General features: G+C 36.9%; 6 protein-coding genes and 1 long non-coding RNA gene across 8 annotated transcripts; all 7 read right to left on the bottom strand.

Moving 5' to 3' along the window:
• Positions 1 to 10,907: 10,907 nt before the first annotated feature.
• LOC132152648 (uncharacterized) lies at positions 10,908 to 12,184 on the bottom strand. The gene is made up of 2 exons (XR_009436557.1): positions 12,082 to 12,184; positions 10,908 to 11,826 (listed from the first exon to the last, which is right to left on the bottom strand). It is a non-coding gene; the product is annotated as an uncharacterized LOC132152648 (long non-coding RNA).
• A 1,998-nt stretch (positions 12,185 to 14,182) lies between these two features.
• LOC132152639 (cytochrome P450 2K1-like) lies at positions 14,183 to 17,879 on the bottom strand. Its single transcript, XM_059561416.1, has 9 exons — positions 17,642 to 17,879; positions 17,226 to 17,388; positions 16,886 to 17,035; positions 16,640 to 16,800; positions 15,690 to 15,869; positions 15,399 to 15,540; positions 15,087 to 15,271; positions 14,563 to 14,704; positions 14,183 to 14,430 (listed from the first exon to the last, which is right to left on the bottom strand). Exons 1-9 carry the CDS (start codon positions 17,837 to 17,839, stop codon positions 14,228 to 14,230), a joined length of 1,524 nt encoding a protein of 507 aa, XP_059417399.1. The 5' UTR covers positions 17,840 to 17,879; the 3' UTR covers positions 14,183 to 14,227.
• Positions 17,880 to 21,782: 3,903 nt separating this feature from the next.
• Positions 21,783 to 25,635, bottom strand: LOC132152607 (cytochrome P450 2K1-like). The gene is made up of 9 exons (XM_059561360.1): positions 25,401 to 25,635; positions 25,149 to 25,311; positions 24,510 to 24,659; positions 24,266 to 24,426; positions 23,959 to 24,138; positions 23,618 to 23,759; positions 23,326 to 23,510; positions 23,092 to 23,233; positions 21,783 to 22,072 (listed from the first exon to the last, which is right to left on the bottom strand). The coding sequence occupies exons 1-9, from the start codon at positions 25,602 to 25,604 to the stop codon at positions 21,885 to 21,887; spliced, it is 1,515 nt and encodes a 504-aa protein (XP_059417343.1). The 5' UTR covers positions 25,605 to 25,635; the 3' UTR covers positions 21,783 to 21,884.
• A 3,724-nt stretch (positions 25,636 to 29,359) lies between these two features.
• LOC132152612 (cytochrome P450 2K1-like) lies at positions 29,360 to 36,978 on the bottom strand. The gene is made up of 9 exons (XM_059561371.1): positions 36,775 to 36,978; positions 36,523 to 36,685; positions 35,845 to 35,994; positions 35,601 to 35,761; positions 34,789 to 34,968; positions 34,465 to 34,606; positions 34,199 to 34,383; positions 30,563 to 30,704; positions 29,360 to 29,623 (listed from the first exon to the last, which is right to left on the bottom strand). Exons 1-9 carry the CDS (start codon positions 36,976 to 36,978, stop codon positions 29,436 to 29,438), a joined length of 1,515 nt encoding a protein of 504 aa, XP_059417354.1. The 3' UTR covers positions 29,360 to 29,435.
• Positions 36,979 to 38,027: 1,049 nt separating this feature from the next.
• Positions 38,028 to 42,605, bottom strand: LOC132152619 (cytochrome P450 2K1-like). 2 transcript variants are annotated; one of them, XM_059561382.1, is made up of 9 exons: positions 41,416 to 41,642; positions 41,164 to 41,326; positions 40,481 to 40,630; positions 40,237 to 40,397; positions 39,563 to 39,742; positions 39,198 to 39,339; positions 38,932 to 39,116; positions 38,699 to 38,840; positions 38,029 to 38,410 (listed from the first exon to the last, which is right to left on the bottom strand). In XM_059561382.1, the coding sequence occupies exons 1-9, from the start codon at positions 41,617 to 41,619 to the stop codon at positions 38,223 to 38,225; spliced, it is 1,515 nt and encodes a 504-aa protein (XP_059417365.1). In that variant the 5' UTR covers positions 41,620 to 41,642; the 3' UTR covers positions 38,029 to 38,222. The 2 variants fall into 2 exon arrangements, with proteins under 2 accessions (XP_059417373.1, XP_059417365.1); XM_059561390.1 differs by lacking the exons at positions 41,164 to 41,326; positions 41,416 to 41,642 and adding an exon at positions 42,570 to 42,605 and having other exon boundaries at positions 38,028 to 38,410.
• An 8,714-nt stretch (positions 42,606 to 51,319) lies between these two features.
• Positions 51,320 to 93,753, bottom strand: abca3b (ATP-binding cassette, sub-family A (ABC1), member 3b). Its single transcript, XM_059561673.1, has 31 exons — positions 93,518 to 93,753; positions 92,080 to 92,158; positions 88,907 to 89,162; positions 81,202 to 81,329; positions 78,797 to 78,962; positions 76,166 to 76,425; positions 75,974 to 76,090; positions 74,303 to 74,423; positions 70,931 to 71,104; positions 70,668 to 70,849; positions 67,656 to 67,802; positions 67,413 to 67,542; positions 65,618 to 65,772; positions 64,601 to 64,756; positions 64,196 to 64,406; positions 63,310 to 63,460; positions 61,937 to 62,035; positions 60,563 to 60,755; positions 59,740 to 60,049; positions 59,384 to 59,666; positions 58,504 to 58,708; positions 58,135 to 58,354; positions 57,897 to 58,055; positions 56,269 to 56,429; positions 56,041 to 56,175; positions 55,104 to 55,298; positions 54,776 to 54,963; positions 53,311 to 53,481; positions 53,033 to 53,229; positions 52,882 to 52,955; positions 51,320 to 52,179 (listed from the first exon to the last, which is right to left on the bottom strand). The coding sequence occupies exons 2-31, from the start codon at positions 92,131 to 92,133 to the stop codon at positions 52,048 to 52,050; spliced, it is 5,130 nt and encodes a 1,709-aa protein (XP_059417656.1). The 5' UTR covers positions 92,134 to 92,158; positions 93,518 to 93,753; the 3' UTR covers positions 51,320 to 52,047.
• Positions 93,754 to 95,628: 1,875 nt separating this feature from the next.
• ccnf (cyclin F) lies at positions 95,629 to 114,642 on the bottom strand. The gene is made up of 17 exons (XM_059561711.1): positions 114,445 to 114,642; positions 113,261 to 113,418; positions 113,063 to 113,169; positions 112,092 to 112,159; positions 111,763 to 111,959; positions 108,735 to 108,788; positions 108,431 to 108,535; positions 108,267 to 108,344; positions 106,956 to 107,104; positions 104,394 to 104,558; positions 104,186 to 104,309; positions 103,006 to 103,186; positions 101,880 to 101,967; positions 99,094 to 99,193; positions 98,876 to 99,009; positions 98,153 to 98,325; positions 95,629 to 96,806 (listed from the first exon to the last, which is right to left on the bottom strand). Exons 1-17 carry the CDS (start codon positions 114,455 to 114,457, stop codon positions 96,406 to 96,408), a joined length of 2,295 nt encoding a protein of 764 aa, XP_059417694.1. The 5' UTR covers positions 114,458 to 114,642; the 3' UTR covers positions 95,629 to 96,405.
• Positions 114,643 to 125,599: the final 10,957 nt, after the last annotated feature.

Below are 125,599 nucleotides of genomic sequence, written 5' to 3'. Positions count from 1 at the left end.
AGGAGATAAAACACATCCTTGTGGAGAGCCTATGTATGTTATCTTCACATCAGACAGAAACGAACCCACTCTAACACGCTGGACTCTACTGGTAAGGAAATCCATGATCCAATAAATAATACCTGTGTTAAGAGAGAATTCACTGGCTAAAATTTCTGCAAGTATCTTGGGTTGCATGGTGTTAAAAGCAGATGAAAAGTCCACAAATAGAATCTTAGCATGGGTCTTTGGTTTCTCAAGATGAGTATGCAAAAGGTGCATTAATGTCAGAATTGCATCGTCCACCCCCCTGGAGGACTCTTGCCTCGCCTGAGTCGCCGTCTCTGGAGCACTTTCCTCGAGTCAGATTCCTCAGTCGAGCTCAGTGCTTCAAGGCCTTCCTGGGGATGGTGGTGGTGGTGGTGGCTGCGAGAGCTAGTAATGAGTTGTAGTTCCGGAGGTATAAAACAGGTCAACTCAAAATGGTTGGCTGAATTAGTGATGTCCAGAAATGCCATTTCATTTTTGGACAAGCTATCCCTTTAAATTTCAGAAGTCATGTACACTTTGACCAGTGGGTGGTGCTGTAATATGGAAGCACATGGGTAGCGATATTCAATTTGCAATGTAATATGCAAAATGACAATGCAATATGTAAAATTACAATGCATTTCTGTAGTTACATTTTCATTTTCCAATACATTTGTGCAACGTTTGGTGCAAAATTAAGATTAAAATTAAATTACATAATTTTCATTTGCCATTTCATACACCAGTTTTAATATGTAAAATTAAAACTAATTTTAACGCTTTATAAGTTGCAAAATTAAAATGAAAATGTATTACAGAAATTATTAGATATTTATAACATGTTCAAGCAAAAACTGTGGCAAAATTCTAATTTAAATGCTATTTTTCTTAAATGCATTAACACTCACAGTCAAGACACTTACGATTGCATTTTCATTCAATGTCCCGCAATGAATGTTGCAAAATTCAATGTGCACATTGAAAATGCATTCCGAGCCGATCACGTGTCCGCCCCCTCCCAGCATGTCAATCACTGCGTGAACAAGGCGGGGCTGGCAGAAGGTCACAGACTCAAATCTCAAGAAGAGGATTCAAGTGAGAGAACATGGACAAGACCGTTGGTCCGTGTACGTTTTGATCATTTCAGTTTATGGCTTTAATATTTCATTCGCACTGGTAGGCGGGGCTGAAACGCTGCTTTCATCTGATTGGTCGAATCGCTCCACCCTCAACTCTGTCATTCTTTCAGGCAGAATAAGAGTCAGTGCGAGTGAACCACCGCTTGCTGTTAATTAGCGTAATATTTGAATCAGATGTAGCTGGGCACATAATTCGTGCTGCTGAGACCTGCAAATTATTTCTAGGTTGTAGTATTGTATGAATATTGTCCCACTGATAAATACAGTGCAAATAGTTCTGTCTCTTTGGAAAAAAGTGAAGTGGAAATAAAAATCAATAATAGACTGAACAGTTCCATGTCTGTAACATTTACCACTCTCATCTTTTAAGTCATAAGGCACTAGGTATGTGTGTGTGACATTAATAAATAATTGTAAAAATGAATATAGTTACATTTCTAAAAAGAAAAATATTAAAATTAGCTCTATGCTGCTCAGTGCTCCTGTAGCCTAACCCAGAGCGCCCTCTCGCGGCTGTAGACGGTAATGTTTTCTCTTGGTTCTGAATAAATGCGATTTATATATGTTTTTTTCCTCGTCATGACGTGTTTTTGGACTGATGCAACTTATACCGAAAAATACGGGTAACATTATTATTATTATTATTTATTATGAGAGTAACTGACACAGACTAGAACTTTAATGTTTCACCAAATTCAGCTCAGATCTTCAGACTCGTCTGACTCGTGTTGCTGTATAACTGCTGTATTATTTCATAAATTTAACTATATTTATTTCCACTTCACTGTTATCCAAGGAGACAGATCTATTTGCACTGTTTATATCAGTGGGAGAATATTTATACAATACTATAACCTAGAAATAATTTAACGGGGTCTCTTGCAAGTCGCAGCAGCATGAATTATGTGGCCAGCATCATCTGATTCAAATATTATTCTAATTAACAGTGAGCGGTGGTTTCAGACATTACAGTGCTTCACTCGCACTGACTCTTATTCTGCCTGAAAGAATGGAAAGACCGAGTTGAGGGTGGAGCGATTCGACCAATCAGATGAAAGGAGCGTTTCAGCCCCGCCCACAAGTGCGAATGTAATATTGAAGCCATAAACCGAAATGATCAAAACGTACACGGACCAACGGTCTTGTCCATGTTCTCTCACTTGAATCCTCTTCTTGAGTCTCTTGACCTTCTGCAAGCCCCGCCTTGTTCACGCAGTGATTGACATGCTGGGAGGGGGCGGACACGTGATCGGCTCGGAATGCATTTTCAATGTGCACATTGAATTTTGCTACATTCATTGCGGGACATTGAATGAAAATGCAATCGTAACTGTCTTGACTGTGAGTGTTAATGCATTTAAGAAAAATAGCATAATAGCATGATAATTTTGCCACAGTTTTTGCTTGAACGTGTTATACATATCTAATCATTTCTGTAATACATTTTCAATTTAATTTTGCAACTTATAAAGCGTTAAAATTAGTATTCATTTTACATATTAAAACTGGTGTATGAAATGCCAAATGAAAATTATGTAATTTAATTTTCATTTTCATTTTGCACCAAACGTTGCACAAATGTATTGGAAAATGTAAATGTAAATACAGAAATGCATTGCCATTTTACATATTGCATTGTCATTTTGCATATTACATTGCAAATTGAATATTGCTACCCATGTGCTTCCATACTGTAAACATACAAAAAAAAGTTGTGCAAATGTTTTTTTTTTTTTTTTCTTTGGTACACAATTAGCAGTGAGAACAGGAGCGTTGATAACAAAGAACTCAACAAAGTTTACACTGCATTTACATTTTTTAAGTTGCAGAATTTGCTAACCTTATATAAATGAACAGGAATAAATGAACAGTGCATATAACATTAAAGGGGTCATATAATGCAAATTTTCCCTAAGCCGATATGATTCTGTAGGATCTTAATTAAAAGCCTGTAACATACAGTAGTTTGATTGAAAAGTCTCAATGGTAGTGTAAAAAACACATTTTCTATCCTGTCAAAAACTGCTCTTTTCAGAGCACTGCAGTTTTTTTAGCACTTTCCTTTAAATGTTAATGATCTCTGCTGACCCCGCCCTTCTCGTAGGAGCCAGTCTCTAGGGACTGTTTACTTGCATTCATAGTGAAACTTGCTAATATTGCACCATATTAGCCATATTGCACCAGGACGCCCACCACACACCAGCTTACTGGTGGAGAGAAGACAGAGTGATGAAGCCAATCAGTAGATATGGAATGATTCGCACAAACATAGATGTAGATATGTATATCGGGGACACATTCTCTTCAAAAACAAACAAAATCTACTGTGTCTTCTGTGGCTCAGATGTCGGGAGTAAATAATGACTGCTATGTTTATTATTAGATCCAACAAAAGAACACCTTAATCACTTCAAAATTATTGTCTACATTTGCTCCGGAGTTAAAACAATGGCGACTGATGACAGCTCACTCAGGGCGGTGCTAAAGTAAGACACCAGTCCAGTCTGTGCTGAAATGCTACTGTCAATCAAGCTATCGTGGGAGGGGCCTGCTTTTGTGATGCCACTAGACTCCACAAGAGGAGGAAAGTAACTAATTACAAATACTTTTGTCACAGTACTCAGAGGCGTCATGCCCATTCAAATCGAGGGAGGCACAGGCCCTCTCACATTTTCGAGCGAAGTATAGAATGAAGCTTGGCAAAGACAGTAAGTCATCGATTTTTGTTTCGTTCAGTGGGCGCATCGCTGACTAAATTCAGATTTCTTGTAAATTAATTCTCTCATCAGGAACAACAAGTGCAGATATGCGTATGATGTAGGTAAGGTATGCATTTCAGAGTGTTAACAGCTTCAGTGATTATAATGGACGTTTTTTGAGAGTGCTTAAAGGGTTAGTTCATCCAAAAATCTAAATTATGTTATTAATAACTCACCCTCATATCGTTCCAAACCCGTAAGACCTCCGTTCATCTTCAGAACACAGTTTAAGATATTTTAGATTTAGTCAGTCTATTGTTCGTTATCTGGCTCGGATTGGTGTTCATCTTCAGTTCTCTCTTCACAGCAGTTCAATCAGTGTACTGCTTGAGTACATGAATTACTCTGGGATATTGGTTTGTTTGAACTCAGAGGGAGTGTCAGCCACATTAAAAAAGTTAACAGCTCAAGTCATTTGTGGATTAATGCGTATTGGAGAAGCGAACCGTTTAAAACGATTCAGTTCGATTTGGTGAACCGGTTCAAAAAGATCTGGTTACATCGAAAAATTCATTCGCGAACCGGATATGACAAACTGCTTTGTTTTGAACTCTCTCACAACAGACACGGAAGAGAAGACAATGCTGAATAAAGTCGTCGTTTTTGCTATTTTTGGACCAAAATGTATTTTCGATGCTTCAAAAAATTCTAACTGACCCTCTGATGTCACATGGAGTACTTTGATGATGTTTTTCTTACCTTTCTGGACATGGACAGTATACCATACACACAGTTTCAATGGAGGGACTGAGAGCTCTCGGACTAAATCTAAAATATCTTAAACTGTGTTCAGAAAATAAACGGAGGTCTTACGGGTTTAGAACGACATGAGGGTGAGTCATTAATAACATAATTTAGATTTTTGGGTGAACTAACCCTTTAATGTCAGTTAGTGTTGTATTGCAATTAAGTGTTTATTGTCTTCCACATTTCATCAGTCAGAGCATCTCTATCTGAATGTTATCAAGCTGTAGTGATATCTGCTGCATTTATCCATATAAGAGATTTCCTGGGTCTCGCTTGTGAAACAGACATTAAAGTACATGAGAATTAGGGTTAGGATTACCCTGCTCCATGCCCACATCAACTTATTTTGGGTAAAAATAGAAACATAATACTAAAGTTCTTTGTTATGCAATAACAACCGAACCGAGACCCAGATGAAGAGAGAAGTACCCGGCTGCAGCCTGCAGATCGAGGCGGGGCTGCACCTGGGGCGGGGTTGCACGTGCAGCCCCGCCCCACACCTACTCTGATTGGTTCGATCGTCTTTCATAGACTTACATGATAGGAAATGTGTGCGTAGTTGGTGTAGGACGGAGAATGCTGTTTAAAAAGCTAAAAACGCTGTACAGTTCTACAAAGCCTTCATAATGCACAAAAGAAGAAAAAATAAAACTTTAGCCTATAACTCGCCATGTCCCTGAAATGATTGTTTTGTTAAATTAAGCTGATCTTTAGGCTAACATACGAATATAGTAAATTAATTGGGTTGATTATCCACAGTAAGACGATCAGGTCTTCAGATAGAAGAATGGAATTATGAATTAAATAATTTTAGAAAATATGATTATTTCATATCATCAGAGTATGAGAAAGGAAAATGAAAGGGGTATATCATTACTGTTTTAATTTATATAGCATGAAAAGACAATTATTGTTACATATAATTATCCGTCATGCAGTTGATAAATGACACTGCAATATTCTAATGTGTCTGCCAATTCAATTTTTATGAAACTTTTAATTTTCTTTACTACATTGCAAAACATAGACTTTTTCTCCCCTTTATTTCAGGAAAATATGCTGCTCCTCGTTATTTGAAAGTGAAGAAATCGATAAACTTTTATTTCTATCGGCCAGTGATGATTCTGAAAGGACATACCTGTAAACCGTTGCTATAGTAACGAACACAATTTCATGATAATTGTGCTCTTATCTTAGTGCAGTCTCACAGCCACTGTCAAATATTGAGATAAACTTTATAAAGTATCATCTATTTATATTAAATTGGTATCTTCTCCGATATCCATTTTGTGACCATTGAGCCGATTCTTTTCAATCAGCAGGAATGATTCGGGATATTATAGCCTACGTTTAATGTGGCTTAGGCTAATGCATTAAAACAGTGTTTTTAAAAGACCAAACTCAGTAAACAAATCAATAATAAAGCATTCTATTCACTGACAGGCAGATGAGTCCAGAATAAGAATACAATGTTTTTAATTACGTGTTAAGCGTTTTCCTCCCATAGAAAACCATTAGACTAAAAGGAAACGCGTAACGTGGTGTAATGCATTAAAACGTGTTTTAAAATGACCAAACTCAGTAAACATTTTTAATAACACATTTTATTTACAGACAAGCATATTATGGGTGGAAATTAAACGCTTTATGTTCGTGTTCTGTGCTCATATCTGCTTGTCTGTGAATAGAATGCTTTATTAATAATTTTTTTACTGAGTTTGGTCTTTTTAAAACACTGTTTTAATGCATAAAGCCACGTACTTTCACGTTAAGCGTGCTTTTAGAATGTCCCAATTATTAATTTGTGAATTAATCTGGTCAAGAAGAGTAAACTTGCAGCAGCTAACATCTCTTGATTCAATAAATCAGACATAGTGAGTCAAGTTAACAATAAAAAAATGCATTATAGGAAAGGCTTTGTAAAACTGTACAGCGTTTTTAGCTTTTTAAACAGCGTTCTCAGTCCTACACTAACTAAACACACATTTCCTATCATGTAAGTCAATGAAAGACGATTGAACCAATCAGAGTAGGTGTGGGGCGGGGCTGCACGTGCAACCCCGCCCTAGGTGCAGCCCCGCCCCGATTTGCAGGCTGCAGCCGGGTGTGTACTTGGATGAAGAGGTGGTCTCGGTTCAGTTCCAAACGAACTGTGGTATGGTTTGTTTAAGGTGTGAATATATTCTGACCTCAATTCGACCCAATAACAGAAAGCACTGTGCTGTTTAAGTTAATAGGCTCCCATAGTTGTGTTTGGTTGGGCAGATGAAGTCATGTGAAGCTTTTGAGGCTTTTCCTTGATTGTACCAAATAAAAAGATTCAAAGCTTCAAAGCCTCAAAGACAGATCCTAACAGTGACATCTAGTGGTCAGCTGCAATTACAGCAGCCACTTTCAAATGATTCACATATCTTGTTGATTCAATTTTCAACACAAAAGCAATACTCAGCTATCAGATGTGTCTTCATTATGAGAATCTTTGTCCACAGATGAAAGTGTTACTATGTTACTATGAAGCAGGGGGGGGACGCCAAGCATTTCACATCTCCTTATAATGAATGAAGCCGTTCCAAAGATTCAAATCAGTCACTTCGCTTCAGGCGTTTCATTGTGACGTTTGAAGCCTAAAACTCCATCAGTCACATGATCAAGGGGATTTGATACAAGCCTCAATACAATCTTTGCACCTGGATGTGCACTTGTGCATATTCTTAAAAAACAAGCAGCTGGTTCCGTTTAGGCTTCATGCCTCAGTCCTTCATTTCACTTACTGTAAAACCTTGATACTCTCATTAAAACATTATTTTTAATAACAGAAATTATCTTCTGTTATTAACTTGTGAACAACGCCTTCACAAGCACATATTTATCTTTTGTACAACTATAAGCTGACATGCATCCATCTTTTACTTTACCTCCAAAATTATCTGAGAATATGGTTGTCTTTTTGCGAGGGTCTTCAGGTGCTCAAGAGTAAGGATGAGGAAGATCCAAAAGAATGGTACACAAGAAAAATAAATCTCTGTAAACACTTTTCTTTACAACACTATAAATGTGTCCCATAAGGTAATGAAAAGTTATTGCGGTCTTCATGCTCACTTGGGCCAGATACAGGAAATATGTCAAATAAGTAATCAAGTGGTCAAGTGCAAAGACTGCAAGTGTGGGTATTTGGACAGTCAAAAAGTTTAAGAAACAACAAATGCTGTGCAAATTATAACAGCAGGAATGTTTGGTAAAAGGCTATAACTATCACAGACTTACAGCTGCAAACGTCTGCCTCCAGAGCTTTCTGTCTTCTACGTTTCTGAATGAATACATGTAAGTTTGGCTTACTGTGCTATTACTATCCATATTACTATCCATACAGTTACAATTGCCATTATTGTGGTTACCATGGTTTAATACAAATACAACTTGCATCTTTGAACCTGATATGAATTTAACCTGATCCAAGGTCTATGGCACATCATGTGACAGATTAAACCGTGTTTAATCACCCTAGTTAGCAGGTGTGTTCATTTAGTTAAACGCAATGAAACTCAACACCCTCAGATGACCGATACAAAGCCAGATGCACACTGCACGATTTTCGGCTGTCCCAGACAAAAGATTTGCATCATGAAACAATCATGGCAATGTCTGTGATCATGGCTCCTAATCGGTGGTTGTATGTCATACAGTGAGAGAGGTTTAAAGATGGCCGTTGTCACAGTCTTGCCACCAAAGATAGCCTATGATAATTTTCCTAGTTCACTGATATAGTGACGCTGGGGGCACCTTTGACGTCTTCATAGTGACTCTAAAGGTGCTTGACCATGCATCAGTTTATGACGCCTTGGGAGTGAGAATGGGTTATGTGTGACCGCCTTCCTAATGTTGTGTTGGTCCTAATACTTTGATGCCAAAACAGCCCTGTGGACTCCACTAGACTCCTGGAGGTGTGCTGTGCTATCTGCCACCAAGATGTTAGGAGCAGATCCTTTAGGTCCTGTAAGTTGTGAGGTGGGGCATCCATGATCGGACTCAATGGTTCAGCACATCCCAGAGATACTTGATCGGACTGAGATCTGGGGAATTTGGAGGCCAAGTCAACACCTCAAACTCATTGTTGTGCTTCTCAAACCATTCCTCTGCAGAGTGGGAATACCCCACAAGAGCTGCAGTTTTTCGAGATGCTCTGGCCCAGTTGTTTAGGGTATAGTTAGTGATACTTTTGTTTGTTGTTTTGGCTTTGCCCAATCCTAAAGTGATAACCTTTTAAATATCACTACAAATGAGACTTAAAGAAAATAATTAATTCACAAAAGATAACAACAGGTTTCAGATGTATTTATTTATGTCATCTACCCTAACCCTCGTAACAAATCACAATTTGGCCCTTGTCAAATAATTTTCCTTCTTTTTACACATCAACTTAAAGGACAACTTTGTTCACTTGCTGCCTAATATATCCCACCCACTAACGGGTGTCATGATGAAAAGATAATCAGTGTTATTCACTTCACCTGTCTGTGGTCATAATGTTATACCTGATCAGTGTATCTTCCAATATTAATATTTATGAATATTATTCATTATTACTCCCTCAAAAAATCTCTATAAAAATAAAAATAAATAAATAAAGTAAATACAGGGTAAAGGTAAAGGAAAGTGTATATATATATATATATATATATATATATATTATTATTTTTATTTTTTTCACGATGACAGTATTAAAATATAACAAAAGATTAAATGTAAAAAAAATATTTAAAATGTAAACAAAAAATTCTGAAGTGAAATTAGGAAATCTGAAAGCACATCAAACATAATGCAAAGATACATAATGTTGGGAATTAGTTTTATGTGTCACCAAAGTCCATCCCTGTCCTGCTCAAATACAACATGAGATATTATGATTCTCCAAAAACAAAAACTTTATTCATACAAACTTATTTCTGTCAACACACTCTATTCCTACAAAGTCAGTGCAAAATACTGCATCCCAGCACACATGACATGATGATGATGTCTCTTGGTATCTGGTTGACATGACTGTGCATGATTGTGGTATAACTTTTGTGTCCATGGTTAAAATAAGATGTTCATGCATGGAGTAGTTGGTGCCCTCGTGTTGTCAATGAAATTGTGGGGTGTGTCATGGCAGGCATGGCGTTCTTGTGTGTTCACTGCGCAGACTCATTGCCATGATTGAGAGCAAACGTGAGAGGTCACGGGCCTACAGCAGAGTGTGACCAAAGTAAAAAATAAAAAAAATCTATTAATTTATTTAAATATAGCTAAAAAAATGTTGTGACATTTGCCAAGTATGGTAACCCATATTCAGAATTGGTGCTCTGCATTTAACCCATCCAAGTGCACACACACAGCAGTGAGAAGTGAACACACCGTGAACACACACCCAGAGCAGTAAACACACACACACACTGTGAACACACACCCAGAGCAGTAAACACACACACACACCGTGAACACACACCCAAATCAGTGAACACATACACACACACCGTGAACACACACCCAGAGCAGTGAACACACACACACACCGTGAACACACACCCAGAGCAGTGAACACACACAAAAACTGTGAACACACACCCGGAGCAGTGAACACACACACACACCGTGAACACACACCCGGAGAAGTGAACACACACACACACCGTGAACACACACACCGTGAACACACACCCGGAGCAGTAAACAAACACACACACCGTGAACACACACCCGGAGCAGTGAACACACACACACTGTGAACACACACCTGGATCAGTGAACACACACACACCGTGAACACACACCCAGAGCAGTGGGCATCTATTGATCCAGCACCCGGGGAGCAACTGGGAGTTCAGTGCCTTGCTCAAGGGCATTTCAGTCATGAGTATTGAGAGTGGAAGAGAGCGCTGTTTATTCACTGCTACCCACCTATAACTCCTGCCAGCGCCGAGACTCAGACCTGTGACCTTCAGGTTACTAAATTAATTTTATATATCATTTACTTTCATTTTACTTTTAAAGAACACAATTTGTGTAACATGCAATCACAAAACACAAAGCTCTCTAGCTCTTTACTTTTTTCAATCCAGTGACTATTAGTTTTTTCAGTGTTGTTACTCAGGTATAAATAAATTGATTGTGTTGTAACATCATTACTTATTTCAGGGCTGGTGCCTGTAAAAATACTATTAAAATCCATATAAAGTGATATAGAGGATATTTAAGGTGAACATGACATCAGGTAAAAAAAACACTTTAAAGTAGAAAATTTTTGTCATCTTCAGTTTCTTAGACACCTCATCATTAAATTATTTATTACAACAGTTTTACTTAGATGTCATTGTAAAAATAAATGGATCTTAGGAGCTCCACCACAGGAGCTTTACTCGCTGCAGTGCTGTTGGTTTTGGTTGTTTATCTTTTCTCCATCAGCTCCAGCTCTTCAGAAGATCCTCCAGGACCCAAACCACTGCCTCTCCTGGGGAACCTGCACCTACTGGACCTCAGACAACTTCACATGAGCCTCTTCGAAGTGAGTTTTGCTTTTGCTTTTCACAGGACTTCAATCTTTCAGTCATTCTGTGGAGGGCTTTTTCTGGTCCTCATTGAACACAATAAAATGGCATTACCACAGGGCTGAGTTTTCAAACGAAAACATGATGATATGTGGGACTGATTAACTGATCTGGTGAAAATTAACTAGGACTAAAAGTAGGTTAAAAGCCAGTTACTACATGTCAAAGTCAAGATCACATTTTCTTATTTGAAGTCAACAAATGTTGGGTAATGATACACTAAAAGCATGATTTTACATAATTTTCTTTAACCATCATCTACTCTATGTTGAACACGTTTCACATGCATTTGCAAAGGGCTCAAATGCACTGCACTTGTTTAATGTCTTACATTCCTATGAATTAAGCAGGTATTTCTCTTTCTGACATTCAGGTGAAAATCATTATCGTATTATTAAAACTTAAAGACTTTGTTTTTTATTAAAACAATATTTTAAGAAATATACAAAATCATTGTTCCCTTTCAGTCGGTCACTCTCGACATCACGTCGGTGACTGACGAATTGGGATATTGCTTCGATAGACCAATCTACTTTGAGTGTAAACTAAACAAGCCAATGCACATTGGCATGCAATTATTGCACCAATCTGCTGCCACTGATCACAGCGTGAGTATAAGAAGTAGCAGGTGCAATGCATACCAGCTTTTCGCTTCGGAGCCGAGCGTTAGTATCCTTCTGCTCAAATGTGTCTGCTGTGAACTACGAGTTCAGCATGCTCTCGGAAGCTTGGTGTGTTGACGAGATAGCGCTTCAGCGGCGGTTGTTCCCTTGTCGAGTGGATTGTGCACTTCAGGCTGCACTATGCCCTGTCGTGTTGCAAGCGGCCAATTCCCCTGTGCACCTCAGGACTAAAAGAGCAATTCCTAAAGAGCAAATTTCACTAAAAGAGCTTCACAGATGCGTCGTTGTAAAGACTTCTTTGCTAAAACTGCTCCAGAGTGTCCTTGTTGTAGACACTGTTGAGATCCTCCATCACCCTAGGCAGCTGGATGCGGTGGAACGTCTGGTGCCAGGCCTTCATGATGAATCCGTGAGAACCGTGGAAGACTGGGTTCCATATTGAGACCTAAGCGGTACTCGTATGGGTATAGTCCACGGTATAGCCTTAGAGTCCATGTTTCCCTGGCATACGTCTGCCTTCCAAAGAGGGTTTTAATCACCTCAAATTTATCCTAAACGGATGTTATATGTGTATTTGCTTCCGAAAACTCTTTCGGGAAGGATGGGGCTTCCGCAGCGTCCCTGTTCTAAGTGGAAAAAAAAGTATGTTTTCCCAGTGTTATCAAATCTCACCCAGTGAGGTAGAGCTTTGACAATGGTGAGTGGAACTACTTGTTACGAGCCCTTCATCCCTCCTGGGGTGGTGCCGCTCTTCTGTCTAGAAATATGGCACATAGTCTTAGAGTTTGTACTTGACTAACTGGGGCCCAGGTCAGGAAGCAGACAGACTGGCTAAACCGACCGTCTGCTAGCTGCCTCCCGTCACAGAGGTCAGTTAATTCTCAGCACATAGAGACTTTTTCACCTAGATATCACACTATAGAGACTGTGTCTGTTCCCCGAACTAGAAAAAACAAAAAACGTCCAAACCAAGTTAAGATTAACAATTTAATTGAGGTTCAACAAATAAAAAACAGAAGCAATATGGATAAACAAATGATAAAGCTTGGCTTATTGAATATCAGATCCCTTTCTACGAAAACACTTTTTGTAAATAATATGATCACTGATCATAATATAGATGTGCTCCGTTTGACAGAAACCTGGCTAAAACCTGATGATTACATTATTTTAAATGAGTCCACCCCCCAAGATTACTGTTATAAACATGAGCCACGTCTAAAAGGCAAAGGTGGAGGTGTTGCTTCAATTTATAACAACGTTTTCAGGATTTCTCAGAGGGCAGGCTACAAGTATAACTCGTTTGAAGTAATGGTACTTCATATAACATTATCCAAAGAAACAAATGTTAATGATAAATCCCCTGTTATGTTTGTACTGGCTACTGTATACAGGCCACCAGGGCACCATACAGACTTTATTAAAGAGTTTGGTGATTTTACATCCGAGTTAGTTCTGGCTGCAGATAAAGTTTTAATAGTTGGTGATTTTAATATCCATGTTGATAATGAAAAAGATGCATTGGGATCAGCATTTATAGACATTCTGAACTCTACTGGTGTTAGACAACACGTTTCAGGACCTACTCATTGTCGAAATCATACTCTAGATTTAATACTGTCACATGGAATTGATGTTGATAGTGTTGAAATTATTCAGCCAAGTGATGATATCTCAGATCATTATTTAGTTTTGTGCAAACTTCAAATAGTTAAAATTGTAAATTCTACTTCCTGTTACAAGTATGGAAGAACCATCACTTCTACCACAAAAGACTGCTTTATAAGTTATCTTCCTGATGTATCCAAATTCCTTAGCATAATCCAAAACCTCACTACTATGGACTCTCTCTTTTCTAGCACTTTAAATACAGTTGCTCCTTTATGCTTAAGGAAGGTTAAGGAAAACAGTCTGACATTGTGGTATAATGAGCATACTCCCACCCTGAAGAGAGCATCATTTAAATTATATTCGCCGCTTCGCACTTTTGGAGTATTTGTTTTTTACAGTTTAGCATGAATTGTAATTTAAAAACAGCACCTAATATTGGGGTGGTATCCCTCGCTTTGGCAATCGGCCCACTATAATGGCCAGGAGAACATGTTTATGTAAAAATGCAAAACAATACCTACTAATTTTTTGGGAAAATGTGTCAACATTAAGTGTAACTGGAACATTGCATTCATAAAACAAAAATTTAAAAATTAAACAGTCAGGACTTGCCTCATTTCAGAACATCATTGCACATCACTGTTCAAACTTCAGTTTCAGTTATGCACTGAACATACTGTAACATTAAAACGTCATCACCCTCTCAGAAGACAGATGTGATAATATTAAAGAACTGAACTTCAGTGAGTGATGCATCAGTTTGGTTGACTTTCGGTTCTACTGATTGCACACAGTTTGTGAGGTGAAGGGTTCAAAGTCAAACCCACGACTGGAGTGAGATCCAGATCATCTTCAGACACTCCTGGAGGAGGAGTGAAGCGGAAACGCTGAAGGAGGGATGTGAAGAACAGGAAGAGCTCCATCCTGGCCAAACTCTCCCCAGGACAAACCCTGCGTCCTGAAAGATCAATGACTGCTTTTTAATAATTCAGGATCAGGACAAATCAAAAATTGTGTCATCAAAATCACTAAAAGACAATCAAGCCATTCACATCAGGTTCAGTCTAATGTCAAAGTCAAAACACAACACCTGCAGAGAAGGGCATGAAGGCGTCTCGTTTCCTCAGCTGACCCTTCTCGTCTAGAAAGTGTCCAGGGTTGAAGGAGTCTGGTGTCTCCCACTGAGTCTCATCCCTCAACACAGACGTTAGCAGCGGCAGAACACACGTCCCCTAGATTTCGGAAGCATTTTCAAAAACATTTTCATTATTTTACAATAAAAAATGAAAAAAAAATTGTTTTATTCCAGTCAGTTGCCTATGCAACATTTCCAATCTTCCTTTAGTTAATTAAGCTGAAGTACTAGAACAATTTAAATGGAAACTGAAAAAAAAATCTGCAGTATATAGAAAGTTTAAAAAGGCTAACCTTTTATTATTTTAAAACCTTTTAAAAAGACAATACCTCAAAAGTACCTTAAATAAAATACAAATTATAATAAACACAAACCTGAGCAGATTGATCTAGAAACTACTTTTCAAAACCCAGAGTTTAAATAAACAATGTGTTGTAACGCAAAAACAAATAGTGTAATATCACATAAGCAGGACCAGCCTTCTTGATGAAGTATCCATTGAAGGAAACGTCACAGCTGGTCATATGAGGGAGATTCATGGGTACGATATTAGCCAGTCTCTGGACTTCATGAATCACAGCATCTGTATATGGTAAGTTTTTTCTGTCCTCTGATGCAGGTTCATGGCCAGCAAGTATCTGGTCGATCTCCTCCTGAACTCGATCTATGACCAGTGAGAGAACATATAAAGCACACAAAGTGTCCATATCAGTGAGAACTCTCATTTTAAGACAAATGTGAAAGTGTTGATGGAAACAGCATATTTTTCTTCCTCAGTTTGGACGTCTGACCTTGTATGTAAGGGTATTTGGCCATGAGCAGCAGACCCCAGCGCAGCGTCGTGCCGGTCGTGTCTGTACCAGCAGCAAACAGGTTTGACACTGTAATGATCAGATTCTGCTCATGGAAGTGTGACTCTGTTTCTCCAGAATCCTGCATGAAACACAAACACACACTTCATCCTCAGGATAAGGCTAAATGATCCATGTAACACATGCATATAAATGAATAGTTAACACCAGTGGTAAAGGTTTAAGCTGTTGCTGGCCAAAAATGAAGCATAAATTCATGTAATACTTTACTTGTGTGCTTTGTTTGTGGATGAGAAACGAGTCGATGAATCCTCTGCTCTCAAGCGGGTTCAAAGTCTCCTGTAAGACGTACACCAGCTCCTTTATTTCTCTTCTGAGGCTTTCCATACTTTTCATCAGCAGCCTCCACGTCTTCATCCAGGGACCAAGAGCCGGACACATGTTGTAGATCTGCAGTTGGAGACACACAACAGCTTTGAAATAGATGTGTCTGAGTTTCAGACCAGAGCCAAATCTATTTCAAACAGTGCCTGAGCATGAGACTGATCTGTACCCACAGCATTTTTGGTCATCTTCTCATATTTTTTAAATCTGATTGGACCCGTATGATTGCCTTTTATATTAAACACCATATAATACTTGCAATATATATAGGTTTTTCACTGGCACTGTTTTAATGTAGCACAAGAGCCACAGTATTCAATTTATAAATTGCTTACCTGGCACTCTTAAAAATTAAAGTTCTTTATTGGCATTTATGGTTCCATGAAAACAACTGATGTCACATGACAGCCACAGACCAGGGTTAATATTATCCACTAAAAATAGAACTTTCTCATTTTCATTTCTCATTTCAAGTGAACTTTCTCACTTTTCACTTTCACTGGACTTAAAATAATGAAACAAATAAAGCTGAAACTGCAATAAAATTTATAAAAAAATATATAAACATAAATTTAAAAAAAATAAAGATTCTTTATTGGTATTGATGGCTCCAGGAAAACATTTAATTGCACAAACGTTTCCTTATAGTGAAAAAGGATCTTCAAACTAAGAAAATAAAAGGTTCTTTTAAAGAACTGTTCACTAAAAAGGTTATTCAGGGAACCAAAAATGGTTCTTCTAAGGCACTGCTGCAAAATATAAAATGAAAAAATTCTCAATGCTACTGAAGCATCACTGCAATGAATGGCACCAAAACACAAATCACTGGTGACTACCTGTATCACAACAGAACCAAGCATCTGGATGTTCTTGTTGGCCTTGTCCACCATGTTCTGAAACTTTGGGTCCTCATACTCAAACCGTTTCCCATAAACGATAGCTGAGATGATGTTGGAGACGGCGTAATTCACCGGTTGGGTCGTATCAAATGGATTTCCTGCAATACACATACAAGCAGAGAAGAAATGTATAGTAATTTTATATTTAGAAAAGTGTGCCATTAAAAAAAGCAAGTGTTCTACCTTGAAACTTCTCAAACACTTCCCGCAGATAACGCGTCTCATCCACTATTTTGTCTTCAATCATTTTCTTGCCCATTCCAAAGTCCCGAAGAGTTGAAAGAGCGAATCTTCTCATAGCCTTCCAGCTGTCTCCATTAGCAAAGACGATTCCTGCGGAGAAGCATGGTTTGTATTTATAAATCACCAGAGAGGATGATGGGTACTGATTATGCTTCAAAATTTTTGATCCAATATATATTAACAAGCATAAAACATAACTGAGAAAAACATTGCAGTCAATGATTAAGCTTCAACAGTGATGTATTCGAGCACAATATGCTATGTCATGCTGATGTTTTACCGAGTCCTTGATTGAAATCCTGGAATATGGGGGTAATGTCTCTTTCCCCAAATTCTTCCGCCTGGTTCACAAGTGCTTGTTTAACTGTCTTGTATCCTGCCAGAACCACAAACTTCTTGGGTCCAAAATGCACTGTGAACACCGACCCATATTTCTTGGACAACTGTGAAACAAATTTACACATTATCTTACTCATGCATTGATCTGTCTCTATAGCACTGGAATGAAAACAGGCAAAGAACTTGGAAAGTGGAAAATCGCTGACAGAAAGTTCCTTAGCTTTAAAGTCATTAATATGACTCAAATATATCTTTGTAAATCTTTTACTACTCTTTTACTACTAACTTCAAATGCAATCCTGAATTTTCAGCATCTAGTTTTTGTTTTGTCTCATGTTGGAATCCATAAGAACTCACTTCGAAGAGGCTCATGTGAAGTTGTCTGAGGTCCAGTAGGTGCAGGTTCCCCAGGAGAGGCAGTGGTTTGGGTCCTGGAGGATCTTCTGAAGAGCTGGAGCTGATGGAGAAGAGATAAACAACCAAAACCAACAGCACTGCAGCGAGTAAAGCTCCTGTGGTGGACACATGATTGAGAAGAGTTTCCACTAAAGCCATAGTCAGAGAGCTTTCCAAAACAACCGTGAGCCTTCACACGAAATCTGTTTAAGTCATTTTTAGGTCATCGTGTTTCAACATGCTGAAAACATTGAGGGGAGGAGCTGAACACGGTTCACAGCATACAGAGCTGCTCACATTCCTAACGAACCTCGGAGCGCCTCTAAACCAGAACAGCTGAGCTAGTGAGTGTGTGTCTACTTAGAGGAACTGTTTTTAGGACTTTTACTTTGTTTCGAAAGCATTGGTACACTGACTTCTTCTAAAAAGTACAATGCCTATTTCTCCCCACCCTCGAAACAGTTTGAGTCAGCACAGATCTAGAAATTACTCAATCAAAATGTATTTTTGGACATTTCATAGGGTTATGACGTCACTGGCAGGCGACACAATGACACTACAAACATGGTCCATGTCACAAGATAAAATTGCTTATTTATCTGGTTTTAAACATTCTTCGAAACATTTGTGATAATGTAAGTACGCAAGTCAGTATAATATATAACACTGTTCTGTTTTGGATATTTAAATGGAAAACTCTTACATAGTATTGTGCCTTTAAATACTATGAAATACTAGTGCTTGTGTTATGTGTTTTATTTAAGTATAATCAAACCCTTAAAACACAATGAACTAAATGAATTATTTAATCAATTAATTGATTTATGTAATTATTTAATTAATACATTTTTTCATGAGTAGTCTATAAAAACCAGCAGAAAAGACTAGTGTTATCAGTCAGGAGGAGGAGGTGGATTTAATTCTATCGTAAGCTTATTTGGTTATATTCTCGATTCAATATCAACTCATGTTTAATTGTATAGGTACACTTAGGGTGAATTAAAGGTGATTGGGACAGAAGGTCAAATGGGACAATATAACTATACAGAATTTCATTTTCTCACCTGATGAGTGAAATAAAAAACTTTGCTGAGTTCTAGGTGTAAGACGACATAATTAAAATGTGATGCCCTGATTGTTGTGACATCATGTAGGTGGGCGTGGCATGCATCTCACAGGAAGTTGGCCATTAAATGCTTGAACTGAGGAAAATGACATAAGCTTTTGCTATTTTTCATAATAAGGCCTTAAAATTCTCATAGCTACTATATTTTACAAACTTTTGATGGAAACTTAAATATAATGCACTACTTCTACATAATCAGTTAGAAAGTGTTAATGTCTTGTTTGTTTTCTGAATTAGGTTGTTTTTATTTTGTCCCATCCTCCCAGGGACAGTATAATTTTGGTTGATTGAGAGGGTGCTTAAAGGCTTTGCTAATTAAGAAAATGATTTACACTGTAATAGAGAATCATGCTCTGTATGCCCCAAATCTGTGGTTTCCAACCTTTTTATTTATGCAAGCCATTAACAACCACAAAAAGGATCACAAATTATCTAGATTTTTGCTAAAATAATACATTTGAAATAGAAGTGTTTTGAAAATAGAAGCATTATAGATAAAAAATTTTTAATGTTTTTTTTTTTTTTGCAGTAATAAACCATATTCATGTTTCTGTTAACCACTTCAGCTGTTGTTTTGATTTTTTTGAGAATTAGGCATATGCAATATTGGACCCACAGGTGGGTCCCCAGAGTTGATGTGGTTAAGGGTTGTGCAGGTTAAATGTGTTTGTCAAACAGTTGATTGGTGATGGGGCCACCCAAAGATTTTCATTTTGTTTTGTTTTTTGGACCTGAAGCATTTTTATTTGTATTGTTTACTTGTCTAATATTTGATTTTTAAATGACTTTTGGATTTCAAGCCTTCTTTTACCTCAGTTACATGTGTTGTATGAATTTTGTATGGATTTATGAAGTGAGAAATAAAGTTAAACCGAAATAAACATGGACTCTTAATAATGATGAACAGAAAATGAAATATTGCATGTAAAATTATGTTAAAGAGTGAACTAACTTGTGAGATACAGTAAATATTCTTACACTACCCTAAATCAATAAAAAAAATGTGCTGTCCCATTCAGCCAAATACTACCAAAAAAAATGTTTGGGCTCAGTTTTGCATCACGCATCCTTTCATCATAATTATATTTTAGATTTCCTCCTCAAACAGATAGCTAGCATCTCCAGTATTACAGAAATATATCATGTATTCAGCTTAGGTTTTTAATTTATGGAAACCTTGCTCATGTCGCAAAATTCATAAACTGTCCTAATCACCCTTAATTCACCTTAATTATGGTTGCCAAATCCTAATCCTAAACATACCCATTGTTAACCCTCTTGGAGTATTTAAACCAGTGTGTTATATTCTGTATATTTTCTAGTTTTAAATTCAGTTTTCTTGTAAAGAAGACTTTTGTCTTTGGAAGACTTCAGTTCATTAGCCACAGTGCAGCGATTCACATCTGATGTAAATTGTGGTAAATCAGTAATTGCGCTTCAAATTAGTGTGTTTATTAGTATGTTAATAAATTTAAAAAGATTTAAAATACAAATACCAGTTTACAACATCCAGCAGCACAATAAACTGTTTTGCAAAGCTAAATAAGGCTAAATGGAGATTGCAGACATTGCCTCAAACACTTAAGTTCACGCCAGCTCTTTCATTAACAATAAAAGGGAAAGATAACAAATGAATAGTTTCAAACACAGAAACAGAAAATGTCATGACCCACTTTTTGGTAAAGGAAATATTCCAGGTTCAGTACGAGTTCAACTTCTGCATTTTGTGGCATAAAGTTCACCACAAAAATAATTCTCAGTCATCTCTCCTTTTATTTCTAAAAACAAATAAAGAGGCTCTTTGATAGGGCCATGTTTGAAGGATTTTTTTATTATTATATTTTTATGTTAGGTGTATAATTTTATTAAAGCACTTGCAAGAGTTGTAAGGAGCACAGATGTTAAACTTGACACAGGCTGCAAAATACTGCCTTCAGAGGATGCATTCCAAGGCATCAAGGCACTTCCGATTCCAAAGTTAGCTTCACTTCCTGCCTCCTGAGATACCTTCATCTGGTTTTAATTTTTGAAGGCGGCATATTGTAGATTTACCCTTCACTGCCTTTGATATCCCACAATTCAGTGTGGCAATAAGTCAGCTGCCTCTGTTTTCAGATGCAGCGACAGCTTTCTAAAACCACAGCCGCACTTGTGCGAGACTCAAGCACAACCATCAAGTCCTCTATCTATTGCATGATTACATAGAGAAACAATGGAAAAGTAGCACAACTGAATGCAAAAACCAGAGTTCTTTGAAGAGATCTGCTATAAACTCACGTGTTAAACTTTGACTAAGAGATCTTTTTTGCGTGTGTGTAATGAAATGAAATATGCTTTAATACTGATATGTCAAAACACTATTGGTAGTTATCTTTTATATACTATAATCTTTACAATAACTTAATCAGAAAAACCCAAATCTTGTTGGCACAAAGTTCATGATTGCATCTCTCACCTATTTGTGAAGATTTTTTTTTTTTTTATTGGTATAATGTGAGGATAAAGAAGCAAACTACACCACAATAACTGTGAATAAATTAATGGACAGATGTCAAAAAAAAAATGTTGTAATTATTAAAGAAGTCCAGTAAACTATTTCAATAATGTAAATAAAATAGTTTTTCTTTCGTGAACCTGTGTTCTGTTTATTCTAAAAAAGCTGCATGCTGACTGTATAAAAGTCATAATTATGGCATAAAAAGACAAAAGTAGTCATAACAAAATTACCACTGTCTGCGCATGCTCTGTGAAAGAGTATGATTTTGCATAGCGAGTGGTCACTATTGATTTAATTTTGCATCCATTATAACAACCTTTTATTTCCCCAAACAATTAGTAAAAACATTGAGTAAATTATAATGTTTTGTTCCTAGGCCTGTTACAACCTTTTATTTATCTGAGGAGTTTGCAGAAATTGTTGCTTTTTACACTTTGCTTAGTATATATATACATTTACTCAAAAGAATGAGTAAAAAAATAAAATAAAATAAAAAGTGCAGATATCATCCAACCCGTACTGAAATGAGCTGAGATGTCTGGTTTCCATAACCTTTCAAGGACTGCTGATATTTTCTTCTATCAAGAGCGTCTGATCGCACACAGCTTATGTGGGGATGGATTCAAAGTTATTCCTACAACTCCTTTGAGATCCAGATCATCTCCAGATACTCCAGGTGGAGTTGTGAAGCGGTAGCTTTGAAGAAGGGAGGTGAAGAACAGGAAGAGCTCCATCCTGGCCAAACTCTCTCCAAGACAAACCCTGCGTCCTGTATATAAGAGAGAAAGAGAGAGCCAGTTGAATGGTCTGTTGGATTATAATGCTGTCTAGGTTTTGGAACAGAGCTAATGGAAGCTGGCGTTTTCTAGTGTGACGCGCTGAGATGCAAGTAGAACTGTAGAAAGATAGTAATATCCAGTGATGCGAACTACCCTGATAATGCTTGACGTCTTGCAGACGTATGTGTGCTATCTGGGAGTATATAATTTTAATTGGAATTTTTTATTTTACTTTAATCTTTTAATTAAATGTAATGATTCAAATGATTTGTGTAATTTATAAGTGAATGTGACAAGCAATATTAACAGAGTTGTTTTGGACATATTTAGCATAGGCTGCATTGGATTAAAGGTGCGGTTACATTAGCAAAATTTTATGGGCAAAAAAAGGTCATATTGGTGCGTCCCATTCTGTGTACTTATTCTATTGCGTTTTGTAGTATAAATAGTGCAAGTATTGTGTTCACATTGAAAATACACTTTAAATACCTGGATGGTGTACTTACATAAATGAAAAATTAAGTGTCAAATGTTGGACACTTCATAAACTTAACTGTCACAGCTTTAGTAATGAACCGGTGGGGGAGGGGCTATTAGATTCCAATTATGAATGGCAAAATAACTGACTATATTTGAAACACTAGTGCGTAATAACAGTAAATTTTCTAAGTACATAGTGTACAGTGCATCATTTGGGACACAACCATTTTCAGTAATATAGCAATGTGTAAAGAATTGTTTACGCAGACATCACTTTAAAACCAAGCAGCTTTCTGTTGGTCAGCATGACTAAAGTTTACAAATTTGTGTGAACTTTAATGTGAGTGAAAACTGCATGGAGAATTCATGCTGGAATACACTTTTGGCCAGATTTGCAGTCTGGAGAAGTCAACCCTAGTTGCTGAAAGTTAGTTGGTTATGTATTTGGACAGCTCGTTGGTAATGTATGATGGGAACAGATACTTCTTTACTTTAGCATTTTTTATCTTATGCTAAAGTTTCACTTTACCTGCAGAAAAGGGCATGAAAGCATCTCTCTTGACGAACTGGCCCTTCTCATCAAGGAAGTGTTCTGGGTAAAAACTGTTTGGTTTCTTCCATTCGATTGGATCCTTCAAAACTGACATCAGCAGAGGAATTACAGTGGTGCCCTAAAAAATGGAGAAAAGACCTAAAACCTTAATGTTCAGGATGCACATGGTATCTTCACTAGGCATTGTACATATTACTTCTTCTGACGGACCTTCTTGATGAAGTATCCATTGAAAGTAACATCACAGCTGGTTACATGTGGTAGACTCAAGGGTACTATGTTGGCCAGTCTTTGAGTTTCATGGATCACAGCATCTGTGTATGGTAATTTCTTTCTGTCTTCCACCACTGGCTGACGTCCACCAATCACTCTTTCAATCTCCTCCTGAACTCGATCTACACACAAATACAAAACATATTTGTTCCTTTGGACTAAAATAAATAAATTGTGGAAAAATAAATTCAGCACTGAGGGAAAACTCTTGACATTACTGTGTTTTTACCCTGTATATGAGGATATTTGGCCATGAGCATCAGACCCCAGCGCAGAGTTGTTCCTGTGGTGTCAGTACCAGCAACAAAGAGATTTATCACAGACATCATAAGGTTCTCATCGTGAAAATATGAGTCCTTCTTCCTGGATTTCTGTCAAATGAAATACACACAATCTATTCCCTTTAGCAACTAAAGTTAAAATCTCTTGAATAAACTCTATGAATTAAAAACTCTATGAATCTCTTGAATAAAAAAAATCTATTCAGATATTGTGCAAACTGCTAATTTTCATCAGCCCCCTGAAAACTTTGACTATTAGACTAAAGGGGATCATTGAAATATTACATACCTCTTCTTTCTGTTTCTGGATGAGAAAGGAGTCGACGAATCCTCTGCGTTCCTGTGGATTCAGAGTCTCTTGAAGCGCATTGATCAACTTCGTCATCTGTTGTCTACTTTTGATAATATTGTTTAAAACAATCCTTTTGTTTTTCAGGAACGGACCCAACCATGGAAATATGTTGTAAAGCTAGAAATGGACACAAGACATACTGATGTCATCCAGAAATGCACTTTCAAAATGGGTGTTTTGAACATAAATAATAGGTTTTGTAGTATCTGTGAACAAAATTGGTTAACATAAATATTATACTCACCATCATAGAAATTGATCCACCAACCCGAACGTTTTCGTTTGCTCTGTCAACCATTTCAGTGAACTGAGGGTCTGTGTATTCAAATCTGCTGCCGTACACAATAGATGAGATGATGTTTGACACGGCGTAGTTCACAGGCTGTGTCGTGTCGAAGGGTTTTCCTGTGAAGAGGAAACAACAAATCGTCTCTCAATGGATCTTAGAAACTAAGAGCATGATTGCATGTGTGTTTCTCAGCTCGTACCTTCAAACTTATCAAACTCTCCTTTCAGATACTGAATTTCCTCTATGATTTTCTCTTCACTTCCTCTTTTGCCCATCCCAAAGTCCCGCAGGTTGCTGAGAGCGAAGCGTCGCATCTCTTTCCAGTTCTCTCCATTGGAAAACACGATCCCTGATCAACACAAAAACATCTGACAATGAGTCTGCAGCAAATCTAGCAGAGAATGATTATGCAATGAGTAGATTAACTTTGGACCTTTGGGACGTTTACATTGTCAAATTTTTTAAAAGCATTGTATGGCAGGTTAATAAACAAGTAATCTATTTGCAAATCAATTGATATGCTACTTTAAATATGTAAAAAATAATTGCACCAGTTATTGCTGGGAACCAATAACTCACCGATTAAAGACAGCATGCATTTTTAAGCAAAAAGTCCCATAATCAAATATCCTTATAATCCTTATAATGAGCTCAAATAATAACGTCCTTATAATGAGACAAATGAAAATCTATTTTTTTCAGTAGTCATACACATTAGAGTATATTTCATTGGCCTGAAAAGGCCATGAATACTGGAAGCTTGTGCAACATATTTGTTTTGTGAAATGTCTTGCAGTTTGCACATTCATTTCAGGCAGAAAAAAAAGAAGATTCTTACCATGCTCATCATTCATTATCCTGAAACTATGTCCAATATCTCTGTCGCCAAACTCTTCGGCCTGGTTCACTAGAGCTTCTTTGACGGTTTTGTATCCAACTAAGACCACAGTTTTTTTGGGACCCAGAAACACTTGGAATATGTTCCCGTAGGTTTTAGAAAGCTTGAGAACACAGAGAAAAACATTTACAAACCAATCTCAAAATGTTATGCTACTGTTAGTATTTGAATGTTTTTAAGTCAAGTTCTCACCTCAAAAAAGGTGTCAAAGGGTCTCGTGAGGTCAAGGGTCAGCAGGTTCCCCAGCAGCGGCAGTGGTTTGGGTCCCGGTGGCTCTTTCCCTTCTTTCTGAGGTTTGGATCCAGTAGAAAGCAAATACAAAACCAGAAGCAACAGCAAAGCTCCCAGTAATGTACCAGTGCTGGAAAACTGCAGCAGTGACTCGAAAACAGCCATTGTCTCTCTGAGCTTCTCAACTGATGCACTCACACATTTATAGCAGCTGTGCAAGGGAGGGACTTTATGTGGTCCTAAACAAATAAAAAAGTTGATCAGAGGTAAGGGTTGGCGTGATTACATCAGCATGTATGTGACTCCCTTTGGTGAATCATTAATCTTCTTCAGCCTATTAATCTGAGACAGGAACATTATTTAAGCAATAAAGCAACAAATTTAACACAATCTTAAGAGCAATATTATTACACTTAATTAGGCTTATTATTTTTTTGCACAAGAGAAAAGAATAAGGATGCCCCATAAAAGTATCACAGTGGTCCATATAGGCTACTGTACTGTATGTCTGCAATTCCCCAGACCCATTTAAAGCCAAAGAGTAGGAAAATAACAGTCACAAATAACATTAAATAATATGAAACTGTATGTTTATTGAAACATATACAGTATATTTACATTAAAATCTTATGTTTAGCCTAGTATAACGTAACGCCAGTATATAGTGAGTCCATGTATTATATTAAAATATCTATTCACCTTGCCCATGAGACACAAAGTTCATGAGTGCATCTCTCACCTCTGTCACACTTCAACCTAGAGTGACTTCAGACCTGCTTTCGTAGACCTGATTAGGCAATATTTTGTCAGAGATTTTAGGTTGTAAAACCATGTGGCATGTAAATTAATTGGCCAGCTCTCAGTGGGTCACAGATCTGTTATCAGTGTCTCTGATGGTGTTAAAAGCAAAAATAACGTTCACAAAATCCACAATTAGGATAACTAAATGTCTAAGAAGGAAACACTCCCAAAATCTTTTGAAGCTGATGTAAGGCTTGTGCGTGCAATAAAACTTTACAGTATTTTGTATAAATGTATGTCACTTAATAAGAGTCAAAATAGACATGTCACAAAAAGGTGCCATTCATCACCACCACCAAAAAGACAGTGTTGCATTAAAATATTATAATTATAAGGTTAAAACATTTTGAGTTTTCAAAAAAAGAAAAATAAAGACCTCCATTATGTGAGGATAAAAAAGCAAAAACCGGCAAAAAAAAGCATAATGGCTAAAGATAATGCTGTGGCTTTGACAGTATGCAGGGAAGGAGACCAAACATAGATATGTACAGTACTATAGGCAGATGCCATATTGACTTCTCCAAAAAAAAAAAGTTGACGCATCCACCATCTTGGAACAGTCTACATGTGTCTTAAGAGTTTTAAGATGCAACAAACATTTCTTAGCATCTGGTTGTAAAAAAAAAAAAACGCCTACATTTAAATAAAAAAATTAACTTGATAAACTTTACAGATAAAAATGTGTTGGTTTGGGTTTTTAATATATATTAACTTAAAATTACAGGTTTTTAACCTGAAGTACCTTTTAAATGCCTTAGCTAAAGGCTTTCTTGTTGTTGTGGTAGTTTTGCAAAAGCATCTTCTCTGAAGTCTACTTAAAATATAGATACTCAAACATGAATAGAACTACAGTTGTAGCACAGATGCACTGGCAACTTGAGTGTTCACAGACCAGCTTTGACATTCCAATATGGTGGACGCCGGCTTACCTATAGTGGCCTATAAAAACAGCCGTTAATATGGCATCTAGCTAGACTATGAGACCGGAGGCCATCTTATGATTGGCTGACCACTTGATCCAAATTAGCCATTATACTTTTTCCAGTGGTATTTACTTGATCTTAGTCCTGCGTTCGACACTATAGATCATGACATACTCATAGATTGATTACAAAACTATACAGGTATTCAAGGGCAGGCTTTAAGATGGTTTAGATCTTACCTGTCCGATCTATACCACTTTGTTTACTCAAACAGGGAGTCATCACAATTATCACCAGTAAAATATGGAGTGCAACAAGGATCTGTCCTAGGTCCTCTGCTATTTTCAATATACATGTTACCCCTTGGTAATATTATTAGAAAATACGGAATTAGTTACTGTATATGTATCAACAAGACCAGATGAAACTTCTAAATTACCTAAGCTAACAGAGTGTATTAAAAATATAAAAGATTGGATGACCAATAATTTTCTCCTATTGAATTCGGATAAGTCAGAGATATTACTTATTTGGACCAAAAAGCAGTACACAGAATCTCTTGGATTACAATTACAGTAAAACAATAGAAACAGCTGTGACCAATAATCAGAATTCGTGCTATGCATTTAACCCATCCAAAGTGCACACACACAGCAGTGAACACACACACACACCCCGTAAACACACACCCGGAGCAGTGGGCAGCCATTTATGCTGCAGCCCCCGGGGAACAGTTGGGGGTTCAGTGCCTTGCTCAAGGACACCTAAGTTGTGGTATTGCCGAGACTCAAAAACCAAAACGTTAGGGTTAGGAGTCAAACTCTCTAATGATAAATGATAATGTAAATGATACTGAGCGACACCTGCACCACTCACTGGTCTCGAGTCCCACTGAGGATCTACGGAAGGATAAAAGGAAGATGACGAGAGAGGACCAGGCCTGGATTTATGTTGTTGTTATATTATGTTTTATGTGGCAGTTGTCTTTGAGGGGTTGCTGCTTTTACTTTAGTTTTGTGTTCGTTCATTTATTTATTAAAGATTTGTGATTAAATGTTCACTGGTTCCCACCTCCTTCTTCCCCAAACTTTGTTGCAGTACCTAACTATCACCTTCTACCACACTACAATCCATCGAGCTCAACTTTGCAAAACTCTAGACTTTTGGCAGTACATAGGATAGCAAAGTTCACCAAAGGAGGTAGAGCTTTTTCACATTTGGCTCCCAAACTCTGGAATAGCCTTCCTGATAACGTTCAGGGGTTCAGACACACTCTCTCTGTTTAAATATAGATTAAAGGCAAAGCATTCAATTGATGCATCTCATCTTATCATGTACTGCAGTTATATATGATCAAATGTACATTATTATTCCTTAGCTTGGGTTGAACATAATAATTTGGTTGGAACAGCAGCCCCGCTAATTATGTCTCTATTTGTTTCTCTGTTTCTGCCATGGCATTGACATCCTGTGGTTACTAGGAATTACACAAGCTTCAGTCTGGATCCAGCCCTTACAAAGACCTGAGATGACCGAAGACCTGAGAAGAGATGATGCAAATCACATAGAGGACTTCAGATAATGCCAGATAATTTTGCTACAAGTTTGATTGCAACAATTACATCATTAACTAAATTTTACTGTATGTTCTGTCATATGTACATCAGTTTGACAGTCACCACTGATAAGCTACTACTAAATATATTTTAGTATCTTAATCTTCTGTAAAGCTGCTTTGCAACGATTTGTATCGGGCTTACTGCATACAGTCTTTCCTAAAGCTATAATCTAAGAAAGAAAAAAACTAAATTTTCGTCAAAAAACTGGCACTTCATTAACTGGTCTTCTGTCATAAATCATGTTTGAATGGCTAAAGGAAGATTTAAACATTTATCTTAACACATTTGGGGTATTGATGTTAAATGTAAGGAATCATATTTCCACAACATAATTAAAAAAATCTTGAAAAAAAAACTAAATTATGGAAAACATTGATGATGCCGTGCTTTCTGTGCATGATCCGTGAAAGAGAGCTCACTCTTCTATCTGAATCTGAACAATCAGTAACAACATTCTTCATTAATTTAGACATAAAATGTTTAATTCCATCAAAGCTATTTTCAATTAATTTTTATAATTGTGGTTTTACACACATTGTTCATTATTATTTACATATATATTCACTCAGAAGAATAACTGTAAAACAAGTGTCAAGATCATATTACAACAAGGTAAGTTTTGTTTTTGTGATTTCTGTTCATATTTTCTTTATTCAGGAGCGTCTGATCGCACACAGCTTGTGTGGGGATGGATTTAATGTGACTCCTACAACTCCTTTGAGATCCAGCTCATCTCCAGATACTCCAGGTGGAGTTGTGAAGCGGTAGCTTTGAAGAAGGGAGGTGAAGAACAGGAAGAGCTCCATCCTGGCCAAACTCTCTCCAAGACAAACCCTGCGTCCTGAGAGAAAGAGAGAAAGAGACAGGTTCCAACAACGCTCCTCAATGTCAAAACGATTGTGGTAGCCAATCAAAGTAAAAATGGCGGGCTTTACTAAAGACAAGCGCAAACTCTATTGTGATGCTTTAGGTAGGATTGAAGAGAAACATAAGTACCTATAAACATTTAATATACGTTCATATTTTGCAACTGATTCACGATATGTTAGATGACCGACAGTATATGCAGTGATGCAAACTACTATTTTTGTTCAATACAGCGCTGATTCATGTAATTCATAATTGTATGTGATCAAACAACAAACATTAAGGGTATTTTTAGCTACAATTAAGCCTTTGATCAGGCATATGCTATACTACAGGACTTTTGCTTAGGTTTTTGCCCCAATTTGAAGTCTGGAGAGAAGTTGAAGGCAGTTGTCGAAGATTGGAAACTAAGTCCTGTCACTAATCAAGTTCAGATGGCCGAAAGTAGGTTAACTTTATTCTCAATACGATTTTTACTATGGAAGGCTGTTAATCTTAGTTATGACATGAAAATCAAAACTATGATGCGCAAAACTTTTCATTAGGAGATCAACATTTATAAATACTGACAAAAAAGTATAGTTATTAAAAAGTCATAAAAAATAATGAAAACAAAGAACGTAAATTATGAAATAAAAGTTGTTTTCAATGTTATATTCTGGCCTTGGGAGTGAATGTGTGCGTATATTAAAATAAAAATACTATTTGCAAATAGTAAAAATGCATTATTCTTAATAATTTCTAGTTCTTTTACAGTTTTTCTTTCTTTGTCTTTATTATTTCTCTTAATTCCCTTTAAATTCTCTAATCTTTTAATTCTCTGAAATTGAAAAGACCATTATTACCTAAAATTGCTTCGGTCCCCTGAATATTCAAGACGTGTTTACAGCCTTGAGCTGAAGATGTACTTTACCTGCAGAAAAGGGCATGAAAGCATCTCTTTTGACGAACTGGCCCTTCTCATCAAGGAAGTGTTCTGGGTAAAAGCTGTTTGGTTTCTTCCATTCGCTTGGATCCTTCAAAACTGATGTCAGCAGAGGAATTACAGTGGTGCCCTGAAAAATGGAGAAAAGAGCAAAACCTTAATGTTCAGGATGAACATGGTATCTTCACAAGTCATTATACATATTCATTCTTATGACGGACTGTTACGTCTTACTGTTTTTCCCTGTTAACTCTGCTAATTAGTTCAGACGTTAGTTGGGCCACAGGTGCAATCAATCAGTAATTAAACCACTGAAGGTGTTGGTATAAAAGGTTGGTGCGCCTTAGCGTAAAGGGCTCTCACTTTTTTCTCTCTCTCTTATATACATCTTTTTGTCCCTAACTTTCTTTTGCTCTTATTGATTGTTAGGGTCAGAATATTTTCACCTTTAGTTACCACACACACATGTTTCATTGTGGTTTACTGTTAGTAAATTAGATATGCATCGCAGGGGTATGCAGGTTGTATAAATTCCTATTATAAATTGGCATTGTTTTTGCCTCTTGGGGGCACTGGAATTATTGAAACAGACATTACGGCCTGTGAAGATTAATTTGAATGATAGAACCAGGAAACTTGATTGAAAATGTTCAAGCGGCAAACTAGACGCGGTAGACGCGAATTTGACGCTCTATTCGCGTTTGGTGTGAACACAGCATAAGAGGGTGATAACGTGAGTAGATGTTGGGGATAATTATATAGAGTATGCTCCATTTATCACTACTGGCATCGTGTCTCTGCCAGGACGAGAGAGAAAATCTGTGCAAATCCTGAGAGACACGGGAGCCGCGCAATTTTTCTGGTTAGAGGGAGTTCTTCCACTCAGGTCAGACTGCAACAGGGAAGGATGTATAGATTAGGGGGATAGAAATTACTTTCTTAAAAGTTTCTTTACACAAGGTACATCTTACCTCTGATCTTGTAACCGGTGATGTGATTGTTGGAGTACGATCTGCACACCGAATGTGTGAAGGTGAAGCTTCTTTAGACCCTGACAGTGAGGTAATCATGGGGGAAACTTTACCTGTTCATTTATATAAAAATAAAATTATGTGGGGAAGAGTGGTCTTTCAGAGGAAGCTGGTGGTGGGACAGTTGAAGGTGAACCATTTGGTATGACCTTAACAGACAACATTACTTAGGACTCAACTGGTTATTTTTCTGGGGAGTTTGTCTCTCAGCCCAAAAGGTGTATCAGATGATCGTTTGCTCTCTATTTTTAATGTCTCCAGGGAGAATTTTCAATGATTCATATTGAGGGAGATATTGAAATGATATTTGGGTTAGCGAAGATGAACCAGTCTCTAAAGCATATGTTCAAGTGGTAATACCTCTTAAATTCCGACAATCTGTGATCAGGTTAGCTCATGATGGACTGGCTGGGCATATGGGAGTGAGGAAAACATATGATCGATTGCAACGTAAATTCTTTTGGCCTGGATTAAAAAGAGATGTGGCCAAGTTTGTTCAAACCTGACATGTGTGCCAACTTACTGGTAAGCCAAACCAGAAGATTCCTGTGGCTCCCCTCACCCTATTCCAGCGACATCAAAACCATTTGAGCATTTGCTTGTTGATTTGTGTTGGTCCTTTACCTCGATCAAAGACCGGTCATCGGTATTTACTTAGTCATGTGTCTATCTACTCAATATCCTGCTGTGTATCCCGTCAGGTCCATTACTACAAAATCTATCCTCAAAGCTTTAACTGACTTTGTCAACATTTGGCATTCCTAGAATTATCCAGTCTGACCAGGGCTCTAATTTTATGAGCCGTCAGTTTGCCAAAGCTTTGTGACAATTGAAAATCAGTCACAACATTTCTAGTGCATATCACCCTCAGAGTCAAGGGGCCCTTGAGAGATTTCATCAGACCCTGAAGTCACTGCTGCTGTCATATTGTGTGGAACTTGGGTCTGATTGGGAGGAGGGGCTGCCTTGGGTCTTAGAGAGGTTACGCAGGAGAGTATTGGATTTAGTCCAAATGAATTGGTATTCGGACATGAAGTTTGTGGTCCCACTGCGGTTCTTGGTGATAACTGGATCCCCACTGAACCCTCCAAAAATGTTCTGGATTATGTTAGTGGTTTTCAATATCAATTGTATGAGGCTCGAGCAATTGCCCAGAGAAAACTGGGTAAGTCACAGAGTAAGATGGAGAGGTTGATTGATAAAAAAGACGTATCTCGGGAATTTGGGGTTGGAGAGCAAGTATTAGCTTTGTTGCCCCTTGTAAATAACCCTTTTCAAGCCCGGTTTGAAGGTCCTTATTCGATCCTTAAATGCCTCCCTGGAGAGAATTATCTGTTGAAAACCCCAGAACAGCGTAAGGGAGTACAGGTTTGTCATATAAATCTGTTAAAGCCATATTTTTCTCTTACACCTTGTGTTGGGTTAGTAACCACGGTGTCAGATGATTCTTCACATTGGAGTGAGAAGGGGACTTCCTCCTCAAAGAGGTTCTCCTTGGATTACTTCAGGGATGGCGGCATTAATCTGCCTTCTCGTGGTGTTATTGACGATTGAATAATTCTGAGATGTATGAAAAATTGGACCATCATTTACCCCATCTCTCTCTGTCTGAGAAAAGTGACTTTCTTAAGTTAGTGCATTCTTTTCCTAACTTGTTCTCCAATGTGCCTAGTTGCACTACAGTTATTGAACATGATATTGATGTGGGTCCTGCTTCACCAATTAAGCAGCATGCTTATAGGGTAAATCCTAGGAAGCATGAACTGTTGAAAAGGGAGGTTGTTTATTTGTTGGATAATAACTTGGCTGAGCCCAGTTTTAGTGCTTGGAGTTTACCTTGTCTTCTTGTAAATAAGCGAGATGGATCCTACAGATTCTGTACAGACTATCGTAAGCTAAATTCCATCACTAAGCCCGACTGTTTTCCATTACCCAGCATAGAAGATTGTGTGGACCGAGTGGGTCTGCTAGGTTTGTGAGCAAATTTGACCTTTTAAAAGGGTACTGGCAGGTTCCACTGACTGCTCGGGCAAGGGAACTTTCTGCCTTTGTGACCCCTGATGATTTACTCCAATACAGTGTCATGCCATTTGGGATTTGAAATGCTCCAGTAACCTTCCAGCGCCTTGTTAACAAGGTATTGTCTGGGTTGTTTGGTTGTGAGGCTTATTTGGATGATGTGGTCTTGTTTAGATCATCTTGGGCAGATCACCTAGTCCTATAAAGAGTTATTTTGTCGTTTGACAGAGGCCTCTTTAAATCTGGCAAAGTGCGACATTGGGAAAGCTACGGTCACCTACTTGGGTAAGTATAAAATGTTGGTGCGCCTTGGCGTAAAGGGCTCTCACTTTTTTTTCTCCCTCTCTTATACATCTTTTTGTCTGTCATTTTCTTTTCCTTTTATTGATTGTTAGTGTCAGAATATTTGCATCTTTAGTTACCATGCGCATTTTTTTTCCACCCCCCTAGACGTCAGTTTCTTTAGATTGTTAAATTGTTTTCTTGTTTTGTAACAATAAATTGGCTTATTGTTTAACAAATTGGTTGTTTGCCTCTTTTATGTTGCGGTATATGAGACAGCCGTAACACGGACCTTCTTGATGAAGTATCCATTGAAAGTAACATCACAGATGGTTACATGTGGTAGACTCAAGGGTACTATGTTGGCCAGTCTTTGAGTTTCATGGATCACAGCATCTGTGTATGGTAATTTCTTTCTGTCTTCCACCACTGGCTGACGTCCACCAATCACTCTGTCAATCTCCTCCTGAACTCGATCTACACACAAATACAAAACATCCTTTGGACACCATTTAATTAAAAAATGTGGAAAAACTCTTGACATTACTGGGTTTTTACCCTGTATATGAGGATATTTGGCCATGAGCATCAGACCCCAGCGCAGAGTTGTTCCTGTGGTGTCAGTACCAGCAACAAAGAGATTTGTCACACTCATCATAAGATTTTCCTGGTGAAAGTACGAGTCTTTCTTGCCAGATTTCTGTCAAATGCAATCCACAAAATGCATTTTATATATATATATATATATATATATATATATATATATATTGATTATTTATTCACTGAGCACAAAAACTTATTAACATGAATATACTACTAAACCCAAAATGAAAGTAGACTTATTTAAAAAAAAAAAAAAAAAAAGGAAAAAAAGGGGAGTACCTCTTCGCTCTGTTTACGAATGAGAAAAGAGTCGACAAATCCTCTGCGATCGTGTGGATTCAGAGTATCCAGAAGCCCATTGATCAAATTCATCATCTGTTGTCTGTTTCGCAGAATATTGTGTATAATAATCTTTTTGTTTTTCAGGAATGGACCCAACCATGGAAATATGTTGTACAGCTAGAAATGGACAATAAGAGACGAGAAATAGAATAGAAAGAGTGACTTTCATCTAAGATGCACTTTCACAAGTATCTGTGGTAGGTTTTTTCCATTCTACAAAACAGCAGTGGCAGAAAGTATTTAAATTTTGCTAATGTATTTGTGTAAAATTTTGAATTATCTATACTTTATCAAAAGATATCAACATCCACTCCTAGATGGGAAATGTCTGATTCATTTTAGCTGTCATTTCAGTTAACTTCACAATTCACACTGAATGATTTATTGGACAATTGGATTGTTTTGATTGCAGCTGTTCTCAAGTTTTGATTCAGTATTCCAGTCAGAGTGATCCAGACTGAACTGTTCATGAGCCAATGAGCCAAGAACCAGGATATTGTAGGACCTTGTGTGTGTGTGCACGAAAAGTTGCTAATGCTAAATTTTAGTTTTGATTATTGTAAATTAATAGCATATTTAGATTTTAACTTAAAAAAAAAATTGTGAAATAAATCTGCTGTAAATGTGTGATCTGTTTAAGTTTAATTTGAGTGCTTTATACAGAACTGCAAAACAGGTCCCATATGTATATGTGTAAATAATATATTTTATAGTTGTCATTTTATTAACTCTAGTTAACATATAATTACCATCATAGAAACTGATCCACCAACCCGAACGTTTTCATTTGCTCTGTTGACCATTTCAGTGAACTGAGGGTCTGTGTATTCAAATCTGCTGCCGTACACGATAGATGAGATGATGTTTGACACGGCGTAGTTCACAGGCTGTGTCGTGTCGAAGGGTTTCCCTGTGAAGAGGAAACAACAAATCGTCTCTCAATGGATCTTAGAAACTAAGACCATGATTGCATGTGTGTTTCTCAGCTCGTACCTTCAAACTTATCAAACTCTCCTTTCAGATACTGAATTTCCTCTATGATTTTCTCTTCACTTCCTCTTTTGCCCATCCCAAAGTCCCGCAGGTTGCTGAGAGCGAAGCGTCGCATCTCTTTCCAGTTCTCTCCATTGGAAAACAGGATCCCTGATCAACACAAAAACATCTGACAATGAGTCTGCAGCAACACCATCAGAAAGTTAAACAGGGAGTTAAACATGCATTAACCTTATTCCTTTGGGACATGTTTCAGCATGCATTTTATGGGAGGTTAATAAGTGACAAGTCATTTCACAAATGACTGGTCATGAATATATGTTACACATTCTGTCAACAAATATTGCTGGTAACCTACACATACTCACTTAAGACAGAGCATGCACAATTTCAAGCCAACAGTCCCATAATTAAATGCATTTCAGGGTTTTCATCATTAAAGTGGCTGGTTCCCACCAAATGTTGTATACAGTACATCCTTAGCTCATATTTTGGCAACTTTAATTAAAATCCTTTTTTTTTCAGTAGTGATACACATAAGAGTATATTTCATTGGCCCTGAGAGGCCATGAAGATCTGAATGCTTGTGCAACACCTTTTCTGATGTTTTGTCAAATGTCTTGCATTTACAGTTTGAACATTCATTTGTTGCAGGAAAAAAAATAAGAAGAATCTCACCGTGCTCATCATTCATTATCCTGAAACCAGGTCCAATATCTCTATCACCAAACTCTTCTGCATGGTTCACTAGAGCTTCTTTGACGGTTTTGTATCCAACTAAGACCACAGTTTTTTTGGGACCCAGAGACACTTGGAATATGTTCCCGTAGGTTTTAGACAGCTTGAGAACACAGAGAAAAACATTTACAAACCAATCTCAAAATGTTATGCTACTGTTAGTATTTGAATGTGTTTAAGTCAAGTTCTCACCTCAAAAAAGGTGTCAAAGGGTCTCGTGAGGTCAAGGGTCAGCAGGTTCCCCAGCAGAGGCAGTGGTTTGGGTCCCGGTGGCTCTTTCCCTTCTTTCTGAGGTTTGGATCCAGTAGAAAGCAAATACAAAACCAGAAACAACAGCAAAGCTCCCAGTAATGTACCAGTGCTGGAAAACTGCAGCAGTGACTCAAAAACAGCCATTGTCTCTCTGAGCTTCTCAACTGATGCACTCACACATTTATAGCAGCTGTGCAAGGGAGGGACTTAATTCAAAAAAAAATGTTTAATCCATGAGAAGAACAGGTTTGTGCAGTCAGCATGTATGTGACAGGCTGTGATGGATTATTAATCTTATTCAGCATGTTAAAACACGACAGGAACATTATTCAAGCAATAAAGCCATAAAAGCAAAGGAGTAGGTTTAACAATCTTTGCACTGATATTATTGCATGCTTTTTGGTTTACATACAGTATGAGATATTGTCTACAATTGACAATAGTCAGCAAATAAAGAGCACATCTGAACTATGACACAGAGAGGTCTGTGACCTCTATTCAACTTAAAACCTGCGTAACCTCTCACCTACCGCCACCATGTATTGTGTTCAGATGAGTAACACTTATCTTTAATCAAAAATGGACATTTTTTATAAGCTCTATTATTAATTTTATTTCTATTATAAACATTATAAGAATTAAATCAGACACACAAAAAACATCAGTGTGTTTAAATGTGAATTAAAACCAAAGATTTAATTTCTCCTAAATTTGTCAAACTGTCAGTCACAGCTTTAAAAAGGACTGGTTTGCATTCAGGCAGTTGGTGTAACTGTGTGAATGTGTAATTGAAAAACATTTTACTTCAACTTTATTAAAACCTCACATTTAAGCATAGAAGCATTGTGGAACAGGATCGGTGGACAGTAAAACTGGGCAGAAACTCTATCTGTCTGATTTCTCCACAGCACGTGTGAAAAAGACCTCAATTAAATTGCAATATGCTGGAAATGAAGAAGAGCTCTTACATCACTTTATACAATAATATGCTAAATACAATGCTTGCTTCAAAATATTTTATTTACGTGTTTTATGAGATAAAACACTTGATGCTTCCATGCAAATGCTCTTTGCACAAGCTCTGTATAAGAGACCTCGTGCTTCTTTCCACTAGGCACAGGAAGGTTGCAATTGTGTCTATTTGAACACAAATTAGAATCATTTTTATTTCTCTTTACAATAAGTTACAACATCAATTATTGATTTATAATCTAGCAACACAGAAAGTTTTTTTTCCATTACTATAATTGTCTAAGAAGTTCTATAAAACCAATTTTTTTTTTTACATGTATATACATTTACTTAGATGAACAAGCAATGTAAAATGAGTGTCAAAAAAATCACACTACAATGAGGTTGTATCTGTGTTTTCTGATTATTTTCTTGAATCATGAGCGTCTGATCGCACACAGCTTGTGTGGGGATGGATTCAAAGTTATTCCTACAACTCCTTTGAGATCCAGATCATCTCCAGATACTCCAGGTGGAGTTGTGAAGCGGTAGCTTTGAAGAAGGGAGGTGAAGAACAGGAAGAGCTCCATCCTGGCCAAACTCTCTCCAAGACAAACCCTGCGTCCTGTATATAAGAGAGAAAGAGAGAGCCAGTTGAATGGTCTGTTTAAAATGTAATCTAGGTAGGCAGCACAACAGGTTTTGGAAGAGCTAATGGGAGCTGGAGGGCCGCTGATCAATTGGCTGGTCTGCCTCAAATAGTTCAAATGCATTGCTTAATAATAAATGTTAGTGATTTTACTGGTTTCCTTTCTTTTTCTATAATTCCTTCAAATAAAAAAGACCATTATTATCTAAAATTGCTTCAGTCCCCTGAACATGTTTACAGCCTTGAGCTGAAGATGTACTTTACCTGCAGAAAAGGGCATGAAAGCATCTCTTTTGAAGAACTGGCCCTTCTCATCAAGGAAGTGTTCTGGGTAAAAACTGTTTGGTTTCTTCCATTCGCTTGGATCCTTCAAAACTGATGTCAGCAGAGGAATTACAGTGGTGCCCTAAGAAATGGAGAAAAGACCAAGACCTTAAAGTTCAGGATGCACATGGTATCTTCACTAGGTCTTATACATATTAATTCTTCTGACAGACCTTCTCGATGAAGTATCCATTGAAGGTAACATCACAGCTGGTTACATGTGGTAGACTCAAGGGTACTATGTTGGCCAGTCTTTGAGTTTCATGGATCACAGCATCTGTGTATGGTAATTTCTTTCTGTCTTCCACCACTGGCTGACGTCCACCAATCACTCTTTCAATCTCCTCCTGAACTCGATCTACACACAAATACAAAACATCCTTTGGACACCACTGAATTCAAAAAATTGGAAAAACTCTTGACATTACTGTGTTTTTACCCTGTATATGAGGATATTTGGCCATGAGCATCAGACCCCAGCGCAGAGTTGTTCCTGTGGTGTCAGTACCAGCAACAAAGAGATTTGCCACACTCATCATAAGATTTTCCTGGTGAAAGTACGAGTCTTTCTTGCCAGATTTCTGTCAAATGTAATCCACAAAATGCATATTTATTCAGTTTTTATTTTCATTGTTTATTCACTAAGCTAAAAACTCATTAGAATGAATATACTACTAAACCCAAAATGAAAGTAGACCTATTCAGATCTTGTGCAATTTTCATCTTCAGTGTTAATTTACAGTAAAAAGAATCATAAGTGAAGATGCAATAAGCAAAAAAAAAAAAGGAAAAAAAAGGGAGTACCTCTTCACTCTGTTTACGGATGAGAAAAGAGTCGACAAATCCTCTGCGATCGTGTGGATTCAGAGTATCCAGAAGCCCATTGATCAAATTCATCATCTGTTGTCTGTTTTGCAGAACATTGTGTATAATAATCTTTTTGTTTTTCAGGAATGGACCCAACCATGGAAATATGTTGTACAGCTAGAAATGGACAATAAGAGACGAGAAATACTGAGTGACGTTCACCAAAGATGCAAAGATGGGAAACGTCTGATTCATGAACGAGCTGATTGATTTCAGTTAACTTCGCAAATTCACACTCAAAGATTCATTGGAAAACCGGATTGTTTTGATTGCAGCTGTTCTCAAGTTTTGATTCAGTATTCCAGTCAGAGTGATCCAGACTGAACTGTTCATGAGCCAATGAGCCAAGAACCAGGATATTGTAGGACCTTGTGTGTGTGTGCACGAAAAGTTGCTAATGCTAAATTTTAGTTTTGATTACTGTATATGAAAATCATATTTAGATTATGACTTTCAAATATGAATGAAATAAATCCGCTGTAAATGTGTGATCCGTTTAAGTTTGATTTGAGTGCTTTATACAAAACTGTAAAACAGGTCCCATATGTGTAAATAATACATTTTACAATTTTCATTTAATTAATTCTGGTTAACATATAAATCGTAATTACCATCATTGAAGTCGATCCAGAAACCCGAACGTTTTCGTTTGCTCTGTTGACCATTTCAGTGAACTGAGGGTTTGTGTATTCAAATCTGCTGCCGTACACGATAGATGAGATGATGTTTGACACGGCGTAGTTCACAGGCTGTGTCGTGTCGAAGGGTTTCCCTGTGAAGAGGAAACAACAAATCGTCTCTCAATGGATCTTAGAAACTAAGAGCATGATTGCATGTGTGTTTCTCAGCTCGTACCTTCAAACTTATCAAACTCTCCTTTCAGATACTGAATTTCCTCTATGATTTTCTCTTCACTTCCTCTTTTGCCCATCCCAAAGTCCCGCAGGTTGCTGAGAGCGAAGCGTCGCATCTCTTTCCAGTTCTCTCCATTGGAAAACAGGATCCCTGATCAACACAAAAACATCTGACAATGAGTCTGCAGCAACACCATCAGAAAGTTAAACAGGGAGTTAAACATGCATTAACCTTATTCCTTTGGGACATGTTTCAGCATGCATTTTATGGGAGGTTAATAAGTGACAAGTCATTTCACAAATGACTGGTCATGAATTGATATGTTACACATTCTGTCACCAGAAATTGCTGGTAACCTACACATACTCACTTAAGACAGAGAAATTAACACTATTTCAAGCCAACAGTCCCATAATTAAATGCATTATAAGGGTTTTCATTATTAAACTGGCTGGTTCCCACCAAATGTTATATACATCTTTATAATTAGCTCATATTTTGGCAAATTTAAAGAAAACCTTTTTTTTCCAGTAGTGATACACATAAGAGTATATTTCATTGGTCCTGAGATCCCATGAAGATCTGAATGCTTGTGCAACACCTTTTCTGATGTTTTGTCAAATGTCTTGCATTTACAGTTTGAACATTCATTTGTTGCAGGAAAAAAATAAGAAGAATCTCACCGTGCTCATCATTCATTATCCTGAAACTAGCTCCAACATCTCTATCACCAAACTCTTCGGCCTGGTTCACTAGAGCTTCTTTGACGGTTTTGTATCCAACTAAGACCACAGTTTTTTTGGGACCCAGAAACACTTGGAATATGTTCCCGTAGGTTTTAGACAGCTTGAGAACACAGAGAAAAACATTTACAAACCAATCTCAAAATGTTATGCTACTGTCAGTATTTGAATGTGTTTAAGTCAAGTTCTCACCTCAAAAAAGGTGTCAAAGGGTCTCGTGAGGTCAAGGGTCAGCAGGTTCCCCAGCAGCGGCAGTGGTTTGGGTCCCGGTGGCTCTTTCCCTTCTTTCTGAGGTTTGGATCCAGTAGAAAGCAAATACAAAACCAGAAGCAACAGCAAAGCTCCCAGTAATGTACCAGTGCTGGAAAACTGCAGCAGTGACTCAAAAACAGCCATTGTCTCTCTGAGCTTCTCAACTGATGCACTCACACATTTATAGCAGCTGTGCAAGGGAGGGACTTAATTCTAAAAAAAAATGTTTAATCCATGAGAAGAACAGGTTTGTGCAGTCAGCATGTATGTGACAGGCTGTGATGGATTATTAATCTTCGTCAGCATGTTAATACAGGACAGGAATATAAAACATACGTATGATGTAATATAATATAATGGGCCATGAAGTTTAGGTTTAATACATTCTTTGCACTAATACTGTTGCATGCTTTTTAGTTTATATATGCACTAAATATTGCGATATTGTCTACAATTGACAATAGTCAGCAAATAAAGAGCACATCTGAACTATGACACAGAGAGGTCTGTGACCTTTATTCAACTTAAAACCTGCGTAACCTCTCACCTACCGCCACCATGTATTGTGTTCAGATGAGTAACGTTTAAAATGAAAAATAGTTCTGAGCTCGTTTATTTATTTTCTATTTATATTATAAACTTTATAAAAAATGTATTTAGGATTAATTAATTTTTCTAAATAAGCTTTAAGATGTGCTGCATTATTCAGGCAGTTTTTGTAAATGTGTGAATGTGTAATTGAAAAAAAAACATTTGCACACAATTAAACTTTATTAAAACGGCACATTTAGGGGTTATGGTACAGGATCTGTGGCCAGTGAAACTGGGGAGAAACTGAACTCAGTATGTTGGTTCTAATGAGAGAGCTAACATCAATTTATCAGGTTTATTACACATTTTGTCTCATTATAATAATTTTCAGAGTTAAACATAAATAGGCTATGATATTGTATTTCACATTAGGATGATTTTCTGTCACATTCAGCGATAATGTGCTCCATATCCAAATTTCTCTCAAATTTCTCTTTATATATTACATATAGAATTACACAAACAAATCCTGTTAGCACAAAGTTCATGAGTGCATCTCTCACCTCTGCCACACTTCAATTTGGAGTGACTTCAGACATGTTTTCATAGACCTGATGCAACATTTCCTATTGTCAGTCAAATAAGATCTCAAAAACTATTCACCTTCTAGGCAGAAAACGCTTGCAAAATCTTCTGTAACTGATGTCAAATGATTTACGTGCAATCCAACTCTACTTCGGTGCAAATTCATCCGTAACATGAATTAGACAGACATCAATGTGGACAGCTTGTTTAATGCATATTCTTAAAAACCATTAACACAGTTAATTCCTCCAGGGGATGGTAAAAATGAAAAAGGCAATTTCGAGTTTAAATCTCAAAATTTTATATCACAATGTTTAGAATTCTGAGTATCTCATAATTTGACTTGCTTTTTCGGAATTGAGTAGAAAATGTCCAAAATGTATGATCAAAACTCAGAAATGTGAGAAAATAAAAAGTTTATTAGTGGTGCTTGCCAAAGGCGAAGCATCAATATTACTATGATGTGCGTCAATTATTATTATTCCTTCCGTACAAACTTCGGCACATAACTCGTCCCCCATCGTTTGTTACAGAGCCATAAATGAGGTGGCAAATAGTTATTGAGGAGAGGTGTGCTATGACTTTAATAAGCGATTTGGCATTCAATGTTCGTACATTGCGCAAAAAAAAAAAACGGCCGAAAAATTCCATTGACTTAACACTGAGAATTTCGTAGAAACATGAGCATTTAGAGCACCTTAGCAACTGATCCCCTTGACTGCCCTTATAAAAGGCCCAGATGGATATCTTTGAATCGCAGTGCATTAATAGAGACATCGCTAGTTTGACTCAGGGTAGCAAATCATTAATCACCTTAACTTCTTCCTAGCCATGCCCTAGCAACAACTGTTGAGCACCCTAGCATCCCAGAGGCTTATGGGTAGTTTTATGGGTAGTTTTATATCATTCATACTGGCAAGCAGCCTTTGGAGAATTACTGGCAACTGCCAAGCCACTCCCTAGCAACAAAGCAGAGGATTTAGGAAGTCCTTCAGAATATCGTAGAGACATGGGACTTGGTTCTTTGCACTCATACTAGTGAATAGGACTCACAACATGCTACACATGCTAACAGTGAATATCTACATGCTAATAATGTAGATAATAATGCTAAAACATGATTAACATTCATCAAAATGTGTTATCGTCATGCTAATGTTATTCTATTAAATGCTAGCATTGCCTAGCTAAGTGCTAAAACATGCTAAAAACATCCTAAAGCATACTAGGTTTGCCTATCTAAGTGCTAAGGCATGCTAACAGCATGTTAACATCATGCTAATGACAAGTTAAATGTGTCACGACTGGTGTTACAGAACACACAGGAGAGAGAACCAATTGCGGGTATGTCTTTATTAGGGGTTAATCCACAGAGAATAAACAGTCCAGGCGTGAGTCGAAAACCAGAAGAGCAATCCAAACATAAACTAAACAAGAAGACAAGGCAAGGCAAGGCAAGGCAAGGCAAGATGACGGACATGAATTAACGTTTAACATTAAACAAGGACTCCGTGCCTAAGACTCAGACAGACCAGGTATAAATACACAAAAGGATGATGGGGAAACAGGAGACAGGTGGGGAACAATCAATTAACTAAACAAGGAGGAAGGTGGCCAAATAAGGAGACAGGAAGTGATAAGGTGACAGACACCGTGAGAAAGGAGGACATCTAGTGGAAACCCAGGGACACAACCCAGACACTGTGACAGAACCCCCCTTTACGGAGCGGCTCCCAGACGCTCCACGACAGACACAAAACAGACCAGGAGGGAGGCGGACAGGTGGAGGCTCAGGGGGAGGGATGGAGGGCCAGAAAAGAAAGACATTGGAAACAGGCACCAGAAAGTAACCACAAAACAGGAAGACCAGGAGGGAGGAGGACTGGAGGAGGTTCAGGGGGAGGGATGGAGGGCCAGACTACAGAGAGGAACAGGGACAGGAGTAAATACAAAAACAACAAACAAAAAACAACATGAAGCCCCCCAGGGCGGGGCAGAAGACCACCACGTCCTTGTGGTCGAGGCCAGAGTCCTCCAGGGCGGGGCAGAAGACCACCACAACCGTGTAGTCAGGGCAAGCGCCCCCCAGGGCGGAGCAGAAGACCACCATGTCCGTGTGGTCAGAGCAGAAGCCCCCCAGGGCGGAGCAGAAGACCACCACGTCCTCGTGGTCAGAGCGGACGCCCCCGAGGGCGGAATGGAAGACCACCACGTCTGTGTGGTCAGAACGGAAGCCCCCCAGGGCGGAGCAGAGGACCACCATGTCCTCGTGGTCAGAGCGGAAGCCCCCCAGGGCGGAGCGGAGGACCACCACGTCCTCGTGGTCGACGCCAGAGTCCCCCAGGGCGGAGCGGATGACCACCACCCCCCTGTGGTCGATGCCGGAGTCCAACAGGCCCGAGCAGCAGCCCACCCAGTGACTTGACTCTGAACGTCCAACGGTGACCCGCCCTGACTCTGGAAGGTCATCAGTGACTGGCCCTGACTCTGGAGAGTCCACTGGGACCTGACTCGACTCTGGACGGTCAACAGGAACTAGCCCTGACTCTAGACCGGTCTTGGGCACCGAATCGGGAACGGCATCGGGCACCGCCTCGGCCTCGGGAACGCCCTCCGGAACCGCATCGCCCTCCGGAACAGCATCGGCCTCGGGCACCGCCTCGGCCTCCGGAACGGCATCGGGCACCGCCTCGGCCTCCGGAACAGCATCGGCATCGGGCACCGCCTCGGCCTCGGGCACCGCCTCGGCCTCCGGAACAGCATCGGGCACCGCCTCGGCCTCCGGAACAGCATCGGGCACCGCCTCGGCCTCCGGAACAGCATCGGGCACCGCCTCGGCATCGGGCACCGCCTCGGCATCGGGCACCGCCTCGGCCTCCGGAACAGTATCGGGCACCGCCTCGGCATCGGGCACCGCCTCAGCATCGGGCACCGCCTCGGCCTCCGGAACAGCATCGGGCACCGCCTCGGCATCGGGCACCGCCTCGGCATCGGGCACCGCCTCGGCCTCCGGAACAGCATCGGGCACCGCCTCGGCATCGGGCACCGCCTCGGCCTCCGGAACAGTATCGGGCACCGCCTCGGCATCGGGCACCGCCTCGGCATCGGGCACCGCCTCAGCATCGGGCACCGCCTCAGCATCGGGCACCGCCTCGGCCTCCGGAACAGCATCGGGCACCGCCTCGGCCTCGGGCACCGTCTCAGCATCGGGCACCGCCTCGGCATCGGGCACTGCCTCGGCCTCCGGAACAGCATCGGGCACCGCCTCGGTCTCCGGAACAGCATCGGGCACCACCTCGGGAACGTCCTCTGGGCCTTGAGGAACGGTAGACGCCTGTCTCCTCCTCCTCCGCCCTCTATGTTGGCGAACCGGTGATACCTTGTCTGGAGACTCAGGCGTTGAGTCGGCCATCTTGTGCTGTGGCGCTGGGCTGGCGGCCATCTTGTGCTGTGGCTCTGGGCTGGCGGCCATCTTGTGCTGTGGCTCTGGGCTGGCGGCCATCTTGTGCTGTGGCTCTGGGCTGGCGGCCATCTTGTGCTGTGGCTCTGGGCTGGTGGCCATTTTGTGCTGTGGTGCTGGCTCAGCAGCCATGACATGAACAGTCTTGGGAATCTCTAGGATCTTAGATAACATCTCGAAATAATCGAGAAAGGTGTCAGCGGCCATCTTAGGCGTTCGTGTTGAGCTGGCAGCCATCTTGCACTGTGGTGTGAGGCCTTCCATCTGGCCTCGTGGTGCGGGGTTGGTGGCCATGCACCGCAGCGGCGCTGGGTTGGCGGCCATCTTGTGCTGTGGTGCTGGACCAGCGGCCATCATGGGCAGTGTTGCTGGCTTCTTTCTTCTGCCCTGGTGAAACGGCGGCTCTGGTCCCTCCCACGTGAGCCCCGAGTCGAAGGGAGGCCATGGTGGAGAGCGATGCTGAGCTTCCTCTCGCCCACCTCCTCCTCGGCGACCTCCCCTGGTCCCGCGAAACACGACCAGGCGGGTTCCCTCAAACCGATTGCTCCTCTCCCGCTCTGTGGCTGGGGAAGAAGCGTTAATCGACATACCGCTGGATCTCAAGGTGACGGAGTCCTTCTGTCACGACTGGTGTTACAGAACACACAGGAGAGAGAACCAATTGCGGGTATGTCTTTATTAGGGGTTAATCCACAGAGAATAAACAGTCCAGGCGTGAGTCGAAAACCAGAAGAGCAATCCAAACATAAACTAAACAAGAAGACAAGGCAAGGCAAGGCAAGGCAAGGCAAGGCAAGATGACGGACATGAATTAACGTTTAACATTAAACAAGGACTCCGTGCCTAAGACTCAGACAGACCAGGTATAAATACACAAAAGGATGATGGGGAAACAGGAGACAGGTGGGGAACAATCAATTAACTAAACAAGGAGGAAGGTGACCAAATAAGGAGACAGGAATTGATAAGGTGACAGACACCGTGAGAAAGGAGGACATCTAGTGGAAACCCAGGGACACAACCCAGACACTGTGACAAAATGTATTAGCATAATGGTAAATTTATTAGCTTCTTGTTAAAAACATGCTGACATGTTAATAGTGTTAATCACTTTAACATCTTGTTAAAACCTTCTAGCAACATGCTAATCTTGCTAATTTCATGATGACAACATGTTAATCATGTTAGCATGTTGCTAGCATCATGCTAAACATGTTGCCATCTTGTTAAAACATGCTATTTTCATGTTAACAACATGCTAATTGTGTAAGCGTGTTTCTAGCATAATGCTAACAAAATTAGCATGTTATTAACATAATGCTAACACAATTAAGGTTAGAATTAGTTCCTAGAGCCGAGTTTTGTCTCACACACATCCTGTTAGCACAAAGTTCATGAGTGCATCTCTCACCTCTGCCACACTTCAATTTGGAGTGACGTTTTCATAGACCTGATGCAACATTTCATCTTGTCAGTCAAATAAGATCTCAAAAACTATTCACCTTCTAGGCAGAAAACGCATGCAATATCTATCGGCAAGCACCACTTACATTTGTAGTAAGAAAATTGACATATCTAGTTATTATTTAACATATTTCCAACCAAATACTCAAACTATAATAACAAATAACACTTTTCCGATTGTGCCTGTCATGTTAATTATTTTGCAGTGATCTAATGTTCATGGTCATCAAACAAACTTTGACCAACTGTAGCTGCTATAAATGGTTCATTCTCAGCAGGCTGTTTCAGTGTTTCACTGTTTATTTGGCCTGATATATTGACGGCCAAATGATTCAAGAGTAATGGCCTATATTACACAGTTGTTTCAATGTAGATCAAAATCAGACTTACGGTAATTAAACATTGGGCAACACTTTTATACCTGTACTTCATATAACATTACCGGATCATGTTGATAGTTGATACAAAAAGACATGGTGTTTTCATGCAGCAATGTTCACATATTTCTAAGTGATTTAAATACCTTTGTTGCTGCTGTAGTGAAAAATGAGTTGACATTCATCCTCCTTTCTCATGGCTGAACCTTACCTGTCTGAGGATGATTAGCTTTTATTGCTAACTGTGTCAGGGGCTGAAAGGAAAACGGAGCCGTAACATTGTTATCCACGAGTGCTAACTGGAACACAAGCTCAAGGTAAATGAATGGCATGAAATAGTGGAATTAGTATATCTGTCTTTTCAACCCATGCTCTCTCAGAGAAAAGTTACAAAATTGTCACTGGAAGCGGCATCCTTTCAAAAGGTGCTAATATGTACACTTAAAATACAAATATGTACCATTTACATTTAGCAGACGCTTTTATCCAAACTGACTTACAAATGAGGACAGAAGAAGCAATCAAATCAACTAAAGAACAATAAAATGCAAGTGCTATAACAAGTCTCAGTTAGCCTAATGCAATACACGTAGCAAGGTTGTTGTTGCTGTTGTTGTTGTTGTTTTTTAGGGGCATAAAACAGAAATAAATCAGAATTACAAGATAAAAAAATACAAATTCATTTTTTTTCTCAAAATTGTATATTTGCAATTAAGAGACTTTTCTCAAAGCATACATTTTTTACTTGCAAAAGTCAGAATTGTGAATAAAAAAACTATACTATGAAATACATAAAGTCACAATTACTTGTGTGTTGGAAACAAGATTCCACAGTTTTGTGCAGTGAATTATAAAAGACATTTATAAACCAAACACTAAAAACTATAAGAACAATGTAACACTTTTCCTGTTTTGCCTGTCGTTGTGTTAATCATTTTTCGATGTTCTGATGTTCAGATACTGGCAGTAAAAACAAACAGTAACCAACTGTATATAGCTTCAATAAATGGCAATAAAAGCTAGTATAAAGTATTAATTCTCAGCAGGCTGAGGGAAAGTTACCTCCGGCCAGTTTCACTGTTTGTTTGGCCTGATATATTGACAGCCAAATGTGTCAGGAGTAATGCTTCATCACTATATTACAAAGCTGTTTCAATGTAGATCAGATCAGACTGAAGGGAATTAAACATTGCGCAACAACCACCAAAAAATAAATGAAAAAAGCTATAAATTATAATCAATTAAATTAAAAACAGCCGTTTCAAAGACATTTTTACGATGAAAAGTTAGTGAAGAGAAAAGATTGTGAAGCACAAGTAGTTCACACATTTATAAGTGACTTAAATACCTTTTGTTGCCGCTGTAGTGAAAGCAGCATTGACATCTGTCCTCCTTTCTCATGGCTGAACCTTCACCTGTCTGAGGATGATTAGCTTTTACTGCTAACTGTGTCAGGGGTTGACAGGAACACAGAGGCTGTAACATGTCATGTTTACATTCGTACACACCAGTGCTAACCGGTCTGAGAACACAAAAGCTCAAGGTAAATAATGGCATTAAATAGTGCAATTATTGTATTTTTTTTTTAACTCATACACTCTCAGAAAAGAACAAAAAAACACACACACACTAACTGGAGTGATACTCTTTGGAAATACGCTAATATACCTTTAAGACCCTCATATACAGCATTTAGGGGTAATTAAGATACAAAGATTTATCTTTTAGGTTCTGTCCCCTAGGGTACTGACCCAGTTACTTTATACCTTTTTATTTCAAGTTATGTAAGCTACTCATTAAACTCTCTTGAATTAACTCTAGTCTCTTTTTTTTTCTTCTCCAGAGCAATGCTAACGCCGCTCTTATGCCTTCTGATACTGTTAATAAAGTCACTGAATACACTGATGCCGGAAGCAAAAAGTATGGAGAAATTGTTTTTAAGCACTAAAATATGGGTGTAATATGGAATATGCCATGAGAATAATTACGGAAATGTATATACACTAAAATAAATATATTTTTATATATAATAAAAGCATTAAATTATTTAAAAAGACATAATAAATAGCACATTGGTACTTAAACAGCCAGTCGACCTAAAAAGACTTTCTTCTGTGTAACACAAAATCAATATCTTGAAAAATTTGAAGAACAAACAACAGAGTTCATTGACTTTGGATGAATGAACAAAAACATTGGTTCTGTTATGCAGAAGTCATTCAGTATTTATTCTCTTGTAATAATAATAACAATAATAATACAATTATTCAAGTAGTTTACACGCCTGAACTATCGACAGCTGGTTTATCTGGATTACATAATGGACTCGGAGCTGGAAAGGTTTGCTAGATTTAGCTGTAAATTATTGCAGAAATGAGTCAACCTCAGTGTGTGAACGGGAACACAAACTATATGAAAAGAAAAAAGACTCCATAACACAATTGCTTTGCATAAGGCAGATTTAATAAAAAGGAAATGGCAATACTTATATTTCTCACAAGGTTCATTTAGTGATACAGTACACAAGATTACAAGGTAAATTCCCTTTTTTGCAATATGGCATACATTTGACCATGTGAAATCAACATTGGCATCATTAATAACATTCCCAAGTTTGTCTTCGCGATTCTCAAAATGCAATATTTCAAACAAGCAGTTCAGACACGACAGCCAGAGCACTGTGCAAAACACACCAATCAACCACAAAACCATAGAAAAGAAACGATGTCAAGCCGTTTATCTACAGTACGTCAGTGTGTTCCACTGTTTTCTTCCTTCACTACGAAATACATTCAGTTCACATGAACGTGGACGGAAACATGGTCAGAGTGATGTCAGTACGGTCTGGAAGGGAAGCCGAGCTGCTCTCGTTTTAAATCATGGTAATGTTGTCCAATCATGTTCAACGAAGTCTAAGTGACTAAGAGGAAATCTAGCATAAACAATGTAGAAATGAGATTAGCAGCCTGACCTGAGAGTCACTGAGCCTCGTCAACATGAATCTGGAAAACATTCAATGCAAAAAAAAATGATTTTACAGACTCCAGACTTGCAATTCTTCATGTGAGCTCTTTCATGGATTCTGTGAAGTTGCATGAATTGGTCCACATCAGTAGTGCAAGATAACATAACAAAAAAACAAAAGCTTGTGGTTTCTGCTCGGGGACAGAATCACACAAGTGGACATTTAGTGTATCTAACGACAAAAAAATTCAGTTTGATCCAGATGGAAAAAAAGGAAAAAAAGTGCACTGTCCGTCATCTAGTGGTCACCTGTGACATTACACTAAGCGCAAAAATTCTCCATTCATCTGGAGAAGAAATGTCACACCTGTACAAAATTATAACTGGAAATGTGATGGGACAAACATTAACACATCTGTGGTCTCATTGAAAAATCTAGCAGCGAAAAAAATTTAAAAGTGGCTTTTTTTTTGGAAGATAAATTAGATTTCTATCAAATAGCTGAGTATAGATGCCTAGATAAATGCTAATAAATCTATTGTAGAAATTCCATAAATGACTAAAAGGTATTCTATCAGATTTTTACATTCATGTTCAGCAACTTTTCTTGTAAATGTTCTATTCTACAACATTGCAAATCCCAAAGAAGCAGCTTTTATATCATGTTTTTGGACATCGTATTTTCCTATATTTCTGGCCTTATTTTGCATATGCTATCAGGAGAGGGACGAAGCGCATGTACCTTCAGTATTGAGACCGCAGTAGAAAACGGGTGAGGAGAAACAAACAAAAAAAACATTTATAAATAACACAGCAATCGTACACAAGTGCACACATGAGAGATCCCGTCTGTCGCGCTTACAGATGATAAACAAATGTCTTTTCTTTTTGGTGCACAGACCCACCAATTAAAAATCAAAGACTGTTTCTGATGGTGTGATGAACGTCCCGTTTGAACTCACACTGCTCGCAAACGCACACACAGACTTGAAATAAACACTCTTCTGGCGGAGAGCTCGGGTTAGTGGTCTTGTCTCTGTCTGGAAGTGTGTGTTACGTACGTATGATCCTGTCAGAGATGTGTGTGTGAAGAGAGACACCTGAGTAATGTCCAGTGGTCCCAGGCTGTACCTCCGACTCATCGGGTAAAGGTCAGATCCAGGAGCTCCGCCCCTTTAGTGCTTGAGCGTGTCATTTCCTGCAGGCCTCGGCGCAGTGCTGGAACTGGGCGAAGCTGAGGAACACCTGCTCCAGAGAGATCTGGCTGACGCAGTAGTCCTCGATGCTGTACTTCTCTTTGGCTGTTTCTAGAACACCAAAAACCTGGGACATAAAGACACAGAAATGCGTTAGTGCATTTAAGACATTTGCCGAACTGTGCATTTTTCTACAATTCAACTCGAAATTCTATTTCACTTGTGACAGCAGAACCAGAAACAATCTCAGAGGCATTCAAAATCCATTCGTATGCATTTTAAATGCTTCTTTAGCTTGTTCAACAGTGAAAGTGAAACCAAAAGTGTGAACTGGTAGCATTTTTTTTTTTTTTTGATTTAAGAAAATTCTCAAGAAAAAGAGTGTGTGTAAATATTGGTTATGTTGTGCACTATGGTTATGTTGCAAAAAATAATAATACTAAACAATTTACATAATTATATTATGTAATTAATCAAATATAGTCAGGAAACTATACATTACAGCTGAATGGTGTCCTTTTAACTATTATTCTAATCATTTATGGTGCATTTATTATTTAATTGTGTGTTACAAATATCCAAAACATAACTAAAACTGAATAAAACAATACTATTAAATGGAATAAAAATGATTTTAAATGCATCTTAGATCATTTCTTGTTTATTTGTCACGCTGGAAAAGTAATATCAAGTCCTGTGCCTTGCATTATGGGAAGGTTACAATTTGGTCAGTTTCATTTGTGTACTGTTTGCAGTGTACGTACTGCAGAAATAGTTGTATGCTATTTGGAACATCACAATGTTTGCACTGCACGTGTCTGAGACGTACCTGTGCCCAGGTGAGAGTTTTGTCAGTCAGGTGATAGTGGACCATTCCATGGTGTTCATCCTTCAGTAAACTTCCTGTGAGAGGCATCAGGTGAAAGTTATAAAAGCTGTCACACTGTCCAGCGGAAATACAAAGCGTGTCATTTAGATACCTGGGAAGGTGCTTTCAATGAAGTCTTTGAAGAGCTGAAGGTCCATCTCCTCTAACTCTGTCTCCACGCGGACCTTCGCCAGCAGCGTGTACCCGCTCCCAAACTTGCTCTTCAGGTGCTGTGGGCTGCCCAGACATTTGAACTGACCGTTCACCATGACAGCCAGCCGGGTGCACAGCGCCTCACACTCCTCCATACTGCGGAGAGAGAATGAGAAACGGTTGGTTTCTTCTCACTTCCAGTCCATATCTGCTCTAGTACGGTGACGTGTGGCTCACCTGTGTGAGGTTATGATGATGGCTTTGCCAGACTCTCTGGTGCGTGTAATTGCGTCCCACAGCAGCCGTCTGGCCACAGGGTCCATGCCAGTGGACGGCTCGTCCAGGAAGATCACGGGCGGCCCACCGATCAGAGCCATGCCTGCACTCAACTTCCTCTTATTGCCGCCACTGTGTAGGAGTCAATAAACAACTTATAATACACACTAACAGCATATAACAAACCAATGACATAACTTCTGCCATTCAGAGTGTTTCCCTACACTTCAATAAACTAGTCCATCATATACACTCATGCATTTATCCAAAAATCAATCCATCGCATCTAACATTCCATGCATGCAAATTTAATCATCATATTCATATTTAACACAATCTATATATCAAATCTAACCAGCAATCGAACGATCCATATATCATAACTAGCTATCCATTCATCATATTTATCTATACATCATCCATCCATCATATCTTACTACCCACAAATCATATCTAACCATCCATGAATCATATCAAAAATCCACAAATCATATCTATAATCCACTAATCATATGTATAATCCACAAATTATATCTATAATCCACTAATCATATGTATAATCCACAAATTATATCTATAATCCACTAATCATATCTAACCATCCATGAATCATATCTATCATCCACAAATCATATCTAACCATCCATGAATCATATCTAAAATCCACGAATCATATATATAATCCACAAATCATATATATAATCCACAAATCATATATATAATCCACAAATCATATCTAACCATCCACTAATCATATCTAATCACCCATGAATCATATCTAACCATTCAGTAATCATATCTATAATCCACAAATCATATATAACCATCCACTAATCATATCTAACCACCCATGAATCATATCTAACATCATTGGATCAAATCTATCAATCCACAAATCATATCTAAAATCCACAAATCTCATCTACCATCTATGAATCATGTCTAACCATGAATCATACCTAACATCCATTTATTGTATTTCGCCAGCCATTCATCATCAAATCTAACCACCCATGAATCGTATCTACACATCTATGAAATATTTTCCATTCATTTATCATATCTAACAAACCATGAATCATATGTAAACATCCATATATCATAATTTATATGGACGGAAATTATATCTAACCACTTACAAATCATATTTAACCACCCATTAACCTTATCTTTTAACCCAATCATATCTAAACAATAATACTTTACCATCCATTTTTCATCATATCTAACCACTAACATATCATGTAACATATCATTAGTTCATTATATCTAACCATTATCTAACATCAAACTTTATAATCCATGGTATTTTACCATCCATCATCACATCTAGCATTTATATATCATAACACTCATCTATCCATACACTTAAATCATCAATCCATCCATCGATCGATCCACTTTCTCTCAGGAGTCATGTTCATACCTGTAGCTGCGGACGAGTTTGTCAGCGTGAGGTTCGAGCAGCAGGGAACGCAGGACGTTTTCTACACAGGCTGTGACGTATTTCTCTGGGATGCCCCTCAGTCTGGCATACATGCTCAGGGTCTCCCGCCCCGTCATGTGATCTAGCACCGCGTCAAACTGGGGACAGTAGCCAATTCTCTGCTGCACCTGAAGCGAAGTCATATTTAATACTGTGTTAAACCATTTACTTGTACCTACTAGGACATTTAAATATCTCCTCTCTAAAAATATGCAGTTAAGGAAATGTTTTACATGAAATGGCAACATGAGAAAACAAAATACTGAACCTTTTTCACATCCCGGAGGATGCTGTAGCCGTCAATAAAGGCGTCTCCTGAAGTTATGCTTTCATCTCCTGTCAGCATTTTGAATGTCGTAGTCTTCCCAGCTCCATTAAATCCCAGCAAACCAAAGCACTCGCCCTTCCCAACGGCCAAAGACAAACGGTCCACCGCTAACAGCGACTGCCCGCCTGAATATACCTAGTGAAACACAAGCACAGACTTTAAGAGAAAGGAAAAAAGAGAAAAAAACAGACAACTAAAACTAATATGTCTGGTAACAGATTTGATTGGTTACAGAACTTCAGACTTTTATATGAAGGGGATGCTCTGACCTAATTTTCATGGCATTTCAGTGCATTGTGGCAATTATAATAGTTTTGTACAGATATGTAAAACCTTTGTAAATCCATCCAGATCATATGGATGGCTGGACAGACTACAACACATCCTGATAACATTATTGCCAGCAATCGGTTTATTTCTGGAGAATATAGCTGTAAACCGAAAATCCCGTTTAGTGGCTTTTGTGAGGATTCCTTTGATTATGACTTAACAATCTTGAATAAGACTGGACAAATGTTGTTGCAGAACTATCTAAACAAATTGCAGAAATCCATAAAATGGGCCATAAAAAAATATTAATCATAGTTAATCAAGAAGCATGACTCTGGGACAAATTATTCAGACGAGATTTAGCGATTTTAACAGATTTTCTGCATGTTTTATGCACTTTGGCCAATAGGTGGCGCCACCCGACTGGTTTTGTACACTCAGGGCATTGTGGCAATGATACAGTGGAACTGGCATGACAATACAGTAAAGCATTGCATTCTCACAGCATGTTCTGAAGATGATCTGATAATCTTTTGGAGAACTATAGGTAGAAATTGAAACCTTGAGGTATAACACGTGAACACACAGTGGTTTGGGAACAGTGTACCTTGCAGAGCTCCTGTAGGATAAGCGGGCTGTCCACCATTGACTCAACTACCGGCTGGCAATCCATCACTCTCTTCCTCTCCTCCCCGACATCTCTGTCCTCAGGCTGGAGAGCTTCTTCTGCCAACAGCAAAACCTGACAAAAACACACACACCCACAGCTGTGATCGTTAGCATTCAAACCAATCAAATAAGAGCACTATATCCCGTGTTTACATTGGTCTCCCACCTTCTTGCGTCTCCTGCAGAGGTTGAGTAGTGTGTGGACGCACCGGAGCTCGACGAGGAAAACCAGGGCAATGAAGACAACACCTTGTAGGGACATGGCCACCAGGAAGCGGCCCACTCCGGGCTCATCCATGGAAAAGTAGTTTACCTGGTACGTGATATCTGCAGATGACCAGCCAAAATGACTATGAGAATGAGTACCCAGTCCACATTACGTGTGCCACATGCACTGCTAGCTGCTTTAAAGTGATGTCAGTGACAATAACATCAGTGCTGTTGATCGAGATTTCATTTATGGCAATATTCGAAAGATTTATCAGCTAGCAGTGCTGCTATTACAGCTCTATCGAGACCGTAAACACAATTAGCATGGACCAACACAGGCTAACATATTACAGAAAAACTAAAATCCAATATCCAGGGTTTCACATTTGCATAAGCGAAGTGAAACACAGCAGGAAACAACATTTCTAATTCATAAGATAATTCCACATCAAATCAAATCCACAGATGACAGGAAAATGTTTAATTAAAATTTTTCATATCTTATATCTATCATATCTGACCATCTATACATAACATCTAACCATCAATCCATCTTATCCAACCATTCTTCATAGTTAACCATAATCCATCATATCTAACCATTCATTCTTTATAGTTAACATCCATCATATCTAACCAACCATCATTCTAACATCTATATAATATTTAACCATCTATACGTTGTATCTAATCCTCTTTACATCATATCTAACATCCATCCATCATTTCCAAACATCCAGTCATTTAGCAGATGCTTTTATTCAAAGCGACTAACAAATGAGGACAATGGAAGCAATCAAAATCCACGAAAGAGCAATCTCAGTTCGCTTAAACACAGTACACATAGCTAGGACTTTTATTCATTGTATAATAAGAAAACCGATAAATAAATAAAAAAAAGAATAGAGCATGCTAGTGTTAGAGGCCTTTTTGCTTTTGTTAATTTTATAATAAATAAAAAGAAAACAAACAAATAGTATACAAGAAGGTTACAGAAGATTTTTTTTCATCTTTAAATCAACCACTGATTTAACCATTTAATTGATTTGGATCAATCGCAATGCCTCGCTTATTAACAGTGACTTGATGCCACCTACTCACCATCACATCTATCCAATCATTACATTATATCTAACCATCTATATCAGTGATTCTCAACTCCAGTCCTCAGGACCCATTATATATGAATATATTTTACAATACAAACTTTTATAACATTTTACCAGATTTAGTCATACACATTCCCCACTAAATAGTGTTATTTCACTAAATGTTCAGATTTCATCAAATTATTGTGCACTCATGATTTTTCTAGAATACATTTTCTGCTGAATTACACACTAACTTAGTTTATAGTAGTATTTTTACCATAGAATATGACCATTTATTTTTTCATTTTCATTATTTCATTTGTTATTTTTTTAGTAAAATGAAGTTGTCTATATTTGGTAGAGTGTGTTTAGCACAAGAAAACATAAGGTCAACACAGAAATTGCTACAAACTACACTGATTTAAAGCTGCGCTGACATGAGCTCATGATTTTCAGGTCAGGTGGTTTTTCAGGCTGATAATCAATTACTCACTGTAGGACTTGCAAATGAACTCGGCCAACTTGCTGGAGGTGCAGAAGGTGATGATCTCGTAGTTCTGGTAGAACTCGCTGAAGGACATGCCCAAGCAGTAATTCGGGAAGACCAGGAAGATCTTATCCAGAAGGTGAGACATGTCTTCTAGCTTTAGCTCTGAGGGAAGAGAACACAAGGTGTGTGAACACACATTCAAGCAAGAATTGAAATGCAAGTGCGGACGTGCGCGTCTCACCAGGTATGGTCATGATGGTGACCGCGAGGAAGGTGGCCGTGCCGCTGAGGATGTTGAAGATGGTGAGGCGCGTGTAGGCGGTGGCAGCCGTGGAAAACAGGAAGCTGAGCAGGTACATGAAGGGAATCACCGCCCAGCCATACAGAAGCAGCAAAAGCAGAACGTCCACCAGGTGGTTCTCAGCTACAAATGCTTCCACTGAAAACACTCGGAAGACCACCTAGAAATAACAAAGCACCCTCATATATAAAATACATTTAAATCACTATACGTTTTTACTTTGTATTATTTTGCAGCACCCTTGTAACTCTGATGGGGCCTCCAGATTAAGAACCACTGACAGAACCTAGACCGTAAGTTCATACTGACCAGCATGAGCAGGCAGGGCAGCAGGAAGTTGATGAGGTCCCACAGCAGGGCGGAGAACCAGAAGTTGGAGAGGTAGACCCCGCTGACCTGCTGCACATGTTTGGACTTCACCGATCGCTCTGAGACGAGGAGCAGGGCGAAGGTGCTGGCTAATGATGCCATGCCGTACATGAGGTTAATGGCGATGGCGAACCCTGTCTGGCCTCTGTAGAGACAAAAACGAAGATGAAATACCGACTCAATGACTAGGTGTCCCAAGTTAACTTCACTTAGGGTTGGTTCTGGGTTTGTTCTGACTCCTCTGGCTGATTTTTCATGATGCATAAACGCTGTCAGAAACACGGACAGCACAAAATCAAGACATGATATGGACTACTGTCTATGAATATTAAACAGCAAAAGACTGTTATTTAAACATGAAGTTCGTTCGGTTTAACTTGAAGAAATTATGACAAATGTATTACTACTGTACAGTAGAATGTCCTTCATAATAATAAAAACACTACATTAAAACATTATTTTAAGAAATATAAAAGCGCTCTTTTTCCTAAAAACATATATTTGCATAAATTTTATTACCACCATTTTTGATAAAGAGTATTATTAAATCACAAATAAACACAATCTAGGAAAACGATAACAATTTCTGTAATAAATAAATAAAGCTTTAATTAAAATATTTTTTTAGATTTGTTGACATTAAAGGGGAGATCTCTAATTATCACTCCATAAATCAGAAAATACTGTCAACTTTTTATAAAATTAAAATACATTTTTACCATGTTTATGCATTAAAATGGAAAGTTAGAATTTGGGAAAAAATGAAACCGATATCATTACTTGCCAAACAGCACTAAATGCTCTCGGAGAGGTTACATACTCAGAAAGCTGGCTCTGGGCCGTCTCGGACATGTTGCGGGGCATGGGGTAATTTCCCGTCTGGATTGAGGCATCGGGTCCAGCTAGTAGTTTGTAGAGAGCGTTGTCAACCAGCATGAGCGCTGTAGCGGGGGTGTGATAGCCCTGGTTGTTGAAGTAGGCGATGACCTCAGTGTTCTTCCTGTGTTCCAGTGTTCGGCTCCTGAAAGTCGCGCCCACCACGCAGTGCTCATTAAAAGCTCCGCCCTCCCTCTCAGCATTATATAGCACGTACTCTGACAAATCTGATCAGACAAACCACAGGTTAGGATGTGTTTGAGGCAGCTAATGTTTATTTCTTCATTCGTTTTTTATTACCTGTTATATTAGTGGCAGCAATGGCATTCTGGGAAGGCAGCTGTGCAGTATAGATCTCAGCTAGAGCTGTAGCCAGCGGCCCAGCATTGGCATCTACAGCCACGGGTACATGAGTAGGGCCATAGTGTTTCAGCGCCAGACGGAGCAGGGGCGTGATTTGGCTTCCAGGGAGGGTGCGGGCCACTACAAGAGCCAACACTGTGAAAACCAGCGGCACCAGAAACTGAGCCACCATCACTTTCCAGTTACGCCAGCTGTAGAGCGCCCTCTTCAGGAACATAGCGTAGAACTGCTGCATATAGAGCCTGGCCTGAGCACAAACACACGAAGACAATAATGAACGATACCAATAAATAACATATCTAAATAAATATAAAAGATCTTAAAAGATTTCTTTTTCTAATAAATGCTGTTCTTTTGAACTTTCTATTCAAAGAATCCACAAAACATGAAGCAGCATGACTGTTTTCAACATTGATAAAAATATAAGTTTCTTTAGCAGCAAATCAGCATATTAGAATGACGTTACACTGATGCTGAAAATTCAGCTGTGCATCACAGGAATAAGTTATTTTTATAATATATTCAAAGAGTAAACAGTTATTATAAATTGGAATAATATTTCACAAATAATACTGTTATTTACTGTATTTCTGATCAAATAAATGCAACCTTGGTGAGACTCTCAGTCATATACATATATATATTATGATTTGTTAACAAACTTATCTTACTAAACATTATTTCTAAAACAATGTTGTAACATGATTTCCCCCCAAATAAGTAGCCGTTTGTTAGCCATACTGGTTTTCTGTTGACTGACCCCAGTGTTGAATTTGATGTTGGAGCCGTCCTCTGAGATCATCGTGCCGCTGTCAGTGAAATCCGTCGTGTCCGTCATGATGCTGCTGGAGTCATCCATGGTCCAGTCATGTGACCGCCGCTCATGCTGATACTGAAGAGCCGGGAGCTGGATGGCCTGAATATCCAGACTGGAGTCCACCAGCTTCCCGACCCTGAGAGAGTGAGCACAAAGACACGAACGCTTACATAAATAAGGATCTGCATGAAAAGAGAGTGGCCCTTACTGGGACAAGGCTGGGCGGCCATTGTATGTGCCTACACAAAAACGGTTATGTAAAATGTAGAAGGGTTCACAAAAATGAAGATGAAGGAGAACTAGCATTGAATCTGTCAGTCTGTACCACGTCCTACAGCTAATGCCCGTTTAAAGTGGGACAGAAGATTTAGGACTGCACTTGAGCTCTGCAAAACCATTAGGAAAAATGTTGTGGAGATGGAAAAAGGAGCAGTGGTTAAGTGAATGACACATGTCTGCAGGGTATGTTTTCAGAGCACAGGGCTGTAATTTAGTCCTGCAAAATCACACTTCTCAGTTCTTCACTAGGGTTGAGAAGTCATGCAAATCAGTGCTATTGAACGAATCAGTTCGTATATCTAATTCAGCGGTTCTTTTTTAAGTCGCAGAAGACCTCTTTTTCTGAAAGAGCATTTCAAATCTGGGGCATGATTTTGGACTGGATGCATGCGGTCAGTGTTCAAATCTTTCTCAGGGAGCATATGGTTTACACAACAGCTGTTGAAATAGTTTAGCTTCTTCCAGCAATACACTTTTCACTTCAATTTCAAGCTTTTTACATTTCAGCAAACACACTAATGTAGTTTATTGGTATTGATATGTAAACGAGAAAAGCCATCATCTGTGCTAGGTGACTGAATTATGCTTATATTAATGCATTTATGCATTTTCTTTTGTTTGTGACATTACTGTAATGAATGGAGCGATTGTGAGATTTAAAAGAGAGTAAAACAAAAACACTGAATAACAGTGAAATAAAACAAAGACTTGATGAAAAACTTTAAAAAAGAAAAGAAAATAATTAGAGATGCCTTGGCAACTTACTTAAGTTTAAGATGAATAAAAAAAAAAAACGTGAGCTATATAGAAATATAGATTTAAAAGCAATAAAAGTGACCAGCACAAGAAAATGACTTAATATATAATAATACACAAATTTTCCACAAACATTTTAATGAAAATTTTAAATTACAAAATAAAATCAAAATAGTAAATACTATAATAGTATAGAATAAGAGTATGAAAATGACAAATCTGTGGGAAGAGGTCACAGCACACAGTATGTTTAGAGATTCTTCATTATTTGTGGTGAAGTACCTGAGAAAAACCTCCTCCATGGTGGTGACGGACGCCCCATAGCTGGCGATGCCCAACTCGTCTCGATTCATCTCCAGCTCAGCAAACAGCAGCTCAAACCTGAACACACATGAATATCAATCACGCAAATCACTCATCCACATACATGTTCATCTTAATGCTATTTTTATTAGTTAAAAGAATGCAAACCTTTTATGCTACTGTCACTGAAAACTTGCATGAAGCATCTCAAAAATTGTCAATATTTTATTAATAAGCTAGATCAGAAGTCTACTAATACCCTTTGATTGCGCTGTAAAATTGTTTGCAAAATATGAACAATTATGGACTAGTTTAGCATCTAAAGCATTTTTGGAGCTTTATCAACTTTATAAAAATGCTTTTTTAGTTCAATGCAATGTTGCTTTACTTTCACAGAGATACTTTTGTATTTTTGTTAATATTTTGAAAGAAATCCTTTTATATTTTCTGTTTTCATGTTAATTTTTTAGCAATTGTATGTGTTTTTGGTTATATATATATATAAAGTTTCAGTTTATGGTTTTGGTAATTTTTGTACTTGGTTGTAAATGTGATAAAGTAATGAGAAATGTTTCACTGGTAAGTTTAGGTTTAGTTTTTTTTTTATTATTATTACATATATATATACACTTTTTAAATATTAAATACATTTATATTCAACATTTTATTTCAGTCTCTGTTTATTTTATTTCAAGTCATTTTTTTAAGATTTTAGTTTTAGTGAACAACATGACCCTGGTTCCATTAAAACATTTTGGATAATTTAAGGAACACAAGGACGAATAAAAATGATATAAATTCCCTTTTCAGATGCACTATTGCTTTGAAGAAGTGTTTTTAGGCCGTTTGTCTCTCAGTGACGGTGGTTTAGTGAGTCAGGGACGAGAAACGCATGTCTGATGAACAGAGCGGACTGTTGTTTCGAGACCTTCACTAAAAAACTGATCAGTGGGTACATTTAGTCTGTCTGTTGCTACAGCAGCTCACAAGAACCAGACAAAATTCTCATTAGCCTCATCTATTGAATACATCAAACCCCTTTTCATTAGTCATTGTCTCTTGTAAGAGTTTGTGCAATTAAAGTTATTGATTTAGGGCCATGAGGATGAGACCTTGATGTTTGCATTCCTGTTAACCAAGTCTAACATGTAATCTCTTCAAATCAGAGGTTGTTGAAGTATGCAGCACTGTTGATGCTACATGCACTGAAAAAACTGGACGACCAACTACTTTTTTCTATGTATTAAACATGCAACATAATTAGGTAAAGTGGACAATGTTTCTTACCACTGTTTGAAATGCATTGCACAAGGCATATGGTTTCAGTGCATGTGCAGTCAGTGTTGTCTTACCGGCTGGTGCTCTCTTTGGGCAGTATGTAGGAGAGTTCAGCGCCTGCATTGCTCTCTAGAGTGGCATCAGGCACATACATGTGCACTACACGGCTGATCTCGGACACGTTACAAAACGCATCCTTCACTATAACCATGTGGTAACCAGCACCTGTAAAAATACAAGATTAAATCAGATACTTGTTTTTTTTGGAGACTACTACCTAGAAGCAAAGTTCTTATAGGAGCAAAACACTGCTTTTAAAGGGGTCATGAACTGCCTTTTTTATTATTATTATTATTATTTTATAATGTTCCCTCACTTATAGTGTAAACAAGATTTGTACATCAAAATGAAGCAGCAATAGGTTATTTCGTGTCCTGTTTTTGACCCTTTCTGCAGAACAGTCAGTTTTTACAGGAGAGGTGCATTCAAGTAAATGGAAGTAAATGCCAACTGCTATGATTGGTTCTGCATATTAAAATAATAGATTGGCTGGCACCAATGCCCTCATGGTTAGTGCGCATATATACAGCACAAGTTCGAATCCCATCTCCCACCCCTCCTCTCTCTCGACCCAGTGATGTCCTGTATGCTCTCTACTGTCAAATAAAGGTATGCTCTCTACTTTCAAATAAAGGTATAAAAAAGCCCATAAATAAAACTTACAAAATAATAATAATGGATGGATGCTGCTGTGATGTACCATGAACACAACAAGGGTAATTTGGGCTGAAAGTATTCATGTTCTGTACATATCAAACAATCTGCGCAATAGTGGTAACTCACACTTATGTGCTGCAAGAGTGGCAAAACACAACTATAGACAACAGAAATATAATCATCTGCACAAGCGTCCTGTGTGAACCTCTTTCTGTTCCTGTCATGATCTTGCGGCCGTCTCACCGTATTTGTTCTTGAGGAAAAGCGGCGAGCCGCAGCACTGGAGCTCTCCGCTGGCCATGATGGCGATGCGATCTCCCAGCAGGTCGGCCTCGTCCATGAAGTGCGTGGTGAGCAGGATGGTGCGGCCGCGCTTCTCGCCCTGCAGCAGGTCCCAGGTGGCCCGGCGGGCTGAGGGGTCCATTCCTGAGGTGGGCTCGTCCAGCATCACCACCTAAAGGAGAATAAACAAAATAAAAGTATGCACATAAACCGTGTTAGCATTAGAGTGGCTAATGCTAATGGGGAACTTTTATGTAATGATGGAAAATCCAAACTGGACCAACATGGAGATGAATAAACAGAACACAAATGGAAAAACATCTGCTAAACGTAAAATATAGCGTGAAACGCAAAGTGTTGCCTGACCTTTGAGTCTCCAATTAAAGCAATGCCGATGGAAAGCTTCCTCTTCATCCCGCCAGAGAGGGTTTTGGATCGCGCATGGCGCTTATCCTCCAAATTCAGGATCCGAAGGATGCGGTCCACCTCATCAGGGATCTTTTTGCGAGGATAACCCTTCAGCTGAAGAGAAGAGACAAGATCTGTGAAGATCCATCTGAATGCTGAATACAGTGCAAGAGCTGGGTTCAGAAGTAAAAATGCCATTCGTTTTCTCCATAAGCTACTGATTTTTAACAATAACTTGCAAAGCTTTAGAAACAGACATACTGTGATGATCTATGACATTGTTTATGGATTGTATATGCTTTAGTTGTCCAACATTATTTCAACATTATCAAATTCCTTGTGAATAACTAACTACATTACTACATTTTCTGCAGTCCACCAATCAGAGAATCGCGGCAAACAAATATCCCAACGCTCTCGAACTACTTCTATATTTGTATATTAATATATATATATTAATATATATATATATATATATATATATATATATATATATATATATATATATATCATGCATATTGTGCAACAAAATAAAAAAAATAAAAAAGGTTTCTATACTAGTAACTCTAAATGAATCATTTCGTATTTCTACATTGTTTTGTTTTTTATTTGAATTACATCCACAATGCTTCATGGGTTTATAGCTCTTTCCTTCATTAAAGCTGTCACAGTCTTCTTTGTCTTGTTGTCCAATTTTCACATAGCTTTCTGCTTTAAATCAAAGTTTGATTCGCCTCATAGCTGGCAAGGATAGAATAATTAGGCTAAAACTAGAACAACTAAAAAAAGACTTTCACAACCATATATAAAAAAAATCTGAACTGATTATGAAGTCACTGATAATGAGGGTGGGAACTGTTGCACTTTATTACAAGTCAAGTTTTCAACAAAAACAGCACAGAGCATGTTATGAATGAAAAATGGATAACGTAGATGAGCTGTGTATCTACACAGACGTGCTCTGTCTGCATCTACCTGTGTGAAGAAGAGCAGGTGTTCTCGGACGGTCAGGTTGTCGAAGAGCACGTCGTGCTGCGGACACAGACCCAGGCTTCGGCGGATCAGAGCCATGTCCTGACATATGTCGTAACCGCTAATGTACGCACGGCCGCTGCTGGGAGGGAAAAGGCCTGAGAATGCAGAGAAAGAGAGAGTCTGAATGATGTAAAGAAGCGATCAACTCTGACTGACCTCCGTTATCACTGTTTATAAGTTTATATATGTAAGAGATAACGTTAAGCTTGGCAAGAATGAATGTGTGCGATCAGAGGCCTGTATTTAGTTAATAAATATGCATATCTAAAGACTTTTGTAAGTAGTTCTGGATAAGAACATTTGCTAAATGACCTTGATATGAATGAAACTGTCGGGCTACAAGCTAATTTCACAGTAAATGAAAGCTACAGTACGCTTGTTTGTAGCCATTCTACAAGCTGCTAACACAAAAAGTAGCTAAACTGTGAAGGCATTTAAGGGGAAAATATTTTTAAAATATAACTTATAATCAGTTTATATACAGTACTTTTCATAAACCATTAAGTAAACTGAAACTACATAACCTTGTAGCTACATTACATGCTGCTAACAAAGAATAGCTAAACTGTTATAGTTTTTAAAGGGGAAATATATATTTTTTAAATATACTTATAATTAGTTTAATTAGGGATGCACGATTATGACAAAAATTATAATTGTCGATTATTCCCTTGAAATTACAATTTACGTTGCATGACGCTTATAGCATTGTTTGATGCAACTTCATGCTGTATTTTTATATGAAAATAAACAAGCTGAAAACACTAACTAAAAAAAAAAACATTTAGTGCTTTTATATTGTATTAAGCTTTAAATGTCAACTATACATCTGACTGGTTTCTGCTTTAAATGATAAAAGAGTTAAAATATGAATGGTATTATTATGTTATACTAAAACTAAAACAATAGAAAAACCATTATGATAATGTGGAAAGAAAAAAAAAACATCTTAAGCTTGCAGTATAACATAAGTGGACTTTAAACGATTAATTGCCGCTTTGAATGATTACGTAATTGTAATGACGATTAGAAATCTGATTAATTGTGCAGCCCTAAGTTACGAAGCTACATTCAAACTGGCTAAAAGCTAATCATAATTGCAGGTCAATTAAAAGCTAGACTAGATTGTAGCTATACAAGCTGCTAACAAACTATGAAAATATTTAAGGGGTCAATCAATACTTAAAAAAATATTTTAAAAAACAACAACTTATAATCAGTTTATCCACAAGTTGTGAGGCTACTTTCAAAATAGCTACAACTTACTCATAATTTAATGACGTTAAACACACACACACACATATATATATATATATATATATATATATATATATATATATATATATATATATATATATATATATATATATATATATATATTATATATAGCTACATATATAGCTACATTACATAATAAGCTACAAACAAAGTGTTGACATTCATCTTATTATAAGATCCCATGATTCACTTCTGATTTTAACACAAGATTTACACTATGAAAACATAATTTAACCGAATCATAAACTTTCAACCACAAAACTGATGATATACAATGTCATGTAGGGATATTACAAGAACACAAAACAGATATGAATCAAATGAATCATTTATGGAATCAGTTCATTAAAACCATTCAAACGAACTGACTCGCTAAAATGAATCACACTTCCTAAAGCAATATTAGAGGGACAGTCACACTATCTTACACATAAAACGACACCGTTGTGTTCATTACCTGTCAGCATTGAAAGTGTGGTGCTCTTGCCCGCTCCGTTGTGACCCAGCAGGACAGTGATCTGGCCTTCGAACATGTTGAGCGTTAAATCCCTCACCGCCTCCTTGGTCTTATTTCCCACTTTGAACACCTGCAACAGAAGGATCCAAGTGTTCACGTTCTCCAACAGTTTCTACAGGTGACCCACACTGACCTTGAGTCTCCCATCTGTCCACTATGACTCTAATATACATCTGATGATACCTTTGCCAAATGCTTGATCTTGACCCCCGAGACCAGTCCAGCTGGCTCCTCTTCAATGAATTCGCCCTTCGACACCTTCTCGGCCTCCTCCTCTTCGTCCTTCTCCTTCTGTAGGGTCACACGAGGGCTGCTGCACCAGTATGAGGGCTGAGCGCAGAGAAATATTAGATAAACACATTCATAACATAACACCATAAAGGCTAAATGTTCCCCATTTGTATCATAAACATTCACATAATGTTCTCTCTCATAAAATGTAAATGAGTGCAAAGGCCTGTTCACATTAACAATGATAATTATAAGATAATAATGACTATATTAGTGCTCACACCAAGGTTGGATTCTGGTTGGCAGTCAATGTTTTATCGGTCATCAGCTGAAAAAAAAAATATTCCGAAAGTGATTCCATTAATATTATTCCTCTGCATCATAAATCATGAGAGTTGTGCTGCGGATTACGATATTCTCTAAAATTTAGATCGATATTTAAATCTTTATGGTGCATGTTGTCCATGGTTCACATGATCAGTTGAACTTGTTGCGAAATTACTGATTGCGTGGATTCCTATTGGAAAAAACAACGGGATTTTGCCATTGAATACTGACTCTACAATGTTAATTGTATCCGCAGTTTAAGTATTCGAAATCTCTCAGGTAAAACATCAATTTACCGAAGCGATTCAATCGATCTGCTATTTCAGAGGTTTCTGTAAATATTCAGTTTATACGTAAAGTTACGTTTCAACTACGTTTAATGCTGAAATGCAAACCATTAAACTGCAGAAAAATGAAGTTGTTTCTGCTGTGAATTGAACAAATTGTGCAGATTCACATTGAAATAACTGGATTTTTTACGTCAAAATAAAGTAAATGTGACTGCACCTTAAACATGTCAAGTCTGTCAAGTAAAACATTACTTTAAATACATGTAATATAGGATTTTTTTTAACCGATAATTGTAAATATGCATTGCTGAAAAAAACATGCTTAAACCAGCCTAAACTGGTTTTACTCACAATGTATACCTTATAAAAAATGGCAGCACAAAAAGTTACAAAACAATATATATTCGTATGACTTTTCCAGGCCGAAACTTTTAAAATTAGCCTTCCTCATATATCCAGGTTTTTCTTTACAAGTTGAACCCTGGTATGAGAAATAATACAATTTAAATGATTAAAGCAAGAAATACCAAGAATCATATAAGCCTTATCTTATTTTAATGCTTGTTTTGCCTTATTTGAAATCATTTTAAGCCATACTGAATCCTCCTTGGAGGGTTGTCCCCAGCTGGAAACAGTCCAGGCAGAAGACCAGCTAAGACCAGACAACCAGCATAGATTGGTTTAAGATTAATTAATAAACCAGCATAGATTGGTTTAAGATTAATTAATAAACCAGCATAGATTGGTTCATTTCAGCAGAGTGCTCAGGTAACATTTAATGTGACATCCATCACGTGCACAGAATAAACTATGTCATTGTTACAGCCATTCAAATCCCTAAACGTGAACAACAGTAATAAGTGATGCTTGCCTTGGAAAACACCACTAAAAACGAATAATAAGTAACTAATGAAGTGTAAGAAATTCCTGCAAACCCATAAATCTGTGGACACATTTACAGATAAGTTCAAGAACCAGGTCATTCATTACGTTACACTCGGTGTACAAAGGCATTTGTGTATTAACATGCTAGACATCCATGAGTCAAAGGTGTGTCCCAGAAGACCATTGTTTCATATCACTTTCACTCTGAAGGGGTCTTTATTGCCGCTCCACTGATAAGACTGTCTGCAAACACAAGCATTGACGCAGCGGGTGTCCTACATATACAATAGCTCTGCGCAAATCATGTTCACTGTTCGTCATCCCCTCCCTCTTCACGCCCTACACTACATCCTGTATGTCTGGAGAGAAGGCTGCGCATGCACTTCCTGGCCGTCTTGATGACCTAAGCACGGTTTTCCTGCCGAGACCAAATGCTTCATGTCTTTCAAGAGCCCGGAGGTCAGGAAAGTCACTCAAGTTGCGCTCGTGCTGGCTCTCACTACCTTGCACTTTGCAGACTTCACATGGGCGAACCGCTGATCTCTGCGGCAAGTTCGTTAGGCCAAAATAAACCTACTTTGAGCACAGTTTCGCAAGAAAACTAATCCATGTGATGCGCACGAGGAACTTTGAGGAAATAATCGCTCAAAATAAACACGCCCATGGCCAAAAAGTCTGAAGGTTGGAAAAGCAAAACAGTGTTAAGAAGAAAATTCTGCCTGTTTTCTAAAAATAAAGTTACAAATATTTTTTCACTGCCAAAAACATTTTATTATAATCATGTAAAAAACTAAATGTAATAACAACAATGAGCTCATAAAAAACAAAGTTCTTAAAAATCATAGTAATTATTAACTTATTAAAGTTTGAATAACCTTCAACTTGTCTTAAATTCTCAAAGGGAGGTTGTTTAACAAATTTGTTAGCATTACAACATACTGTAACACTAGTGACATACATTACAATAACTATGGATGTGCGTGAGTTCATATGATTATATAAACAACGATCTGTCGTGATTATACATGATCTGACTTTTTGCTTATTTGGAATTCAGTAAAAAAAATAAAAATATATCTCCAATTTATGCTAATTTATGAAATTTCCTAAAAAAAAAAAAAGATAATTCATTCCATTCACAAAAAAATTGCACTATAGTCTAATCAACAAATGGACATTTTATAAGCATTTACTCCTATTTTTCTGAAGTATGTTAGTAACCAAACAGTTTCAGTTTCCATTGACTCTTATTGGGTTTTTTCGTCCATACAGAGCAAGTAAATGGAAACCAAAACCATTCAGTTTGCCAACATTCTTCAAAATATCTTCTTTTGACAAAGTGATACAGGATAAAACATTGGACTAACCCTTTAGGAAACAGCTTAACTTCTTAATAAACTCAAGCCCTTGTCTAGCAGCTGATACTGCCCACCAGGTTGATGTGCGAGTACACAAAACTCACCAGAATGAAGAAGTACCATGGACGAGGGACTCCATATTCTCCCGGAAACACGGCTTCCATGTACCAGGCCACCAGAGCGTACAGCACCGAGTCCAGCAGCAGCAGACCCAGCACATGAGCCAGAGAGAAGTCATCGTCCACCGTCACCGGCTCAAACAGGTTACACCACTGGATGCCCGTCCCTGAGGACCACACAGGACATGAGCGTCAGCTTAAGATTAGATTAGAGCAGCAGCAGCGTGGGGTTCAGTCGGACCCCTGACCTTTGCCCTCGAACATGCCGATCAGCTGAGCTCCCATGGCCATGGCCACGTTGGAGATGAGGCAGGCGGAGACTTTCTGGGCGTGCGAAAGCAGGTCATAGCGAGGCCACAGGAAGACGTACGGCAGGTAGCTCAGGAAGTAGATGAAGCCGCCCGCTGCTGCGGCCACATTCGCTGCGGGAGACCAAGACATTTCATTAAAACTATGCTTCGCTCAGGATTATATGAAAATAACCTCACTGCGAAATGAAAAGGAAGAAATAATATTTTACTATAAGATGCTATTTAAAGACCTTTAAGATGCTTTATATTGTTTCATTGGTTTCTAACATCGTACTGCAAAGTGCATGGACATGCAATATGTTTTTACATTTAGAATTACTTACAATGGTGTTTCTTTACATAAAAGTACTGTGACATAACAATTCCCACTAGTTTACATAAAGGTAACAAAACAAATCATACTATTATTTAAAAGTGCTTATTTAAATATTTATATTCAAGTTTTCATTATATTTTTAAAACAATTCATATTGTAATTAAAATTATTTTCACATTATATTAATAATAATTCAGGGAGAAATGTATGATTCTCAGGGGAAGAGAATCAAAAATTTTAAAAGTTACAATTAAATCACACTTAAATATGTGTGTGTGTGTGTGTGTGTGTGTGTGTGTGTGTGTGTGTTCTCGTATTTTGTTTATCCTGTAATATAATATGTTATGATATATGATAACAATTTATACTTAATTGAAGACAGCAATACAAATACTACTATTTGAAGACACTTTAATATTGAAATAATATTTGTTTATATATATATATATATATATATATATATATATATATATATTAAGTTTTTATACAAAAAAATATATAATTCTTAAAAAAATAGTTTTTTATTTTTTTTATTTCCCATTATTCACAATAGTGAATCTCAAAAAAAACCTTTGGATTCCAAGTCCGACTCTCTAACCATTAGGCCGTGAAATTTTAACAGCAAATACAAACATAATATATATATATATATATATATATATATATATATATATATATATATATATATATATATATATATATATATTATTTCTAAATACAGTGTGATATTTTTTTCAGAGTAGTTTCTCTGGGGTGAATGTGACCTGTTTTTGTGCCATTCACTCTCCCCAGCATGAGATTCAGAGTGTGAGATGTAATGAGTCTCCATTATGAGGCTCAGGAATCAAACCCCTTCACTCACACACACACACACACACACACACAAAAGAGCCAATGTGAGAAAGCGCAGCGAAAAGAATGGCACCGCTGCTCAACAAATGGAAGAAAATGACACACTGGGCTATTTTTACATTCACATCTCGAAGGGAAGCAGAGATGCGCAGAACCTCTTCACACTCAACAATATCTGATTTGGGCTTTGAATGGGCCAAATGTGGCAGAGCAGGACATGTTGATTAAGGTCCACATTCAGCCTTTCTAAACCCCCAGTGGGCTTTTTAAGACAGAAGGTCATTGTACCGCACCGATTCGATTTCAGAAACATGGCCTCGATTTGCTGTAAGAAAAAACAGCTGTTTATAAAACCACAATAACAAATAAAAAAAGTTATGAGGAAACAATATCTCGTCAAGAAAACATTTAGGTCATATTTCACCTTTAAACAAGTCATTCTATATTGCTTAAGGAAGATATAACCATGAACAATATTGCGGTCAACCAAAGCATTTGCCTTGAATCCAAACAAGCAAACATTTCCCTTAAAGAGAGCATGTCAGCTGATTTTTCCCCCAGGACAACATATGATATTATATTTCCTGTCTGAGGCTGCATTTTACAGCAATAAAGACATGCACTGCCTCATTTCCTCCTACACATAATGCTATGTGTCACGATTTAATGCCAGAGCGCCTGAAATGTTTTCAAATCTGCCCATTAAACTAATCCTTTGAGGACTTTATTAATGCATCGGCATATCTGAGCACTTTTTTAAATGCAATCTACTCAACAAACCCTTTCACATAAAAACAAATCATTAAATGTGTCGTGCCAGGTTTTAAAACACAGAAATATGAACAAGGTTGGACAGTAAGAGCAGAAGGCATGTTATTTCAACAAACAGAAGCTTCAGTTTTGTCAGGTTCTTCATATAAAAAAAATAATAAAATAAAAAATCCAGGTACCATTTTGTCTTTTTGAAGCTTTAAATGGCAAAAAAAAATGTTTTCGTACTCTTTTTTTTTTTTTTTGTATAAAAGTCGACACATTCTTAAAACAGATTCATTTATTTGAGATGCAAACTGACCTCAAATACTAATTCGCATTTTCTGAAAAAAGTATCTAATTTAAGGAAGTTTGTACTTAAAACAAGAGGTTAGAAATATAAAGTTAATTCAAAAGGAAAAGACAAAATATTTTCTTTCCCAACTTTCAAATATTTGCTCATATTAATTAATTAATTTATTTTTTTTTCAGAAAACTTGATTCATTTTGTTTATCTTTTTTTTTTGTACTGGAAAACATGGCAAAAATATTAAATACGAAATTATTTTGTGGTCTCTGTCCACTTACATTGTATGGAAATGATCAGCTTACAAAAATCATGATTTTTGCAGATTTTTTGCAAATGTGGTTGAGTAAATGATGACTGTTTTAAATTTGTTTCTGCTGAACTACAGCTTTAACTCGAAACCACAGGCGCTGAAATGGCCAGTTCAGTCAGTTTTACAGCGAACACAAGAATGAAATGAAACGAAATGCACAAAACACCAATGCACATCTGATTTCCTATTCATTCCTCCCATCAGGACGAAGAGTTAAAGTGTAAGAAATCTGTTCTTAAAGCACATCTACACATCTTATTATTAGCTCACCGGAGAGCCGCCAATCAAACACAATACAGTCCAGCCAAGACTCCTGCGTTCACTCACTCAAAGCATTTCTAGCATCAGAAAGGGTCAATAACTGCAACCTGAGCATTTTCCTCAGCTGGTTACCTGCTATTACAATTACACACAGTTTGCAGTAATCGAAGGTTTTTGTTTGCCAGAGAAAAGAAAAAAGTAGCACATGATTCTGGACAAAGGAGAGCTGATTTCTGAAAGCTTTGTAAGAGTCGAGTTTAAACGCAGCTCAGATTGTTTCTGCATGTACAGAGCCAAAATCAGCAAATACCTCCCATTTTGTGCCTTGATTTCTTTAGTCATCTCTGCTTTCTCTTTGTTCATGCTCTACTATCTCCAGCCTTTGATTATGAGGCTTTGTTTCTCACCATCATGATGCCGCTTGATTAAACGGCCGTATATACAGTATATGCTGTCAGAGAATACAGTGTTATGACAATTAGAAGAGAAATCCCCCATTCACAGAGTCACCTCTGGAGAAGAAGGTGCTGATCATGAAGCTGAAGTTAATGGTGGACACGGCAAACACCAGCAGGAAGACAAACACCAGCGTGGGGTCGCTGTAGGTCAACACCGCTCCGTTAGGACTCACCTGAGAGAGAAACAACAGCCTGACGTTACATTACAGACATAACCTACTGTATACACCGCTGTTTGGACAAACTAGAAAACAGTGCACTTTTCAGATGGGAACCGTAAGGAATTGAACATTTAGGATTCTCATTGAACTTAATGATTCGGATTCCTGAAGTTCATCTATTAACCATTCATTGCATGCCTTTCAATTGCAATTTGGTTTATAGAAATTTGTAAATTAAAATATCAATATATTGTTCATCACTTTTTTGGCTTTAGAGAATTTATTATTATTGGCAAATTTTATCATTGCAGATTTCTAATGAAAGTAAACGGCTTTGAGTATTATTTCTTTATTAGAGTTTTATTCAAGTATTTACTTTATACATGTGCATCCTTATTTTTGTACTGCTTTAACAATGAATCGAATTTTCATTCAAAATAATTGTATTCATCATTATTCTGTATGTACATATTTTTTTACTTTTCTGTTTAGTTTAGTTTTGTCATTAGCGCTTTTAAAAATAACAACTCTCTCTCTATTTATATACACTATACAATTCTATATGGTGGTTGACCGATATGTGTTTTTTGACAGGCAATGTCGATGCCGATATCTTGGGAAGCAGGGGGCCGATAGCCGATATGATTTTTTTAAAATTATTATTATTAATATTTAAGAAATTTGAAATCATTTGACAATGAATTAAAAAAATTAATGTGTAAAAGAAACATGCTTATACTTTAGATCGACCACTAATTCTATATAACATTTAAAATTTAACAAAAACTATCCTGTACATTTATATGTATAAAAATATTTATATTTATATATAAAAAATATATATATATATTAGTGTATGTTTTAGAATACAGTGGTTTTTTTGGCTTTGGAAAAATGTATTATTATTGCCAAATTTCATAATAAAACATGCAAAAAATAAAACTAGTTTAATTTTAACATGCAAATTACTAATGGAATCCATAGTCTTGATTATTATTCGTGAGTTTTATAGAAATATTTATTTGAAATACACGTACATACTTGGATATTTAAGGTTTTTTAAGTGAATTATTATTCCTAATTTTCCCCCAATTTCTTTTTATTTATAAGCATGTTATGCATACCAGATTATATAATATTTAATGTTAATAATTATGGAAATTGTATATGCTAATGTTTGCTTGAAAAATAGAGACTTCATCAGTGATTTTTGAGGACATCAATTGGCCTTGACTGAATACTGAACAATTGGCCTTGACTGAATACTGAACAATTGGCCTTGACTGAATTAAAGCAAAACTCTAAATGAATATCTTTTTATTAAAATGTATCTATACCATGTGTATCTGTGGAAAAAAAAAATAATAAAAACACTCTATTCGAGTGCTTTTGTGCAACACGTGGAGCTTATTCTGAAATAAAAACTGGTTCTCAGGACTCAAGTGAGCTAAAACAAGAAAACTTTTCACAGAATGCAAACCGTAAAGTGGTATTTCTAGTAGCACAAGGCACTCACAAAGAGTAGATCATATAACCAAAGTGTAAATATAACTTGTGTTTACCTTGACGCATATAAGTACGGTCACAAAGAAGATGGAGATGGAGAGGAAGAGGAGAAACATGAGGAACCAGGCGCTCCAGTGCAACCAGTTACTGAGACCCATCATGCGCATGTACTCCTGCAAAAAACACACACACACGGCTCAGTTGAGCTTTCTCACATCCAGAGCAACAGATTGCCCTTCTTTGTGTACCTTCAGTTTCCTCTCCTTCTCCTGCACCACAGCGCGGATGATATTCAGAGAGGTGTAGGTGAAGCTGAGCACCAGCAGCAGGGGCAGCTGGTTCTGGATGGCCAGGATGAAGATGTCGTAGATGAACACTGGGTAAGGGAAGCGGGCCAGCAGCACTTGGGCTCTCTTGAGGAGGGCCTCTGCCGCCGTGCTGTTGTAGGCCTTCATGATGGCCCGGTCCACCGCATGCTGCACCTGCAGGAAGCCCTCGCGGTAATATCCTGTCCAGAGAGATTCACTCAATCAAACTTCTGAGGGTTTTAATTGAATCTAATAAACGCAGGAGGATACTCTGGGTTCTGTACAAGTACAAGCTCAATCTACAGCTTTTGTGGTTTAATGCTGGATACAACAATTATTGCCTTTTCTTTAAAAGAGCAAAAATCTGGGTTACAGTGAGGTTAATGCAATGCAAGTAAATGAGGCCAATCTGCACATGTTAAAACTCACCGTTTCAATAGTAAAGCCTGAAAAGACCATGTGTGTGTTGTTATGATTTTACTAGTGTGACAAAATGTATTCATCTTTTGTGTGCCTGAAGTTACATTCAGTTCTATGTAACGTAAATGATTTTATAAAATAATACATTTTATATTGGATTGTAAATGCCTCACCTTAACCTCAGTCTGTGGTCATTTAAGTTAAAAAATAATAATCATTTTAAAATGTTTCAATTCATCAGAATGGCACAAAACTTGGTGACTCATTGCATTTGCTATATGAACACAAACATACAAAAAAGTTGAATATGATTTGAAAAAAAAATAAAGAAAACTCTTTGAATGAGAAGGTGTGTCCAAACTTTTGGTCTGTACTGTATATATACATATACATACATACATATACATTTTTGCTTTTACATCCTCAAAAAAAAAAAAACATTGTAAATACCTCACCGTAACCTCAATCTTTGGTCATTTTAGACCAAACATTTTAAAGATTGTGATTTTATTTTTTTATGTTTTAGTGCATCAGAATGGAGAATTGTGTCATACTTGCTATATGAACACACACACAAAAAATTGTACATGATTCAAAAAGGCATAATGATCTTTTAAAATAGTCACACTTCCGTTTTTAGTGGTCAAAAGTGAGGGTAATAGCAAATGAATGGGGAAAAATGAATACTTTGGGGTACAATCTACAAATCACACAGCAATGAGGGGTTAAACTCTAAAACACCTATAATACCTCTGCTGAGCTTCTGAAGGTTACAAAGCTTAAACATTTATTGAAAATTCCTCACTGCTTCTTATGGCTTTTCAAACTAAAATGACCCTCGAAGATCAAAACACTCGCAGTGTGGTTTTTCGCACTATAAAGCAGCTCAATGCAATTACATGCAGATGAAAGGACGATGGTGAAGCGTGAAGAGTCGTGCAGGCGGAGATCAAGATGTAATTTGTAGCACCGTTCCAAAAAAAAGAGGTCGACAGTCGTCAAAGTTCAGTGATTAATAACAGACAGGCTGCATGCGTTTGAAGCTGCTGGCAGCACTGGAGGCATCAGACGAAGAGAGAACTAACTAATCCTAATCAATAGCTAGCACTGTTACAGGAAACCTGGCGTACAGGAAGTACTGTTGACAGTAACTGGCAGCTGGTGTATCAAGTCTGTTGAAGGAAGAAATCGATAGGGTCCAATATGCACTTTGATTGGTTGATTTGATTACGGAGTTTTTTAATGAACTGATACTATTGTATTAGACTATAATTGTAGTTTTGCAGCGGTTAGCTTTAACATCATCTATATTTTAATGCATAAAAAATTCAACATTAAGCACAAGCGAATTTACAGACTTACTCTTGGAGAAATGTAGCATTACAACAGTTGTTCACCAGTGGATCCTCTGCAGTGAATGGGTGCCGTCAGAATGAGAGTCCAAACAGCTGATAAAAACATCACAATAATCCACAAGTAACCCACACCACTCCAGTCTATTAATTAATGTCTTGAGAATGGGAAAAACTGTGTGTTTGTAAGAAACAAATCAATCATTAAGATGTTTTTAACTTTAAACTTCGTTAATGGCTGAAATACGAGTCATCTTTTCTGATTCTGGAGAGAAATATGCAGAAATCAAAAACAATTTACAAGAGAAAACAGTCCATAACATTTCTAAACAAATATGTAGGTGGGTTTTGGCGTGAGAAACAACAGAAGATAAACATTTTCACTGGACGAAGAAGTATTATTATGGATTATGGACAGACAAAACTGTTAAAAAAAAAAAAACATGTTCAAATCATGGATTTTGTACAGGCATGCAGCTTCTTGCTTCACCAGACATTAACTGACGAACTGGATTGGTGTGGATTACTTGTGGATATTTGTGATGTTTTTATCAGCTGTTTGGACTCTCATTCTGACGGCACCCATTCACTGCAGAGGATCCACTGCTGAACAACTGATGTAATGATACATTTCTCCAGATCTGTATTGGTGAAGAAACAAACTCCCCTACATTTTGGACGGCGTGAAGTGGAGCACATTTTCTGCAAAGTTTTGAAATTCACAGCCTGTAATTTTCTTATGTTGGGTTAGTTGGTACTTTACAGCAACATTTCCCACAGTGCATCAGTGTGGACTGACCTGGCGTGCCCCCGTGCTGCTCATGTTGTTCTCTGGGCCCGGGCAGCTGGATCAGCGGGAACAGACGGAGCGTGTGCCAGTCCAGATCATTGTTGGGGTTGAGCTCAGACTTCTCGCGCGCCGGAGCGTTCCTGGGGCTGTACGTGAAGCGCAGATTATAGCTGACCTGCCACACACCAGATCAACAGTTACTTCACAAATGATTTTCATATGACGCGACTCAACGTTTCACGTAATGCAGGGTCAAACCCCAAAGTGACATGAGTGTCTTAAAAAAAGCCACAATAAAGACTGAATAGCTCTTGTGGGGTTTGAACCTACAACCTTACCATACCATATAATACTGAATATTGTGCAATATACACTTGTGATATTTTATTTATCATTACGGAAAATAATTAACTAAAAACCTTTTTTAAAACCCAGTAAACCTTTACTGTGGTTGCTTGTAGGGCTGCATAATATGGTCCAAAACTGTGACTATATTTAAATATATGACTATTTAATAATTACAGCAATAACAATAGTAACTATTGTTACTGAATATAAAAAAATATTACACAAGCATTTTCAATTGTAAAATCATGTGTTTAACAATAATAATAATAATAATAATAGCAAAATATGAAAATATTTATGTTGCAATATTTCACAGTAAAATACAAAAATTTATATTCAATAATAATTATAATTATCATCATCATCATTAAATACTACTATTATGAATAAATAAAAATACTATGCAAAAAACACTATTATAAAACAAAGAAATTAAGTGTTTAATATTAATAATTAAAACAAAAGAAGAAAATAAAAATTATTTCTGTTGTAATATTTGACTGTAATATAAAGAAAATATTATTAATAATAATTATAATAACAACAACAACTAATGATAAGAAAAAATTTTATTTTGTTACTTATTAAAATTAATATATTGTTAATAAATAATAACATATATGATGTTTATTATTATTATTAAATTGCAAAGGTCTAATTGCTCACCTAACAAAGGTTTTTTTGTCCACTGTAAAATATATCTCTCCAATGTTTCATCATGTGAACAAACGGTCATTTTGGGCCTCATTCATGACATGAGGAAAACTAATTTCTGTGTAAATCATTCATAAAACCATTCTGAAATTAACAGTTTAAAAACATACATTAGATGAATAATTTACACAGAAATGTGTTCTCTTCCTGGACGCTGATCCAGCTCATGCACCAGAGCTGTGCTAAACTCATTACAGCATCAGTGAAGGAGATGATGATCCACTCGTGTCCTCAGAGCGCACCTCAGCTCTCCATTAGGCACATGGAGAAACCTCAGCCAATGCATCTCAAAACGGCTGAAACTCTTCAGCCTGAAGATTCAGTGGTGCAGGCGGCAGGCGCTGGAGTCATGAAAGCAATATGGTCTTGAGGGTATTTGTTGCTAGAGCACTAATGGCCTGATTCCTCCAGCTAGATGCGACTGCACTCTTGACTTCTGTGGAAAACAGCTTATTTTGTCTTCAAATCTTCAGAAAAGAACATTTCCTTCAGGAACACTGGCTTTAAGTAACGGCTATCCTCATAAATGGGCGACTCTCACGAAAACTGACAAGAATGCTCTATATTTCACACCAGAATCAAAAGAAAATGGATTTCGCATTAGTTAATCTAATTGCATCTAATTGTTATTTTTCCCCAGTTCTCATTTTTCGTTTCAGTTGTTTATACACACACACAAACACACACACACACACACACATTTATACAGTACATACATACATATATGACAATGTAAAAAATTAACAAGCAAATCTAACGTAATTTAGGCCATTTTTAATAAACAAAAATAATAATAATAATAAGGTGGCTTTTATTACATTATTACTATTATTAGTAAACAACATGGGATTTATTGCATTAATAATAATTTGAGGGGAAAATGGGTTTAATATCATGCAAATTCATACAAATATTGTTAGAATGCAAAAAGCTTCCTTTTCTTTATGCAAAATATAATTTTGCTTAATAATAATAATAAAGCCATATATTTAAATTATAATGAATTATTATCAATGGAATACATTTAGTTATTGTATTTTAATAATAATAATTTGTAAATATTATAATAAAATAACATTATTTTTAATATAATAATAATAATAATAATAACAAAAACAAAAACAATTCATATATTTAAATTATAAGTAAAATACCTATTTAAATAATAATAATAATTCTATATTTTTATATAATACTGTATTTTTTTCACTTGATGCTGGAGTAAAAACATTTCTACATAACGATTTGAAGTGTCCAGCATGCAGTTGATCAGGCTGATCTCAAACAGGAAGAGGGTGACTGGGAATGCTAATGCATTAACACACAGGTCCGTCTGGTCTGTAACATCTCACCTGAAGAGGAAGCGGCTCGTCCTCGTGTGTGAACTGGTGCTCAAACACAATGGCTGCCAAGATCTTGCCTGACTCTGGGTCCGTTTTCACAAACTCCTCAAACTGCTCCTCAGTTTCAAAACCACGCACTGCAAAACAAGATCAAGACACATCATTAATAGGTGTAGAATTTTCACACCTGATATGAAGATAACTTCAAAAAACACTTGAGCATTATAACAGCAAAACAATCAGCCCTCTACTAACTTTAAATGTTAATATTTTTGAGTGAGCAATTCATTGCACAAAAAGTTGAAAATGCGTTTGATTATCGTGCATTTCATGTAATTAAATTCACATTCATTTTCTTTATGCAAATAATTTCAATTTTAAAATAGAATAATAATAATTACTATTATTATTATTAATAATATATATCATTTTTGCATCATGGCCACAAAAACTAATTCATCAGACAAATGCTAATTGTTCATATTTTTGTGTAAATATGCAATCAATTAATTGTGCATAAATTAAAAATATATTTTTTAAATTATCATGTAAACATAGTCCAAAAAGGTAATTTCTATGCAACAAAAAAATTTAAATTTTAGTATCATAATTTTAGGACCAAGACTGCCTTAGCAACACCTTAGAAACCATTCACAACATTTCAGCATCATGGTAGCAAAGAACGCGTTTCTCCAACAAACACAAATTGTTCATATTGTTACATAAGATCAATTAAGTGTGCAGAAGGTTTGAGGGTAAACTGCAAAAGGTTGTGGGTTCAATTCCCAGTGAACACACATACACACAAATGTATAGCTGGAATGCACTGTAAGTCACTTCGCATAAAAGCGTCAGCTAAATGTAAATGTATCAAAATGTATGAATAGATGAATCAATGAGATAGGTAACCATTTTACCAATCATATGAAACCATGTGACCTTTAAAGTAGATGTGTGGACACTGGCTCACTGTTTGACCTTAAAAATAATTGATTTTAGGATTTGTCAGCCTACTGGAAACATATGTTAATGATCACCATTGCTGGTGGGTTGTGTTTTTTTTTTTCAAGAGAAAATAAAATTAAAAGGAAAAGCTAATGAGGCACTAGGCAAAACTGGGAATTCAGCCAGGTTACAACTGGGATTTACCAACTAAATCCAATTAAACACACACACACAAAAGCATCCTTTTGACCCCAACAAGCGAGCATCTTTAAAGCAATACTTGACCAAAACAAGAAAAGTCTGCCATTATATCACCCTCGAGTTGTAATAAACCCATATTCTTATTTATTACTATGCAACAAAAAAATGAAAAAAGATTTTTATTATTTGGATTTCATAAGGTACATGTTATTGTAGTTTTATTGTTCTTTGTTGTTCCACAAAACACAATTTAAAGGGTCTGAAGGAGACCAAATAATGACAGTTTTCATATTTGGGTCAAGTACATGTAATCCAGTCCTCACGTTGTTATTTATTGTGTGTTACAGTATCTCAATCTGTGAAAGCAAGGGTTGTCGGTTGAGCCGGTTCAGAGAGAGCAACACCTGTCTCTGTCCAGTCCTGATCTGATCTCCACACGCCTCGAGGATCAACAGGCAAATTCAGAGTCCTCAATAACGACACACATCCAGGAAGCATCTGTGCAACTCACATGCCAATGTAAACAACAGTGAGAGTTCATAACAATAAATAAGTAATTAAGGCACTTGTGAAATCCTGCTTAAATTGATATTTTGTCTTCGGTAAAAAATAGGGAACCAGGTCTAGTTCTGAACCATTCTAGTTTTTAAATATAATAGTGAAGTGACATTCAGCCAAGTATGGTGACCCATACTCGGAATTTGTGCTCTGCATTTAACCCATCCGAAATGCACACACACAGAGCAGTGAACACACACACACACACTGTGAGCACACACCCGGAGCAGTGGGCAGCCATTTATGCTGCGGCGCCCGGGGAGCAGTTGGGGGTTCGATGCCTTGCTCAAGGGCACCTCAGTCGTGGTATTGAAGGTGGAGAGAGAACTGTACATGCACTCCCACCACCCACAATTCCTGCCGGCCCGGGACTCGAACCCACAACCTTTCGATTGGGAGTCCGACTCTCTAACCATTAGGCCACGACTTCCCCTAAATCCAATATTAGAACAAATTACCAAAAGCTACGGTAAAAGGTAATTAAAATGTTGTTACTGTTGACCACTGAAAAACTACCAATATTTATGAATCTGTTCTATTAGTGATAGTGTTGTTATTGTTAACTACCAAAATATATCCATCTGTACTGTTAGTGATAACATTATGGTTAACTACCAAAAAACAACCAAAATACATTCATCTGTTCTGTTAATGATAGCCTTGTTATTGTGAACTACCAAAAAACAAAAACGATTCCAAAAAAGTTAGGACACTGTGGGCTACAAATTGTGGGTATAAAAGGAATGTAATAATTTTCAAATCTCATAAACTTATATTTTATTCACAATAGAATATAGATAACATATCAAATGTTGAAAGTGAGACATTTTGAAATGTTTTGCCAAATATTGGCTCATTTTGGATTTCATGAGAGCTACACATTCCAAAAAAGTTGGGACAGGTAGCAATAAGAGGCCGGAAAAGTTAAATGTGTCTCTCAGAAGTCAAGATGGGCAGAGGATCACTAATTCCCCCAGTGCTGCGGCAAAAATAGTGGAGCAATATCAGAAAGGAGTTTCTCAGAGAAAAATTGCAAAGAGTTCGAAGTTATCATCATCTACAGTACATAATATCATCCAAAGATTCAGAGAATCTGGAACAATCTCTGTGTGTAAGGGTCAAGGCCGGAAAACCATACTGGATGCCCGTGATCTTCGGGCCCTTAGACGGCACTGCATCACATACAGGAATGCTACTCTAATGGAAATCACAACATGGGCTCAGGATCACTTTTCAGAAAACGGTGAACGGTGAACACAATCCCCCGTGCCATTCGCCGTGGATGGCTAAAACTCTATTGGTCAAAAAAGAAGCCATATCTAAACATGATCCAGAAGCGCAGGTGTTTTCTCTGGACCAAGGCTCATTTAAAATGGACTGTGGCAAAGTGGAAAACTGTTCTGTGGTCAGATAAATCAAAATGTGAAGTTCTTTTTGGACGCCATGTCATCCGGACTAAAGAGGACAAGGACAACCCAAGTTGTTATCAGCGCTCAGTAGAGCCCGACCGATATATCGGCCGGCCGATATTATCGGCCGATATAAGCTAATTGCATTTAAATCGGCATCGGCATTTATAACGGCCGATGAAACATGAGAAACAGAGTCTCATGCTTCACTCATGTTATGAGTGTTGCACAGTGTGCCCACCAGAGGGAGCTCTGCAGCTCCGGAGTTAACAACAGCGCCAGAAGTCCACTACAGAAGAAAGCGATCAACTGTTTTGACGGTGAGTCTGTCGTTCGTCAAGTGAAATGATTGTAGATTTAGTTCATACCCTGTATATAAAAACTGTGTGGTAGTTCTAGCTAACGGTCCTATCATTATCACTTCTAAATATTCTGTAACATCACTAAAGCCGCTAATGCATTGCTATATTAGATTAGCCACAAAGCTAATACCATGTTTATCAGTGGAAGAGCGCGAACGTTAATAGGAGGTCAAACTATAACGTTAGCGTTTAACTTATTCTTATTCTATTGCGGTGTGTTTCCCACATAATGACCGCGTAATTGGGCCTTTCACACAGTACGCGGTATGCACGGCGCTTGCCGCTGGGCTCAGCGTTGCCCTTCAGATACAACGCGATTTGCGCTGCGCTATGGCATAGGCGGAGTTTTAAAAACGTTTAGCGGGAGCTCTTTCATAGTCTGTTCCTCCTCCTTTCGGTCAGCAGCAAACATATATCTGTCCCATTGTAAGAAGCGAGCGATAGCGCTAGTCCTGCTGATGAGAATTAAGAGAGAAGCAAGGAAGAAGAGGCTACCCTCAGGTCCAGAGAACAATTTGGTGAATTCAGGCTGGTTACGTTACTCTAACGCTAATAGCTTCCTTTTTAGCAGGCCCCTTAAATGCTTGCTATTAACTTGTTTGAAGGTGGTTCTTCTCAAAATTGACAGCGGTGTGTCCATGACACTAACGTTAACCATTCAACTTCGAATTGATTCCGTAATCTTCCGGTAATAGTAGGCAAGACGATGTTTTGATTCAGACTGCACAAAGAGAAGAGGAGAAGATATACGGGTCTGTTGTGAATGTGTCTGTGAGAGCAAATATAGTGTAGTTACAGTAACTACAGTAGGTGCGTCAGAAATGATTAAACCAGAGGGGACATGTAAATAAATGTGAGCTGAACAAGCGCTTTTTTTTTTTTTTTTTTTTTTTTACATATTGTTTCAAAGCAGCTTTACAGACATAACAGGAAAATGTTGAAATAATATTGTTAAATATAAGTAGGTAATACCTATTGCTTGAAAAATAAAAAAATATATATTTCTCATTTTTGCCTATGTAGGAGATCCCAGTTTATTATTATTATAATTCTAATGATGACATGAGTAATGATACATGGTGATATTATTAATACACATGCTTATTCTTTCTCCGTCTCTCTTTCTGCCTACAGATGGCTGAAAAAGGTGAATGCTGTAGCAGCAAAGTGTGGGACTACTTCTGCAAATACTTTAACTTTAGTATTATAATTTATTTACAGTAAACACACAGACTGTTAAAACCAGCTTCAACTGGAAGAAAGTAAAAGTGTTAAATGTTTAAAACCAGACTGTTTTTTGATCATTAAAAAATATATACTTTTGATGTGCAATTGTTTAGTCATTGAGACTGTAATCTAAGGCTTTTTTTTAACATAGTCCATTCTGGAAAATGGTTTATACAGCCCACATACATAGAACAGGCAGATATTTTGCTATTGAATGTTGTGTAAATGCAGTTTATAGGAAATGGGTCTAATATCCAGATTATTTTTCGAATCAAAATATCGGCTTATAAATCGGCTCTTTTCGAGTTAATATCGGCATCGGCCCCCAAAAATCCATATCGGTCGGGCTCTAGCGCTCAGGTCAGAAGCCTGCATCTCTGATGATATGGGGATGCATGAGTGTGTGTGGCATGGGCAGCTTACACATCTGGAAAGGCACCATCAATGCTGAAAGGTATATCCAAGTTCTAGTCGTCTCTTTCAGGGAAGACCTTGCATTTTCCAACATGACAATCCCAGAACACATACTGCATCAATTACAACATCAAGGCTGCGTAGAAGAAGGATCCGGGTACTGAAATGGCCAGCCTGCAGTCCAGATCTTTCACCCATAGAAAACATTTGGTGCATCATAAAGAGGAAGATGCGACAAAGAAGACCTAAGGCAGTTGAGCAACTAGAAACCTGTATTAGACAAGAATGGGACAACATTCCTATTCCTAAACTTGAGCAACTTGTCTCCTCAGTCCCTTATTTTTCCCTTAAAATGATACATTTTCTCAGTTTAAACATTTGATATGTCATCAATGTTGTATTCTGAATAAAATATTGAAATTTGAAACTTCCACAGCATTGCATTCTGTTTTTATTCACAATTTGTACAGTGTCCCAACTTTTTTGGAATTGGGTTTTTATATCAATCTGTTCTTTTAGTGATAGCCTTGTTATTGTGAACTACCAAAAAGCTCAACTGGTTCTGTTAATGACAGTGTTGTGTTTTAACTATCAAAAATATGCATCTGTTCTGTTAGTGACAGTGTTGCTATTGTTAGGTAAAGCTAAAACTATTAAAAATAATTGTAATTAAAATAAAGCTAAAATAAAATGTAAATATTAGATGAAATAACAAAAATAAGGAAAATAAGGAATAACATCACTAAAATCATCTAAAATCATTTAATCATCAACATCACATAACTATAACCTAGCCCCAACCCCTAAGCTAAATAATAATATAAAACAACGAATAAAAATGACAACAATCACTAAAACAAAATTATTTTAAATTAAATATGTAAACTGAAAATATATAAATAAAAGCCCATTTAAAACATTACAAAAACATAAAATAAAACAAAAACTTACAATATAAAAGCAAAAAAAAGTTCTGCTTTCTTTCAGTGTTGACATACTAGACATATTTTTCAGTCTGAGCTGAGCTGCAAAACATTATAAATACAATAAATAGACAAAACGTCTTTCTATTATGTTGTTGTTGAACAATCGCACGTGATTAATGTTGCTCATGAACAAATGATCTGGTTATTTTGAATGAAACAGCCCAAAAGAATCAGTCAAAATGATCTGCTTGACTCGGTCAAATGAGACTTCACCGAATCACAACCTGCATTAAACTCGTTTATCCTCAAGCCATCGCTTTCATCACATCCAGCTAGACATGAACTGCTTCTTAAAGCTCTGTAATTTCAGATAAATAATGCGTTTGCCTGAAACCTCCTCATCTCAGCTATCCCACAAATCTGGGTTTAAAGTGTCAAAATGGCTGACATTCATTACATCAGCCGTGCTGCAGACTCTTTTAAAGCAGGACTTTCAGGCAGGGAGTCATTTGCCAATATCACACAGCACTTTAACAACATTACGCTGTTCATTTAACAGTCAAAGTTGAGGCATCAGATTATGGATCTCTTTGCTCAGAGCGACAGGAAGATGCAAACCGGGTCCGGCATGAGTCCCATGATCAGGACACAGCCCCGAGATTGGTTCATTACGTGACTCACTTCCTGCATATTTCCCTGCAGGCCTTTATGACAGCTCATAAACAGAAGCACCAGGACAATTCAAGGGTCAAGCAAGCAGAGGCTATTTATGTCAAGAAAAGCGGCCATGAGGTTTCTGGCGAGGTCAAGACGCTATTTATTCACAAACCCTCAATATATGCTTTCATTCAACTGCAAACTCACACATACTGTAGAGACAACACAGCAGCTACGCTAATGCCAGGGTTCACACACTTTTGGACCAATGAACTTCCATGACTTACTTCCAATAAGACATGCAATAAAAAGGTTTAAGAGATATTACAATCATGAGTTGAAATTTCTAGACATCTTTCTTGCTAATTTTTATATATATATATATATATTTCTGGACAAGGAATTTAAAAACAACTGCCTTGAGGAGATGCAATATCTCATATATATATATATGTGCCATTTTAGGACAGTATAAATTGGAAAAAAAATAATTCTCTATTTCCAACTTTTACATGTAGTCAGTATGTTGCATGTTTGCCCATAAATATTTTCATGTTTGTCATTTTTGGCAAGATTAATAAAATACAATAATAGATAATAAAATGAAATAAAAAATACCATTAAAGTAACAAAATAAATATTTTGTGTATTTTATGTACACTACATGTACATAAATGAGTTTTTTTTTTTGCTAATTTTGACTATAAATAGAAAAATAAAATAACATTCTCTATTTCTGCTAATAGCAGATTTGCCATGTAGCCAATTTAATGCACCCATTATATCTGCTGTATGTATTTTTCTTTATGTCATTCTTAACAATATTATTAAAACAAAAAACTAAATAATATAATATAAAATTAAATACAATAATTCTTTGCTATTCCCTATTTCCATGTTTTTTCTATTTCATTGTCCATATAGAGAGAGGTGATAACGAGATCAGGCAATGATTTAAGGCACAGCTCTGTCGTGTTTGGAGATGGTTAAACAGTCCAAAAGCCTCAGCTCTCACCGGTGCTGATGCAGCCGCGCAGGCTCTGCTGCACGTCCTCCGTGATCTGCCGCACCACGCTGGCGTTTGCAGGCACGTAGGCCAGCTGCAGGTCCTGGAAGCACAGGGGGAACGGCAGGCCGCTCAGACCGAAGCTGTCGTAGTGTGTGGCATTGGGGTAGTTGATGAACGACACCTTCTGTCGCAGGACAATCAGGATGGCTGAGAAGAGCAGCGGGAGAGCGATCTCCACCAGAGTGACCAGGATCTGACGCTTCTGCAGAGCGAGAGAAAGAGGACAACCGTCAAACAGATTGATGCATGGATGGATGGCTAGTTAGACAGCTAGAGATGCATGTACAGTAGATGTTAAAATGGGACAATGGTTACTTACATAGAGGACGTGGATTGTTAAATGGTTATTTAAAGTAATAAAAGACAAATCAAATCAAATTAAATAAACCAAGAGAAAGCAGGAACTGATAAAAATGTAACTAAGTGCTTACGATAAAAGCATCCGTCAAATAAAATAAAATAAAATAATTTTAGATTTTACAATGACGTGTTTGCTGCATTTTTATGAATTAATTTCAGTAATTTAGACTGTTACAATGAAACATTTGTAATTTTACTTATATTAAAATAAAATAATAAAAAGTACAATTGCGTTACCATTGAAATAAACTGTTTGTGGTTCAATTGATGATTTTAGAGTCATGATGTTAGCTGTATTTCTATGAATATACTTCCATAATTATAAAGTAAAATATAACCAAATAAAAATAAAGTATAATTAACAAATCAATAAAAATATTATTGTGTTGTGCAAATGATAAATGTTTAGCCTATATACATGAAAAAAATAAAAACAATATATATATATATATATATAAAATGGGAATAGTATGCCAGCTTCCTTTTGTGTTAATCAATTACATTTATTGCATATATTTGCATATATTTGTTTAATTTTTGGAAGTATTAAAACAAAAATGACAAGACAAAAAAAATTCAATAAAAATCCAAAGTAAAATATAAGTAACATATAAAAAATATTTTGCAATTAAAAAAAAAAAAAAATGTTTTACTTTCAGAGTTAGCGTCATGATAGTAAAATGCTCTCAGTTTTCATCAGCTTGCATGTGTAAGCTTGTGTTAGCAGGTGAATCAGTCACATTGATGCTGCAGATCTAGTGTCAATAAGTGTTAGTGAGCAGGATCCCACACAGCACCTGGGGCTTGATCTCGATCGATGGAGAACTTTACACCTCTGATCTGGGTCAGAAAGGCAGCGCTGTGTGCCATAATAAGGCATGAACTTCCTAGCAGCAGCTGGAGCCCGGTAGTGTGCAAACAGCCCTTTATCAGGAGAGAGCTGGGACACTCCTCACAGCACTTTGATCCAGCGCCACGGACTGTTTAGAAAGTTCACTTGAGATAGACTTCAGCTGCACACTATCACACACTACAAAGGTCTGACATAACCAGAGCCAAAAACACGGCAAACACGACCAAAGCGAAGCAGCGGTGTTCAACAGAGCTTCTGTTGTCTTGCGTCTATGAAAGAGAGTCTCAAATCTAATCTAAATACGAGAAGGAACACAGAAGTCATTCAGTACAGCCCAGTTCAATGATTATAGCAAGTAAGGGGAATGAGGTAATGATTAAATTCAACTCCACGCCCTTGTTTAACTTGTGCACTTTTATCCGCCACAAACTAGTTGATACATTTCTTTAGGAGGGTTAAAGATATTTGATTCTGTCTATTAATAACATTTAAACTAAAACATCAGGCTTCTTTAACTGAACTATTTCATCTTTATAGATTTAACTCTGACCATTTTCACACCAAATGAACTCTAATAGGCTTTTCACACATTAAAAAGTATTTTTTGATCATAATTTTGGATGATCTTGTTCCATTTTTCACATCGTTCATCCTTTGCTCTAAATGATTCATCTGAGCAAGTTGAGATTTCACGCATTCTTCTCTGCATACTTACAAGGTTCATTAACATTGATTTGATGAACTAAACATGCTGTGTTTGTCTTTTAGCATATCTTGTAACATATTGTGGTAGTTTATGACAGCACAATACATGAATGTTTAATGAGGCTAGTTTGAAGGAAGTGTATGATGTGATTGCCAGAATCTAAATCACATATTTAACATTTCTGAACTGCATTTTTCTTTTTCCACACACTCCACCTTTGGCGGCATAATTTGTGGGCTTTGTAACCCAGGGTTAATGCTATATATTTGCAGGTTTTATGAAGATATATTTAAGACCTTTTTAAGACCAAGTAAAGATGTAAAGGGATAAATCCGAAGGAGCACAAAAAGCTTATATGAACACAATAAGTCAAAAAATGTTCTCCAGTGCAAGATTATTAAAACAAGATACGTTTGTTTGAGACGCACAACGGCGTGAGATAAGATGCCTCGTTTTCTGAAAAATAATAATAATAAATCAAAATAAAGACTTTCATTAAATCAAGAAACACAATTAAATGTTTCTTGATTTAAGGATTTAGATATTTGTATATGGGAAACAAGACAAATATGATAGGGAAGATATTGTTTTTTAAATATTATTCAAATATATATACCACTGGTCAAAAGTTTGGGGTGTTTAAGATCTGTGTGTGTGTGTGTGTTTCTGAAAGAAGGCTGCATTTAGTTGATTTATATTAAATTTTACATTTTAAAACAGCTGTTTTATATTTAATAATATACTCTAAAATGTCATTTATTATTGTGATCAAAGCTGTATTTCCAGCATCATTCCTCCAGTCTTCAGTGTCACATGATCTTCAGAAATCATGATAATATGATGATTTGCTGCTCAAGAAACATTTCTTCTCAATGTTAAAAACAGTTTCTGCTGTTTAATATTTTTTGTGAAAACTGGTACATTTTTTCATGATTTTTTTTAAGAATATAAAGTTTAAAAGAACAGCCTATTTTTAAAACAGAAATAATTTTTTTTAATGTCACCCAAAAAAAAACTTGTACTGACCCTAAACTGTTGACCGCTAGTGATCATCAGTGCCCTAAAACCCTTGACGTTTGTGTAGAATCATAACAAAGCTGAGATTTATACCATCAACAACCATCTACGCCTAAATCCAACATAAAGCAAGAGAAATACCAGCACATGCATTGAAAATATAAGATACTATAAAATACTCACTTGCTGAATATAGTTCTTCCACAGAAGCAGTCTGAACTGCTGCCACACGGCCATTTTCAGATTCACAGAGCTTCACGACCTGGATAAAAAAAATAAAAAAAGTAAATGTCAGGTCACGGCACGAGAGAAACTTATCAGAGCTACTCCAGGAATTTCACATCGACTCTGAGTTTGTAAACAACAGCTTTTCGCAACTCTGTCCCGAGACGACCGAGAGCACCTAGAAGACTCATGCTTCCCATGAGAAACAAGAAGTGCAAACATTTATTTCACTTCTGATTGCACGATGTGATCAGACTACTGAAAGTAACCTAGTTAAAGTGACAGTTCACATAAAAATCTAAAATAGTAGTGTTCTTGTGGCTCAGTGGTAGAGCATTGTGTTAGCAGCGCAAAAGGTCAAGGGGTTCAATTCCCAGGGAACACACATATACTGCTAAAAAAATATTATATAGCCTGAATGCACTGCAAGTTGCTTTGGATAAAAGCGTCTGCTAAATGCATAAATGTAAAATGTAATGTAAAATTCAGCCATCGTTTACTAACCCTCAAGCTGCTATAAAACTGTCTGAGTTTATTTCTTCTGTTGAACACAAAAGAAGGTATTTTGAGGAAGTTGACGGTAGCCATTGACTTCCAAAGTATGGAAAAAAAATACTATGGAAGTCAATGGCTACCGTCAACTTTTTGGTTAACAACATTCTTCAAAATACCTTCTTTTTGTGCTCAGAAGAAGAAAGGCACAAGTGGAGGGTGAGAAATGATGACAGGTTTTCCTTTTTTTGGGTGACAAATCTCTTTAAGCTATTTATCTAAATGAGTATGACTATAATTTCATTTCTGCAAAACGATTAGTCACGATTAATCCATTCGAAATAAAAGTTTATGTTTACATACTATATGTGTGGGTGGTGGGTATATTTATTATGTGTATTTAAATACACACACATGCATGCATAAATTAAGGAAAAATATGTTAGATTTATACTGTATGTAAAATATTTATATTTATAATATAAATTATATAGAAGTGTTTATATTCAAACATTTTTTTCATATTTGCATATAGTATGTAAACAAACTTTTATTTTGAACCGAGTAATCGTGACTAAAGGCCAATTTAACCACCAGCAATGTTGAATGTGTCATCTCTTATCACAATATTTAGCTTAAAATAGTAGTAGTGTGTTAATATAAGTAATTATTATGAATTATGAGCTTTCCTCATATAATGATCACAAAATAACACATCTAAAGTGACCCTAACTAAACGGCTTCTTTGTATTTAAATGAGTCAGCGGTCTGTGATGATTAATATGTAATATCTCAGTAATGTATGCTTTTCGCTTGAACGTTGCAATGGTCTTGCGATTGAATCAAGAACTTGTTTATCAACCCAAATCCGAGAGACAAACACACCAGACGACGCGCAGCTCACCTTTCTCTCGTCTTTCTGTCCCGCACAGGGCTCCACCAGCGGCTCTTTCAGCCGGAAAACATTGAATAAACGTTCGCGATCAGCTCGGCCCCGCCGCGGATGAGCTCCGTCGGGAAAATATCGGTCATAGGGGCGATGATAATTAGGAAGAAGTAGAAAACGATGATAATGACATCGCAGCGCAGTGGCCGTGCGGTTCGAGGACAACAAACGCGGTCACGTGATCTCCTCCAGCTGGGCGGCTGCTCGCGGTCACGTGACCGGCGTGATAGACGTCAGTACGTCACCCGCGCGTACGCATATAAATGAAAATTAACAGAAAAAAAGGCGTCATCTGCTGTTACTTTCCTGTCTTTAATGACTTCCCATTCTCAAAATTATTTCTAGTTTGAACGTATTTAATACCTTCCTTTTCATTTGATGTATTATTTTTAGTTTATCATCTTTTACGTTTTATTTTGAGCATTAAAAATAAATAACAGAAAAAATACTAACGTCATTTTATTTGTGGATTTACTAATATATATACTAATATATATATATATATATATATATATATATATATATATATACTAATATATATATATATATATACATACATTTTTTGCATGTTCCAACATTAGATTTTTTTACTTTAAAACATAACTCAATCACATAAGTTTTGTTTTTTATATTGTGTCTTTACTAGTTCACATTTTTGAATCATGCAAATTTTGCATCACAATATTTATGCAAATATTCAGGTGCAACAGACCTCAGAAATGCTTTGTTTTTTGTTTGTTTGTTTAATGTGACCTACAACTCAGTTATCGTTGACTAACATCATTAATCTTTTAATGAAGCCTCAGTTTAGCAACTGTTTGACCAGCAGCATGTTCACGAGGTCACCAAACCACAGTAACAGCGTGATCTGTAGAGATACTAAATCAAAGTGGGTGTAGAACATGCAGTGATAAACATGAAATGGTTGCAAACCACAAGTTCCCATCAGTATGCAAGAGAAACACTGCAGGCATGCAAACATACTACTGCATTGTTTTATTGTGGTTTTCAGAATATAACAAACACGTCTGTTTTCAAGTTCACATGGCCTTTCACAGCTTCATACATTTATATATTTACACTTATACACAAGAATGAATTATTTACAGTTGTAATCCTTAGTGATGTTTAACATACAGTACCAACAAGACCTGCACAAAAATAATAACAATGCTTTTAGTGTCATAACCTCAAACAGATGAACACAGTCGAACACTCACAAATATATTATATATATATATATATATATATATATATATATATATATATATATATATATATATATATATATATATATATATATATATATATATATATATATATATATATATATATATATGTACGGTTGATTGTTCAAGCATATATAAAGGTAAAACATTGGTGACTCGTTACAAAGCATCATTTCGGTTTTCAGCATTAGGTCATAAAAAGTGCTCAGGAATCTCTCGAGGTCATTATGAAAAAGCATGTAAATCGATCACATTCATCGGCTGTTGCATTGGATCTGTCGTAAAAGTATGTGAAAAAATTGATACAGCTTTACTGTACGTTTACAGTTTTCTATGCAAGCTTATTTCCACCACAAGATCAATTGTTTTGCACTTTTTACACCACTGTTCGTGCTATTCTTTTTTCTCCGAATTGCGAGATTTAAGATTGCAAATTTATATATTTTTCGTACAACTTTTTTTTTTCCCCACACAACTGTACACTTATTTTTGCTAATTTATAGCAAATTTATTTTACAAATTGCAAATTTATAGCTCACAATTCAGACTTTTCTTGCACTTTTCTGACTTCTCTTATCAGAATTGAGTGATAAGCTTAAAATTGTGTTTTAAAATTTCCTTCGCAAATTTACAATTGCGAATCTATCTCTCTGCCCTTTTCTCACAATTGCAAGTTTACATCGTGCAGTTCTGATTTAGAACCGATTAGAAAAATTTAAATCGTTCTTCATATAAACTCACAATTGTGAGTTATAAAGTACAATTCTGAGAAAAACAATTTAGCTCAATTTTGACTTTCTAAAAGGTTTAAAATACTTTAAAATTACTTTCAAATAATTCTGGGAAAAAGTCAGAACTGCGAGATGTAAAGGGGGAAAAAAGTCAGAATTGTGAGAAGGAAATAAAGCATCAGTTTTTTACTCCGTGTCGGAAACAAGCTTCCATAGGTTTCACAGGTCAAACCTTCAGTGGTATCAAGCAGAAAAACAGTATGAAAATAGTTAATGCGAGAACTTTGGCAGAAGATTTGTGTGACGAACGCAAACGAATACGCAAATATAAAAACACTGGAGTCGTTCAGTCCAATAATTTGATTATTGATAAATAATCAAAATACGCGATGAGAAACATCCACGTAAATGAACCAGTTTTGTTCACACAGTGCATTTGTCAACATGAAACTTCATGGACTGAGTGGGTTTTCTCCGTAGCTGCATGTAACTTCGTAAAAGACATATTTGATAAACTTTAAGTCCATTTATGTAAACAGTATGCTTTTTAAATTCAAAGATGTAACAACGTACACAAGACTTCAGAAACAGGGACAGTTCCAGTGATTTTAACACATTTGAGGCATTAATCCCGTTGCTTGTCAACAGCAAGAGTCGGGTGAAGGCACTCCCGCCATCGGGAGCCGAAGTGAACTGCATTATGGGAAGGAAAAAACTTGACCTATGTTTTTCTAATCGTATTTAAAGCTCAGAAATTGACATTTCAGGCCCTTTATCTCACTCTTGCTGCTCTGAGATAAACACCGTCGGCACCAGTGAACCAACGTGCTCCTGGTGGGCGGTCAGGAAGTGATGCGTTAAGTGATGACAGCTTCCTGTCAATCAATCAGAGGCTAAGAAAGGCCACGTTGGCTGCATCTTCGTCGCGCTCCGCCTCTCCTCCGCTGTGTGCTGCAGTGTTTTTCCTCTTCACCTGTCGGCGAGTCCTTTGCGCAGGCGGCAGTAGGAGACAGAAACCGGCGGGATTTTTGGGAGAGACCACAGAGGAAGAGACGGGGGGACTGGGAACACTTTGGATGGACGAGTAGCCCGAGCTGAGGCGCTCTGTGCAGTAGGTGCTCGAGGAGGAGGACAGGTGGCATGTCCAGGGTCTGTTGCTCCCACCCATCGCCTCCTCCTCGGTGGGCTCTTCACAAAGGCTGTCGTCATCGCTGGAGAGAGCACAACAATGCATCTGTCTGTCAGCGCACTCGACCGCCGGCTCCATCTGCACCTCCATAGCTGATACTTTGGCAGAAAGACATTTGGTTACTCATCAAACGGCCTTTTACAAACTTTAATGAGTGAGACTGAAGAGGCTCTTAGACAATTAAAATGTCATGAAACATAAAAGAAATAGCCACAAAGATTTACATTATTTACTTTTGCTCACATTTTAGTATTTTCTGTTCGCACATCATGCACAAAATAAAGCAAAAAAATATATGTAATATTATCATTTAAAAAAGAGAAGTCTGAGCTTTAACAAGATTCTGTAATATTTTACAAAACAGTATAAGTTACCCATGCAAGCTTTGTGCTTTATTTCAAGTCTTCTGAAGTTGAGCTTTGTGCGAGGAACAGACACTGATTTAACGGTCATTTGATAATAATGAACACATTTTTAAACACTTTCTTGAAGGTGAGAATTTTAATAATACAATTAAAATTATTTCAAATATAACAAATGAAATGGTAATATAAATTAGTAACACATTTGAATGATTTTGATTTTATTTATCGCTAATTTAAATGGGAAATAATCAATTGTAATAAATTGTAAAAATATTTTTCAGTGAATGAAATATTAACAATGTTATTAAATTAATTAAATGATAAGTTTCCATTCTAATTATTTTTATTAAAGTCATTTGTTTTGCAGTTAATTTAACAATGATTGAAACGTTTTTTTTTTTCAACGAATACAACTGTTTTAATAAAAAGTATTAAGTTAACATCAAATTACTTAAGAATTTCAATAATTAAAACTTTAATAATTCTGATAAATAGATTATTTTAATAAATAATTTAAGGAATCAAAATTAATTGAAAAATATTTTTTTAATAAATAATTTTTTATTTGTTTAACTAACTATTTTCATTGGGGAAAAACGTGTTCCACAGAGTAAAGGAAATATAGGATTGGAATGACATGAGGGTAGTTTCTGGGTGAGCTAGTGCTATTAACTGAATGAGCACTGAGCTACATCCAAACTGATTGCACTGTATCTTATGTGTCATCATTTTCTATTTTTAAATCATTTCAAAAAAGTAATCCCTTGCTTTTATTGTTGTGATTATTTATTGATTATTTTAACTCCTTTTATGTAAAGCACTTTGAATTACCATTGTGTATGAAACATGCTATATAAATAAACTCGCCTTGCATGAAAAATTATATAATGCATATCTATATTTTTACATATATTCTATAAAAATAGAACTAAAACTGAAGTGGTTGCTCAGAATCCATGCAATATGAATCTCAAGTTGATGAACTCAAGATGTCGTGACACTAATGTGACTCATGCATCAATAACAATTGCTTATTGTTTTTATGTAAGATGATTCAGAATATGATTTCCCCCACTCACTTTCTCCGTCTTTCTCGCCCTCGCTCTCCCGGTCGCCCTCGTAGCCGGAGCAGGAAGTGTCCAGGCTCCAGTCCAGGATGTCTCCCAGCAGCGTCTCCTCCTGAGTGGACAGTTCGGCTGTGGGCGTGGCCAGGAAGCTGCCCCGGTGCTCCTGCATGCTGTCCTCACGCCTCCTGATCAACAAAAACAATTTTTAAAAAATCAATGCATTCCAATCATCACCTTTTTTTTCTCCCAAAACATCATTTTAAGGATGCAGAAAAAACCTCAGTATTAGAGATGCATTGAAATATATATTTTGGCAGACAAATCTGGAAGATTCTGGAACTTTTTTTAATACTAAGATGTATGATGGCTAATCTTCTACATTTATGGTTTCATTTATTAACAGTATTCACACTTAAACTTTCATTTCAAATGCTTTAAATGACAACAGCCTAATTTAAAAAAAAAAAATAACTTAAACATTAACTTCAAATATACAAAACAAAAATATTGATGCAGGTTAATTAATTAATAAACCTTATATATTATATACACTTGTATACTATAATAAATATATATTTCAAAATGTCTTGGTGTTCATGTAGAAATGTTGCGCTCACAAGATACTCACTATAAGCTACACATAAAAAGAAATGTAAAAAGTCAGGGTTGAAAGATTAACATGATCCTGCATCTCTAGACAGGATTTCGGCCCATGCACGTAACGTGAGTTCACACCTCTTGCTGTTGCTGGTGGGAGAGGACAGGAAGGTGTGCATCTCTGCTAGCTGACTGCTAGCGCTGGGCGCCTCCACCTGCGGCTCCACCTCTGGGACCTCCAGCACCTGACAGAGCTCCTTAAAGCCCATCACCTGCCACAGACACACACTTCACGTCACACACACACTTCACCAGATGAACTACAGAGGACTCTGAGAGGAGACGAGCACACTCACTGTGTCTCTGCTGATCTGATGATACGAGTCGTCCTCAAACCTCTGCCTGACTCCGGTCAGAGACTCGTGTCTGTAGTCTTTGGGCACATCCTGACCGAAACTGTGCGTGGAGAGAAAGAGTCGCGTCAGTGAGATTAAAGATCAGGTTTAAGATTTGATTGAAAGCTTTTGATTTTTGCATCAGCTGTGACGCTATAAAGATGCAGCCCACAGAATGTGAAGCAACAATAAAGGTTTTGCTAAATGTTGGTCTCGAGTCTCGACTGAAGGACAGTTATCAGCCGCTGGTGAACTTGTCAAAGCAGAGACACTAATACTTTGACTTACAAAGGATTCTTAGAAATCAAAACTAAATTACTACAGTGTGCAAGAAAGAGGCTTTAAAGACCCCATGAAACCAAAACATTTACTCCGTAAATAATAATTATGATAATTTTATATAAAACTTAAATCACGACAAATTATAATTAATAATATAAAACCACAAACTATATATTTATACTAAAAATAAAATTATAACTAACTTTTGAAAAGAGTAATATTAAACTAATCATAACAACATTAAAATAAATCTAAAAATGTATGAACTAATAATGGATTACAAATATTCTAAAATAAAATGTGTGTGGGTGTACATACATAGATAGATAGATAGATAGATAGATAGATAGATAGATAGATGGATAGATGGATAGATGGATAGATAGATGGATAGATAGATGGATAGATAGATAGATAGATAAATGTGTCTGTGTGTGGTGTGTATTTATAGTATAATTAAAAATATTACTAACATTCTAATATTAAAACTAAAAAATAATAATTATAATTAATAATAAATATTGTGAATATTTCAATATTAAAACAATGTATATATAACATATTTTAAATATATAAACTTCATAATGATGGTAATAAACAATATATAACTAATATAACACACAAACAACAATATATTCAAAAATATAACTAGTAATTATAAATATTATAACTAATATAACTATAGTAATACGTTTTATTACTTATATTACAACTACAACTGATACAAAAACACATTGAATTAATTATACTGATCACAAAAATGTTAATACAAAAACAACATTAGCAAATATTAGAATATTTATCATCGTTTATTGAATTATTGGATTTTTTTTTAGCAGTTACAGTTTATAACCATTATAATTTATAATAAGTATCATATAAATGTTATATTACCCTAGTTATATTTGTAATTGATTTAGATCTTAAAAATCATACTCAAATCATAAAAAACTTATCCTATTATATTATTATTATTATTCTGAAAAATTGACTTTCACATTCACAGTTCTATAAATGTTAAATTATGGAGATTTCATGCACTTTATGTAACTTGGAGGCATTTTTTTTTTTAGAAAACAGAAGAGTAAAAGTTTGGTGCCAGGAGGTGAGTCACAGCTGAACCTGAAACAGAAGTGTTATATTAAGACTGCAGAGGGCAGATCAAAACTCGCTCGACTGCTCTGCATTTATCTCCAGCAGATAACTCAATCTCAACCAAACCACATGAACCCGCTCCGCACGCCTCGGGACCCCACTGAGCTCGAAATCAGTGGGACACCGACTCATTATCTCAGAGATCAGTCCGAGAGAAAGCGCTGTAACTCTCCTCAGCCTGAGAGATCTGAAGACATCCTCAGAGCTACATATAAGAGCCAGTGCCTGAAACACAACGTACCAGAAAACGCCGCTCCAAAAATAAATGAAATAGTAATTCAGAATCACTTTACTAACATATTGTATAACTAATATAAAACACATTAAATAATAAAGAAATTAGAATCAGTGTTATTTTAAAATAATTGACATGTTACTTTCATACTTTGAATGATATTTTCTGTTAATATTGTTGATACAAGCAAACAACAATTTTATTAGAAATAAAAATATAATAATGATAAATATTATAACTAATAATTGATACAAAAAACATAATATACAAATTATGATAACAAATATTATAAAGTTTATATTAGATTTTTTGTTTATTATAATAATGTTTTCAAATGGTTGGTTAAATTTGTTATTAATTACAATTTATCATCATAATCTTGTTGTTTATTAATGTTGTTATATCAGTTGTATTATTAATTTAGGTCTGAAATTTCATATATTAATACATTTTCATATATTCATATTTTAGCTTTAACTTTAATTTTATTTAAATGTTCAGCAATGCTTGTCTTTTTAATTAGTTTGTGCTTTTTAAAGTGTGTTTATATAGCATTTATTAGCATTAGTTACTTTAGTATTTCAACTTAACCTAAACTAATTAAATAGGTTGATTTTGATTTTATTTCAGTTAGCGTTTTCACCAAGTAGCGATTTTTTTTTTTTTAAAGCGGTTTAAGGTTTAGTTTAACAGCAAATATCATAACAAATAATCTAAAATAAAAAACTACAAATATTGACGATAGGAAACATTATAACGATCTAAAAATAAATAATAATAACAGTTCATCACATGCTACAGAACACGGTTTCAAATCATCCACGTATAAGGTTCCTCTTCAGAGAAGAAAGCAAGGCCGATGTGTGCATCTTGTCAAGACTCTGCAGGACTGAAGTTTAATCTCTCTACAGCTACAAGAGTGCGTCTTCTCAAACCCAGAGGAGCGCTAAAGCAGCCGCTTTAGAATCACTGCCTCCATAGAAACACTGTGAAAAGACTGCTTCTCTCAGGCTCAGTTTAACAAAAGCCTCTGTGTGAATGAATCCGATGGATAAGGATTGACGCAGACACTCACCACTTGACGTAGAGCAGTAACGCGCAGGAGACCAGGTCGTGTTTGGAGAGTCCTGTGTTTTCCTCCAGCTGGACGGGCCACACGGGAACTGTTGGGACACACACACACGTTAGAAAGTCTCAATGAGGCTTGTGGACTGCTTCATAGGGATGTAACGAGGAACCGCCATTTAAATACGTGACTGAGGGGAACCGACCGTCTTTAGAGAAGTTTACGTGCTCTTTTCTTTTCATCCTGACTCTGAACAATGCATATTAAAGTAGTGTTTATAAGCACAGCTCTCTTTTGTTTACAGCAGTAACCCAGGACACACTACATCATTAGTGTTCGAAGCGCCACCTGCTGGCAGAGAGTGAAGTTGCATCTCATTCAGCTTGTCTGCATTTCATTCAGAAATATTTTATGTAGTGCTCTTAAAACAATTAATCTCTAATTTTAAAGAAAAATTTAGGTTGCATAATATGTGTGTGTGTGTGTATATTTTATATATATATATATATATATACATACATACATACATATACATACACACGCACACACTTTCATGAATTTATATAATTTATATTCCAAATATATATATATAAACAACATTTTTCAGAAATGTATACATTTATAAGCCCATAATAAATATACACAGCACACACACATATATTATGTAAACAAATGCGATTAATCACAATTAGTGGTTTGACAGCACTAGTTTTATGTATAGTTATCAAAACTAAAGTCAGACCATTCTGTTATTGCTTCAAGTTTTGAAAATATACAGTCAAATTTAGATTGAAAAATGCTCATGATGCATGTTTGCTGCATCTGTTTGGGTGATGATTAAAATGCAGTGGTTGCCTCTAATTTTAAATGGAAAGAGCACAGGCAAAGCCTTAGGCTATGTTCACACTTGGCGTCTTTTCTGAGGAGGTCAGAGTCTGTTTTACATCATAATCCTATGGAGTAAATAATATTTTCAAAAAAAGTCCTGAGCGCTTTTTAAAACAGCACCACAAGGGTCTTTTTCTGCTAGACACAGAGCGTCTTTTCAGGTTTTGTAAATTGTGAATCGAATCGTGAGTTGAGTGAATCGTCCCATCCCTAATGCTTCATGTGTTCGGTGGGACGGGGGCGGTACCGTAGTTGTGCAGCGCTCGGGTGAGAAGCAGGACGGCGCTGGCGAGTCGGGCCGGTCCCGGGACGGTGAGGGGCGAGCAGAGCAGAGAGAGTTCACAGATGTAGCTGAAGAGGTGAGAGCTGTGCCGCTCCACAGGAAGCAGAGACTGAAGCACCTCCCCATAATCCAGCACTGTGGGGGTCTGAAACACCACATTAAGATGTTAATAAGAAGCACCATTAAATGGTTCATATAAATTAAACTGACTCTTTTAAGGCTCAGAAAGCCTGGCTTTAAACATCTGTGAGAATCTTTAATTAGAGACAGACTGATAATCTGTCTTCCATGTAATAAGTTCTTAAATATCAGTTTTACAGATAAAATGGCACCATCTGGGACATAGTTGTCATTGCACTGCTGTGCTTTCAACAGGAACTCGACACGGTTTTCAGACTTTTTATTATACGCGATATTAGTCGTAAAACATTGGTTCTACATATCAGTTATTGGAAACGTAAATATAAGTATCAGACGTAAAGAAAAAAAAAGACTTTATTGCCAAGTGTTTCCAAGTTGTTTTTTATATGTTAAAATGCTACTTTACACTCTAAATAAAAGTCTAAAAATAAAATTATTTTTAATTAGAAAAAATATGAATATTAATATATACTCTATATTTACATAAAATATCTTCAAATGATATACATATTTTAATTGTGTTATATATTTCTATTATTATATAAAAACAATACATAAATAATACCTATAATAAAGCTTCCATAATATTTGTATATTCCTGTAAATTATTTGAAAATACAAAATATTTGACAGAAATAAACACAATTTACTACAGATATTTCTGGGCAATATTACGTACTTATATTTTCTAACTAGGCAAAACAATAAATATAAACAAAAAATACTATAAATACTAGCTATTTCAATTAGACTGCTTGTCAGTATTGAATGATATATATATATATATTCAACATTCCTCTTGACATTTTTTTTTCCCTCAAAAGCATTGCAATGCCTTCAGGAATAAACGTTGTATTGGCCAATGAGCTCTTAAGTCCACAGCTCTCTCAGTTCTGGCACTGAACTCTGAACTTCAGATGCAAGGCTTTGTTAATCTGAGCCGGCAGCCTAGAATGAGGTTTTTGTGCTGGTGTGAAAGCGTTTCCGTGCGTGTGTAACTGACCCGTATCTTCCCGTCCAGCACGGAGATGACCTCCCCCATCATGCGCACCAGGTCCTCGTACTGATAGGTGTTGTCTGTGAGCCACACGGCCTCGCGGATGGTCAGGATCTCTTTGCTGATGTATCTGAGGGGTCAGACGAGTCAGAGAGAGTTCAGCGGAGCACAGAAACAGCATGAACAGAGCGTCTGCGTGGTGATAGCGGCTCACCGTGTGCTGATCACCATGCAAGCGATGCCCAGCAGCTGCAGCTGGGCCTTGGGCACAGAGCGCAGGCTCAGATAGCGGTCCACACAGCCGATGGTCACGTGCAGCACCTGACTGGAGAAGTCCTTCATGGTGGTCACCTCCACCAGCCAGTCCACCAGAATATACCTGCCAAAAAACAGGGGGGGACAATTATATATATATATATATATATATATATATATATATATATATATATATATATATATATATATATATATATATATATATATATATATATACACACACACACAAGTGATGCTCCGATCAGGATTTTTGCAGCTGATACGAGTACCGATTTCTTGATATGATGCTGATCGGTCGATACGGATGCCCGTTCTGATGCTTCAAGCTTTATATAACATATTTCATAATGACATTCTGATTGGCTAGTAGTGTTAGTTTGGTTGATGTGGATGTGCATCAGCTCTAACGTCAGTGAATCTGCTGTTAAAACTGAACCATCCGTTCATCATATCATCATGCAAAACTAAGAATTAGAAGAATTGTAATGTGACGATCAGGTGTAGTTATCTAAATCAGAAGAAAATATAGGTTCGGCTGGGTGGATCATTTATATGAAACTGCAGGCGATGTTTTAGCTCATCTGTGGATCACTACAATAGATACAGATTCCATTATCTTCACGGTTATAGCCTTAGCTTTCTTGTTGTCTGGTGTGTGGAGTTTGGGGGTCTGTAATAGATGACTGGGTCAAAGTCACATTATTAGTTACCATTGCCAATTACAATTAAATTAAAATGATACGTCTCGCGGTGGCTCATTTTTAAAGGTCCTATGACATGAAAATTTCACTTTGAGGTTTTTTAACATTAATATGACTTCCCCTAGCATGTATGTGGTCCCCAAGTTTCTAAAAATTTTAATCGGTGTAAATCGAGATTTTGCTATCTTTCTCTGCCTTTGAGAAAACGGAAGCTCAAACGGGCTGATCTGGAATCTCCTCTTTGTGACGTTATAAGGAGAATTGTTACCTCCCCTTTCTCTGCTTTGCCGCACAAATATTTACATATAATTCAGTCACAATGTCAGCACAGGCTTACAAACAGACTTTTATGATATGGATTCGACAGCACCGGCACAAACAGTGAGTAACAGTGTTTATTAATGCCTGATCTGTGATCAGTGATTTCTGATGTGTAGCTAATTATTCAAGTTCACACAGACTTTCTTTCTAAATCGTTTAATACTGTTTATGCATCAGTGAATCAAGCCAGTGACTAAACGATCAACTTCACGTTGTTTCTCTTAGTAGCATGAAACAAATCTGTTATTTAAATTGTGATTTAACTACAGAGAGCGATTAAAGAACGCTCCCTTTTTTCGGAGCTGTCACACATAGCAAGTATATATTATCTGCACACTTTCCCAAACTGCCGTTACAACGAATGATGCTGTTATGCTGCACAACGGAGCTCTTACTGTATTCATGTGTTTGCTGTTAGTTGTGGTGAAAGCATTTTGTGAGAGAAAACGTGTTGCAATAATGACGAGATGACTGCATTCACGAGATAAACAGACTCTGTCTACTCAATGCTCATCACTGCAGCCTTTCATGTGATGGGAAAAGATCGAAAAAATAATTATATAATCAACAAATCCACGATTTGTTAATCTCGACAGCTGTAGTATTTGAGAGGGTTCCACATGTAATACGCATTTCGAATGCAAAGATGTCAGCCAATCACAACAGTTGTCGTTTACTCGGAGTCTCACAGCAGACACGCCCCTTCAAACAGAGCATTCAAGCCAGAGGGCTAATATCAGGATATAAAAATGCTTTGTATTTCTAAATTTTAAATGTAAAAATCATACTAACAATATAAGTACACCTAAAGAAACATTAAAAAGCATTTAAAGAAAAGGAAATAATCCATGTCATGGGACCTTTAAGTGCCAAATCAGGTTCGTCATATTAAATGTTTTGGACAATGCTTCTCTAAGACTGCGGCGCCACATCATTAATATCCCCATGCATCGTGTACGTCCATATATATACAAAAAAAAAAGCGTTCTTGTGTGTATATATATATATATATATATATATATATATATATACACATTTTTATCAATTCTATTGGTCTAGCTTCTGGTCTCATACACCTCCAGCTATTTTTAGCTGCACAAAATAGTTCATTTTGCTGCTTGATATTGAAAACGGGTGTCTTTTACCATATTACTTTGAATGTATTATCTTAATTATGAGCACACTGGTTTGTAGTTCAAACAGTTTTGCTGTTTACAGCACGTTGTTATTCTCCTCGTTATTTCCCTATAGCAGCTAATGAATCAGAAATCTCGTCTTACTTCCGCGTAAAAAAAAAATATGGATTGGTTGTCGTTCAATTGCATAAAGTTAAACAATCCTCAACTTTTTCTCACTTGGCTCGCATCGCTCGACACGCCTACATTCTGTCGGTAACAAAATCCTCCCATAGTTGCAGGTTTCCATGTCTATTAACTGCAGGCTGAATCAGGAGCTCATCTGAAGCGTTGATGTTGTACCTCTTCGTGGTGATGTCCTGTCCCTGCAGGTGTTTGGGGTATCTCAGGGGTGACGGTCCGGAGTGGAAGAACTGGACTATGAGTTCAGCGCAGGCCCGCGGCTCCAGACCCAGAGGACTTGCGGTTCCACATGACTTTGCAAATGCCAGCTGGGAGAGCAGAACAGACAAGTTAGACAAACATGAAAACCAAAATGTATGTGTTCAGTATGGCGTCACAAATGTACAGACCATAGCAATAAAAAGCATCACTCTTCATTTGAAGCCCCCACACATGCTTATTTACACACGTCAGAGCGGCATTCAATCTGGCACAGCTGCTGATTATTACAAATAAATGTCAACAATGGCTGAGAAAAGCTCCAGATGAGATGACAGGAACGATGACGCAGCTTTCCAGGCCGTGCACTTCCATTATGAGCGCGCTCTGAGCACAGGCATCGTGAGAATGGAAGCATAATGGAGACGGATGATCGGTAATGACTTCACACAAACACAGACGTCACGTTCAGACAGCAAAGGTCAAAACATGAAAATAAACTGAAGGCAGAGCCATCAAAAACAAGATTTTTGTTTATAGTTCAACATCATGCTACCATGGCTTTATTCATGCCAATAAATAAAGTGTGTGTAAAAACTTATATAATGTTTCTATATAAAATATTTTACACATTTCAAATAAAATCAAGTAACTGTTTTCATTCTGTTTTCATTATTCAATGATAATGAAATGCTGAACAAAGTCTAAAACTAAATCTGGGCCTCACAATATTAATACGTTTGCATAATAATATATAACTATATAAAAATATATTTTTCATTTAATATGTTTTACATTATTACATAATATTTTTATGCATTTGAAAAAAAACAATTAATTGTTTTCATTCTCAATAATAATGATATGCCGAACATAAAGTGCAAAAGAAAAGAAAGGCAAAGTAAATCTGATCCTCAAATGACATACATCTATATATAAACATATTATATACATATATATATATATATATATATATATTATTATTATTTTTTTATATATACATTAAGTATAAGTAAAGTAATTGCCTTCATTCTTAATGAAAGTGAAATTAAGAACATGGAATGTTTAAAATAAAAATAATTCTGGTCTCCAAAAGGGAAAATAATATATACACATTACTATGTAATTTACTATATTATATTATATTATATTATATTATATATATATATATATATATATATCAGCAAAAATAAATAAATTCATCATGCACATTACGATTAAAAATGTGTATCAAAAAAACTAATTTTCCATGCACATTTATAGTGTAGTCACCTGAGCTTCCCAGCATCCTTTAGCAGCATAGTCCCGGAGCGTGCGCATGCACTGCAGATACCTGCCGGGATCAGCCGACTGCAGACAGAACACACACCAGCCATCAGCAGCCATAGCAGAGAAACAGACTAACAATGATCAGCGAGTCCTGAGGAAACTCTTACCGACATCCCGCGGTTCATTTCCCACAGCAGATACGAGCTCTGCACACTCCCGCAGCGCGCCGACTCCTTCAGCATCACCGCAGCCTCGCCACGCTTCTCCTCATCCTGACAAACACACAGAGTCACCAACCGCTCATTTGATATGGATTCAGTCTGAGGGGTTATGACGAGAGAAGAAGTGCTTCCCTTCACAGAAAACATCAGACGAGCAACTTAAACCCAACATGAGCATCTCACGGATCTCGACAATTCAGCGATGCTACAAATGAGATTCCTTCTTTTCTCAGTTTTAATGGACACTCACGTCAAACAGCTGAAGGACTCGAGCCAGACAGTACAGTAACGGCCCTCTCAGGCCCTGGACACACAAGAAAGACATATTACTATATTTAGAATGAGATGCTAACAAATCCTGCAAATATAACAAAAATGATTATGCACTTTTTATTCTAGTTTTGTAGAAAACGGTTACCCAACATTGGCAAAATATTTGATAAATATATATATCAATATACACTTACATTTTTTAATAAAAAGATATGAATTTAAGTGTAAATCAAATGAATAAATCATCCAATATGGAAGAAAAATATATACTAATTATTGCGTTTTTTATTTAAATAGATATACACATTAACATTTAAATGTTTGTCTGTATTTTATTTTTATTTTTTGAAATCTCTAACGTTCACTGATTATGCATTTTCTTTAATCACAAACCACTGTAAAAACAGTAATATTGTAAAATACTGCTATTTGAAATAACTGATATTTGAATGTATTTTAAAGCTGAATTTATTCCTTTGATGCAAAGCTTAATTCTTAGCATTTTTATTATTGGTGTTCAACTATTAATAAGCATTCGTATTATTGTCAATGCGTAAAACCATGATTGTTTTTACGGGATTATTTAATGAATAAAAAAAAATGTTGAAAAGAACAGCACTTCTTGTAAACAGAAAAGTTGTGTTACATAAGAAATGTGCATATAAAACAATTCTTATTTAAAATGGGAAGTCAATTAATAAATAAATTACATGCAAACTAATCATTCTTTCACAAGGTTTAAAATAATCAGATCATAAAAGTCAAACATAAAATCTTTTATGTATTATTGTGTGTGTGTGTGTGTATGTATGTATGTGTGTGTGTATGTATATATATATATATATATATATATATATATATATATATATATATATATATATATATATATATATATATATATATATATATTAGGGGTGCATCGAAATTTCGGCCGCCGAAAATTTTCGGCCGAAATGGCATTATCGGTTTCGGGCCGAAATAAAAAAAAAACAGCCGAAAACGTAAACCGAAAATGAATGCCACCTGCCCCTCCCATCCGTGCGCAAGCGGGTTTCACTCACGGTCGAGCTGTTATCACGCGTCTGCCTATCAAAGATTAAGCATGTCAAAGGGCTGTCACAATCAAAAAAAGCTTGTCACAAAAGCTGCACAATCGATCGGACCAACCAACACAAGTTTCGAAAACGAAAACAGGGAATCGATTTTAACGGCCTTCTCTCGGAGCGCGTCCAGCTCATCACTATACGCCTTTGCAGCGAATGCGCGTCACACAGCAACTGCAGGTTCTGACACACACACACACACACACACACACACACAGAGCCTATTAGTGCATAATATCAATGTAGCCTTCAGTAATGTTTTTCATTGATGTTATGGCAGTCCACATTGCTGACTTGTGCACGTCTCAAGCGCCTTCTTTACGTTTGCCCTAATGCCTGTTTAGTTGTCGGTGGATTTGCCTATATTTGGCGTTGAAAAACGGATCAATGCCAAATATAGGCAATTTACTAACGATTCAATGAACACTTTGCCTATGTCTCAAAAATCGAACAGGATTTTTTTTTCACAAAAGTGACAGCCCTATACGAGAGGACACCAAAGTTGCAATATGTAACATTTGTTCTGCAAAAATCTCCAAAATTGTGGATTTTTTTGCACAATTTTTTAAAAACTATTTTATTTGATGGAACATAAAACTTGAAGAATAATTTTTATTTATATTTATTGTAAAAAATATTTTATGTTTTGTTATGTAACTGTTAATAAAAGTTTGATTATTATATTGTGATTTTTCAATTCAGATCCATTAAATCCAAGCAATATATATATACACGTTTTTAAAAGAAGCCATTTTCGGCTTCAGTTTCGGTTTTCGGCCAAGTGCATCCTAAATTTTCGGTTTCGGCGCAGAATTTTCATTTCGGTGCATCACTAATATATATATATATATATATAAAAATCTGTTTTAGATCCCCATCCAAATTTTGTCTCATTAAATATCCCTTTTAAAATGTGAATAGCCATTTGACATTGAATTCGATTAAAGGCAGGGTAGGTAAAAAAAAAAAAAATGTATAAAAAACTTTTTTTCCAAATTTGTTTAAACTTTATTTATATATCAATACATAATTAAAATGTAAGTACTCTGAAAAAGAAAGTATAAAAATCGAGTGACTGTAGACCTCTCACGACTGTTTTAAAGACAGCTCATTATTTCCATTCACTCCACCCCCTCCCTTCTGGGCTCCTTCCAAAGCCTCTACTACGGCTTGCTAAGTAATGTTATGTTAGCTATATTACGCAGCTACGTGTGCTAATGACACATGCTCCATGAAAAAAATATGTATGATCAAAATACAAAAAGAAAGATTTACCTGTCCAGCAGAAATAAAGCCATCAAGGAGTCACTTGAGCCCCTTGAGTTCCCTCAGTTCTCGCCATCGCTGGAAAGCCACGCCGATATTAACTCGCGTTTTATTTCTTTGTTTATCCAAAGACTTTTTGTTCATTGCCTTTTCTTGTACTGTTACTGTCTTCCTTTTTTTGCTTGGTTTGCCTTCACTAACTGTATAGGCTGGTACTGTGAATTTTGCTTGCTGTTTCTCTGCCATTGTTTTGGTATTCCTAGGATCCGTGCCTCTTGAATTCCTCAAATCAAACGTGCGCGCGCAAGTGGGCAGGTCATGTGTGGCAAAAGGGTGGTTGCCATGGTTGCGAGAGAGTGACAGTCGCCCAAGCCAATCCTATGTTTCGTCCCGAAATGGAAATAATGAGCTGTGTTTAATACAGATTAAACGGTCTAGAGTCACTCGATTTTTATACTCTTTTTATCAGAGTACTTACATTTTAATTATGCATTGATATATATAGAAAGTTTAAACAAATTTGGAAGAAAGTTGTTTATACATGTATTACCTACCCTGCCTTTAAGTTATATCTTAATAAAAGACACCAGAAGCGTTGGTCGTGGAGCAGGTGTAGTGGCTATGAATGCTGCTCACCAGGTTGGTCTCACACTCGGCCTGGAGTCGGTTGTACACCACGGCCTTACAGCAGCCTCCAGACGTGGACCACGGCGGCCGGATGAAGAGCCAGATGAAGGGGTCTGAGAGTGGGGACCGGAGGCTCTCGGCCAGACTGAAGAAGCGCGCTGCCATGCGGCCGCACAGATCGGCACGGCCCTCCTCGCTGAGCGAAGCTGCAGCACATTCACACATCATTACAGCTTGATCAGACAGACTGACAGTTAAACCACTCAAACCACACCCTCAACCAATCAAATCAATCAATCGAGACATGAGGAACACTGGGAATGAGAGCACAAACTTACGTCCTTCATTGTACAAATACGCAATTCCTAGTTTCACAGCAGCTTCAAAGTTCCCCTTCTCCGCAGCTCTAAATATCATTTAATGAGAATATGAGAGGACAATTAATGAGAAAAATTCAAGAAAATGACATTCAAAATAAAAAGCAACAACAAAAAAAGCAATTATTATTATTTTTTACATTATTATCAAATAATTATATTAATGTAAAAAAAATTATATAATTATAAACATACATACATATATACATATATATAATCTTTTAAAGATTATACATGTTTTTTACATATATTTTATAACAATTTAAAATCACTTTATTCTCTACTTTTATTTCTTGTGCATTACATTGGAATTACATAAATATCATTGCTTATGGTTATAGTGTGGATACTATTGTCTATTGTGATTATTTTATGATTATTTTAATTCCTTTTAAATATTAAGCATTTAAGATTACCTTTATGTGTAAAATGTGCAATATAAACAAACTTACCTTTTCTAATCATTTTACTTTACAGTCCAACTATAAAATAACAATACTAATCTATATCTATCTATCTATACACGTTAAACCACCAAACTTTTATTTTGAGAGAAATAAACTCATTTTTGAAACACGCAGCACATATTTCTTTAATTAAATCAGTCTTTGTGATTCGATCACTCGAAGCTATAATGTAATTCCGGTTTTATTTTGATTAATCATGCCGCCCTAGTTTCCACAGTAATGGAAAACCTGGAAATACCATTTGATTTGAAAAAATAAATAAAATGTTTTCCATGCCTGAAAATGATTCACATGAAACTATTTCTACAGTGAATCTATCTACACGAGGCCCTTTTGATGCACTCGTTTACATTCAATTACACAAAGCAGTCCACAAATGAATGTGAATCATCACTTTTAAGGTCCTCATCCACATTCAAAAACAACTGAAAACAGGGTGGAAAAACTGGTGAAAATGTATCATACCTCTCAAACAACCAAACGGTGTCAGGGGCCGGCCATCGGTCTTTGAAGCTCACTCGTGCCCAGACGCTTGAGTTACCATCAACAACGTCTCGGAGATGAGAATGAACCTGCGGGATCACAAGACATGCACTGTTAGAAAACCCCTGTCTGGTCATGGCAGCTTGATGAGGTCAGATGCTTGTGTTCGGCTGGACTGACAGCTCTGACGGCGAGGAGATCCTCAGCGGAGAGACACTGGAGGACACACAGGAGCAGCTCTTCAGGAAGAGACAGCAGCGGGACGACGGCAGGCGCACGCTTTCGCACCCGCCTCCGGACACGCACAGGGAAACATCTGGCACATCCACAGTGGAGCCCTGGAGAAGACATTCACAGTCAGCACAAGCACACTGCATCCAGAATGCAATAAAGAAATTCAATTACAAATCAGCATGTGGCCAAAAATCTTCATAAGCTGCAATTTTGCAAATGTGTCTTTCATCACTGTTTTATTGGCCTTACCGATTAACTGGCCATTTTGCGATAACTGTGTCTCTTCAACAGAATTATTCATATTCATCAGCATCCTATATAGCATTTCTTCTATATATCGGTCAATCTGCCCACTATTGACCATTAAATATTAATAAATGCAAAAGTTTATATGTTGAGCAAAGTAACATTACATATGGCAATACATATTATCACTATATTTTTCACTATACCACTGTACTTAGATACACACTGTGGTGCCTATATATTACTATAACCATAAGCAATGATATTTATGTAATACCAATGTAACGTTAACGTTACTTCAAATAATATCATGATATTACCATGGTACTAGGATGGAGGTACACTGGGACGTTGCATTGCGAAATACAGGTCACCAAGAGAGATTATTTACATGTTTTTGAGTCTGGATTGTTTAAAATGCTTTAAAAGGTTATTGATATAAGTAGAAAACACATATTTTATATAATAACGATTAGTTGTGTTGCTTTTCAATGGCAGTTTAGACCAGCTGGAGACCGGTAAACAGTTTTCCCTCCTGATTGATAAACCAGTCATGAGACAGGGGATAACGGACCTCAGTTTAGCAGATAGTGTATTAATATTTACTAAAACAACTTAATCAACATTTTTATGCTTAATATAATATTTCTATGTGGTTAAATAAAGTGTATTCCAATCACATAAAGGTTAACGGGTAAGTAACAGGTATACGTTTACGTTAAGTCAAATTTTTTGTAGTTATTTCATAAACTTTAGTTTTGATTATGAAGAAATAGAAACAGGAATGTTTATAACTGTCGACGAAATATGTTATTTTACACTTTTTAGGGTTAGATAACTGAAAATCGATCATTTAGTGAGATTAAAGTAAGTTAGTTACTTACCGCCCGCTTTCATTTCAAGGAGGGATCTGAGAAGTCAGCTTACAGCAATTAAGCTTCACAGTAAACTGAAATTAAAACTTAATACTAGACTCTAAATGAATAAAATCAGATTCAGTGATTAGCCTACTAGATGACTGTTAACTAATAGTGTTGTAGTTTAAAACACAACTCTGACTCAACCATGCATGCAACTTCAACTAAGCACCTCCCCCCGAGCGCGTAGCCACCCCTGCGCGGACAGTTTAAACATCAACTCTGAGCGCTCACTGGCCAGAAAACGGATACGCCCACCACGGCCGCTGCTGCGATCTGATTGGCCGTCGGTAAAAGCTCGAAGCTCCATTGGTCCGTTTTCCTGAGCGGATAAAAGTCGTCGATGTATTGGCTGGAAAGATGCTATTTCGAATTACGCGCTTACAGCCCTGTGGTCCGGTTTGGAGGGGTTTCGCTCGGTGCATTCTGGGAGACGTAGTGTGTAGTGTAACATCAGCAAAATTTATCAGAGCAAATTTATAGTTTTTACATTAAATTAAGTAAATTTTTAATCAAAGAATTTGGTTAATACTTGTGTTTGTGTGTGTGTATACACTGCATATAGCCGATATGTAAATATATATTTTTACTTTTAAAATAGTGTTTATTACTTTACTTTTTTTGGTTACATTTTTTAAATAATTTAAATGAAAAAAATTTTTTTAACTTGTAAGGAATATTTTCTGATGACAAGCTTTTATCACCAGAGAAAGTCAAAAAGTCAAGCTATTATTCATTCATTTGGTTGCTGTCCTTTCATAAAAAAAAAAAACAAATTATTTGTTGATTCCAGTTTAAATTATTTCATTATGTGAGAAGAAAGAGACTGCGGAGTAACACAAAAGCATAAAACTAACACAGCTTTGTGAGAGATCGAGTGCAGGGCAAGGTTTGATGCAGTTCAACAATCATTTTACACAAATATTGACAGTGAAATGCTGCAGAAGTATACTCAGGATCAAGTATTGCAGTGAGGAAGTAGTGTAATATATTAAAGTGTAAGTCTTTTTACATCTCTTGAAGGTTTAAGATGTCATAATCAAGACCTTTGACACTTCCTTCTTTCATTGATAAAGGCTATGTCCTTCTCCGTTCATCATACGTCCAGTGTTTGGGCAACACTGTGTCCCTAAATGTCAGACTTCTTCTCAGCCTGTTATCTGCTCAACCACAGGTCACGTCACAATGAGACTTTGTCATAAATGAGGGTTTTGTATTCATGGTAACCATCACGAAGTGCTGACGATTGGTTTTCATCAAGCCTGTCACATCTGACAGAGTGATTATTAATGGCTTTCACCACAGACAAAGAGGAGAGGAAAAAACGCCACACATATAATGGAACGATTATTCAGTGAAGTCAGAATTCATGTCAGTTTTGTTAGATTATATATGATGAGTTTCTCAGTATTAAAAGAATTGTTCACCCAAAAATTTACATTTCCTGAAAACATTCTCATCCTCAGGCCATCCAAGATGTATGAGTTTGAGATTGATTTGGAAAAATGTAGCATTACATCATTTGCTCATCAAAGGATCCTCTGCAGTGAATGGGTGCCGTCAGAATGAGAGTCAAAACAGCTGATAAAAGCATCACAATAATCCACACCTCTCCAGTCCATCAGTTAATGTCTCTGGAAGCAAAAACTGCATGTTTGTAAAAAACAAATCGATCAACAAGATGTTTTAAACCGTCACTTCTGGACAAAATATGAGTCCAAAATCCATAATACCACTTCCTCCAATGAAACAGTCCATCCCTGTTGAAAAACGTCTGTCATTCTGATGGCACCCATTCACTGCAGAGTATCTGAGCAAGTTATACAATGCTAAATTTCTCCAAATCTGTTCTGATTAAGAAACAAACTCATCTTGGTTGACGTTTTATTTTTAATATCACAAAGGGTGAATGAACTGCATATAACATATTCAATATATAACTCTTTCCATCATATTAAAGAAAACGAATTGGATGCATTTGTCCCAGCTCATGTAATCTAACAAGGTGAAGAGTCAGAGGTGCTTTAGGTGACCACTGAGAAATATATTACAGGAAAAAACTAAATAACACTAAATAATTGAGTTATTACAGGTACAGAGAAAGCTTGAGTACCTTTATGTGATACAATATTTTTCTGTTCATTGTTTTTCTCTCTTTGTAAGATTTCTGTTCTTCAGTGTTTGACTTCACTTAAGCCGGAATGAATGTCTGAAGGTTTTTAAACCAGTGCAGAGTTAACAGACTCAGCTGACGGTGTAAATTAGGCTTACACAAAGCACCAAGATAATTGAGAGAAACGCTTGCCATTTAAAGGAACAGAAATATGCCTACCAAATGACCAGCATTAAAGGAGAATATGCGCCTGTTGAAGAATGAAAGGGTCCAAATGAGGTGTGCGTTTTCATGGCAACCTGAAACAATTTTACAGCTGGAAATTGAGCTGTAGCGAACAGTGGCTGCATGGTTCCAGTCGATCGCCAGTGTTTATTGGCACTTGTTTCTGAATTCAGTGGAGGGAAATCAACTAAACATGAAACAATACAGCAGCACACTTAAAATTCTTTATACGGGTCATTCACACAAGACTACTGAACTCTGTGATCTTTAGAAAAATGAATATCCTTGTGTTGTAATTGAAGTAGTTAAACAGGCTTTCCGTAATATTCTCTGGGCAAGACCAGAGACTTTAACTTTAACAAATACAATTTAGATGATTTACACAATGATGAGGAAATGGAAACAGACTGGAAATAAATGACTGATAGTTACACAAGGACGTCAACTTAAAATTAATTTTGATAATCAGATATAAGACTTATATCAAACAGCAACTGAATGATATACACAAACCAACTAAACACCACAAAATCCATCGTGTCCACTACAAATACTGACATTTAAGAAAAAATTCACTTCTGGACAACAATATTATTGGTATGCAATATCATAAAATGATGAGTAATAAAATGATGATAAAAATCTCCCTTGTTCTTAAATAATTCTATATTTATAATTATAAAGTGCATGTAACGCACAGAACATGACATTTTGAAGCAAAAAGACTTTTCTTGTAAAATATGCATTCTTATTTTTGTTTTATTTTCAACTTTGAAAAATAATTTTACATTGAAGAAACGTGATTTAAAGGAGTCATATAATGCGATTACATTTTTTCCTTTCTCTTTGGAGAGTTATAAGCCCTTGGTGCATGAAGAAGATCTGTAAAGTTGCAAAGAATAAAGTCTCAAATCCAAAGAGATATTCTTTATCAAAATTAAGACTTTGCCACGCCCCCCTAAAATGTCTCATTCAAACACGCCCCACATGTCTTATTCACTATGTGGAAATATTTGCGTAATGCTGCCCAAATGTTCATACAAAGAAAGAAGGCATGGTTTCAGTAACTGCAGCTATGTTGAAGCAGTCATGTCAGGGAGATGCTGTGTGTATCTAGGAGAAAGCAAAAGCACTTTATTATATTTGTCCTTCAGAAAGTAGATGCATTTGGGAATCTTAAGATTACTTGCAACAGAACAGCAACACATTTTATGGTTGAACGTTTCGTGAACCTACTGTAGGAGAGGGGGTCATTCTGACTTTGCTACGACAATCTGACACTTCTGAATCAGCTACTGTAAGTATGTTCTGTTATTAGTTTAGAATGTTTAGAATGTTCAAAAGCGGAGTTTTGCACCTGTGTGTGTGTGCGCGCGTGTGAGAGAGAGAGAGAGAGATGGTCACACAGTGGAGTCAGCTGTCTTAACCGTCCGTAGCTTGTGTGCTGCAAACACATACGAGCTTCATCACTGTGTCTGTCACGCCACTCTGTTACTGTTTCACGCTTGAACTGATATTAAAACTAAGAACATTATTAACTGTCTTTACATTTATTTTGAAAGATGAGGTTTGCAATTGCGATTGAAAGGGGCGTTACATTTCCGACGAGTGCTTGCGATGATCGGCCAATCACAATGCACTGGGTCAGTTGGCCAATCAGAGCAGATTGCGCTTGTCGGAAGGAGGGACTTTGTAAAAAATTACCCATTTGAGAGAGGCAGGGCATAGAGGACCTACAATAATGTACAGTTTTTTAAAATAATGTGTTTTTTTAACATTAACATTCTTTAAAAAAGTATCATATGTCCCCTTTTTATAACTTGCACAGTAGATTCTTTAAACAGCTGCTCCTAAGAAACTGCAGAAGAGTTTACATTCATGCAAGCTACAGCGCCTCTTGTGGTAATGTTGAGAATGTGCTTGCAATCACTTGCAATGCACTGATCAATCTGTACCTGCATAAAGTATGTTTCTGAACTATCCTTTTAAATAAAAATATAAATGTCATCAGTTAAAGCTGAAAAACCTTGCAACATCTTTTCATCAACAAGCATGGTCATGCATTTCCATCAGCTTGTTTATAAGAGATCTGATGCTTATTTGCTTATTTATAATGCAATATTCTCTTTCCAATCAGAGCACAGCTTTCAGTAATCATGCATTGATCCTGGTGGTTATTTCAGGCGCACTGACCCACATTAGTCCAAATATTTGCATTGTTGAAACAGGAAACGGATCATCGTTATTTGTTTTGACATTCCTGCCGCGCAGTTCCCGCAGTGTGTGAGCTGAATCTGAGGATAATTGAAGAACCCCAAGCAGGCGGTTTTCCAGGAAACTCTCGCTGCTTAATTGGTGGATAAATGCTGGGGAACATCTGGTAGAGTTCACCCTGCCATCTGATGCTGCAGTCAATTTAGCGCCTCCATTTACCCTTGCTCAAGTTCTCCTCACAGGGATAATTCACCCATTTCTTCCCCCCACCTCAGACAAAGGCTGTTTGATAGAACAAAATGGGACGTCTAAAAGCCATGCAGAGATTTCTGAGACACTGTAATTTAATTTACTGGGAAATATTATATCAAACCATAGTTTGCCTCCCTGAGTTGTCACTGTGCATTCAGGGACAGAGATGTTAAGTGTTCAGGTGATAAAAACAGAGGCACAGCTGTCAAAACATTCTGCCTTTTTAGCTTAATCTTTAATGAAATTATCACATGCACTTCACCAATTCATCTTCGGGAAGAGAAAAAAAAATCTTCAGACTGATGCTGGAGGAGGCAACCATATATATATATATATATATATATATATATATATATATATATATATATATATATAGCCTAACAGGTGCAACAGCATAGGGTTGCACCAGTACTACGGCAATATTGCAATACTAAAATTTCAAAATACTGACACTTGCACTGTATTTTTTAAATAGTAGTATCCTTATATGTCAGTACCGTATACAACAGTTACCTTATTTTCACTAAAAGGTTAAAAAACAATCATGCAATAAACAGCAGATGGAAATGCAAATTCATTCTCGGAAACTCTGGCTTTTTTAGCACAATTGTGAAATTTTTCTCGCAATTGCGTAATTCTGACTTCTTTTATGAGATTATAAACTCATAATTGCGAGTCCAATATGGAGGGGGGGAAAAAAAATAAGTTAATATCTCACTATTTTCAGTCATGAGTTCAATTCACGAGAATTGTGAGAAAAATTCTGAATTGCGAGATATAAACTGGCATTTTTCTAATCTAATAATTCTGACCTGATACCTCGCAATTGTTTGTTTTAATGTCAATATTGTGAGATAAACCCGCAATTTCTAGAAAAAAATTCAAGAAAAAGGTCAAAATTGTGAGATTAACTTGTATATTTATGTCATCATTCTGACCTGAAAAGTCGCAGCTGCTTTTTTATAATGTCTGTATTGTGATATATAAACTCACAAATGCATGACAAAAAGTCAGATTGAGAGTTTATACCTTGTTATTCCGTTTGACCTATATCTTGACATTCTGAGGGAAAAAGTCAGAATTGTGAGATATAAACTCGCAAATGCGAGAAAAAAGTCAGAATTACTGGTTTAGCCTATATCTTGAAGTTTTGAGGAAAAAAGTCAGAATTGTGAAATAAAAAGTTAAAATTGCGAGAAAAAAATTTGACTTGCAGGTTTATCTCACAATTCTGAGAAAAGAAAAGTCAGAATTGCGAGTTTAGCCTATATCTTGTGATTGAGGAAAAAAGTCAGAATTGTGAGATATAAAGTTACAAATGCGAGATAAAAATTCAGAATTGCAAGTTTAGCCTATATAGTATATAGTATATACTGTAATTCTGAGGGAAAAGTCAGAACTGCAAAATATATCCTCACAAATATGAGATAAAAAGTCAGAATTGCAAGATATAAAGTTACAAATGCAAGAATTTTTTTTTGAATTGTTGGGTTTATCTCACAATTCTGAGAAAAGAAAAGAAGTCAGAATTGTGAGACATAAAGTGACAAATTTGAGAAAAAAATATCAGAATTACGGGTTTAGCCTATATACCATATTTTCCGGACTATAAGTCACACTTTTTTTCAGTTTGGCTGGTCCTGCGACTTATAGTCAGGTGCAACTTATTTATCAAAATTAATTTGACATGAACCAAGAGTAATGAACCGAGAGAAAACATTACCGTCTACAGCCGCCAGAGGGCGCTCTATGCTGCTCAGTGCTCCTGTAGTCTACCAATGAGCAGCATAGAGCGCCCTCTCGCGGCTGGAGACGCTAATGTTTTCTCTTGGTGCTTGGTTCTAAATAAATGCGACTTATAGTCCAGTGCGACTTATATATGTTTTTTTCCTCATCGTGTAGTATTTTTTGACTGATGCGACTTATACTCAGGTGCGACTTATAGTCCGAAAAATACGGTATTATAATTCTGAGGGAAAAGTCAGAACTGTATGGAAGTTCTAAGCGGCCATGCATTATAATTTTTTTCCTTTTTGTTTTCTCATTATAACGACTTAATTTTCTCGTTATCTCGACATAACAAATGTCGTTTTCTCATTATAACTACTTAATTTTCTCATTATCTCGACATAACGAAAGTCGTTTTCTTGTTATAATGACTTATTTTTCTCGTTATCTCGACATAACAAAAGTTTGTTTTCTCGCTATAACGACATGACCGTTTTACTGTTGCTATAGTAACGAACTCAACTTTGACAGGCATCTGATGGACAACCATGCAGGCGCTCTTACTGTAGCCTATATTTCAGCAAATCTTGCTTCGCCTAGGTAATAACGTCTACAATACTTTACATAAATAAAGGCTGATCAATCACTGTTGATTTTTCCAGAGACAGTACAACAAACGTTTTGTTTTTGTAATTAACATGTTTAAATGGCAACACCGCGCCATTAGAGCCGCTTGGATTAAACTCACTTTTAATTTTCCCTTTATTTGAAATAAAATTATATATAATTTGTAATTTGTAGTAGTCATTATATGATGTGGCAGATATCATGTGTGTTACAAGCTTCTGTTTGAAAAGAGCGTTCATGTGTACGTGTAGTGTATGTGTGTGTGTGTGTGTAGAAAAAAACGATTACAACATTATAGAACAAAATTGAATTAAATTAGCCTATGGATTTTACATACAGTATACATCACATTTCTCAGCAATGTGGTTAACAATAAAGATTAGTAATAAGGAAAAGAAGCACATCAGCCTACATCGTTAAATCCCGTCCTACTGTAGATAAACAGAACATCTCCGCTTATTAACTACCTAATCATGTGCCTAAAAGAAGCACAAATAAAGATATAGGTGCAAAAAGAATACAGTAACGTCAACCTTGGTTTTGATAAGCAGTTATTTTATGACACAAAACACGTTGGGGAAACTCATGCATCTAGCAGGAACTTAATACACAAAATAATCATATTGATTCAAGCATTTAACATTTATGAATTAATTAAATGTCAGTAATAAACAAGACTGCACAAATTATAGCGATCACTAGGAAGGTCCGCGTACAGTAAAGTGGACAGTGTACGTACAACACCACATCAGTTATACTCAGGTCTATAGTGCCACCTGCTGGCGCAGTTTTGTAACTTCTTAGAGAAAATTAAGTCGTTATAACGAGAAAACGAACTTTGTTATGTCGAGATAACGAGAAAATTAAGTCGTTATAACGAGAAAACGACCTTCGTTATGTCGAGATAACGAGAAAATTAAGTCGTTATAACGAGAAAACAAGAAGAAAAAAAATTATAACGCATGGCCGCTTAGAACTTCCGTAGAACTGCGAGATATATACTCACAAATGCGAGATAAATAGTCTGAGTTTAGCCTATGTCTTGCAACTGAGTAAAAAATGTCAGAACTGAGAGAAAAAAGATGAAACGGGCTTCCATACTAGACTATTTTACTGTAACTCGGAGCAGAAAAACAAAAAACAAAAAAAAAAGAATCTTGAGGGAATACTCTCAGAACTTTTTTTCTTTCTTAGAAAAAGGAACGGAAAGCAAAAAGCTTTGCCTTTTATCACTACTCAATTAACAACTTGGAGTTCACCGAAGCATGACCTGTTTGTTGGCTCCGTGCTGGGAGAGGAAGCAGGCGTTCTGAAGCTGGTGAGGAGGCAGGAAAGGGAGCTGCTGTAATCGACTGGAGAGATCAGCGGCAGCGGGACAGGTCAGCGCGGGCCGCCTCTAAACTCAAGACTGGGTGGAGCGGGGAGGAAAAGCTTCACTGCCAGGATTCCTGTAATCTAGCCTGACCATCACACGCCCAGAGTCGCCTCCTGTGGCCTTTCCTCTTTTCCCTAAATCAACCTGTTTCCTGCTCAAACATTCACACGCTAACCAGAGTTTAGGGCTGAGGGCACGCCGTTTCACACGACACGCTCGGTTTGTGAGCAATTACCTGCGAGTTGGTAAGTGCTCCAGTCCATTCGGCAACTGGAAAGAGAAAGAGAGAGAGAGAGAGGACATGGACAGAAAGAGAGAGAGAGGTCCTAAATTGACTTCTTACACTGAAGTGGTGAAGAATAAGAACAGCACTCTCGATCCTAAAGAAAAGATGTTTGTGTGATCAAAGAGTAGATGTATGGCACAGTCCATAATTCTGGGATTCTCCCTAAACAAACACAGGCTAAGATTGGAGAAGCGAGAGCGAAGATCAGCAAATTAAGCATAATAACTAGCAATTTCATTAGTTGAAACAAATTAATGAATCAGGCAATCAATAAGTATTAGGCTATATGCTAATGATAATATATGATAATTATATGATGATTATATGATAACTTATTATATGATAACAATTTATATATTTACTATGGTTATTTTCCACACACTGATATAACCTCTATGTATGTATATAAGCTACACACACACACACACACACACACACACACACACATACACACACACACACACACACACACACACACACATAGCCTACACAAATTAAGTTGCATTAAATTTAAATTAAGATGCAATTGGTTGGAAAAAAGCTAATAATTGGTCATATTAAAACAATTTATAATAAACATTTGTATATGCCACATTATAAATGTCTTTCATGTATTTTTTTGATCAATATTCCTCTAATTTTTTTGATCAATAAATCTAATTTTAAATGCATATTTATAAGAAATGACTAACTCATTTATAAATAATATTGTTTTTTTAAATATAATTTTGAAAAATATGTATCAGTTTCCATTAAAAAAAAATCATAGACTGATTTCTGAAGGATCTTGTGACACTGAAGACTGGAGTAATGATGCTTTATTTCTTATTTTATTTCTTATCACAGAAATAAATTACATTTTAAAATATGTTCAAAAAGAAAATGATTATTTGAAATTTTTAGAATATTTCGAAATATAACTATTTTGATTAAATAAATGCAGCCTTGGTATAAGAAAGTTTCTTCTTTTAAAAAATTACAGTTTACTAACCAGTAAAAATCTCTTTTGCTCTCTCATTTGGTGTATGTATATATATATGTGTGTGTGTGTGTGTGTATATATATATATATATACTGTACATACACACCAAATGGGAGAGCAGAAGAGATATTTACTGGTTAGTGAAGTGTAATGATTGTCCATATGCACCCAGTAGATGGTGTGTCTGGAGCGTATCAGATGACTGGAGGGATTAATCAGTACATGCTTTTGGATTTACAAATTGAGATTGTTTTTCCATTGGCCATGGCTGTGACGTCCAAATCAGTTATCTCAGATCTAACACGTCTTGCCTGAGATACCTGCAGTAACCCAGGGATTTCTGGCTATTGATTAGTGTTATACTCCACAGCTGCTTGACTGGGTTGGTAAAACATCTTTCATCTTCAGTAATTTAAACTTATAAATGCATCAAAAGCATCAGTATTATTTCCTCGCGGTGAAGCGAACACCAACAGCCAATCAAAACAGTGTTCAAAGCTCAAATTGAATTAAGATTTTTCAAAATATCTCCCGTTCATGAGCACACATACAGAGAAAGCCAGTCTTTAAAGAGAAAAGCCCTGTGACTCACTCACTTTCTGTCTCTCTCCCTCTGAAGATATTTATAGATCTGCCCGCAGGGGCCAGAGTTCCTTATAGAACTACGAGAACCAAAAGCTGGAGGGAGAAGCTATGACAGTTTCCCACACAAACCCTCCTGATTTGAACATATAGGCTAGGCATTGTTCTTTTAGATTTCTCAGAATCTAATTGTTCTTCTTGTCTACTGTAAAACTTGCTTGTTACGCAGTACAATTTATCTAGGAATGCTTTGCTAATGTATCCATTAAGTATGAAATCATTGTTTCTGAATGTTCTTTGAATGTTCAAATCATCCAGTCTTTTAAAATGTTTTGAAAAAAAATTCCTTTGTTTTTATGTTAAGGGAACGTTCCATTTTAGAATTTTGTTCCTAATGGGAATGTTAACTGTAAATGTTCTGAAACCGAAAAATAGTGTTTGGCATCTTGAATTGGATATATTTACACCTGTTAACCTGAAACAATGGATACATTAGTGTAAAACTCGATTTGTGCAGTATGATTAGCTTAAACTGAACAATTTACACGAAACAAAACTAATATTGCATAACTTTGCAATTGGGATAATCAGTATACCAATTAATCATTTGAAGCATTCAAACAAACTTATTCATTAAAAAGATTTGGACTTACTAATGCTACATACAAGTGAGACATTACAATCTTGCCAAACTTTCACATTACTAAAAAATTTTGTTACAATAAGTTAGTAGCGTCT

The sequence above is a fragment of the Carassius carassius genome, chromosome 1 (assembly GCF_963082965.1).
Source record: "Carassius carassius chromosome 1, fCarCar2.1, whole genome shotgun sequence".
Lineage (NCBI taxonomy): Eukaryota > Metazoa > Chordata > Actinopteri > Cypriniformes > Cyprinidae > Carassius > Carassius carassius.
Note: the sequence above shows the minus strand (reverse complement) of the source record. Positions and strands in the feature narration are given on the sequence as shown.

Coding starts and splice junctions, on each gene's coding strand:
- LOC132152639 (XM_059561416.1), bottom strand. CDS start 17,839: ATGGCTTTAGTGGAAACTCTTCTCAATCATGTGTCCACCACAGGAGCT. Junction 15,541..15,689: donor TCCACAAACAAAGCACACAA/GTAAAGTATTAC, acceptor TGTTTCATGCAG/GATTCTGGAGAAACAGAGTC. Junction 14,431..14,562: donor CTTCATGCCCTTCTCTGCAG/GTGTTGTGTTTT, acceptor TTGATCTTTCAG/GACGCAGGGTTTGTCCTGGG.
- LOC132152607 (XM_059561360.1), bottom strand. CDS start 25,604: ATGGCTGTTTTCGAGTCACTGCTGCAGTTTTCCAGCACTGGTACATTA. Junction 23,760..23,958: donor TCCAGAAACAGAAAGAAGAG/GTATGTAATATT, acceptor TTCATTTGACAG/AAATCCAGGAAGAAGGACTC. Junction 23,511..23,617: donor CAAATATCCTCATATACAGG/GTAAAAACACAG, acceptor ATTTGTGTGTAG/ATCGAGTTCAGGAGGAGATT.
- LOC132152612 (XM_059561371.1), bottom strand. CDS start 36,978: ATGGCTGTTTTTGAGTCACTGCTGCAGTTTTCCAGCACTGGTACATTA. Junction 36,686..36,774: donor CCTTTGACACCTTTTTTGAG/GTGAGAACTTGA, acceptor TGTGTTCTCAAG/CTGTCTAAAACCTACGGGAA. Junction 34,607..34,788: donor TTCGTAAACAGAGCGAAGAG/GTACTCCCCTTT, acceptor TGCATTTGACAG/AAATCTGGCAAGAAAGACTC.
- LOC132152619 (XM_059561382.1), bottom strand. CDS start 41,619: ATGGCTGTTTTTGAGTCACTGCTGCAGTTTTCCAGCACTGGTACATTA. Junction 40,398..40,480: donor AGAGTTTGATAAGTTTGAAG/GTACGAGCTGAG, acceptor TCCTCTTCACAG/GGAAACCCTTCGACACGACA. Junction 39,117..39,197: donor CAAATATCCTCATATACAGG/GTAAAAACACAG, acceptor ATTTGTGTGTAG/ATCGAGTTCAGGAGGAGATT.
- abca3b (XM_059561673.1), bottom strand. CDS start 92,133: ATGGCCGTGTGGCAGCAGTTCAGACTGCTTCTGTGGAAGAACTATATT. Junction 65,773..67,412: donor CACACTTTCAATGCTGACAG/GTAATGAACACA, acceptor CTGCATTCTCAG/GCCTTTTCCCTCCCAGCAGC. Junction 55,299..56,040: donor TCCTACAGGAGCTCTGCAAG/GTACACTGTTCC, acceptor GTGTTTCACTAG/GTATATTCAGGCGGGCAGTC.
- ccnf (XM_059561711.1), bottom strand. Junction 111,960..112,091: donor GTATTTGTACAATGAAGGAC/GTAAGTTTGTGC, acceptor AATGTGCTGCAG/CTTCGCTCAGCGAGGAGGGC. Junction 99,194..101,879: donor TTACTGCTCTACGTCAAGTG/GTGAGTGTCTGC, acceptor CTCCACGCACAG/TTTCGGTCAGGATGTGCCCA.